The following is a 118,103-nucleotide window of genomic DNA, read 5'->3' on the forward strand; positions in this document are numbered from 1 at the left end:
GTGTAATGCAATCTTTACCATTATTGCACAGCCTGCCTGATCCCCTGAAATCTTTTGATAGAGGAACCTCACTGAACCTCTCTTTTCATAACCAACTTACCTAACTTGGACTTTTTTAACAGGGCCAGGGACTTAGCTATGACCCATATCTGAATGTCAACACACTGATTGGATTACCTGACTGCAATTACCCTCTTTAATAAAAACCATTATCCCAGATGTTCATGTGCTTTTTTCAGCCAGAGACATGGCCTTCCATAAAAAGAGGAAAAAGAAAATTGCACAAACTGTTCCTACAACTTTACATTCATTCTCTTATTACATACAGTCAACATTAATAAGAGAAACTACACAAAGTGTGTTAAGAATTGAAAGGGACAATTTACTTCATATTTTGTTTATATTGCAGTTTGTGATGCCTTTATGATGATCACCAACTAGTGGTCAGTTTACCTCTGGGGCCCCATTAGGCCCCATTTACTGGGGCATGTGGCTTAGTAATATTTTGCAATGCCCCAATAAAACAATCATGGGAAATAAATGTGTTTTGCAGTGTCCAATAACATGTAGGGAGTGACAGTGGCCAATTTGGTGGAGATAACTTATACAGCTGAGCTCAGGCCCTGTGCTGACTGCTGCTGCAGTCTGACAGTCAGACTATGGCAGCAATTAGCAGCTTTGTTTTGAGCCCATGAGTTTGAGGGATGACAGCTTTGTGTGTGTGAACTCGTATAATTGTATGATTGCAAGGCAAGGTTGATGATGATAAGGAATAAAGGAAAATTCGTAATCAATTTCAGCTCTAAACACTGCTACTATCTGCATGTACATAGGCACTGACCAACCAACCATGACATTTAGATTTTATCGTTCCAGGAGATCCTACTGTCTCAAGAAACTACACAATCTGCAGTGTTTTCCTTCTCATCTCCATTTTTTTCTAGAATCAACTTCCTAACGCAGTTAAAAAAATTTTAAAATCCAAATTCAAATTCCATCAATTGTTGCTGTCATTCAACCAACTCAAGCATGTCCGGTTCAGGTCTCCCACTGTCTCCTCCTTTACTTTAGGCAGCCATTAATATATGAAGAGGTTGTTGGAAGCCAGTCAAGGTCTGCCTTATACCCTGTCAGCATCATTACACTGACTATCTGCTGTATGAGCATGTTCATGGCTGAATCGCTCGGGTTTAGCACAAACACCTGTCACATAGAGTGATCTCACCTGGCTGCTGCTTTTAGCTATCCTGATGGGAAATGCCTCACTGACTTGACCTTCCAGAGGTTTTTCCCACTTTTTTTGTTTTTGCCATAAGGTTTTCTTGGTAGGTTTACTTGACTTTCACTGAGGGTCTAGGGCATATACACCAGCTTTTATAACAGCAAAAATTCAGACCCAAATAATTGAATTACAATGGAATAGTAGCAATCAAGAATCAACTTTGGTAAAGTTCAACAAATTGCAGACCGTCTTAACTGTGTTGACCTTTTAGGGAACGGAGAAGTTGGGAGTATAAAATGTAGGTAGCTATCATGTTAGCTGTGTAACGCCATGCGATTTTATATAGCCTACCTCTGCTTGTCGGAGTACTTACTGGTCCACAAAAAAGATGCTGCATGGTCTGCAGTTAGTTGAACAGCTTTTGATGGTAAAAATACATCTCTTGAATAAACTGTTAACTGGACTAGCTTGCTAACTGGGCCTAAGCAAGCCTGCTAGCAAATTTTTAAAAGCTAGCATGGCGTGCTTGTGTGGCTGGTCAGTGCTAGCATGTTACTGTCTAGCTACTATGTTTTTGGTAAACTTGCCAGCCACAGTAGCACTATGTCATGAAGCTTCCAGCACCACCTATTTTGCAAGAATGGGCAAATGAATTTTGCTGTTCCACTATCTGGTGTGAACAGGCCACTAAGATAGAAAGGCCTTTTGTGACTCTCAAATATGCTCGTTTTGTGTCTTGTTTCTTGTGTTTTGTTGCATTCTATACTGCATGATGCTGTTTGTGACTGATTGTTGGACAGTTAAAGGCAGGTTTGTTCTCTGAGATGTTGAGATACAGGTTGCTTCTGATGAGGGTACATTTTAACAAGACTGAGAGTCTACAGTCATGCTAGCAGCTGTGAGGCTGTACTAAAGCACAGTGGAGCTTTGAGCTAAATGGTAACATTAGCAGGTCCTGGAGGCCTGTATACATCAAAGCTTTAAGTTGCAATGCCCCTGTTTTACACTTTATCAATCCATGCGCTTACTCTCAATAACAGAAAACCTTCTCCTGTCAGTCCCTACTAAAAGAGAGGAGCCCAAAAGCACAGCAGTGCACAGTGTTTGCACTCAGTCATTCGGAAAATACAATTATTCTCCTTCCCCTCGGCTGTGAAATTGCTGTACAACCGCTGTTAAACACGCTGCAGTCATAATCACTGATAAGAGATGCATGGGGTCGGGCCTCTGCCGCCAATACAATATGCAAACGACGCCCTGCCGTTCTACCCATCTTGTTACTGAGTGATATTAGAGTTCGTGAAGACACTTAGGAAAGGCAACAGATGTGACAGCTGTCAGTGAGCGGTCCCCAATTCCCTCCCATCACTGCTGCTTCCTGCCAGGATTATAGTCAGGGATCCAGAGAGGGCTTGGCATACTAAATGAGTGTTTAATAATACAGAAATATACTATAGATAAGACACTAATACAAATGGATGCTGCGTCTGGTTCATATGGTAGACAGTTTAGAGTTGCCTACTTCTTCTACTCTCAATGTCCTCTGACCAGCTTGTTATAGAGAATGGTCTTCATCAGTCGCTGAAGTGTGCTCACTTTCAAACTTTAGATTATTCTGAGCACTCATCTCATCCATGTTGGCTTACACATTGAGCTTGACAGTTCATTCAGCTAAATTAACTAAAATGAACTAACTATAACTACACTAATAACTTCCAATAAATCGTCTTAATCACATATAATTAAACTGAGAACTGCTACAGTATAATGGCATCTAACCAGATGTTCAACCAACCAATAAGCCTAAAGGACATTCTAAAAGTACAGAATCTTTAACTGGTCATACTGCATAACAAAGCATAAAAAGTAAGATATCATGAAAAAGGTAATGTCATGCTCTAATAATGCATTAAACATACTTATCGTTACATTTACTGTAGCTTTACGAATATTAGAATTTTTTGTAATATACATTTTAGCTCATATTGTCCAGTCTTAGCAAACAGCCCTTTCCCTTCCCTTCTGGGTTAAAAACTCAAGTATCAGATGGAATGTTGCATTAGTGGCTGTTTATTTCTGACAGCAGGGGATGAGTCTTATCTTGATAAGCTGGCTGCAGTATATTTAGAAAGCTGTTTTTTTCCTAATGGACAATTTGTCTGACACTACTGTATGCTATGAAAATGGCAAAGATTCATATCAGACTAAAAATAGTGGGTAAGCTCTTCACTACAAGTCTCTGCAAAATATTTTTCATTTCCTCTGTGCACTGATCCGTCTTCTCTCGCTCTCAAAATGCACACATAGTTGGGAATGTTTTAGGGCTCATATGCATAAAGGCAGGAAAGATACACTGAAGTATGGTACACAGGACAGGGAGAATAGTACAGTAGGTTTGTTTGTGTACACAGATCTACCATAATACACCTCCACACTGATGTTTGTGAACAGCGTCACAAAGAAAAACAGCAGTGGGCTCCGAGAGGCTGCTGAGAACCAGCGGTAGGTGGGTTCAGACAAATAAAGAAGAAGCAGTTCTGCCTTTCTGATGATTCTTTCTCTGCAAAGGAAGCTGCAGATATAGGTTTGGTGTCTCCATCTGTGCCTCTTTGCAACAGTAACCAAGCGTAGGCATAATGAGATTCATATGCAGAGATGGTTTTCAACAAGCTGTGCCAATCTCACTCACTAAACCGTGACATTAATTAAACAAATCAAACATGCAATCAGGATTTTATTACCAAATGTTTTATTAGAAAATAGTTTACACGTAAATACAAAACAAACAAACTAGGTAAAGTGGGAGAGCCGAGGAAGAGATATTAAGTCTGCAGATCTCTGCAAACTCTGTCCATAATTATCCTGCAGTGTTCAACGCCACAGTACAGAAAATAAACAGCAGTCTGAGTAAATCTCATGTTCGCTGTGTTTTAGTCAAGCTACAATCTTCTGCTCTCCAAACTCAACCCCTTGTTTCTATAGTGAGCAGGGTTACATGCACAGCAATCATTGAATTCAAAAAGTACCTTTCTTTGAACCATAAAAATAAGTAAATAAAGGATTGCTTTTAGCAGACTGGTAATCGCAGTATTGCTGTGCATGTAAAAATGCCCAGTGACTTTAGTTATAGTATGTTACGGAAAAACAGACCACAGCCTTTTAGTTCTTAGACTGGCTCAAGGTCATGGTCACCATCAGTCCTCAATCAGAACAGTGGGGTTTCAATGTTCTCATGTGTAAGAACATATTGTTTGCGTTTCAGGGGAAGTGTGTGTGTGAGAGCGAGAGAGAGAAAGTGAGATTAGAAGTTGTCTACAAGGTCCATGATCCTCTTCCGCTCAGCATCTTTGAACTCGTCACTCTTCCCATCGCCGATGCTTTCAGCGTACTCTGCAAAAGACAAAGAAAAGTCAGATGATTAATTGACTTGACAGCACAGGCGTGGCTGTTTGACTTTTGAGGTTACGGAGAATGTCCTTGGAGCCAGAAATTCACTAGATCAACCCAAAGCAATGAAGATTTGGAAGTTTTATTCAGAGTGCAACAGCAGAATGAGCTTCAGTTACACTAAAAATAATGAGTAAAAGGTGCTGTCTGGATGGAAAGATAATTTCAACAAATATAACAAAAAATGCATTAAAACATACATTACTTACCCTAACTTTAACATATCTGTTTATGTCAAAAATATATATTTGAATTATACTGAAAGTGGGTGTGGCTTGTACCAGTTTTTGTTAGTTTAGTGGAATAATACAAGTTAGAACTGCATTTAGCTATGTTGCATGATTTTCTTTAAAAACCGGAAGTTGGGTATATAATGGGAGAAGGCCCAGATGAATGTGAAGTTGGTCTTAAGTGTCTATGATGAAAAATGAAAGCAGTGAATGGAAGATTTGGAAGTTTTATTCAGAGTGCAACAGCAGAATGAGCTTCAGTTACACTAAAAATAATGAGTAAAAGGTTCTGTCTGGATGGAAAGATAATTTCAACAAATATAAGTTGGTCGTAAGTGTCTATGATGAAAAATGAGAAAACTATTGACAAAAAACGGCTAGCTCATGGGGCTCCTATTGCATAATAATAATAAAAACGGAGATTGTGCAAGAAAGAAAGGAGGAGGTTCAGATGAAAAATAAAGTTTGTTTGAGGTGTCAATGAAAAAAATGTGAAAGCTCTTGACAAAAAACTGATAAGCTCCCTGGTCCATTTGCATGCACTTTTGAGATGATTTTAGCCTATATATTTGTTTACATTTTGGCAAATCTGCATCATGAAAAGTGCTGCTGCTTTGGCTACTAGGAGTTCTTTTCACACTGTACAGACAAGAACTACCTGGATTACTCTGATACTGAAAAACAAGTTTGAATTGGATGATTACGAGACAAGATCTGATTAAATTATAAAAAGTGCCTTTTTTATATTATTTATGGATGTCTGTCCCTGATGGACATCTAAGACCTGACACCACTGTTAAATGTGAATTATGCTGGTTGTAGCAAGGTATGTGTGATGTCTGTGTGTTTAGATTTGACTGAGTTATGACTCTGAGAAGAAGCTGTGTTATATTTATGGTGAATTGTGTCAATTGGGAGACAGGTCCGGGGAGCATGCAGTTGGAAATTTGGGCAATGATCTCTCCTTCCCCCATTTAAAATACTGAATAATAAGAAAGAAGAAGTAAAGAGATGCTGTAACTTCAGGGAGGAGTGAACCCTTTTCAGTAGATCTCATTATTTAAGCAATTCTTTGTATTTCTAAGGACAAAGCTGAGAGAGACAGTGCATTAAAGAACTACCATTATTGAAAAGCCTTTCACTCAAGTCTAGACAGTCTCTGTCTGTTCATCACTTTGTAACAAAAAGTCATATTACAAGATCTTTCCTTTGGAAAAGCGCATATATACCATGAGAGCTCCCAGGACAGCAACTGTACTGAAATTCACCCTGTGTCCTCTGGCTGTGAACAGTAACCAGTCCAGGTGTACTGCGCAGTGCTTGTACTTTATTGTGTGCTTCTGAGCACTTGACTGTTTTCTTCATTTCGTGTGTCTGACTCCCACACAAAGCCTTCGAGACCGTCCAACGGTCGATTTGTGAGTCTAATGTGCAGGAAGAAAAAGTTGCCGCTGCCGCGGCCCCGGTGGACTCCAGGCATTCGCTCTGTCTCTCAGCCAGCCTCTGAGGCAGGGATTACCCATTAAACCTAGGGATGTCGAGACAGAAAGATGAAAAAGACTACTTTTCTCTGGGAGACACTGCAGAGAGAAGAGAATTAAAGGGGCTTTCCTGACAAGAGCCCACAGGGTTTAGAAGAGCGAAACATGGCTGTCAAATACAGCAAGAAGACACTGCTTCTTTGTAAAGGGGCACAGAAAGAAAAGGTTGGGAATCACTGGTTTAATCTTTAACAATATATTGTATTTAATAAGCTTATCGGTTTTTTTGTTGTTCTTTACAATACTTCTCTTTGAAATTTAGAGGAGTAGAAGTACCATAAAATGGAGTAAAAGTATGTCAAAACTGCACATAAGTACAGTAGTTGAGTAAATGTACCTAGTTACTTTCCACCACTGCATGACAGAAGAGTAAAGAAATAAGGCAGCTATGTATTTAAGTCAAGAGCAACAGCAGATCTCAGCAGAGTTGGAAGGTAGGCAGACCAAAACAGTACGTGAACAGTTTCTTGAGATATAAGTTCTGATCAGAAGACACAGTGTGACAGTAGTCCACTCAGGAGTACAGAGGTCACTCCAGCATTGGGTATTCTGAGGAGAGCTGGGCTAAGAAAGACCACAAAGTTGGGAGTAAAGTTATAAAAGTGTAAGGCTTGAAGTATAGGGTGAAGGTTTACACCATGGAACAGAGATATGCAGCTTCCACATCAGCCTTGAATGGCAGCACGAGGGATCTGAATTTGATCCACAGAGGTGTGGGATGTTACTGAACTAAAAAATGGCAGATTTTTAAGGTTGACTGAGAAAAGCAGGTAAGGGGACACAGAGAGAGCGACTCAACAAAAACATGAAAACCTACTGTTTCTTTTATTGCCAGCCTGTCATTGTGCCTGTGCGTGTGTGTGTCTCCATGTCTATAAATGGGGATGCAGTCAGCCACACAGACAGAAAGGTCAGAGATTCTGTGACTCTTCAACTCTCTGCAGAACCTTTTCTTTGGCATGCTGGTACTCTCTCCTTCTGTCACCACGGCAACGCGGCAGAGGACAATACAGTACTGAGCATCGCCATTACTCAGGTCAGTGACTGGGACTGATCTGCCATGAGTACAAGGAGAATCATTTCCAGGAGCAGACTCTGCAGCAGCAGCCAAGGATAGGGACACACTGTAGAACTTATAGTGTGATTACAGCTGCAGCTGGGACACCACAACTCATTTAAAACACTGTTATACCAGTCTAAAACTGGTCTCATCCAGCTGCACAAAGGACCGCTGGCACAGATGACAGACCTGTGGTGTGTTAATCTAACCACCATAATGTTTTCAAAGTATAAGAAGTCATCATGTAGAGTGTCACTGACACAAACTACTTGATTAACACAAAACAAATCAAAACCTTTTTCATATTCTGTTGTACTATGCATGCAAGATAAACTTTATAGTCTATATATGTGAAGATTCAAGGAACAGGGAAATACAGAGGTGCAAGGTCTGAAATAATGCATATTGCAAAGATATAAAATATGACCATCAAAAGGACACCTTGAGAAAAATCAGCAGCAAATTTGCAGAGCTGTTTACTGAAAATAACTGTTTCCAAGGCTTTTCAAGGTAAATGCCAGCATGTACTGCATGTGCAAACAATTAAAAGGGCCTTACTGTCAAATTGGGTAACATATTACTTCATTACTCTAAATTAATTTTTGATGTTTGGAGAGTAGTTCTGTGTCACATTTTCCATGTAAACGTGTATTTTTAATAGTTTTTGGACAATAATGGAGTTCTTTTGCACAAATATTGTTTTTTTGTCTTTTCATGGAATTCATTGGTTATAAAAAGATAAATAATGATTTATTCATTTATAGAAGGATTTGTAACAGCATTTAGAAAGGCAGGATTCAGAAGTGCCAGTGATACTTATAATAGTGGCTGAGGTGTCTGTGAGGGATACATGGCATACAGTAACTCTAATGCAGGTCCACTGTCACAAAAGTATGGATCCCACCAGGTTATGAGTAAAAACTCTGTGACTGGCCCACTCAACCAAAATACACTGAGGGTAAAGGTGCCAGTATGCTTGTCCTCCGACAAGCACGTCCCTCCCCCCACACCTTTCTGATGTCGGAATTGGGGGGGCTGTGTCTGACAATTTCTGTAACTTTGCAAAACCAATAATGTCTGAAAATGTGCACTGTTATCCCCATATTTAAATGAGATCATGTCTCCACCCTCTCTATGACGGGTGGCTTTTTACTCTACCTTCCAGTGTGGCCGTTTGGAACAGCTATAAACGCTTTGCCTTCTGACGAGGTCGGACAACACGTTGTACGAACTAGTTCTTTTCGAGCACAACTTGATTCTAACTCAGGAGAACACTAGCATGTCACTGGGACAGATCCCTATTCCTGTTCTTGTGGTGCTGCCCAGAGCTGTGGACTGCAAAAAGTCCACCAGAAAGTAAATTTGATATAATCTGAATGTCCCTTTATTCCTATTCTTGTCATATAGTTTCTCAGAGCTCTATTACCATTATCTGATGTAGCCGTCATGTTACATCAGCTTCATGTACATAGATGTATATTGCCTACATCTTTGTCTATCAAAACAAAGAGAAACAATGAACATCTCTATTATGCCAAATATAACTACTTGTGACATAACCTACCTAAAGTTTCCAAAGTCGAAAACCTCACAGCACGTTTTCACAACATTAGTGAAATCAATGCTTTTCCTTCCAGTGTGCTAAGCCTTTCTTCCTGCAGAGCTGCATTCACATTCAGTGGGCTAAAGCCATTAAGGTCAAGATGGCAGAGCCGATGACACACTATGCATGTACTTAACCTTTTTCTGCAGTTTCACACTGAGCGGGCGGGGCACTTGAAATGGAGAGGGCTCCACAGTACAGCCTAATGGAAACGGTGAGGGCACACACTACGAGCCACACAATGCATTAAGACGGATAGATACAGTGGTGTAATGGCATTACACATTGCAGATGTACACACACAGCCCGTAACAAAACATACATAAATAAACACAATTTATGACAAATAAATAAGTCACATCAAGATCATGCAAGGACAAGTACACACAACATGAAATTTAGTATGTATAAAGTGTTCATTTAAATAAATACATGTAAGCAAGCAAGGGCACACATGTATACAATATGCAAACTGAACTACAAAGGAAACATGTACACACCTACATAGACTTTCTCTCAAAGATATCTTAAAATGTAAAAAAAGAAATAAGATGCAAATGAAAGCTAGCAAGGACATGTATGCACACGTAAATATGTAGACATGCCAAAGGCGAACATTATATGTACACACACAAAAAATGTTTGTAAGTAAAAATGTACGCCTGTACATTTAGGGAACACATTCCACTCCCCCACACACTTTGAGGACTGGAGAATTGCCATGCTTGCTGGCACTGCCATGCGTGACGGATGGCTCTATCTACAGTGCTACATGCCACCGAGAGCCGGAGGGTGTGTGAACGGAGGCTTGTCCTCGAGCTTTACCCGACAATGATACAGGAAGGATGGATGTCATATCGGTAAGAAAATAACACACCTGCTAGGTCTTTGAAAACCAAACAGAAAACAAATATGGCAGGACAGGAAATCTTTGGGACGGGAAAAAAAGAATGAATGACAGACAGACAGTCTCTGCTTCTCTCACAGTGACAATATGATTAAATTACAATGCATATTTGCACGCCAGGATACATTTCTGCATATTGTTTTACCATCTATACACAAGTAATGTGAATAGAAAGTAACACTTGTATATACACTTCTACCTGGATACTTCAGATGTTGAATGCTTATTTATTGCTGCCATACTTTAAAATTGAATTAGTTTTCCACCTGCATTTGATATCTAATGACCTTGAGGACTACTCAAGTAGGTCTACTCAAGTAGGTCTCCCAATAGCCAAAGTAGAGGACTGTGTGACCAGTACTGTTTACTTTAAAGCTCCAAAAAAATCAATCTTAAAAAATAGCAGTGAGTGTTGCATTTTTACACCACATTTTGAAAGTTTGCCCAGGCCTTTTTCCTTTGATGAAAAGAATAAGGAAGAATGACATTATTCATAGCATTTTATTATATTCCAACACGACCACATTGGCAGGCAAACACAATGGGCTGGCTATCAAACAGCAAACACAGCCAAAGAGCAGTAATTATACGAACATTTCTGAAATGTTGCTTCCTTGCCATTGCGAAAAGCACTCCGAAACAGCATTTTAAAAGATGTGTCAATAAAATGCTTTTCTGAAAGTAATATGAATTGTTTAAAATACTGTAGGTATTTTGAATTTTTTCTTATTTAATCCTATTTCAGCTGACCCTTGGTATTGCAGACTGGTTCGAGGGATGTGAAACGTCACCTCTCTGGTGGGGAAGGAACCAGAGCTAGTGTGGAAGGTGGAGTGGTACCAACTAGATATAGTGAGAGGGCTCACCTCTACACATAGCACTGGGAGAGGGGCTGGACTCTTTATGGAGTTGCCCAGGGTGAGAGATGTCAGGCGGGTGTGTGGGGATACTCAAGAGCTCCCAGCTGAGAGTCACTGTATTGGAGTTCTCCCCGGAGAACAAGAGAGTAGCCTCTATGTAACTATGAGTTGCTGAGAGGAAGGCTCTGACTGTTGTTTGTGCCTATGAATTGAACAACAGGAGTATCCGGCCTTCTTGGAGTCTATGAGTGGGGTCCTGGAAAGGATGCCGCCTAGGGACTCTATAGTTCTGCTGGAGGACTTCAACACTCATGTGGGTAACGATGGAGAAACCTGGAGGGAGGTGACTGGGAGGAATGGCCTGCCCGATCAGTGGTGCTTTGTTATAGGACTTCTGTGCTAGTCATGGATTTGCCATTCGAGTGGGCCATGTTCAAAGCCTCTATTGTGGAAGCAGTTGCAAGGAGTTGTGGTCAGAAGGTCGTCGTTGCCTGTCGTCGTGGCAAGGAGTTTGGGGAAGCTATGGAGAAGGACTTTAGGCCTCAAGGAAGTTCTGGCAAACCATGACTCAGGAAGGGAAAGCAGGGCTTAGCTCAGACTGTGTTCAGCAGGGGAGGAGAACAGCTGCCTGACCGGAAAAACTATTGAGAGGTGGAAAGAGCACTTTGAGGAACTCCTGAAGCCGACCAACACGTCTTCTGTGGAGGAGGCAGAGTTTGAAGACTTGGGGGAAGCTTCACCCATATCCCTGGCAGAGGTCTCTGAGGTAGTTAAGAGGCTCCTCAGCAGAAAGGTGTGGATGAGATTCACCCTGAGATGCTGAAGGCTCTGGACATTGTTGGGGTGTCAAGTACATGTGCCAGCATGCACTGGGGCATATATCATTAGTGAGGGTAAAGTGGAGCATGAGATCGACAGGCAGATTGGTGTGGCATCAGCAGTAATGCAAGCGTTGTACTGGAGCCTGCGCATGGTGAACACTGCTATGTTGAATTATTTGTCTCTTGCATGCTGTAGCCTACCATGCATTTACAATTTGATGCATCTTCTACCTAGCAGCGCTACAGCTGCACAATTTGCCGGGGTCGGGCCGAACAGATCATGCTAAGACAGAGTTCAGAAGTGCAGTAAGAGCTTGTCTCCTTGTTGTAAGCTAATAAATAACCACGTGTGTGTAGTGAGAATGTGGTTGAGTACAAGTGAGAGAGAGCGAGGAGCAAGTGAGAGAGAGCGAGCGGCAGAAAAGTGACGGTGAATGAAGCAGAGCAGAGGAAAAGGTTAGCAGTAAGTTGTCGATCTGGCTGTAAATGTACAGTGTAGGTTACAGTGCGTCAGTTAATAAATGCTGCAGCTTCTCAAGAAAAGTCTTTTGTTTCCTAACTTCTCAAAAAATGGAAGGGGTTAGCTCTGAAACCCCGGTAACAACCCCCGCCTACATTTTAAGAATACTGTCTGCGGTGAAAACGCAAAATAGAATAATGATAATATAAAAATAATGTTAATAAAGGTCTTTATTTGAGACAGGCTATTAACAGAGATATGCCTTTATTATTTATTTTTCAAATTTTAATAAGAAATCATGTTCATTTGTTCACAATTACTCCATATGTTTCACATTAAAAGGGGAACTAATCCTTTTTATGCCTTTATTTCTTTTTTACTAAAGCTGGCCATATGTGAGTTCTGGATTTTATTTGAGAAATGAAGGTATTAAAAAAATAAATAAAGTTACTTACCTCTCATGATGTGGCGCACTACTTTAACAGAGCCTCCTCTTAGGTTGAGAATTTGATGGACCCTCTGCTGAAGCTAAATACAGAGAAAAAAGGATCAGGAGCATACTGCAGTTTTAAAGTCGTACTGAAATTAAAAATCAGTTTTGCTAACAAATCAGCATACGTGTCCTTGGTGTTTACTAAAAAAGACAAAATGTACATTATATTTATCTTTCTGCAGTGACAGCACCCCCCTAAATTCTCCAGAGAGTGTGAATTTTTGGTACTGCTGTGCTGGTACTTTTATTTGATTGGTGCAATATCTGTGTGGGTAGACACTAAAAAATATTTGTCATACCAGTTCAGTACCATCAGCCTGCTAACAGGCAGTTAACTGCCATGGGAAACGTCCACTTGGAGGCTTGAAGCTTAGATACCATTTATACCAGAAATACATCCAAAAGCTGTTTTTTCCTGACACAAAAAGTGAGGCAATTCAAATTTCAAGTTTGACTTTAATAACTGGCATCAGTATCAACTGGGAGACATGGTGGATATCAAACAGACATCTCAACTGTTAGTATATTAAAAGGGAATTTAAAGGAGCCACTAATTTGAAGTGATATATCAAGGATATACAGCATGTACTGCGGCTTTTTAAACAGCAGGTACAAAGTGTTGTGGTGTCCAATCTGAAAAAGCAGTACAGTAGTAAGTAGCACCACAAGAATCCAGTGAAACCCAGACTTGTGGTGAAGTGAATGAGCCACTTGGCTGCAGTGCTCATAAAAACCATCTGACTCCTGTCTGCTTTTATAGCTTGTCTGATCAGATGTCCTAGCAATAATTAATCGGAGAGAAAACTTATTTGGCAAGCCAGAGTCAGTGTGTATGTACCTGTGATATGCCTGAGTTGCTGATCTCCACCATAATGTAGCAGATCAACTGAAGGACGAAAAGTCCGGCGTCCAGACGGCGAAGGTAGAACTCATCCTCCATGCTGTCATCTAGGATCTCGCCCCGACGAACCATCTCCTGCACATACACACACACAAAAAGGTAAATAACGCTCAAAAAGAGAAAATGTTTTAATACATGGCGAGGTGAATAAATCACAATTTACTGTTTGTTAGGGTCTTTCTATTGTTCTCTGCACACTTAAAACAGAAATTCAGAGACTAAGTTTAATTTAGGTGTTGTTTTCCACATATCCATTTTCTCCATTGACTAGACACACAAATTAATTGATTTCATGGCTAAGCTGCTAAAAGTGGGGGTTATGCTGCTGCTGCTCACACACTCACACATACATATACACACTTGCATAGTTATCCATCTTAACAACCCTGTCAGTATGCCAATAACACAGTGCTGCCAATACGCACACTGCCCACATTAATCATCATTAGAGATTAAGAAGCAGACCTGAGGGGGAGAGGGGAGTCTGGAGTGTAAACCATTGGAGTGGTACAGAAATACAGACACTGTTAAGTGTTTTGCTGTCACAGTTTTACCTCTATGCATGGACATTAGGAAGACAGTTAAGGCCATACATAACATTAAATTATTGCAGTGAGAAAAATAAAGCTTGTAAAAATTATTTCTTACAATTATCTAATGGATTTTATAGAACATTTTATACATAAAATAAAGGATTAACATTTCTCAATAGAAATCGACTATATTTAATTGATGCACTCACGTAGGCTCAATCTGTATCTGTTTCAGACAGAGAGAGGATGGCCCAACACAAAAAAAAGCAAACCGTGCTACAGTATGTGACATAGTAAATCAAGAAAAAGGGCAACTTTTCAAACTGTTTCTAATGAAAACAAATAGCTTTCAGCGTCGAGCTAAAGGGTACCACACATGACATTTACATCCCAGTGATTTAATCTCAGAGAAAATTTAAATTTTCAAAAGGCCTTGTCCTTAAAGATCAATTACACTGTAAAATCCAATTATAGCTGTGAAGTTCAGCTCATTAACATGCCTCAATCAAAGGGCAACTCCTGAGGACTACAGTAAAATACTTTTCTAGGAAAACCATTTGAGCTGCAGGTTGCAGAGCTGGGACGCAAAACAACATATCAATTTTTTGACAGCGTTCTGAAAGCAGGATGTTATCCTGCTTTAATTATTTCATTCTGAGAGAAAAAAAGACAAGCAGATGCAAATTCAGAACAAAGCCCTACTGTACAATGTCAACTGTAGTTTGTTAAAGATGCAAAACAATGCAGATAATTAAAACAAGAACCTTTTATAAAGCCACTGAATGTAGGGCATTTGTGTCTTCTGTGTCCTCTGGGTAAAACACTGGCCAAGAATTCTGTTTTATTACAAAGCAGAGTTATCGCATTGTAAAATAGTCCCAAAGCTTGGCCTTGTTGCTGTCAACTAGCTCCCATTAAAGATGCAAAAAACTTGAAACAAAGCTATTTGAATGTAAACTGTGTTTTCTCTTTCCTGTAGGAAAAAAGATTATCTCCGTTACCAGGACAACTCTGCTCATTATTCTGAGCCAATACAGTAGCTTGCGGCAAAGTTACACAAATCTCACAATCCAACATCAGCAAAGATACAATACACAGGATGTAGGTCTAATAGCTAATAGAAAGGACACAATACATGCATGCGAGGGTGAGTGAAAAATAGCATGCACATACACAGATATGTAAGACACACCCTGTGTTTGCATTTTCTCCCATTGTTTCACACAGGAAGCAAGTCTATTTACTGTCATCCTCATTACTGCACATGGGCACCACTGCAAAGCAGAGCTGGAGGCATTTTCTGAGAAGGCCTTGGACAACTCAATTACTGTATATCCAAATGTTTCTATTGCAGCTGTCAGCCTATCAGCTGCAGAGGGAAGGGACTTTATCCCAACCATATGAAACAATTTGACTGCAGCTCGGTCTATGATGTGTGTACTGGCAAGATTAGTAAAAATACAATATACTTGACTGCAATGAGTGTCAACAATCAGAAATTCATTCTGAGACAAGGTCAAAGAAGCATTAAGACAACACATGAAAAAAAAAAACTGGTGAAGAAAGAATGAATGAGACTTGTTGTGATTTACTCTCTCAGCACAATCCATGGTCAGTGATTCCCAAACAGGGGTACATTGACCTCAGGGAGTACTTCTGTAGTGGGTGGTAGTATGTGGAATGATTGTGGAGTAGCTCAACAAACTTGAAAAAAAAAAGCCCATCCAAAAAAAGAACCATCCAAACTGGTGTGATACTGATCTTTACAAAATGTATTGTCACAATAACCATTAAGTTACCAGCTACAATAAGCTGACTGCACAGCACATATCTCCCACAAACCTGAGTCAGTTGTAACATCTGAACACCACGTGCTGCTGTTGAGAATGCATGAAAACTAGGTAGCAAGCTAGCATATAAGTCTAAATAATTAGCTAAAAGTAATGGATAAATGATTTAAATACTTAGCTAAGAACGGATAAACATTTGAAATAATCAGCCAAAAGTAATGAATAAACAGTTAAAATAATTAAATAATGGATAAATGATTGAAATAGTTAGCTAAAAAATAATGCATAAACAGTTGAAATAATTGCCTTAAATTAATGATAAATAAACAGTTGAAATAATGAAGTAAAAAGTAAAATGGTTGAAATAGTTTGCTCAACATAACTTAGACTTAGTTTGGGAACCAGAGGGTAGGTGGTTCAGGTACAGCTCAGACCGGATGGTACGGAGTCTGGACTGGTAGCTGAAGTGCCAGTTCACCTGCTGGGCACTGTCGAGGTGCCCTTGAGCAAGGCACCAACCCCTAACTGCTCAGGGCGCTGTGCTATACGGCAGCCCCATCACTCTGGCATCGCTGCTCCACATTAATATATACAGTGGTGTGAAAAAGTGTTTGCCCCCTTCCTGATTTCTTATTTTTTTTGCATGTTTGTCACACTTAAATGTTTCAGATCATCAAACAAATTTAAATATTAGTCAATGATAACACAAGTAAACAAAAATTGCAGTTTTTAAATGAAGGTTGTTATTATTAAGGGAAAACAAAATCCAAACCTACATGGCCCTGGGTGAAATAGTGATTGCCCCCTAAACCTAATAGCTGGTTGGGCCACCCTTAGCAGCAACAACTGCAATCAAGCGTTTGTGATAACTTGCAATGAGTCATTTACAGCACTGTGGAGGAATTTTGGCCCACTCATCTTTGCAGAATTGTTGTAATTCAGCCACATTGGAGGGTTTTCGAGCATTAACTGCCTTTTTAAGGTCATGCCACAGCATCTCATCAATAGGATTCAGGTCAGGACTTTGACTAGGCCACTCCAAAGTCTTCATTTTGTTCTTCTTCAGCCATTCAGAGACCCCACAACAACATCCAAAGAACTGCAGGCCTCACTTGCCTCAGTTAAGGTCAGTGTCCATGACTCCACCATAAGAAAGAGACTGGGCAAAAATGGCCTGCATGGCAGAAAATGTTTTTTATGTGTCAAGATTTGGATGTATAATTGGCATAATGTTTTCATGTGACCCTGCAGTCAGAGGCTCTGTTTAGTTATTTACGGCACAAAGAAATTGCTGAGGTTGGAGGAGGAATAGGAGAAAGCTGGGGATGGGGACACTTCTCTTAAGTATTAACTTGGCAGGGACTAATATAGTCTTAGCTGCTTCTTCAGCTCCACCTCTAAAAGGAGGAATCTACCCAAATGCAGACCTAAAACATAGTCAGTGTAAAATTTTTAATGTCTGTCTTAGGCTGTGAGTGTGACTTGTTAAGGGAAAGAACGGCAGGAGAAGTCAAATGACATCAGTGATAGAGGATCAAAGAAAGAAATATAATTACAGTTAAGCTTAACGTGTGACAGAAAATGGCATGCAAAAGCATGAGTGAACAGATACATAATTGTCCTTGCTGCTACTATCAGAATGAACTAGAAGGACTGAAAGGCAGCAGGGCTGACAGCTAAGATGATGACCACTCTGGTATGTCAACTGGCCAGGAATCAAGTAGTGTTAGATTGTTCCAAAAATCTAAATAACTGACTGTGCTGAGGTGCTAAGAGATGGTCCTGAAAATGGATTTCCTGGCTCAACCAAATAAATGCACATTGCAGCTCTGAAACAAAGCATCCTACGTTCAGCGTCATTGTGCTCAGAATCCGTGAATCACCTCCCTGTAGAAGTATGCAGTGAAAGAAACTAATAATTCTGGACATATTTTCGCTATGCCAGTAGTGTGGTTCTATGGAAGAATAGCAAGAAATGGAACTCGATACACACATTCATCCCCTTGGAATGAATTGTAATAACTAGTGATCCCTCAACTTTCCAATCAAGCGTCATCATCAGGTCAAAATTTCTATTTATCCAATACTTTGGTTTATAACCAATACCTGCAAAACTAATGACATTTCCATCAGCCTCTGTAACCCCTTCTTCTGTTCAAAGATGATCACTGGCCTCCTTGATTCCTGGTCAACAACTGTGACCCTTTCCCAGCTAGTGTTCATGGTCACATGATGACAACTCAGCTATCTTCATGACAACTGGGCAAACTATCTACTCAAGAATACTGTGAGATGTCCTTGAAAGCTCCAGAAAAAGCAATTATGTAGGCCCAGAGTTATCCCCTCCATTAATGTTTTCCAAGGTCAAGTATAAATGTTCACACTAAACATATCATCAATGTTCCTCAAAATAGAAACACAAGTGTCTCCTGGAAAATTTAACAATAGTATAGGCTTATGTTATAGCATAGAAAAGGTTTCAGTCGTAGTCATCTGGACACTGTTTTCAGAATCAAGATGTTTCGGCTCCTATCCGGAAGTCATTCTCAATTGTTATAGCCATTAGTTTTACCTATTTCAATTTAATTTCCGAGACATTGTGTGTTTTCCGTCAGTTTGGTATGTCATGGCTCTAAGTACTACGATGCCCATGAGCCTAAAGCTGGACTTGTGTTACTGCAAAGACATGCGTAAATGTCTCTGCAAACCTAGGCAGCGAAGGGTGTTATAGATCGCAGAGGCTCACGAAAGAGCCAACATGCAAACCTTCCGAATCTCAACAGTGTGATGACTGGTTGATCCAACTACTGTCGGGAGGTGGGTGAACATCTCCTGGGGAGCATGGAGAAGTGTTTCAGCCTTAAGCTGTTGGTATGGAGAAAAAGCCAGTCACAGGCACCAATCAGAGCTGTAACAAATTCAGAACGCCTTGTCGTTGCAGTTGGAAGTCGTACGTGATGACTACTTAAGTTTTTATGTAGCTACACAGGCTTAAACCTTTGACTTTTTTAAACCAAAAAAGCAGATATTTTCAAATGCAATTGCTCAACTTCTCTTTTTTTAACTGATGATTCAACCAGGACTTTCATGTCCATCAAAGCCTTAAAAATGCTCCAACTGTTAGTCATTTACTTCTGTAACCACTGACACATACGATAACTCCTCCCACTTAGCTAAACTATAGCAACAAATGGACTCGTCAAGGAGAGAAAGAAAGAAAAACAAATAAGCTATTAGACAAGTCAATTGCTGAACCCACCAGGGAGCGTCATTGTAATGGAACAGAGAAAAGATGTGAATGATGAATCAAGCCGGACCTTTGAATCTGTACGGGGAGTTGAAGATCTTGAACAATGACAAGTGCATTAAATATTCATTATTGTGAGCAGTGGAAGTGGACATTTGGGATATTAAAACCCAAGCCGACGCAGGCAGTGTGGCAGTATTCATTACAGCGGCAGAGTTTTGTCCACTCGTGAGTTTTGACATTGCGGCCAATATCTTTTGTTTGGCAGCTCGGTCCCTCTGGCAAACACCAGACAGAAGAAGGGGAAAAAGAATAACGTGTTGAAGGGAGGGATTGGACAAGTCAATTACTGCAACCTCAGGGGAGCCTGGCAGCCTGGCAATAGTACAGACAAAGTAATAAGCAGTGATATTCAGTCTCAGTCCCTTTACTGTAACTCAGCCGCATTGTGCGTGTGTGTTTGTGTGATGGGGTGTGCATGAGAAATCTTGTACGTGTGTGTGTGCCTGTGTATGACATGCATATAAAAAACGTATGTCATACACTTACAGACAATGTCGGACTCCGTAGTTTTTTCTGGGCCCTTGCCAAATCTGACCAGTGATGACATATTTAGCTGCATGTCTTCTTTCCGCCGCTAGCTGTCGAGGTGGTGTCCAGAAAATTATGTGGGCTTTGTAGATAATTTGCGAACTTTCTGGGGAAGACCTGGTCTGATTAGGAGAGACAGCATTCATCCCACTTTGGATGGAGCAGCTCTCATATCTAGATATCTGGCCGAGTTTATTAGTGGACCTAAACCATGACAACCTAGAATTGAGACCAGGAGGCAGAGTTTCAGTCCTACATGCTTCTCTGTGCTTCCAGAGCAGTTACCCACCCAAAACTCCTTAGTGATGGTGTCTGCCCCCCGTCCACTTAAATGAATAAAATCAAAAGTTAACAGAAAAGGAGTTATACATAAAAACCTAAACAAAATTACCACAGCTGAAATAGCACAACAAAATAGGAGAATAAAATGTGGACTCTTAAACATCAGATCTCTGTCATCTAAAGCTGTACTAGTAAATGATTTAATATCAGATTATCATATTGATTTGTTTTGTCTTATTGAAACCTGGCTGGGTCATGAAGACTATGTTAGCCTAAAAGAATCCACCCCATCCTCATCTTAATGCTCACATTCCTCGAGGTACCAGCCGAGGAGGTGGACATAAAAACCTGAATGACCTGCAATTTTCTGATGATAAACTCTGTACTTGGCCCCAAACACTTCTGAGACACGTTATCTAAAGATATAGTTAGTTCTAGATGGCATTGCCCTGGCCTCCAGCACCACCGTAAGGAATTTAGGAGATGTCTTTGAACAGGATTTGTTCTTAAACTCCCACATGAAACAAATGTCAAGGACTGTCTTTTTTCACCTACGTAATATTGCAAAAATCAGGCACATCCTGTCTCAAAATGACGCAGAAAAACATTTGTTATGTCTAGGCTGGATTATTGCAATTCTTTATTATCATATAATATTATTTATTACCTTATTAACCCACTAGAAAACTACGCTCCCAGAATGCAGGGTTACATGTGGTTCCTAGAGTCTCCAAAAGTAGAATGAGAGCCAGAGCCTTCAGCTATCAAGCTCCTCTCCTGTCAGGTCCCAGTTTGGGTTCAGGAGGCAGACACCATCTCCACATTTAAGAGTAGGCTTAAGACTTTCCTCTTTGATAAAGCTTATAGTTAGGGCTGGCTCAGGCGTAGTTTTGTCATCTCTCTCCTTCTGTTGCTTTCAGCAGGTATTTCTGGCTCCAGAGCTGCAGAGTCTGGATCTATGATTGTGGGCCTCCTACTGCTCCCATGTTCCTGCTCGACAACCGCTACTACAATTATTATCATAAGTCTTATTACTCTTATTATCATTATTATTCCTATCATTATTATTACTAGTAATATTTTAATATTACCACTACATTATTATTATTTTTTTAATTCTATGTAGAATTTACATTGTGCTACTGTATGCTCGCTCTCTCTCTCCTCATACTTTCTATCTCTAAAAGTAGAGAGATATTCTGCCAATTCATAATCTCTTTTTAGGGCCAGATAACATTCTGATCTACTTTGGCTTTTAGTTTAATTTTTCCAGTGTTCCAAATAGGTTTCTTTATATTGCATTATAATTGGCAGTGTTGCTGTGAGACTGGTCAGACTGTGTCTGAGAGGGGACAGTTAGTCTCATCACCAACTGACATAGGGGACTCTTTTCTAAGCTCAGCTGGGTTTGGAGGGCATCTAGGGGGTTGGATTTAAGGTGATTAAAAAATTTGAGCGCTAACTTTTGAATGTTAATTATCAGTGGGTATCTGCCTAATTCTGCTCTACATGCATTTCTTGGTGTTTTTCTGTGTACGTGTACAATGTATCTGCAGAATTCTGCATGTAACGGGATGTTTGTCCCAACGGGTATAGTTATGATGACAGAGTGGACCCGAGAGAGAGAGAGAGAGAGACTAACTGGTTCTGCTCGAGGTTTCTGCCTCTTAAAAGGGACTTTTTTTCTTGCCACTGTCGCCAAGTGCTTGATCATGGTGACAATTGGTGGGTCTTTAATTAATATTATAAAGAGTATGCTCTATAGGTAAAGTGCAATGAGATAACTTCTGTTATGAATTGGTGCTATATAAATAAAATTTAATTGTGTAATTGTAATTGTGTGTCTTTGAACAAGAACCTTTATCTGGGTATGTGTTCCTTCATGTATGTGTATCAGGTTTTGTATGATTGTGTGTATGAGAGAATGTGTTTGCTTTCCTGTGTATGAAAGAGTGTGTGTGTGTGTGTCTGTGTGTGGCTGGTTGTTATTCCTGTGCTTTCTTTTCTGCTGGGATGCTTAGATGCAGAATTAAAGTGATTTCTTTGTCAGCACTTTGCAAAAACCCACTGACTGTGTGTGTACGAGTGTGTGTGTAGGACATAATGCTCTTTATGAGGCTTAAGCAAACACCAGAAAGAGAGAGGTTTGATATCCTCATTAAAAACAGAGATACACAGGTTGATAATGAGGTAAACTTTGAGGAAAAAACTGGAACTTTGTGAGAACACAAGGCAACGTGCCGATTTCAAGTTTTAATAATCTCCCAGAAAAAGTACAGCCCTTTTCTTTGGGCGCACATCAATTAGAGTTTGTTCACAAAGTGGGGCAAAGCAAAACAGCAGTGTTACCAGGAGGGAGGAGGTATTTGCTACCAAGAACACAACATCATTCAGTCTGAGCTGAACTCTGTCCAAACGTTAAAATGCTGGAAGTTAACCAGAAGTGCATTTGCCAAACCAACCAGTTTGCCATCCTTAAAGTCTTTTCTCTTGCAAAAATGAAAAATACTGTTTAAAAACACTAAAGATAAAGCATAACTCTCACTTATGTGTCACTTGTCAAAGTTAGTTTTCGAGTGTGGAATGTGCTCATTGTTGCCCCTTGTGGCCATTGGGTGTGGGCAGGGGGCTCTTACTGCACTTTTAGCTTCATGAGTCTTACGTATTATGAGCTGGCCTGAGGGCAGATGCCAGGAGGGAAAAGGAGAGTACAGATATGGACGCCTGAGAGTGGTGTGCTGCTGATGTATGCTGAGCAACATTTCGTTGAGACTGGGATGGACAATGAATTATGACCCTCTATTTTGGTTAGTTTATGTTTGCGTCTATTGGTTGACCATGCCGTGGGGAATAAGTGGAGCAACGGCTTAAAGTTAGTAGAGTTCACTGTGGTTCAGGTAAGTCCTGTATCTTTTTTTTGTTGACTGGCAACCAAGCCAGCATCTGTAGTCAAAGATCTTTTGAGAGGGAAGAAGCTCCACTCTGTAACACCAGAGTGTGGACTTACGTTTTTGAGCTTCTCACAACACAGAGTGATACATCTTCTCTGGTAAAACAATCTAGTTGATCACATCATGTCAATTTCAGGAGTCGCATTCACCCAGTTAAACTTTCATTCATATTATATCAATAATTTAAGGTTATCAGTTTGCTAGTTCTGAATCAGGACCTCTATGTGTGGAGAAAGTTGCTTGTGAAAAATAAGGCGTGCCAAAGTCAAAAGGCTACTGTTATTATTTCACTCTGCCAGATACATATTTTGACATTTCATATCTACTGCCACTATGAACATTTACAGTATTTTGCTATGTAAAATCTTTGGCACAGAAAAATGTATTTTGCGATGAACTGAGTTCTATCTTATCTCATGTTCAGGTTGTAGTGACAGGTTGTGAAAATTAATTTGGCTGCCATTTAAAACTGTTTCTCTCCTCTCACCCGACAGATTACAGCTGAATCTTTTGAGTTCTAATTATTTATAACTTTAGTTTCTTCAAAAGTTGAATGCTAAACCTAAATGGATTCAATAAGGGATTTTAATGGATTGAGATTTGATAAGCAGATTCAATACTGAAATCAGATTTAGTAAGCATATTCTATATTGGATTAAGATTGTATAAAATGCTATCAAACCCCAATCCTAATTGCAATGCCTTACAAGAATTAGCAGCCTCTATGCTGTTTGTAAAGGGATGCATGAATAAAGCACAATGCATTCCTGTCCTTTGTTAGGTCCTAAGTACATCCTATATTTTATTTTATTTCTTTGGTAATTCTCTCTATTTCAAAGAATGTTAGTTTTTCCTCCAAAACTTATTAGCTGTTACAAATTAGATGCATATGAACATAAATAAGGAAATAGGTTAAATAAACCCCTCCACAGTTCTTTAGGACTGAGACATTTTCAGGCATCTTCGTGCAATTTTGGTGCAATCTAAGAATGAATAACCTGTCCAAATAAACTGGACTTAAAAGGTAAAAGCTCTTAAGTTGAAATAAACCATCCAAACATGAATGTGCTGGTTGCACTGCAGGAGCAGTAAGTTTTGGACCCAAATTTCTCAGAGCTGCTGTGTGCTCCACTCCCTCATCCTCAACAAATGAAATAAATTAAGCACAGGGATTTTTGAAGGAATGATGGATGAGGAAAATTGAGAGCAATGATGAAGGGAAGATAAACAAGATGTGACACAGACAAACAAAAGAGAGAGAGAGAGAGACAGCATTTATTCTTGGAAGACATTTAAGAAAACAAAATATATCACATCCAAGTGCAATTCCAACTTAAGACAGACTTTCTTTGAAAATATCTACTGTCAGCAATACTAAACCAGCCCATTTCTGCTGTACAGTCTTGCTACAGCCCAGTAAAGAACACACACACTCTCAGACACACACAAAACACAACGAGCAACTAGGTTCTTAGGTGCTAGGAAAGTGCACTCAGGCATTTTACAGTATTGAGGTCGGCCTCAGACATGTTTTGCTGAGCTTCATCTGAGCTGTTACCAACAAGCTGAGAGCAGAGGGAAGGTCTGGAAGGAAAAGAGGTGGGGATAGAGAGGTGAAAGCAGTTGCATTAGAGAAGACGAAGGAATTAGGAAGGAGGAGAGATAATAGGAGAAGAGGGAAGGAAGGATAGGGAGAAGGTGTGAAGGAGTGATGGAGGGAAGGAGGAGGGAGGGGATGATGTGAAAGACAGGAAGCAAGACAGAAATGGAGGATGAAGGGAGAATGAAAAGACACAGAAAGAACACGCAAAAGAAGAAAAGGCATAATTGAGTGGATCACAAGCAAGCAGGGAAGGAAGCAGGGAAGATGCAACCAAAAGAAAGGATATGAAAATTAAGGAGACCACATATGGAGAGAAAAACAAGACACTTAAGAGAGGAGGGAGGAGAAGAATAATGGATGTTGGGGGTGAGTAAAAGACAGGAAAAGAGGGATGAAAAAAAACAGAGGAGACGGGGAAGGAAGTCAAAAATGAGAAATATAGCAGGATGGGAAAAGCAGCTTTAAGGGAGAGGAGAGAATCAGAAAGATAGAAAGAGAGGGAAGAATAGAGATACCAAGGTGGGAGGAAAATAAGCAGCTTATTAAAAAGGGACTGGGCTGGAGATGCAGAGGAAAAGCAGCAGCAGCTTTTTCTTTGCTATCCTCCTGAGAAATCTGTGGATAATATGTTGCAGAGGAAAAACATATTGCTTACTGCCCCTTAAAAACAGGCTTAACTAGGGGAAACCAAAAGGCACGGCAGAGAGAGATAAAACGCAGCTGCTGACAGCAGCCGATTCAGCTGAGGCGCTGGACAGAACTGGGTTGGCGTCTTTATCACCTTATTTAACATAACATGTGACATTCATCTTTGATTCACACAGACTTACAGTATCATCTGAGTGTTTTCAGTATTAAACCAGTAGGAATGAAACCATACCATTTTGCTCAATCCACTGGGCTACACAGGGCATAAAAACCAATTGGTAATGTGTTACAGCAGAATCATTTTAGATCCAAAGCAATACATTAAAAAAGAAATCACTACACTGCAAAAAATACCCATCCACAAACAAACAAGAATGACTTCAAAACATTTCTTGAAACTAGCTGAAAAATCAGGTCAATGCAAAACACTATCAGACCTCAAACCTAGCAAAAAATTAGCAGTTAGTAGTGAAACTCCAAAATTCAAGATATTTATTAACTTCTAAAGTGAGCTGAAATTAAACATGGATTCTTCAGGGATGAATTCTGCTTCTTTGCACCTGACGGTGAGTATGTTCACATGAGGATGTGAACCTAAAAACATTCCATTACATACAAGCTCTATCCTCCTAAAATAAGGCTCACTCACATCGTTTAAGCATCACGTGTAATTTTTCTCAATACTAAATCCTATTTTAAATGAGATTATTCTGCATACTTAGATATATCGTTTTTGCACTTAAGACTGTGCCTTTAACCAATTCAACAAATGAAAAAAGATTTTTGCAGTGTTGTTTTGTCTTGCCTATTTTTACGATTGGTCTATTTATTAAGATATGTTTTCTCCTGAACGATGTTTGGGATATGTATGTAATGGCCATGCAGCCATGTTAGCAGCTGTGTAAGGCTGTACTTTGGCACAGCAGTGCTTTGAGCTCAATGCTAATTTCAGCATGCTAACATGCTTATTGCGGCAATGTTAATATGTTGATGATTAGCAGAAAAGACGAGAGTCTAATCTATTAAAAAAATATATTACAAATTCATGTAACTTTACATACTACTAGCAGTCTGAGAAAGTTCGACATGGTGCTATAGTCCTGTGAGCTGAGCAGTCGGTGGTAAAACGTTAATAAGATATTATGACTTTTTTGAACAGCCCTTTTTTATTTTCACAAATAGGTATTTTATCACTTTCTGCCTTATGTGAGTCTGGCTCATAATATGGCTCTGAACTGGGGAAGACTAACAGTGTGGCTTCAAAGATAGTGGCACACGCAGACAAGGTTTCTTATCACCAGGGTATCAAAAAGTCATATTTTTGCCATCCCGGAGGAAGAGATGAAAGAGTGACAGAGGAAGACAGGGAGAGAGAAAAGGAGAAAAAGAGAGGGAGGGAGAGAAAATGTCAAGCTGTCTGGCCTTTTCTTGGCAATCCCACCACGATGTCTGTCTCAGAAATGAATCTTCTGTCATCTTTAGATACGAATCTCACACTTATCTGTCTCCACCCACACGTCCCTCCCCCTCATCATTCCCTCAAATTCCTTCTCTCTTCCTTTTTCTATCTCCTTTTCCCTGCATTTCCCCTTTTTAAACAGCCCACTCCTCCTTTTTTAACTGTTCAGATATTTACAATACCTCTACCTGCCTTTTTTCTTTTGCCTTTTTAAGGACGGGATGCTCTTTCTCTCTCTGTTGAAGCCATTATCCCTACCTGACCACTTATATTGTATCTGTATCCCTCCATCGGTCTGTCTAGCCCACAGCTCAACACACTGACAAGCGTGTGCACACACACACGCACATGCACGCACACACACACACACAGCTCAATAGGGCCCTCACACACAGCTATCAAGCTTTCTATTCCTCTGTAAACTGTCATATTGTTATCAGCAGGATTGTGATGTTTTTTTGGGGTCTCTTCCCTCATGGCTTTGGATGTGACACTGTGTGGAACTGCACATCTTATCTACTAAAAAGAGACAACATTTTGATCACACATCCCAACCCTTTATAAAAGCTGATTGTGTTTGATATCTGAACATCTTGAATGCAATTTGAATTTTTTTTTTTATGTAGTTGGTGATAAAGTCAACCATGAATGTGTAATGGGATTGCACTGGACTCCATGTTTTTTCTGTCTGTAGACAATTGTAATGGAAGGTTATCGTTCCGTATTTGTTCCTCAGCAGGTTGATTTGAGGTTTAAAAAATTCGGTTTATAGAAAGATTAGACCAAGGACAAGCTCTGAAAACGTAAAAAATTGTTTGCCTAAAAACAAAAAATTTATCGGACATTTTCACCCAGTGATACAGACCGATTTCTCAATTTCCTGATGTAGTGATGTGGAATATCACCATATTTAAACCATCCTCAGGTTACGAGGCAAACCAGCACACACTTTGTGATAAGCTGCAACCTGCTCAGCAATAATGAGAGCTGCGGTGTGTGGCAAATCTACTACCAAGCCTGTTGCAAATTATCACCGCAATTTTTCTATTTAGCGGATAATTTACTAAGACTGCAGATGTAAATGAGCTCAGTCTCAGTTCCTCTGATATGCATAAAGTTCTGCTAAATAAGATAGAATGCCAAAATGTTTTCATGTGCGCTGTGCTGGAAAGTAATAGTGCTAAAGAAAGTGTTTTCTGCTGCTGAACTCGGAATATTGGAACTGCATGTGTGCATTCATCCCGCAAGAGGAAGGCAGCATGTGAGGAAATATTAGTTAAATAACTGGATGTTATCAGCTCAACAAAAAAGATCAGTTACTGAATAAGTTATGCTGGTAAAACTTACTCCTTTGACTAGATTATTTCTGAAAATATTACAGCCTACTTAATAACTTTTACAGGCTGCTCCGATCTAATCTCACTGGACTGGAGCTGCTATAAGCCATTACAAGTCAGGGGAAAAACAGGGAGGAGGAACCTACAAGAAACAGAAAGGTAAAGTTGTGTGAAAAAGAACAGCACTGAAAAATATCAGACTGTTGCAGTGCTGTTCTTTTGTCTTGTTGTTGTGCTGAACTGAGAGCTTCTCACTCTCTATATGTGTCAGATAAAACAGTATACCAGATTTTACACCTGCTTTTCCCAGACATGAAATTTCAGACATAGTTTTCTCTGCTTCAGTGGTCAGCAGTCATTCATCAGCTGCAGTGTAAATTTCTATACATTTCCATTCCCTTCTCCCATATTTTGTTCCTCTAAAGGATGTAGGCTTCAGCTACATGGTCTCAGCAGAATGCAAAATTAACAGTTTTTTATTCTGTTCCTGTTTTTGTGCACAGGAACAGAGGCTTTTTGTCAAAATGATTGGTCTGGTTTTACTTGACTGTAAAGGTGTAATGTTTAATGATGCATGGCATTGCACGGCAACAACAACAAAGGAACTGGACCGAGCCAAAACAACACATTAATATGAAAGGTTTATTAAGATTAGTAGCTGTTGTTATGTTGTCTGGCACTGACTTATGGATGAATTCACTCAAGTGGAATTTAAACTTAATGTTGGATGAGTTTTTGAAAGGAACTGATTGATACGGATGATGAATGACAGTCATTATGTTAACATGGCATGTCATTATTATTACTACCATTAATGATTTTACAGGTCTGGTCTGGTCTATGGCTTGTGATGGTCAGTGTCAGTTCATGTTTGGATGAGGATTTCTCAGGCTACAATCAGTTCAGCATCACACTTCAAACTGCTGGTCGGGTTTGGTTCATATACTCATAACTCAAACACTAAAGACATACTGTAGAACATCACTACTTCTAATAATGTGTTGGTCAGACACAACTCCTTAGTGGCATTAAATTTGTGGTCAACAAAAAGCTGAAAACGTCAATGTTTAATGTGAATACATCTATCCAACAAACTGCATAATATGAAGCCAGTGTAAATGAGACAGCACAGAGTGGAGGACGGAGGGGACAGATTGAGAGGGTGAGAGGATTGGAGGGAGGGATGGAAGGAAAAGGAGAAATGCTTACATGTTTCTCTCCTTCGATCCTCTTGTCAGCCTGTTGAACAGCCTCCAGGTACTTAAAATGCAACTCCATCAGTCGATCAACCTGGAGAGAGAATGAAATAGAGGCAGACGAAGAGAAAATGAGAGATGAAGCATACAAGAAAGCAACATGAAAATAAGAGAAATATCAAGGGAAAAGGACAAAGCACAAAGAAGAGACAGAACAAGATGAGACTCGGAGGGCTAATATGGAAAAATACCATTTGGGTCAAATATATAACAGCCAAAATAATTTGATAAATGTGATTTTATAACTTAATAATACACGTGCATTGTCCACTCCCTATATGTTAGTATGTTTGTGGAGCGATATTTCAGCCTTGATCAAATTATGTCTTCATTTTCCTCACATTAATCATTCATTGATTCTGTTTGCTGCCAACCTCGTAGATTGTTACAGGGAGGGTTTATAAAGTATAAAACAAAGACAAGCAAATATCTAATTTTTTAAGATTCTAATTTGTTGTATTAACGTATAGTCAAAGACATTAAACTCTAGGATGGCTTAGTGGCGAAGAAGACATCCACGTTTGATTTGCTCGACAGGCATTTTCTACATAAAAAGTCATGTGTCCTATTAAAGCGAACAACACACCAAATATGAGACATTTTTGTATATGTGAGGTGAGATGTGGGAGTAGCAGGAAAGAAAATGCAGCTAAGGTGTCAGGTTTGATATTTTAATCACTTTCTCGAGTTCTGTATACACAGATACAGTGTAGTGCAGTCACTGACGCCTGACTGAGTGACCTGAATGTGAACATGAATGTATTTAACCTCCGTTGCAAATTTCTGCTTCTACCCTCTGGTAAAAATAAGATTACAATGATAACTACTCAGATATAGCCAGTTTATGATAATCATACATTTTATCTAGTGATTTGTTCTAGCAAAATGTCTTCTGTGTCACTCCTGACATGTTATATTCTGTCTTTAGAAGCCTGTTATACAAGGTAGTTGGCCTTGATAAGTACGTGCAAGAACAGAGTGAGGGTGAAGTTTGAAAATTCAGGCTCTTGCAACATTCTGATTTTCTTTACCACCCATTTGATCAGTACAGTACAGTAAAAGCATCAACTTCTGCATCTCTAAACATATAGGAAATTAATAAGATAATGCCATGCTGATGATTAGGCCCTGAACAAATAAAATTATTAGTATTTAAAGCAATTTATCTCTTCACTGTCTTCCCATCTACACATGTTTAAGCTACCCTGGAATTAAATATTAACATCCAAAATAAATAAAGCTGCACAAGGCTTTATTCCATGTTAACAATAGCCAATGAAGATTCTAAAAGTATTAATGGGCAGTATAAGAAAATCCACGCCCACTTCAAACCAGCTAAAATATGTTTTCAGGGCATTTAAATTTAGAAAATGTAGGACCTGTTCTGATTCAAGGAACTCCAGAAAGCATAAGGATAAGAAACCAAAGCATAAGGATGCTAGACACACAAACACAGGAGATACAAAAAAGAAAAAAAAAAGGAAGGAGGACAAAAGAGGAAAACAGTAAGAAGATGACGAAAACTAACCTTCTCACAGTCATTCTCTGTGAACTTGTTGAGGAGTCTGCTTCTCTGTTGGGACTTGAGATTTCTCAGCATGGAGGCAATGATGGAGCAGACGTGTTCTAAGGAAAGTAAAGTGAGAAGTAAAGCTAAAACTTCCTTGTTTATATCACCAAGACAATATCTGAAACATTTTCTAATAGTTGTTTAAATATTTATTTAAATGACATCTTTACACACGTATTATTTCTTTGAGGAAATTTCAAGTGACTCACTCCACTAACTGTCATAGACAAACACATTCAGTATCCAAATGGTAAATGTACTACATTTATAGAGCAGTTTTCTACCTTAACGGACAAAGTGCTTTACAATGTTGCCTCTCATTCACCCATTCACACACACACGCTGAAGGTGGTGGATGTAAGCCTCCTACATGATAGCACTTCATCAAGGAGCTGATTGTGTTTTTCAGTAAAGTGGCTTCACAACCCAACAGGTGCATGTGCTTCAACTCACACATGAGCTATCATTACACTCCTCAGTTAAAACAAACAGTAACTGAAACAAACTGATGACAGCAAAGCTCATTCACACATACATCCACAGCCATAAGAAAGAACAAATCGATTAGCATTTGATAATTTGCAATTACAGCACGCAGCCACCAGATACTCTTACACAGAGTGCACTAAAGAGAAGGAGAAAATGTTAATGAAATTTAGAAAATCAATTTTCAGTTTAGGGCATGCTGGAACACGTGCAACAGTTTTGGCCGTGGCTAAATTACATTCCTCACGGTGATAGAAATTTGTCTGTGGCAGCTCTGAGGCCATTTAACAAGAGGGGGGGTCTAAAAACATGTTAATTGACTAAATTAGTAACAAAAACTAGTGAGTCCCATGGAGTGCCCTTGTTAACCCAATTCATATGTAAGATGTGTTATCTCATTGAAAAACCTTCTTACTCACAGGCTGCACCAGTAGGTAACAATCATAGTAAAATATTTATCTATGATATTGAATCAACAATACACTGTACACACAGGGGGAACAGAATATGACAGTCTAAAATCTCTGGACATACAGAGTGGGGAAAAAATGTAATTGGACTTTATCAACAAGAGGTCAATATTCTCTCTCAACGAGGCTTTGCAGTTGCTAAGCAACAAGAGTACATGAATCAATCCCATTTCTGCTTTTTAAAAGGGGTCGTGTTTGCTGTCAGCTCTCTTTTTGCAATCCCCTACGACCCGCAGCGTCCTTACTCACAAGACTTGAAGGCTGAGAAAACTAAAGGCTACTATAGTTATAACACCTGCCAATGTTAAATCTTTCAGAATATACATTATACATTACATAAAATTACCAATATAATTGGCAACACAAACAGGCAGGAAAATGTACTGACATACAATCCAAAACAAACTGGAGTCGTGTTACTTTAGAAAGAAGGTCTAATAGAAAATATATCCCGCCAAAAGCTAAAATAAATTAAATTCTGCTAATAACTGCTGAATCTGTGAGCCAGAATCCTTCGATTGAAATAGAGAACTGCTGATTTTAAACTCTTCTGTTCTCTTCTGATACCCTTCTTACTATCAAACTGAATTCCTCAATGTTTTACCTTACAACTCCATTAATTTACCCAGTATGAATGATGTAATTAAAACCCCTGAAAACCTGGTTTTAAATCTTTAGTATGTCTATATATATTCATGACTAATAAATAACTAGCAACAATTTGAGTTTTGTGACTACGAGTTAAGTTACTATATATTAGGAGTTTAGGGCATTTTAAGTTGTTAAAACGTTAAAATTGACCAAATAACAAGAAAGCCATCCCTTAATTTATACCTTAAAAAGGGGCCAAATATTTTAAGGTGAAAATAATTGCTTTCATGCCATCTGGTACATTTTAAGGGCTCTATGGATGGCAATAGCCACCTTGATCCAGAATGAAATATCTCAACAACAATTTTATGAATTGCCATGAAATTTCATGGTCCCCAGAGGATGAAGCCTACTGACTTTGGAGATCCTCTGGAGATCCTCTGACTTCCTCTAGCGGAACCAGCAGGTTGACATTTTTACTTTTTAGTGAAATGTCTTGACCAAAACTGGATGGACTGTCAGGAAATTTGGTATTTATATTCATGTTCCACTCAAGATGAATTGTAATAAATTTGGTGATCCTGCAGCTTATCATGTAGCGCCAACCTCTTACTTTGGTTTATGACCAAATACCTGCAAAACTAATGACATTCCCATCAGCCTCAGCTGTACTTTGTGTTTAGTGCTAATCAGCAAATGTTTACATACTAATCGAGGAAACTAAGATGGTGAACATGGTAAACTTTATACCTACTAAACATCGTCATTGTAAGCATATTAGCATCCTGACATTAGCATTTAGCTCAAAGCACCGCTGTGCCTAATTACAGTTTCACAGAGCTGCTCGCATTGCTGTAGACTCTTAGTCTTGTAGTCCCTCAGAACCCCTTAAACAGACTGATAATCAATTAAAAAGGGGTACCTGAAAGTCGTGCACTCCTTAAAATTGATTTAATTTAGTTTACCTTAATTTAGGGCTTGTGAAAAAGTATTTTTACGGGGTTTAGTTTTCACCTTTTCAAATTAATGATCAAATTAAGGGATCTATGACTAAAATAACAATCTACTTGATTTGAATTAAGGTGTTAAAGGGATTTTTGTATATTATAATATAATATCTGCCTGTCACAGTAAAATCCTCCCCTACATTTCTGCAAAAATCATGAATATCCTCCGTTACATTTCTGCAAAAATCATGAATATTATGGCACGTCAGAAGAGCATATAAAGTGCTTTAAATGCACACTTTTACTGACTAACTATCGGGTTAACTGGTATGATATTATTATTACATTATTACATGTAGTTAAAACTGTGTGCTGGTTGTACATCAGGTAGGTTCAGTCCAAATATTCCTTTATTTTAATGTAGACAACCTTTTTTCCTGTACACAATGACAAGGAGGCTAACTGCCATTTCGGAAAGGACGCTACTTTATCAACTTGATCTGAGCGGTAATTGATGTCGCCACCTCCACACCCTGCCAGGGAAGCTATTGATCGCTGGCTGTGGAATGCTCTCTCCAAAGAGTTTAAAACTAAACAGCGACCGCTCTGTTGAGATTTGTGAAGGGATGGAGGAGGGATTACATTGTGGGTACAAGACAGAGGGCAAGCCTGAGTGAAAGAGCCTTTATAAAGGTGTCCAATCAATACTTCATTTACATGCTTTGCTTAACACTTGATGTTGAGTATAAAAACAAGGAACAAACAAGAAACCAAGGAAAATGTCCATAATATCTCTTTGATACAAAGCAGTAATAATCAAATGCATAATAAAGATTTTACATTGGTCTTGCACAACCAATTTGTTGCACAGGGCTGTTACAAATTTCAAACAACCATGTAGTCTGTGGTAAGCTGCCACCAGAGCTGAGCAGGCTACCTCATCTTGGGTCAGCCTATAATTGTTAAGTATGTGAGGTCACTACTAACCTCACAATGAACTTGGAGTGCTGGACAAGAAAAGCTAGAAATGGAAGGTTTATGAGGACTTGGACCAGCTGTGGACACCTGGGCAGAGAACGTGAACAACACACCACAGGGCCGTGAAGAAAAATGTAAGGTATCATTCACAAAAAGAGCATTTTATGCTCAATGCAATAGCTACATGATCGTTCATGACAGCACAGAACCTCCTATTGCTTGTGACACTGTTGCAAGTGACAATCACATGAACACAGGCTTCCCTAGGAGCCAGTGCACTGATTATTTAAACAACTACAACTTCTGAGTTAACTGTGGCATTTGCAGAGACTTCCGTAGAGTTTCACCTTTTAAAAGAAGCACAAAGAGAACTTAAGTTGACTTTAACCGTTTGCCTCATCTTTGCCCCAGGCAATCCACAGTACTAAGTCAACATGCAAATAACCCTGAGTGGCCTGGATTAAATTATTGATTGGCAGCTGAAGGAAGTGCAGTGTAGTTCTGAACGACAGAGGAGAACAGATAGGAGGTACTTCACGGAGACGGATTGGGCCTCGACTATCTGTGCCCTGGGGAGAGCAATCAGCCTCACAGCACCACAGGCTAGTCTGTCAGGGGCTACAGAGACTGCATTCACTGTCTGAAGGACCATGGATGAATTCTGGCTCTGAACTCTTAGAGTGTACGAAAGAAGAGGAAAGTCAGGACAAATAATTAGCGGTACATGGTGTACATGCTATTGTCGGTTTAAACAATCATCATAATGTATCATTTAGTGCAGTTAAGCAAAGTCGACACAAGTGACAACATGTTGAAGTCCAAATCACACCGGCAGCGTACAATGGGCATCAAATCAGCCAACTTTAAAAAAACCTCAAGAGTTTTATTTGTAATTTACTGTGGTGTTGAAATCAACCGTGCGACCCGGTTTTGTTCCGTCATCCAAGTGGATTCATACCCCACTGGGAGCGTTTCATAAGCAGAGCGGACGCAGCCGTACTCGGTGGAATCCCAGGGTTAGTTCCTGGGTCATGGAAAATACTACCTGTAGGGCATTTGCACCTGAGGAACTTTCCCTGGGGACCAGGAAACTTATGAGGAACTCAGGAACTAAAGCTTCGTTTTGAGTGGAGGAACCAAGGGCTAAATTTAGTTCCTGTACGATCGTTCAAGGTGGCAAAAAAGTCCCTATTCCGAGGTAGTGCTTTCTGAAAATTCAAGAACTATAAGGACAGTTGTGGTGCTGAATGTCATTGGTCAAACACAGATGCCACGGCAACTACAACTTGTGTTCCGCTTCATTCACAAAATGACGTACTTGAAGAATGGCTTAACATCTACCAACAAGTAGCCAGTAAGGGACAACAGTAGCCTTTTGGCTAATATTTACAGTGATGTTGATCAATGTGCATTGCCCCTGAAAATAAATAAATACATAAATAAAAAAAATACTAGGTGAGGCTAGTATCAATATTAGGAGGGGTGAACAATTCTTGTTCTTTATTAACGTGGGAAAAAAAGACTTAGGCTTTGTTGTCAGCTTCACCAACAGTTTAAAAAAAGAGATAGAGAGCGCGCAAACGAGCTGAGAACATAAGAGATTGAAAGAGAGTGTGCGGCGATGAAAGAAATGATAATGTATGAAACTTTAAACGCTGCTGTTGCTTTTTAATTCATCATTGGTCTAATTTGCCATAATCTCCTAGTTTAGTTTCTGCAATTAGTACCTCTGGTTCCATAGTTCTGGGAACTTTGTGGTCAAAGTGGACTCCTTTGGAGCAGAACCCTTTAGGCAGGCAGAAACTACAACCCAGGTACTAAAACAGGAACTAGATTCCTATGATAAAATTATAAGAAAAGTTCCTGAGTTCTTGAAAAGGTTCCTGGAGAAGTTCTTGTAGTGAACAGGGCAGCTCTTGAAGAAATTACTGTATTTTGTAATATTGTATACAGTGCTGTTGACTAAATGAAGCACATCTGTACAAAGTATAGCCCAGTCTACATTCAACAGTTTTTACACATTTCTTTCTGTCTATATACAAAACCCATTATTTCATTCAGATTTCTTATGAAACATACAGCATATTACAATTTTCTTCCTGTTTGCGATATGTTCCACTTCAAAATAATGCCATACTTTCAAAATGGCTGAGATGAAAAGGAGTTATGAAAGTCCAACTGAAATTACATTTAGTCATCCCTTTTTGTAGTCAAAAATCAAAGTCAACAAATTTGCACTGTAGCCTACATGTCACGGGCAGACAGCATGTTGTTTGTGGTATTGAAGAGTAAGGACCACACCAGCATCTAACTGGACCAAAGGGACATTTGTAGGTATGTTTACATGCTGTTTAGAGTGTTGCAGCTGAGCAGCTAATCAGCTATCTAGCCTGCAAACTAACGTTAGCAGTGCACTTTTCCCTGGTGAATGTTTGTTTGGTCGCTTGTTCAACAAGCTAAGGTGCAGGACAAGACCTGTGTTTATGTTTTTAAGTTTGATAAGAAGGAGACTTAGCAGGAAAGCTAATGTGGCTTGTTGTTCAAAGCCTGCTGTCTGGCTCAACATGACTGTCTGCTCTGCCTATAATAGAACACTGACATTACTGCTTTATGCAAGATTTTGTATCAAAATAAGTTATCCATCTACGTAGATGTATACCTAACGGTACTCCATTGAATTAATGCAAAGCTAAGGGGCAGCGTCATGAAACCAAAAAATATTTGTTTTCTGATTTTTTTCTTCAAAGAACACAGAATAAGTGTTTTACAAAGCAGGTATGTAGGCTGTAGCAGACAAAAAAATAATGCAATTTAATTTCAGTTGGAAAATCTGAATATACCACAGCATATTTCATTAGAGTATGAGTTTACAGAGATGGAACATGATCAATCCCCACCAGAGGAAAGACCAAACATGAATATGTTAATTAGATGCATCTTTACACAGGGATCTAACAGCAAATCTCTCCCTCTGAAATACACTAATAATAGGATTACACAGCATGACTCTGACAACACAGATTACAATCAAACTTGTATCATGTAAAATGTTACTGATCTCAATCTGTGCCAAAGGCGTTCTGTGCTGGGAGGGGAGATGATCAAATAAGAGCTCCATTTGATTCTCTGCTTTTGACTGAAATATGTGATGTAAGTTTCATCATTAAATCCAGATAACCATGTTTCTTTATTATAGACACTTATCTAGTCTCATATATTCTGCTATGTAGTCATGCTTTCTAAATCTCCATTTGTTAATATCAGATGATAGATACTAGTGATAAAATAATAAGCTGATAAAATTCCATGTTTTATCTTTGTAATGAAACTACCATAATTTGGGGGGAAAATGTTTTATTTTTAAAAATAGCCTCCTATTTCCATCAAATACGCTTTTCCAAGTATTTCCCCTCACTGCTTACCTCCAACAGAAAGACAAAGCCACAAGACAAAGCCACAAAATGTGACAATTTTTCTAATACAGGTTTCTTTCTGCTAGAATGCCTCACTCATTACCTATTTTAGTGCATTCATTAGAAAATAAGGGTCATGATAAGGGCATTCGCTACACTCAAAGGTGTTTGCATGGCATTCAACACATATCAACTACAAAACCCTCCGTTTCCTTCCTGAGTCTCTCCCTTGCATGCTCTCTCTCCACCAAACAAACACCCACATGCACGCCAGCACACAAAGGAACACTATTCCGAGTTGGAGCTGGAGACGGAGCTATGACTATTGTGCCTCACCATGTAAATTAGTTGTTTACTTCTGTTCTCTCTCACACTCGCTCGCATCATTAGCCACCTAAATATAACAACCAACTGCCACCAATTTCCATCATACAATCTCATTTCATAGATAATGGCAGGCGGAGTACACATACACCAATAAACTGAGACCCTCAAAACAAGGTGAACATCAGTGTTGTGACAAGAATATTCATGAGCAGAAAAAATGTAAAATGTTGTTCAGATTTTTTTCTTTTACTTTCTGTTTTTTTTCTCCATTCACTTACTATGTCTCTATTAATTATGCTGTTTTAAATGCTAATATGGCCTGGCAGTCCCTGATCATTTGGGCTGTATCAATTTCAGAAAGGACTTCACGGGGATCAATCTTTGCACCAAGGTTTATAATAGAAAGAGCCATGGAATGAATGTGAGAGAGGGACAGAGAGATCCCTACCTCCTAATTACTTTTGTTTGAAGCGGCTTATAGTTAATTAATCTACAATGTTATTGTGTTATTCTGGAGAACCACTTGATTCACAGCATTTTCAATTAGTAGTCTTACTGAGAAGGAGGGTTCACTCAATGCACCTGATATTATGTCATCTCATTACACCTATAGCTGTTAGACGAATCAATGGAGACATGATGGGAAATCCTATACAGGCTGCAACTCTCATCACAAAGAATGACAACATGAATTAATTATGGAAAACTCAAAAATAAATGCTGCACATTTGCATGTGCATATTTAATTGTCAAAACTGTTAACTTGTATGGTTTAATACAGACTAATCCGCCAGATGATGTATGTGTTGCGCTCTCTAGCACAACCGCCCTTACTGTGGTGGCGTTGTCCAACTGAACACAATGTCACTACCATGCAAGCAAAGATGGATGAATTGATCACAGTTGACAACACCTCTTTTTTTTCATGTTCCCCTTTTTATTTCAATAATGGTTTTAATGCTACTCTTCTATTCTTTTTAGGGTGAATGTTATTCACTCTCAAAACACAAGTCTGAAACGGTTTTGACATGGCTTTGGGATAAAAAAATAAAATTAACATGCCACTTTTATCTGACCTCCACAGGATCGATATGAAAGTTGTGAAGTATTAATACCCTAACTGAGGTTACTTTTCAAAATGTAGAGAGTGTGGTTTTAGATGGAGCATGAGGATTTCATGAAGTTGGTAAGCTGTCTAGCCATCTATTAAAACTGGGATAAATTTAGTTAATTTTTTTTTTAGAATTACATATCAAATGCTTTTGAAACAAAAGGTTATAACAATATTTCAACATGTAGTAGGTTCAACAGGATGTCATATTTGCTGGTAAAAGATGTACAAAGCAGTTAAAATTGTATATGTTTTACTTACACTGGATCGTTATTTAGTGGGTAGTAATGGACACAGGTTACTTCCACCTTCAACCCAAATTAGTCTATATTAATGCTTTTTTAAACAATATATTATATATTATATAGTATGTGGAACAATCAGAAGTTACTGTCAAGTTTACAAAGTTGGCTTTGAAGTATCCCAGACTACCTATACCAGGGGGTTCACTATGAACACATCACTAAAAACATTTAGACTCCAAGCAGGAGCTGTCAACAAACAGAGTTGCTGAGTTAAAAGGCCAGCATCACACTGATTTTCACCTCTCTTTCTCTCTCTCTCTCTCTCTCTCTCTCTCTCTCTCTCTCTCTCTCAATACTCCATGCATCATCATACTGTGGATCTCTGTGGATCTCTAGATCCAACCTTGCCAACCTTGGCTGAGAAATACACACAAATCTAGACCACACTTGCCAAACCTCACTGGGAGAAAGAACCTCGAGGGTGGATTTCCTCATCTCTTTTCAAAGCCTGTCTTTTAAGTGTGCATCTGCCTTGCCAGGGGCTTCAACACACAGGGGGAAAAGGTTTAACTGTTGACGGGTTATCTTCCCTACTCTTCCTCCTGCTGCTTGAGGAGGTCAATGGTTAATTCATCCACTCCCTGGGTGAGACACAATGGAGGACAATTTGTTCTCCTCTGTAGGGCTGGGAAGCCCCACCGGATGAATCAAACTTAATTAATACACACAGAGAGAGAGAGATCCAAATTTTGGACGTAGGCAATCAAACAAAGAGCAGAGAGATGGACAGGGTTTCTACCTCTTTTTCTTTCAGTCTCTTCACTATTTTATTCTCTTACCCTGTATCACATGGACATCCTATTTTTTTCTCTCCCTGGCTCTTGTTTGCCCTTCCTATCTCTCACTCTGAGCCAAGGGAGGTTCAAGAGTGCAGGCAGGAAAATCACTCAAGATTGGATTGGTAGTGTAAACTGACAGGACAAAGAGGCAGCAACACCGTGATACATCAACAGATTAGGATTGAGTGTGTCTGCAGGAAACGTGTGTCACTACACGCTGCAGAAAACTAGAAGCAGGAGAAGAAAGAAATTACCCCATCATTATTAGTGCAATCACTTCAATTCAGCCAGCAATCTATAGATTTTATTTGACAAATGACAAAAGTTGTGAGATTTGAAGGACGTTAGAAAAGTAGCCTTAAAACTGTCAATCATCATCTACACCATGAACACCTCAGGCATCATATTCATGGAACCTTTGAATGAATGTCAATGCCATTTTTTGCTAATCAGGTATGAATAAAATATCTAAATATTTGGAATAGTTAAAACTAATTGGATGACTAAGAACAGATTTTTCTGGGGAATCTAAATTATTCAAAATCTGTGGAAATATATTACATTTGAAACAATTATTGTTATTATAAACCAGTGACCTTCTGGCACTCTGTGCCTTCTTGTTGAAAAATCTGATTCCATCACAATGAGATAAAATTGCACAAGATTACATTGATTACACTGAGGTAGGCAATCTGCGTGGGAATGGCGGGCTCCACCACTACCAATAAAAACTATTATATAGAGAGATAATTACTTAATGCAAATACACTGAATGGCTATTGTAAAAAAAATATATTTTTAAATAAAAAAAACAAACATAAACGGTATAAAATGGGGTTTTCATTTTTTGAAAATCGTCAGATTTATAAATTTAAATAGGTTAACTATCCAGAGTTGGACCCACATGATGAATGCCGACAACTGGATGTGGTTCGGGAGATTTAGATAAAGTGCACAACACAAGATAACACAAATTAAAGAGTGCATTTATGTAAAACAATATCAAACAAAAAGGCAACTAAACTTCCTTAAGCTTGAATGAGCACAACATAACTAATAACAGATAGATCAACTTAATTATTGGGGTTCTTGCTACCTTCCAGTCACACTTGTCACCTGTCACTTTTATATATTGCTTAGCTTCATGTGCATGCAAATGTGTAGGGAAACCGGAGCACATGGGCTAGCTCAAAACTTTGCAGGGCATTTATGCATTTTACAACAAAATCTAATGTTGCCAAGTAAAAATGCTCCCAGCCCTTAACCACCATCTGAATCATTGTTGGTCCTGAACATAGCAAGTTCCAAGATTTCCCAGTTCCAGGACATGTAACATCTCTAATTTTTCAGCAATTTACTACAGTGCTTGAACTAGTCCGCAATCCAGGTTTTCCAGGACATGTGGGAACTATGGAAATAAAAGCCATTTTCCATTAGATTTCCATTAGTTTGTTTCCTTTATCTGTTTGTTATAACATTTTCCCTGCTTGGCACAACGGGTCACAAGACTATAACAGGTCAAAACAGAGTGACATGTTTCTAGCCTTCATTAAGAAATCTTGTCTGCTGTTGCCTTGTTCTAATTAGTGACTGACCTTCATGCTCCTTCTCTGTAGCACCACTTTTCTTCATCTTCTTGGGGGTTTTCATGAAAAGTGGATAGATGGTTCTCAAGCCCAGGATGTCCACAAACTTATGGCAGTTATCTGCTCCCTCTGGTCCAATCATCCCATGGTCCAAGACCTTCAGAGCACTGGTTCGAGACATTTTCTTTTCTCTGGAGAAAAGAGAGGACACAATGATGAAGTTAGAGATACTTAATGTTGTTTCAATAGATATAAAAAACATGGACATTTCCAATGAAGTGCCCTCAAAAGGTATGTCTACATTTAAGATAGCTGCCATAAACCTTAATAACACAACACTATTTTCATGTATTTATTTTTACATATCACATAAACTCACATATACAACATTTAGTTAATTTATATTAATACCAGTATACTGCAAATGAGAACTCCAAATGAATCAAATAAATAAAATAAATGTTATGCTTTTACCCACAACTCACAGTTCAGCTATGACAAAATGTGTACCTTTAACTCAACTACAAAGAACATAATTCTCATCAAGAGCCACAAAATCTCTTAACCAAAATCATGGAAACTAAAGAAATGTCCAAGTTTAAAAAATACATTATAAAAAAAAACCTGTTTCAAGGTAGCAGATAAATCAGCCAGACAATAAAGTACCACAATAAACCTGAAAATGTGTGTTCTGAAAAACAAATAAATTGTAATGTAGACATTCATCTGTTTTCCATCATCAAAGCATTGGCATGATAAGGGACACCAACTGTTTCCCGCTCTGTCTACACCCCCCACCCCATGCCTCCTCTCAAGAAATGTAGCTGTCTGTCACAGTGTCACTTCCTCCATTCCCACCAATGACAGATGACAGTGTTTATCTCAGAGGAGGGACACATATTTCAGGCAGTTGAGTCTGGTTCTCCAGACAGACACAATATATATGATGGACGGCTGGAGAGGCCGGGGGGGAGCGATATACAGTGTACTTTCCGAAGGGAAACTAGGCAATTCAGCTGTTAGACAGCTGACTTAACTCAACTATGCCGTTGTTAACCCAAAATGTCGATGGCTAGTGGGTACTAGCATGACAGCAGCAGTAGGTTTATGATTAGACTGAAGCAAAGATGGGCCCCGGCTGAAAGGTTTATTAACCTGTGCTGACTGATGTGATCAGCCTATACACCCCAAAGTCTGACCAAAACATTCTCAAATGTGATCAGAAAATGGCAACATAAAAGACAGGATAGCTCTAGGTTCAAAAATGTTGAAGATACTTTAAAAAAAAAAAAAGTGATAAAATTATATCTAATGATATAATTTTTTTAAACTATTGGTGTTATACTCACCATGAACTATGTATATGTGTATGGTTCTTTGACATGTGTCTATAAAAATGGCTGTGGTACATCATTTTAGGAGGAAGTGTCTGGACTGACAAACATTTAGCTGGGCCAGGAATTCATCAAGACACCAGGTGCAAAATCTGTATGTAGCACAAAGCTGAAGAGGCATGGTGTGAATTGAGTTTTTGATGGAAAACCAATATATGTGCCTCAGTGAGTGGAGATTATTATTTCTCTTTTCTGTTACTTTCTCGTTTTTTCATTTTTATTTTGCAGCTGCACTGTGTCTTGGATAGAAAGCAAGAGCTGATCTCTTGAAAACTATAATGAAACTGATAATGAAGGATATACTGAAAACTTGGAACTTTGCTGTGTTAAAGGGGCACTCCAGCAATTTAGTATTGCACTTCCATGAAGTTGGGGACACAAGAGACAGATTTAAAAAAGAATAGTCAAAATCAAAGCAGCAGGGGCCAAGATATCCTAACTCCCAAAAATCTGGATCCTACATTTCCTATGATGCAACTCAGTAGCATTTCTTCTTTAGACCATCTTTTACTAACTGGTGAAGGTTCATATCTTCACCCCACACCTCCAGTTTGTAATGCAAGCTTTCTGTTAAAAATTTGAAGTCTAAAACCTAATCTGAGAAAACCCTGATAACATCACTATGATATCATCACTATGATATAATCAGGGTTATTTTCTCAGACTTTAGAAAGCTCCCTTCAGAGCCACAGAAGATATTAAACAACTGTTTTCAAAGGCTGAGTACTACTTCCTGTGAAGAGTAAACTGACCAAACCAACATGTTTTCTTACATCTGGAGAATACGATTTGTAGGGCAGGCCATATCTGCAGCACTACAGTACTTAATTATAATGTTGTTTTGTCACACACACTTTATCAAAAAATTGCAGCTTCTGTGATTTGGATATTGCACTTGGCCATATTGCCATTTCGATAATATTTTGATTAATTATGCAGCCCTAATGTTATGTTATGTTGATCGCTTTCTATCACAAAGTAAAATTACGAATGTCAACATGATTATTTGAGCGATTAAGGATTGCACAGCATTGGATTTATTTTCATGAATTAGTAGAAAAGGCAAACTTTCCCATTATTGCTCTCAAAAAGTGAACAAAATAATGTGAATGTGATAGGGGGGTATCTGCTTAATCCATGTTGTGTTGTGGTGGTGATATCTGTGGTATCTGTGGTAGGATTGCTGTTTAACACACAAGTATAAATCCACCTGTGCTTATCAATATTCACCTTGTTCCAAACAAAGCTCATGTTCTGTACTCTGTGCACTGTAAGTATTAGGTAGAATGAAATCAGAAATTAAACGATCTTGCATTCTTACAAATACACAATTGGTTTCTAGAAGTCATATCTTGATCTGGTCTTTTTCATCCTCCTTTTCTGTCTTTTTCTTCCTCTGTTTCCCTGGTGGATGATTTAACAGAAAGGGGGTTTTGCATTCCAATAATGAGATATTGATTCAAGCCTTAAATCTATGTGTCCAGTGATGTGATTATCAGCGCAGGGGTGCAGAAACTGTGAAGGTTTCATACATGCACATAATGTGTCTTTATGACTCTTTAAGGTCACATCTCTGCCTTGCTGCGCTACACCAACTGTTGATTGATTGGAATGGCAGTCTCGCCGGGCAATAGAGTAGACAGACGTGCTGTATGAGTGTTTAAATTTTCACAGTACAGAAAGCATTGGAGGGCTTTCCTAAAAAGGCTTTGAAATGAGATGTGAGGACACATACGTTTCAGGAAATTGTGTGACGAGTTTAGGAAAAACTAACCTACACTGCAGTATTGCAATAAATATTTTCTTGTATCTCTGACTCAGATGAATCCAAAAACTTGTACGAACAAATAAATGGCCAGTAACATCACAAATTCACAATTTATTCACACTTGATCAATGCTTAAGTAGCAAACACTGCGCCTGCTGAAGTGTTTGCACAGTCTGATTTAAAATGAACTGTCCTGCCTCAACTGAATTCAACTGATGCACTCACTCAAGTTACATTATCCACTGCAAGATGTACATGATTTGTAAAGCTGCTTGCAACGCAAAAGTTGCTGTTTGGCAGCTGACTTCTGAGTTTCTGTTGCCACAGCTTCCTGCAAGCTCAAAGACTGTTCAAAATAAATGTATGAAAGAAGTTCTCTACTACGGTTTCCTGCTCCCTCAAGAGGATTCTCTTAGTCAAACATGAGTTGTTTGGTATTTCATAACAAAAATAAAATAATAACAAAACACTTGTGCAATTGTGTCTACAATCCATTAACTGTAACAATTGGGGGGGGAGTGTATTTCACTTGTATTTTAGATTCAAATCTTTACTTGCATGATTTTCTTTGTTCTTTGTTGTTGCACTGTTCGAGGGAGTCTGAGAACTAAGAATTTCATTGCCAGCGACTGCTTCACTGTAATTGCATGACAATAAAGAATTTGAAACTTAAATGTGTGCCAAAAAAGGCAATGAAGAAGACTGCAAGCTAGCAAACATGGATGTAAACAATGTACAATTTAAAATACTCAAAACGTTTGTTAGACCTTAACATTTGGTTGTTTACAAAAAAAATCCACATCTGCAATCTACAAGTGACTGGAGGCTGACAGAGGGGAAAAATATGTACAAATTAGAAACAATAATTGTTCCACTTCCACATTAGAGTAGCCAAGGAGTGAGTCCCACTGCTGGTATTTCTTAGAGAGTATGCTGCAGCCTCACCTAAGCATGAGATTCATTAGCTGAAGCCCTTCCCCTCTGAGAAAGCGGTCCCGATTGGCTGGCAGCATGAGGCAGGAACACAGAGCATCAAACAGGTTCTCCATCATCTCCTGCTCCTCGGCTGTGGACGGGTTGTGACGTTTGAACACCTGACACAGAAGGCAGGGGGAGAGAGCACTGATGAAGGGAGCACTTAGAAAGGAAACCAAGGCAGGCATGTTGCTTTTGCATGAGAAGGAAATTTTTTTTAACACAAAGAACAGTTTCTGAAATGTTTATTAGAGTAGTTTGGGAATGTGGGCAATATGAGCTCCTTTAATGATGAGAGGGAATAAGCCTAGCATGACAGAAATATTAGCCAGGTCTGTACTATAATTAAGAGAACAAAAAGAAACAGTGTGGGGAAATGCCAACAGCCACTACCAAAATGCTGGTCAATGAGAACTTTAATAGCTAATTTGGTAGGTTATAAACTATAATTTGCAGTCCACGAAATGTCACACGATGCTGAGAACTGCATGAAAATTCATCTATGGTCTTGATTAATCATATGTATGGCTGGGGTTAAGCATAAGGCTGAAAAAGGGTTAAAAGGGTTAGACTGGGTTTTGATGTGGACCCACAGGTTAGAGCACCACCACACAGTATACTGCTCATGTTAAATCTTGGGTCTGGAGATGCTCATGTTTAGAAATTACTGAGCTTTACCCCTGCAAGGCTCAAATGGATGATGGGTAAATAAGAAGGGTAGTGGTAGAGCAAACTAAAAAGAGAGTAAAAGCAAAATCTTACAGATAATTGCTGCAGTAACACATCAATGCCATCCATCTCTCCCAATAGTTCTCTGGTATCTGTGGAAAAGAGAAATAAAGAGGGGGGAAGACTAAGAGATAAAAATGGAATAACAGGACAGCAGGGAGATAAAATTGAGATGGTTGCAAAAACAGACATTTATGGAGCAGAAGGGGGGACAGAAAAAGTCTGAGATGACGGAAAGCAAAAGAGAAAAAAGAGAAAGAGGGAGGGAATGACAGAAGTGCTACAAAGGCATACAACATGCATAAACACTGAGTAACACATTGGCCACGAGGGACCTCCAGAGAGAGGAAATGAGGAAAAATTATCTACAAAAGTTATTCCATCTTTATTATTAAAAAATGTTTTAACATTACACAACCCAATTCTGCTTCTTAGTGGCCCCAAATGGCAGTGAGGGCCAAAAGTCTTAAATTTAAGGATGTCAACACACAAGGCATGAACATGTTTACCAACAATATTTTGTGCTATTTGTTACTTTCTCTACGCAGAAAAGCGTTCATAACAAACAGCAGAATTTCATTTGAAAAATATGGTAAATCTACAGGGTCTTCATTAGTACAGATGAGATGCTCATTCGCAGCTGCAAGTATTATTACATATAAACCTAGAACATTTTTGTTCTCATTTCTTTATTATGAGTGCAGGTTTAACATTCAACACATTTAGACATTCAAGTCTATTCACATTTCCGTTTTTTGACATTCTACTGTGAAGAGTTGGTTCAGCATATTACAGGAAAACTTGAATTCCAATACTCCCCCTCATTTGTTTATTCCAATTCCCCCACTACCACCACCACCACCACCACCACCACCAGAACTGGAAAATTGCTCACAGTTGTATGTCTCCCTTGCACATATTAACAAACTCTCCCTGTTGAAGGAGAAATAATGAAACAAAGCAACAAGCACAAAAAATTAATGATAGAAAAAGAAGAAAAAAGAAAGGGGGAGGAAAAAAGAAGAAGATAGAAGTTTAGTCTGGCAGTAAGACCTTCAGTGAGTTGAAGTTATAAAAGTTGCCATTTCCCAAAAAATTTCTCAGTCAGTTCATACCTGATCTTTTCGAGTTTTAGAAAAAAACATGGCATCCGGAAGAATTTGAAAGATGCATGCGGCTCGATTAGATTTTCTCTGGAGTAGAAGATGCCGTTGTGCTAATAAAGGTGTGAAAGCTAAAGTGTCTAAATGTTTAGAGGAGAATAGACTATAGTCCCGAGGGCCACCAAATATCGTGATAAAAGGGCCGTTTTTAATTATTAATCCTAAATATTTTAGAAATAGTCCTGCCAAAAATGGTTTGGGCATAAATAGAATATGTGATTTAAGTTGCATGAAGATGACAGGTATGACATCTGTCACACCTGTCCTCTACTTCAGGAAATATTTAGACAACTAGGCTTTAGAGAAATGAACCCAGAGCAGGACTTTGAACTGTATGACTCCAAGTCGAGCACAGAGAGATCTTGTATGGGTCCTTTTGATAGCCCCTTTCCACCCTTCCTCTGTGAATTTTATGCCCAGCTCCTGCTCCCACGTCACCCTTGTTTTGGTCATGGAACACTCATCAAGTGATAAGAGCTGACCGTAGATTTTGGAGATCAGTGACCTCTTTTTAGAATTCGGCTCAAGAAGATCTTCCCAGGGTTGTTTAGGGGGTATAGAGGGGTAGTTTGGAAAGAGGATAACTGCACAATGTCAGACCTGAAATTAGCGTAATAGGTGTATTGTTGGCAGTCCAAATTCAGTGGCAAACTCTACATAACTGTGAAAGACCTCTTCTTTGTATAGAACTGGAAAATACCTTATGCCTTTGTTGTGCCACTGCAGAAGAATAGCATCTGTACGTTATGGGGGAATAGATGGTTCTTCATTAGGTGTCCTAGAGGAAGCCAGGCTGGTGTTTTAAGTCAAATTTGACAGCAGGAAGGGATAATTACATTCAAATTAGCACATCAAGGATTTCCCCAAATTGTCATTTTCCTAATAGTAGTCGTGTGATTTGCCTTATTCTTACTTCAAGACAATGACGGTATTATAATAGGGAACATTATTCATGTGAATAACATTTTTTGTTAAAATTTATTTTGTATTTGAAGGGCAGGAAGGAGAGGATTAATGGAGGCAGCACTGGTGAAGAGGAGGATGAGTATAAAATGATACACGACTCCCACTGAATATCAATATGGCTTGTACCATTAATGAGAACCTGTCCAAGGACCTGATAGTCCTGTGGCTATCTGAGGCTTTACAGGGTTTTAGTGAGGGAGGGAAAGGGTGGAGAAGACAGCAAATAGACAAGGAGAGTGGAGGAAAAGATGTGAGATGGGAAGACTGAAAGGGGAGTGGGAGATAGAGGAATGGAAAGGAGGAAAGGAGACAAATGGAAACATGAAAGGTAGCCACAAACCATTTACTGAGATGCACTTACTGTCATTGTTTTGCAGCAAGATAGCCAGGATTTCAGAGCAGTACAGCTTGTTAGCATCAAATGGCATCTTTGCCTGAGAGGGAGAGGAAAAGAGACCAAACTCAAATTACCACTCATCTTGAGAAACTCTAAATATAAATATGTATAAGTATAAATATGTTGTAAGCGGCGATTCTGCCAAGTAAATTGTATTTAGTAGTAGTAGTAGTATACAGCCACAGCAACTTTAAATCTTTTAACTTCTGGATCAACTGGTTTACACAACAGGGTACTTGCACATACATTTAATTGCATGCATACAAGCATATTATTATTATTTTTTAATTAAAACTAATTCAGATGCAACCTAAATTACTTCAGCTAAACAACTGTCATCATATGGGCATTTCCAAACACATTTGTATTCACATTTAATTGTTCATAATAACCAGAGTGAAAATGTGGTTGCTACAGAAATTACTGAGTAAATGTAGCTGTACTGCAATAATGCCTACCATAAAAACTTACGTGCAACTAACTGATTATTTTCTTAATAAATTAATCTAGGGATTATTTTCTTGAGTAATCAATTAATCGGTTGGTCTATATCATACATCAGAAAACAGTTCAAAATGGCCATCACAATTTCCTACATCCCAAGGTTAAAAATATTCAATTTAGAATAATGTTAAGACAAGGAAAGCCAGCAAATGTTCACATTTGAAAAGCTTTAGCAATAGAATATTTAGAGTTTGTACTTAACTAATGACTTAAAACAATTAATCAATTATAAACAGTTGCTGATTTTCTGTCGACTGACGAATCGATTAATGGACTAATCGTTGCAGCTCTAAAAGTAACTTTAGCCAATGCTCTACCACATTCTTACCTTGATTCTCTTGAGCAGCCACTGCATGAGTCCCTGCTGAGCTGCCTCAGTGCACAGGCCTGGTCTGAACTCTGCCATATTTTCTACGATAGCTGAAGAAGACAAACAAATCAAATCAAAATTCAACCTTCACGCTTGTGTCTGCCTGAACCAAAACGCTGGATCGATATCAGTACCGATACTGATCTTATTAAATGGACCAGGTTTCGGCAAGACGTGACTAATCCACATTAAATACAATTTCTTTCTCAATGTCATTATAAAATTCTGTGTTTTCACTATCTGGGAAAAAGCGAGTACTGATATTGGATCTGTACTCAGTATCAGCATACACCCTCAGTTGAGGTATTGGACAGAAAAAGTTGAATTTGTGCATCCATACAAATAAGTATCCCACTACTGGTTCGATGTGCCAGAGTGTAAATTACTCTCAGACTGTCACACATGACATTCTCAACTCAAACACCTATCAAACACAGGTGGTTGGATGTAAAGGTAAAATACGGGGAAATCTGTGTGCGTTTTCGGCATGATTGCTGGATTCTGGATTGATGAACCAGAGGGGAAAGTAAAATGGCAGGTTTAAGTGGCATTTGTAAATTAGCCAAAAGTAGACTAACAAAAAGAAGAAAATAAAATTTTTAGGCTTGCGTTTTCTCTATGTTGGTGTGGCTGCCTCAGTACATACTATCACTTTGGTATAGTCTTTAATCAAAGGCCAATATCAAAGCCATCTAACAGTCACAAGTTAACATATACAGATGCGACACAAATACACTTTGGAGGAGAAGAACTGTGAAATAGGACAGTCATTATTTAATTGAGGGTTCGTCTGGGTTCTATCCCAGCTACTTCTAATATTATCATTAGAAAGCTGTCTCTGCCACATGATATCTCTATCAGAGCAGACTGCAGCAGAAGGGACAGAGAGGAAGAGATTGCGGGGTTGTGATGAAAGGAGGGAGAAGAAGAAAACTAAGAGGAGGGAGGGAGGCAAATAAAGAGAGAGGAAAAGCAGAAGGGAGGCAAAGGGGAGGGAAGACAGGTCAAAGATGGGGGATGGAAAGCCAAGAGAATGAGGGACACAAGTCTAGGAAATTTAACAAGAGCATAACAAAAATACATGGTAGAGAGTTGGGAGAGAATTAAAAAAAAGATATGACAAAAAAAGAGCAACATTTGGAGAGAAGGGCTGCAGATGATAGAGAAATGTTGAGAGAAACAAACAGAGGAGAGGAAGAGAGCTGAGGGAGGGAGAGGAAGGGCCTTTATCAGTGATTCAAACAGAGCAGACAGACAGCATCCTGGAGGACAGCAGGCTCAGTGCAGAGAGCAGCCAAGGCAGACAAAAGGCTTATTCAAGCTTGGAGAGCTCCCTTGATAACACACACACACACACACACACACACACACACACACACACACAACTTGAATAGAAGATGCAGAAGCACTACTCCCTCGATACAACCAACACTCTCACACAGCCAAATACACACCTAAACAGCCCTCCTGACACTCGGCCTCAATCTCGCAACAAAGAAAAAAATCATCTCAGTAGACTCATTCAACACAAAAAGAGCTGAGAGGCAAAAAAGTCTGATTCTGTGAGGCTAAATACAGAGACCATGACTTCTAAAACTATCTGCTGGCCCATGCCCTCTCCTAGAACTTGTGTGTACATTTAATGCAGTCAAATCTATAGCACAAACAGTGATTGTGACTCTTGATAACTTGTATGACTGACTTTCAGAAAGAGTTCACACATCAGATTAAAATAAAAACTTCAAAAAGCTAAGTGTTTTTAAAGTGCTTCATATTTGCCAAACATTTAAATAAGACACTGACAGCTTCCTTTCACTGTCACTGAAAAGACACTTGGCAGCAGGGGGACATCACTGTTAAAGCTTAAAGAATACAAATAAAGTTAGTCTACACACCCTCTGTATAATGTCAAACCCAAGTCCAGGAGGACTCCCTGTCACTGTACTGCCCAAAGCTCTAACACTGGCTCACACACACCTTAAGGCATACCTCCCTCTAGAAGGGCTTGTCAGATTTCAGTACTAAACAAGACAAGGATGATCAGTTATTCTTGCTATCTTTATCTAAACCTGTTTTTTTTATCATGTGCAGTAAAGAACCATAGAGAAGAACCACTGCAGCACCTACAGTGTGCAGTGATTTGTCCCAGATTTCCCAAAAATATATGTCCCACATGTTTTGAATATAAATGAATGCACAAAACTGTGCAGCCACTGCAAGCATCTTCCAGTCTAGCTGTTAAGAGGTCATACTGCTAATAGGAACACGCCCAGCTTGTTTTGCTGCTGAGATATATGTACGGTATGTAGATTAGTTAATGACATGTCTGTCCTATTGACCTTATGTTTTTCAGCAACAAGTGCTCCAACTCATGTTTAACTTCTTGTCTACACCAGAAGTAGGGAATGTGTTGCCTCTTGTTGGTTAACATGTGCTGCTTGTGCCTGCATTGCAGCAAATTTCTGACCAGTTTTCCAAACATAACGTACAGTTTGAAGGACTACCACAGGTGGAAAAAAGCGAGATGGCTAATTCTGTTCAAAACATGTGCTAAAAAAGTCCTCATTCAAATGTGCGCAAAGTAGAGACTCATTTGTTTTTGAATGTAGTTACACACAATAAATCAGATATAAACAATATCAGTCCAGTTTTCCATGACATGGGCTTATTATTGTGTAACAAGCTAGTTATTCAAAATTGTATTATATATTATAATATGTGTTATATATTACATAGTTAGGTGAAAAGTTGTATTTCAATTCATGTTTACAAATCAGCTTCCAGGCCAATAAAGATCAGCTAATTTAGTGATTGTTTGTAAAGAATGCCAGTGATGTTAACAACATGCATCATCGCACTGAAAAGTTAAGCATCAGAGGAATTTTTCATTATAGAAACAATAAGCTACTGCTGCAACACATAGTAGATAACAACCTAGGTAACTTTGCGCCAAAGATCATCTTTTTAAATCCAATATCTGTGGTGGATATGGTGGTATCAGGTCATATGACCTTCGCAAAAATGTGGATGAGTGTTCCCAAGTTTGAGAAATGTGCTGTGTGAACCGATCACGGACCGAGACTTTTGACTTCTGTTTACTCTAGCCCATGATAGCAACCGGAACGCAAGAGAGAAAACTGGAAATGGAACGGACAGGATAAGGTCAATAAGAATCTGTGGATTGGCCTGAGAAGGACTGTGTATAATACAGTTGTCAGTACCAAACTGTGGTACCATTGTTGATGTGTACTCTTGCTCTTGTTGTTTGATGACCAACAAAACTGTATAAAAAACACTGAGATACTTCTTGTAATGTTACTTGGGTTCCCACCACTGAAAAACAGCACAGTCTTTGTAAGCAAAACAGTTCCATATTTCATTCCTGACACCTGGCTTTGTTGGCCAGTTTAACTGGTCTAGGATTCGTTTCAAAACATGATGGCTGTAGTGCTGTCTCTTAACTACTTCAGTATAGGGTTGGGTGATATGAGGTCTATACCGTGCAACGGTAGAAATGTGTCTACTGGTAGAGATTTGGCTATACTGTTTCCAGCGCGGGAGCTATCCCTTAGTGTCTCTGCTATATATTCGCTGCTGCCATGTTAGGTTTTGAGAGAGAGAGTTTTTGAGAGAGAGAGAGTGAGAGAGTTTTTGTTTATGTTGGCAGTTCACTTTAGGATAGGCATTGACTGAAGCGTCATCATTAAGGCCTTGGTGGTACATCTCCTTACCTAATGTGTTATAGATGCCATCAGCCTCCTCCTTCACCTGTTCATCCAGCCGCTCCATATTCTGCACCAGCAAGGCCACCACCTGACCCTCCAACTACAGACACAGAAAGATCAAGATAAAGCCAAAGTCAGGATTCTGAAACATTTTTACACTTGGCAAATCCAAGTTCATCAGGGATGAAACACTTCATTCCTCTATATAGGTTCTATAAAACCTTGTCAGCTTTCCTCACACAATTTTCATTTCCTAAAAAAAAGTGGGAGTTTATTGATCAGAGGGCAACTAAGACAGGTTGCATTACTCTTTAAATTTAACTATAGATACTTACATTTTTGCACTGTTCTTGTATTGTACTGACATCACTGAACCTAAAAACAAGTTTCCACTTCTCATCATAACTACTGTGCAATATGGAGTACGACTGGTTGAGAACACAATTCTGAACAAATGTCTCATTTTACATCATTATCATTTAACAGAAGACAAATCTCACAACTTTCAACTTTTCTGTCAACTGAATCCTTATCTTTGTATTTTGCAACATTAATTTAACAAAGAGAAAAAATGTAGAGGCAGGGTTGACAAGGTGAATGTTCACACAAGAATCAGTCTTAGCAGAAGAAACATGGTTTCTGTTTGAGCTTCTCTGAACATGTCCAAGTGTTATTAGTCAAGTCAGGATTGGATACTTATAACCAAACTGAGCTCATGCGGCCCCAACTGGCTGGATAAAAAATACTATTATAATTGAAAGAAGACGGACAGTCGACACAGATTTATGAGCCACCAGAGACTGTTGTGGATCATTTTGATTAATCTTTTCAAGGATACCACCTGGCCTTCTGGCAACAAGGGCAGATGAGCTGGAAGCATTACAGCAAAGAGGAGAGACAAATGGATTCAACCAACCCTTGCTGCCCTGAAACAGTTTCCCTTGGAAGTAGCTGTAAAGAAGAGTGTGGTTTATGGGCGCTCCATTGCATGGTAAATGGACCGCATTTATATAATGCCTTTATCCTGAGAGCATTGCAATATACAGTTCAGTGTTTTTGTCAAGAGGCTTTGACATTGTCCAATTGTCTCTACAATTGTTCCTGTCAGATACTAACTAGCCAGCTGGCCAACAAAGAAACCCTTATGATGGGCTTCAAAATGCATCAGAGAGATATGTTCTTAAGACATTATTCTACCTTTTTAGAAGAAAATTACATGACATTATGCATTATTTCAACCAACAACAACATATTAAGTTATTCTCTTTTTACCATGACAAATAGAAACAGAAAACGTTTGGGTCGGCCTCAAAAGAAGCCAACCAGTGCTTACTGATTAAATAATGTGTCCCATAACACAACAGTCATTATGTTTAAATTTCATATACTGTATATCACTGTAATGTCTCTTTCACTGAACTACTGAATTAAAGAGTAAAATATGTAGTCAGGCTGAGACATCAGACAAAACAGGTCATTCATTGTAGTGAGAAACAACTACCAATATCCCTGATGAATGCCACTGGGATGTAGCCTGGCACAAAACTTGGCACATTCCAGCCAACAAATTCTTTGATTAACTGTTATAGTGACGGCCGTGAAGGAGCAGGGGCACACAGTTCTTTCCTTTATTAAAAGGTATATCAGCACATTATTGTAGTTTGACCTTTGTATGTGTCGTGTTAAATGTCAGCACACATAATGGGGCATCAAAAATCTTCCCTGGTTCATATACAGCGCAACAGGGTAATGACAAAAAAAGAGGGGGAGAGGGCTAAATGTACAGAGAGACAAAAAGCGCAGATGTGAAACAAAACTGATGCCAACAGACACAGCTGGAGAGTGACAAAGAAAACCTTTAGATAACTGAAAAGAATCTGAGATAATATTATATGGCTGACATTACACTTAGAAATTGAATCTTTTTTCCCTTGACCAAGTTCTTGTCACTCTGTGAATTCAATTTTAAATGTATGTGTACAACTCACACTGGCATATAGCTAAATAATACTTTGACCATAACAGAAAGCACAGTTGCACATTTGTGCCCCAGTTAAATTGCAGCGTGTTTCAAAAGTTAATAGACAATTTGTTTTAAACACCAGTAAAAAACAATTTGTATGATGTTAGATTTTTTTCGTATTTTAACATAATTCTACATTTAATAACCTGTTAGTAATCTCTTCTGCAGACAGCAAAAGGATTAGGCTATATAGTATCAATATCAATCAATATATCAAATGTGGACGGACACTGGTCTGAACTTGTAGTCCAAACAGACAATAACTCAAAACGTCTACATGTTTTTCAGTCAATGAGAGCCAACCGAAGCCTTGCTTTTGATTCGTTAATACCATTAATCAATCCCCTCTGCCTGGTTTAGATGCTAGAGCCCAGAAAGTACTGACTCTACAAAGTGCTGCATCATCAATATCATCAAAGACTGATGTGAATCCTGAACTCACCAGAGCATCTATGAGTACCTCAGCACCCTCCTCGCTCTCGTGGAGTGTGTCGATATCTGTCAGCTCCTGCAGCAAGTCCACCACTGCTATGGCGACATGTGGTTCAGGCTAAGGACAATAAGCTTGTGTTAAAGAGTACTCCACCGATTCAGCATTGCACTCCTATAACACAGTCAGATTCATGAGGGACCATAAAAAAAAGATCAAAATCGATGCAGCATTCTTCTTCCTTGACACCTACATTATCCACAATGCAACTTGACCATCAACAGTTCTGTCGGAGATACGGGTGTGTTATCCTATAGTGGCTAATGTAGCCTAGAGCCTCTAGCCTAAAGCAGAGATGAGGGGGTCCAAAGGTCTGGTATACTCACTTCTTTTTAACTACACACCCCTAGATTTTTCTTTAATTTTTAAATTTAGTCTTTTGTAATTTTAATCTAGTCCAACCAATGCTGACTCAAGTGACATCACTTGAGGACATTTATCAGACTTCACAAAGCTCCCTCTGCACCCACAAAAGGTTTTATACAACTATTCACAAAGTTTTGTTGTAGTACTAGTACTACAATAGTAGTAGTGAATTGTTGGGAGCTGCATCTCAAGTCTCACTGTCCTTGGATTTGGTGTGCTTGTAGGTGGGTTTGACTCAAAATAAAACTATAGAGGCCATGTTCATCATAATGAAGGAACGTGTCACCCAGTGCAAAGGTGTGGCTCATTGTTTTTAATAGTTTTTGGAGCTCTATGGCACAGAGGAACAAGCTATATCAGGCTTTGACTACACAGGCAATACTTGTTAGTAGGATCAATACATTGTTGGTTTTGTTCTTTTCATGGGATTTGTTGACAAGAAGAAAAATACAGAATATCACCAGACTTATTTAAAGACCAATGTTAAATGCCAAATTCTATATACCGGATGAATGGATCAAATTGGACAAACAGCCTGAATCAATCTATAAGTGAAAGGATATCAGTGTTTTCATGACTGAGGAGGCCCAGCAGTGAGTGGACGGCATTAAGCTCCACCAGCAGGTGGTAGAGGTCTGGCATTGTGGCAATCACATGCATTTCCTGGATAATGTCGTTCAGATCCAGCTCAGACTCCATGAACCTGGTTTAAGGAGCAAGAAATTTTGGTTAGCATGTTAGCATTCTATGTTACCATTAATCTCAAAGTGCAGTAGAGGAATTCGGTTACTAGTTATAGAGATATCCTGTCATCAACTCAAGTGCTAGACTGCTGTCTTTTTCTGTCTATTTCATTTTGGTGATAGTGAGGCACACAGTATAAATTTACTAGAAAATGGGTTTAAGCATTTGAAAAAAACTGCAATAAGCTTTGGTAAGTTCACGTGAAATTTGGCTTTATTCACATACACTATGTCACACTATGTTATTAAAATTAATTTTAATGAAATCCTCATATATGACCAAGAGAGCAAAACATTGTGAACTGTCAGTAACTGGCTTACTTCTCTGGGTTGTCCGGAAACTTAATCCTCAGTTCCTGATTTTTGTAGGACCTTTTCTCAAAGGTCAGGATCATTTTCTTCACTGAACTCTCATCCACCGGCTCTGCCTGTTTCATTAGTACAGAAGTAAGCGAGGAAAAGATTAAAAAGGGAAGATAGAGAGAACGAAAAAAAGCTTTTTGTTGAGGCAACTGCTGCAATAACAACAAGGAGACATCAGGGTCACCCTAATTATGTGAGTGGAGCAGAGTAGCTAGAAGTTTTCTACAATCAGGGGGAATGTGAGTACATTGCACTGGAAAGGGAATGTGTTTGACCTCCTGCTGGCTTAAAAGCCTGTAAAAGTTGGACAGATAATGACAGGTTAGGAAATTACAATTGTCTGACACTATGGAACAGTGCAGCACTTTTCTCGGAGTAGCTCTTGACACAGTGAATACTTGAAAAGGCTGCAGTGTCTGATAAAAAGAACAGGATAATAGACGTGCAGTTTTCTAATGCACTAGATATATGGCAATATTGGTACTGACAATAGGTTCTTTTTTCCAGAAACAATCACACTTTCCTGGTCCAGACATTTCTCAAGGATTTTTTTTTCTACATCCATGGCCTTTTCCCTGTGCTAGTGTTGTATGTAGTACTTCAGGTCTGGACTCAACTTGAAACTTGCAACAAGTGAACACAGATGACTAAATTAGGCTCAGGCCTAAATAATCCACTTTGAATTTGAACTTGGGCTGTGATCACATTAGTCTTTGACTACACTCAAATTGCGTACCTGATATGTATTAAATCTTGGTCACAGATTCTAATATTGATCACTTGGAATTTTTCTTGCATTTGCATTTTTGTGACAACACTGGTGTACCTACACACACCTAATAGGCCCTCTTCATTATGCACCTACAAACAGATACTCAAAATTGTTAAAATACTGTACATGTAGATAAACAGTACACACACACCTACAGTAACAATGCACTTGAGGTTCTCACACACACACACACACACACACACACATACAGAGTACAACGTAAGAGTAACAGAAAAATTACTGCAATGTTGCAACACATCCTGTATTTTCACTGAGCTATGGACACTTAGGGTTTAGACTAACCTCAGACCTCCAGAGATAAGAGATAAGCAACACCTTTGCCATGCCATCTCTACCCTGCAAACTACTCTGACTTTTGGAACATTCAGCGCATCATACTAAGCTCGCATTTGTTCTTATAAGAGGAATGGTAGGGTGTGAATGATGGGTGATGAGTCTCCAAGTGCTGACAACTCAACCTAAAAGTTATCATATTCCTACATCACTCTGCAGAAAAGTAGCCCAGTGTTGCATGGAATCTAAAGATATGGTGATATTTGCTCACTAATGATTTTCCATTTTTCTGTCTGAGGTGGACAATGTCAACAAAACCAACAATGAAACAATAGCAACAACACTTGCAAATATATAATAAAACTGGTTGTAATACTATAACTGCTATTTATGGAAGACAGCAATAAGTGTCTTGCTGAGACATAATCTAAATGTAAATAAATCAGAGTGGGTGCACATGTTAATTTTTTGTGAGTTGACAGTGACAAGTTATTCCTGTAACTCTTTGTGCATTTTAATGGTAAAATACACTGTTTACAACTATGAATAAGAGAGTAAACATGATCCTTTGGAGAAAAACAAATGTAACAATTCTGTAATAATTATATAAATATTTTCACCTACCTCAGGTTCATCTTCATCCTGGTCCATCAATTTCTCCAAGATCTTCTTCTTGTCCCCTGTCAGCTCCTCAGTCTCCCTCATTTCCCCCCCTCCTTCAAGTCCTACTCCTCCTGATGCTTCCCGGTATCTGGCCAACTCCCTGGCACCCAGCCCTTTCTGCTGCTTCCCTCCTCTGGAGTCCTCCTCTCCTCCCGCAGCACCTCCATCCTCCTCTCTGGGACGTTTTGCTCCTCTATCAGGCTGCAAGATTAAAGGAAATGGTGAAATGTAATGATGTACACAATAATTTGGTCTGTTTAGAGAGAGAAAAAAGGATGTTGTATGGTCTTGAAATGACTATGGTGTTGCTCGCATGTTGCTACTTTGAGAAAATGACAACTTTTAAAACAAGCTGCAACGAGCAGTTTGAACTAATGTAAAAAAAAAGTGAGATTTTATTGAAATAAAATGTTATTTAGAGGGTCACTCGTGTGCCGATTTGCTAAAGAATACTAGCGATTGGTAAAATGCATTTCTTCATATGATAAGTGTGTACGTCAAGAACAATAATCACAAACTACATCAATTACGAGAATCTTTATTGACCATTGGCATACAAGAAGGGAGACACAATCGAATATGGCATATACGAAACAATGCCCCCCAAGCCAGTGTACCAAGGCATAAGTGTTTGTCTAAATGCTTCTGTGTGTAAAACTAGTTTAGGCAATGTTAGCTAGTATAAGGGTAAATTAGTATCGTAGCCTCCCTCCTCATTCACTGCAGCCGCATAGCTAGTAACCTGTTCAGCTAGCACGCTAACTGCTAATGTTATTTATTGATAAACAAGGACTAGTTAGGTTGGTCTCCCGTCATGTAGCGCTACATGCTAAGGTTACGTTAACTTAATGCAATTCACTGGCGGTTAACTATCTAACGTAAACAGACAAAACAAAGTAAATAACGAGACTAAACTATAGCCTGTTCGCCAACGTTCATCAGTAGCTAACTGCTACCAGTGCTTTTGCATGCAATCCAATGAATGAGATAAGGTTAACGTTAGCCAAGTTAGAGTTCCCTAAATCGACAAGCAGAATAAAATATCTAACGTTACCTGATAGCTCAGGAGCTCCCCAACATCCATTTCTCAAGGTTAAAAACCTAAACGTAAAAATGTTTTGTTCAAGATAAGGAAATAAATGAGAACGTATACTTCATCAATTTTTAATCTGGCTAACAACAAGCTTCCGACATACTCATGCTTGCCGTGAAACGTTTTACGGCAAGCATAAGTTTGTCGTACCAAGATACTGTCGTAAACATATGACATGTTACAACTCATGCATGCTACAACCATTATTATTTAACTTAACTTCTTTATGTAAAGCTTGAAAAAACGGTAATCCACTTAAGAACATTACCCCCCACATGTCTACAATTTAATAAAATGTCTCTATTTTGTTTAAAGCTTATATGCACAGAGGTGCTTCAATCAAGATTGCAAATCTGATTTACTAAACCTGAAATATTTGTGATCAAATAAAAATGTGTTAATTCAGGCTTTCTAGTGAGGTAGACTGAATAAAGATTTTCCAGTCCAGCTTTGCCTCAGAGTATAACAGCTGTCACAATTCAGGTCTGTGACTCAAAGAGACACACAAGTATGGACAATAACAAAGCACACATTTATTTACAACAATAATTCAATGTTACACAAACCACGAGTCAGTGGGTCAAGTCACTATAGCAGGTAGAATAGATGTGCCCAGATGCTTCTCAAGTCACTAATGATTCCTGACAAACACAAAGAGCAGGAAGAGATTCATACTTTTTGTGACACGTGTGTATATATTCACAAGTATATTGTCTGATAGCCTTGTAGGCTTAAGGGTTTGTAAAACAAAAAAGAATAAATTAACAATATAATATAATTATAGCTGTGTAATAAATATCACTTTTGTGAAGTTTATAATGTTCTGTTTTTGTTGACACTGTGTCAGAGAGAGGTGTTGATTAAATGCTTTGATTATTTTTGAGGCCATTGTTTGTTGGGATGTTGTATTGAATTGTGTTATACAGTACAGTACAGGTGTTTAATGTTATTTTGTCCACTCCCTGTATTGGTCAACACTTACAGCTCTACAATACCATGTTTCAGATATTATGCTGTCACATTGTCTCTGTAAATGGACCTATTATGCAGGCATGTTTCTATCTATTTTCATACGTTTTTATGTGTCTGCAATTTAAATAAATCCTATTGTCACACAGCATGTTGTTCTCAAAGTAATTCAACCTGACAAAATATGTTTTTCCCGCAAGAGAACCTTTTCATCAGCTCATTCGCCAGTAAACCTGAACCCTGAAGTATATCCCCATAACGATACAAGTAAAATTAGACATGACTGTTTCCTCATCAGACCTCGCACATGAAATCCTGGTCTTAAGAGTTCAATTTTGCTGTATTCACACCAGGAGAGCTTTATAAGCCAAGCTGGTTTATTGTTCCAGACAGGCAGAAAATCACCTTTTCAGTGAGCATCATTGGGAAATGTATGAGTGGTGCATGGTGTAGAAGCCTCCATTGCCACTCCAGTCTCTGGCCAGTGATCTGTGACAGTAGAGCAATAGAAACAACATTTAAAAGGAAGGCCACTGCCAAGCAGTCAAGCTTGACATCCCAGCAAGCACGAGGGAAAAAGCACTTGATCAAAAGAAATTTAGAGAAACAGGGTGAAAGAGAATAAAAGGGAGCAAGAGGGGTGAAAGAGACATTTATATGGAAATCCCAAGGCTAGAGACAGAGAGGCAGCTTCAGATGAATGCAAAGCCATGATTGGGCAAACTAGAGAGAACTGCTTTTTGATGAGGTTGACAACTGAACTTGGGTTAAAAATAATAAGCTTGAGTATTTCTACATCCATCCATCCATCCATTTTCTACCGCTTGGTCCCCGTTAGGGGGTCGCGGGTGACTGGAGCCTATCCCAGTGACTTCGGGCCTTAGGCAGGGCACACCCTGGACAGTGGCCAACTCGTCGCAGGGCGAACACAGACACAGACAAGGACAGACAACCATTCACTCACACATTCATTCAATACGGGCAATTTAGAGTTATCAATTAACCTACACATGCATGTCTTTGGACGGTGGGAGGAAGCCGGAGAACCCGGAGAGAACCCACGGTAACACGGGGAGGACATGCAGACTCCGGGAATTGAACCCACGAACCCACGATCTCCTTATTGGGAGGCAGGAGCTGTAGCCGCTCTGCCACCGTGCACCCCAGTATTTCTACAGACACCCTTAATTTTGTGAATCTCATATTTAGTATACTAATGCTCTGTGCATACTTAACAAAGTATATTGGATCAGATCAGACCAATATTTCCAAAATTATATATTGATGCTAAAAATTAGTCTTGATGGTGAGTTATCACAAGATGATGTGTATTAATCACAAGTTTTGTGTAAGCCACCAGGCTTATAATTAAATGTTTAGTGTTGCTTACAGATACAGATTACATGTTCATCTGATGTGGACAAGCGTGGATAGTAAAAGACAGTGAGTGAAGTGAAATATCAATCTGTGCTTTAAATGTTCAATACATCTATTTTTCTAAGCAATCAATCAAAAGCAAGGTTATACAGAATGTTATATGTTTATATATAAACATGTCAAATACAATAAACCATCATCCTAGAAATCAACTAATTCTGAATTTACTCCTCTGCTGCAGCTGCTTTGAAGCCCCCATTATTACAAATCCTTTTTGTTCTACAAAATGATTAACACATTCCACAATCCCTGAAGGAACCGAAAGCTTTTCATACACAACTGTCTGCTTAATGACATCGCCTCATCATTTCCCTGCAGAATTATTCTGGGGTGACGCTGTAGGATCATTGCCACAGAATCATACCCCATTTCCTCTGAAACAGAACAATACAATTTTACACAAGCTGTGAGGGCTGATTGCATTAAATCACATGAGGTCAGTGTGATTGTATCATGCTGCGGAGGCCAACATAAGTGTGCTCAAAATTCAGAGCGGCAATGCTCATCATTAAGAGAGAGGGAGAGAGAGAGAGAGAGAGAGAGAGATGATGAGGACCGATTGCCCTTATCATTTTCCCTAGCTAAGTCAAGTGGCGCAATCAAATGATTTTCTCTCCTCATAGATATGATTCGAGTTATGCATCCCATCAGCAAAGTCCTTCAAAGCACCTCCCCCAAATGCATTACATGCCCATTCACCACCAAGACCTCACACCTTTACTTTCTGCCTCACCACATAAAGGACATATTATTTCCTGCAGTGAAAGTTCCTACACTTAGAGTAACACACTGGCATTGAATGCAAATCATGTGTTACAGATTCATCTAATATGAAAGTAATTCATATACTGGGCTGTTCACTTAGGGGACACATCAATTCAGGGGTGAACTGAACTTGCAGAAATATTATCCCAAACACTAGATCCAATGTAAGGGAAAAGAGGCACATCAATTCTGTGGAAAATGCTGAGGTTATCCTAATTAGGTTTATGTTAAATTTCACACAAAAAGAAGCCGGATGTGGTATATATCTTAGAATATGAGAAGGATTGCTTCCAAACACAGTATCCTAGCAATTTTTAAACCAAATAACACTCCAAGACAGAGCTTTGTTTACCTAAAGGACCGCATACAAAAACAGAAGAGGAGCAATCTTATGTACGCCATCCAATACAGTGAGGAGTGTACAGATGACAAGACTGACTGTAAACACAGTTACCAGCCAGAAAACACAGTTTTGGTGACCAAATGTACACATTACAGAGGCTGTTATGTCAAACTAAAAAAACCCTCTCTGAACAGAGGAGGGGGGTTGATACACCATCTGTTTGCTGTTAACAGCAGTTTACTGCTGCACTAACATCAGTCTCTTGGAAGGGATTGATGTTAGTGTAGCAGGTCCACCCACTGTTAAATGAATTACTTCCTCATTTAACAGGGGGTGGACCTGCTTGACTGGGAGGCGCGTCAAATGTCAAAACCTTAGTGGTTAGATTTGCATTAATTTTAGCTCTACAACACCAATTGTAGAGCTAGGTTGAGGATACAATGTTTAATGAAGTTTGCTGATGTACATCTCTGAGGTATGGCGTCTCTGGTGTGCCAGTTGTAGTCATGTGACAAGTTCAGTGATAAGTTGATTGATATATACATTTAAAAGTATTTTTATTAAGTGATTAATTGAATCAACATTTTTTTTTTTTGCACTTAACCTTTATTTCCATATGCAATCATATAGAAGTGAACATACAAGCATGATACATAAATAATACAACAAATGTAAGCATCGCATTGACCTATCCTATTCCGGTTCTGTTCGTAGAGGCATCACGAATGTTCTCCATCCACCAATCAAGACCATGCAGTATATCTACCCAGCTCTTCTCACCAGCCTTCGCCAGATTGTCCGTTTACACTAATGGTACAACAAGCTTGTATTGTAGAAAGTTTTCTTACATGTTTCCACAACTACTCCTCTGCCTCCTTGTGTTCAGGTTCACTCCTCAAACCAACACCTGCCTCCGATCTACCCACCGGCTCTTCAGAAGCTTCTCACCACAGGTTCATGATCCTCTGCCTAAGTTTATATAGCACATTTCAGCAACAAGGCAATTCAAAGTGCTTCACACGAAACATCAAAAGCATTGCAACAAAGTGCAAAAGAAACACACCACAAAACGACATTTAAATACAATTTAAGTCATTGAAGAGCCAAGAGAATAGAAAATAAAAACAAGCTAAAATACAAACTAAAATAGAATAAGATATTGTATAAAATACAATACATCAGTGGTGGTGTCACAGTCTGTCATGTTCTCTCCAGCCACTCCCCTTCACTCTGCACTCCCTCACCTGTATATTAATTCCCAGCACCTGTCACCCATCACACACCTGAACGTAATCAACCACTCTACTCCTCCATAAATTCCAACTCCTCACCTCAGTCAGTGTCCGGTCTCGTTAGTATGAAGGACAGAGCTTCTACTTCTGCCTCCCATACTCCACGGACTCACCCACGACGCTTCGTCAAAACTACCGCTACTCTGAAGCCCGAACCCAGATCCCGACTCCAGAAATCTCCAGTTCCCCTTGTGTGTCGCTCCAGCTCCGGTTCCAGTGTGTGTCGCTCCAGTTCCCGTTCCCGTGTTCCTCTGTTCAACTCCAGAACTCTTCTGCCATCAGCGAAATAAGGGACGGTATCATTAACCCCTCTCATTCATTCATATTACCTTTGTGTATTAATAAACTCACTCAGTCTCTTCACCGTTGTCTCCGGTTGTTCTGTCCGTAACAGGTGGCAATTTGAGACTTAATAAGCAAAAACTCAAAGTTTTTTGCCTTGTGTACACAATCTATAAATCTGTGCCCAGGCCTCTGAAGCCATAAGCATAACAGAGCCACCCATTTTCCCAATGGACACAGATTCACCACCGGTCTTGATTAACTGAAATAATTCTCCGTTTTAACCTGAAAAATTGAGAGCAACATACATTCACCCTCACTCTTGACCTTGGGTTTAGATATAACATTTTCACCCAATCTATGAATTTCGGATGAAACCCCTTCTTATGGTTGAGATAGACCCAGTCCACTCTGTCAAAAACCTTTTGCGCATCTAAACTTAGTATCACAGATGTCTGATGTTTCATTTTTGCACATGACATAATGTTAAGGACACACACGATGTTATTTGCTCCCTGTCTGCCTGGTATGAACCCTGTTTGATCAGGTGGTATCAACTGTGTTATAACCTTTTGGATTCTCTTTATTAGAATAGCACTATGTATCTTTTGGTTGACTCATTACATAGAGGACTTATTGGCCTATATCCTTCACACTTAGTGGGGTCTTTCCCTTCCTTACAAATTATAGAAATTATGGCTTCTGCCCATCCAATCGTGCATAATTATATACCATGGCCAGAATCAGGGAGAACTCCTCCTCATAACACTTTCAGAATTCTCACGGAATCCCATCAGTCCCCGGGGAATTGTTATCCTTTAATTTTTTAATAACTTCCTTTATTTTACACTCTTCTATACATGTTGTCATATTTATTAGCATAAATACTAACTAACTAACAGTATGTGACAAAGAGATATACAGTAAATAATGTTAGCAGTTTTTACCTGAGGAAAATGGCAGCAGGATGTTCACAACATGGCGGCGTAAATGTCACCCAAAATTCAACACGGCGTGACGTCAACTTCACATTCCCTATACAGTATTTAGTTAGTAGTAGTTAGTAGTAGTTAGTTAGTAGTTTAGTTAGTTAGTTTCTTATTTGTTTCTTATTTTGGTTACCCCTGTCTGTGATACCTCCGAAAAGATTTGTAGGACTGCACTGCTGGGATACTGCTCCATGCATAAAAGATATTTTGCGGAACAAAACAATGAACAAATACTAAAACTTGGCAGGAAAAAAAGGATACTTCCTACCTAACCGATCCAGTTGGACACCCAGAGCCAATTAGTGTGCCAGCTCCTTGTGCAAAGGTGAAGAGATGTGACTAGATCTCTCCTGGGTTAGCCCACTACAGTTTTTGTGTGGTTCCTTAAATTATTTTTTTAAATCTGTGAAACAGGTGGAAAAAGAAAGTTCTGCCAGGTGAAAAAAAAAGTTTTGTCAGTTACTTTTTTTCATCTGTGAAAACAAAAAAAGCTTTGGCAGGTGAATACATTTTTTGTTTCAGGATAGTGTTTGTTGTTGTTGTAATACTAATTTTGGCCACAAGAGGCTGAAGTGCACGAGGAAAATTACCTTTTTTTTCATTGTGCTAACACAATGCAATTGACAAAAAACTATAACTAATGGATAGATTAGTTATAGTCTGGTAACATGGTGCTTTCCTGATAAGAACAAACAAGAACAAGCTCATGCCTATTTTCTATTAAATGCTTTCAAGGAAGCCAGCAAGTGTTTCCTCTCCACTGTCTGGTACACAAATCTGACACAGATAGGGGCTGGAGGCTGCTGCCTGGCCTGCTATAACATAGTAGAGATACAAAGAAAAAAAAGGTAGAGAGAGGGAAAATGGTAAGAGGCAGGACACACACTAGACTTAGGAGATAAATGTGTGTAGGAACAGTGTAGGAGGAGAGAAAAGGAGGGAGGGAGAATAAGAGATAGAGGAAGTGGAGAGTGGCAGGTAGAGATAGAGGAGGGGAAAGCAAATTAATTTTATCTTCATTATGAATATGATGGCTGCGGTGTGCTGTGGTAGTGGACCACTCCTTTGGGTGATAGCAGACCAATGGTAGCTGATAGGAGCAGCCTGCACACACAAAAAGGTGTACACACACACATACACACACACACACACGCACACACACACACACACACACACACACGCACACATACAAACTGTTCTCGGCGGGGTGGAAAAACCTCTGAAACAGAATTTAGAACAAGATATGATACAAAAACTCCCAATGAAACTGATACTGATGAAATGTTTTAGGTGGATTAGTAGTTCCTTAAAGGCATGAAAATTAATTAAATTAATGAATCTGCTCAGCCCCGTGTATAGTAAGTGGAAATCCAATTTAAGTCACACAGCCACCAAACGCAGGGAGTTTCTATTTCAATTGCATCGTAAGAATATTTATGGTCTTGAAGAGCTTGGAATTTACAAATGAATAGCTGACACAATGGTACAATGCCGTCATGTAGACAAAACAAAAACGGAGGTTTGAGCCATCATGTTTATTGCTGTGTGTTTGTTTATTTGCCATTGGAATATTAGATATGCTTTTAGCTGCAAACAGACAATATGACATTGTCATGTTGATAGACACAGATGTTACAATTCAGTGGAACAACTTGCTAAAAGCACTTTTTGTTTGCTATCACTGACATGCTTTCTGTAATCTGCCATCAACGAATAAGGAACATAGGATTTTTTTTGTTTGTTTTTTGTGGAGTTTTCCTTCTGATCTGAAAGGATCTCTAAGGATAGAGCTCTTTGAGGCCACTTTGTGATTTGTGATTTTGAGCTATATAAAGAAAAGTGTCTTGACTTGACGTGGGTCAATCAATCACTGTGTAATTGGGATAATTATACTTTGAGTTAACTGCCATTGTTGCCTATAATGTGTAGCCCCTTCAGTTATAAACATACCTGATCACAAAGTGTGCAGAGTTGTACTATAGTACTCATTAAGGTGGGCCCTGTTATCTTGTGGAGGAATGGTGTTCATCCCTCTAATAGAGTTCCACAGACTTGGTAAGGAGCACTGAAGCTGTTCTGGAGGCTTGTGGTGGCCTGACTCCATACAAAGACACTTCATGTTGGTTTTCTTTTCATTTGCAACCCATCTGTATATAGTTATACAATAAAGTGTTGAGAAAAATAAAATTTGGTCCTGATGATGGCACTAGATGAAACATTTAAGCGGCTATAATCAATATTTTTATAATAACAATGTATTAAATGATAATATGAATAATAATAATAATTTATAATAATAATTTATTTGTACTTTTCTAGACCCAAAGCGCCAATGAGTGATAATGAACCTACAGAGAATTGTCACCAGAATCTGCTGCTCCACTTGGCTTTATGGACCTTTATAACAAGTTCAGCTCATTGTTTAGCTGTCCAGCTCACAGCTTTACTGTTTTGGTTCACTCTCACTGCTCTCACTGAGTCACTTTTGTACACAGCTGTTTTCAGCAAAAAAGCTCTAAAAACCCATTGTATACAACCTGTTCAGCACCAAACAGCAGACAGACACAGTTAGCCACTAGCTGGTGAACATAGTGGTGCATTTAGCAGCTAAAGAGCCAGATATTTTTCTCAGGAAGTTGGCAAAGACCAAAAACAGAGCTAAAAGCTCAACTTGGTTGAGTTTAGGAGATTTCACTCCATTGATTAAAGCAACACCCCCTAGTTTTATTAATTTCCATCAACCCAGGCTATCTGGTCGTGGAGGCAGAGTAGCCATTATTCACAAAAATCATGTAAAATGTTCCCCCATCTTTTCACACCATGGCACCATGGCACTTTTCACACCATTGAATCACTGTGTTTTCTAATAAATGGTAAGGCTCCATTGCTCTGTGTCCTAGTCTACAGACCTCCTAAACTGAACCAAGATTTCATCCAGGAATTCTCTGATCTTCTGTCTCTCATTATGCCTTGATACGACAAAATTTTAATACTTGATTTAATACGTGATTTTAACATCCATGTTGGCCTCCATCAGTGTGTTGCCCTTCACATGCGCTTGTCACTGATTTTATGCAGCTCATTGAGTCTTTTAACCTTACTCAATCTGTAAATGAACCTACTCATGTAAAGGGCCATACTCTTGACCTTATACTCTCACTTGGCTTGCCCATAAATAATCCTGAGACAAAGGATATGTGTGTCTGACCATAAGGCAATTGTATTTGATGCTCCACTGCTTCCTTCTTTTTGAAAACCATCCTCTCCACACAGTTTGCGCATCTTTAACGCAACCTCTGCAACCAAATTCTCTGAAGTTTTCCTGGCAATTCACAGTGATATATCTGTCATGTCATCCCACAAGGACACTGATGAGCTAGTCACCCATTTTGACAAAACCTGTTTGAACGTACTTGATTCTATAGCTCCTCTCAAAAATAGATGAAAATCTCAAGCTGTTCCATGGCTCAGTGATACAACTCAGGCCTTGCTAAGAGAATGTAGAAAAGTTTAGCGTAAATGCATGGCGAATAAATTACAGATCTTCCATGATGTCTTGAGAAATCGAATGCTTATACATCAGAAATTGGTTAAGGATGCAAGAGCTGCTTTTTTGTCAGACCTCATATATAAAAATGGTCACAACTCTAAGGTTCTGTTCCGAACCATTGTTTCTGACATTAGCCGCTCACCCACATCCACAGCCTTGAAGCCTCCAAAAAGAAGTGTGAGGAATTCTTAGTCTATTTTCCTCAGAAGGTCAATAATATAAGAGGCCAGATTTCTCCAAATGACATGAACTCCTCTGTTGTGCTGGGAAATTCAGCTGTTTTAAATAGATTTCAACTGATTTCTTTATTGTTTTTAAAGGATATTGTGTGGTCTTCTACTTGCTGCTCTGATGTTGTTTGTTGTCTATGACACAGAAGGTCCTAGCCTTCTGTCTATTGTCAACAGTTCTCTGGCCACAGGGATTTTTCCATCTAGTTTTAAGCATGCAGTAGTACAGCCATCTTAAAAAGCCCAGCCTTGATGCATCTGCTCTCATTAATTTTAGACCCATTTCTAAACTGCCTTTTTTATCAAAAGTTTTAGAAAAAAATATTTTTACCCAATTATTATCTTATCTGAATCACAATAAAATTCTTGAAAAATTCCAGTCAGGTTTTAGAGCATTACACAGCACAGCCCTTGTCAAAGTAGCAAACGACCTCCTCCTCACAGGAGAATGCTCAGTCTTAATCCTTTCAGACCTGTGTTCAGATTTTGATATCGTAGATTATGCTATTTTAAATTGGGCACCTCAAACAGTGGGTAGGTATCTCAGGCCTAGCACTGAGCTGGCTCAAATCGTGTTTGTCAAACAGGACTCTCTGTCACTATAGGCAAGTCAACGTCATCTATAGCAGACATCACCTGTGGGGTACCACAGGGCTCATTTCTTGGCCCCATCCTCTTCTCCCTCTACATGCTTCCACTAGGTCAAATAATTTGAAAGCACAATGTTTCTTTTCATAGCTATGCTAATGACACACAATTATATTTACCCTTAAGACATAATGATCCCAACTACTTCAATACCCTGAGAAACTATCTCAAGGACATTAAATGTAGATGTCAAATAGCTTTCTTCATTTGAATGAAAGCAAAACTAAAATACTCTAATTTGGGCAGCACAACACAAGAACTATTGTCTTATAAGATCTAGGTGACTTATAATAAGGTTTTTCATAATGTAAAACCTGTGGCCAGAAACTTAGGAGTGAATTTTGACAGTGACCTGACTTTCGAGGAGCAGGTAAAGAGAGTTGTGCAGTCCTACTTCCTTCAACTCAGAAATGTATAAAAAATCAAGTAATTTTTATCTCGTGCTGATTTAGAGAGGGTAATCAATGCTTTTTATTTCAACTCATCTAGACTATTGCAACTTTCTCTATACCTGCATCAGACAAAAATCTATCTGACATCTCCAGCTTGTTCAGAATGCTGCAGCTCGAATTTTAACTGCCACTAAACCATATTACCCCAGTATTAGCACAACTGCACTGGCTACCAGTAAAGTTTAGAATTGATTGGAAAGGTCTAGCCCCTAGTTATATTGCTGACGTTTTTAACTCTCTATGAGCCGGAACGCAGCCTGAGATCTTCGGGCCACAATCCAGAGTCAAAGCTAAAGGTGACTGCGCTTTCTCTATTAGGGCGCCTGTACTTTGGAATGGCCTGCTTGAGTAAATTAGGCTAGCAAAATCGGTTTTATCTTTTAAATCCCTTCTGAAAACACATGTATATAAACTGGCTTTTATGTGAACTTGTATGTATAATTTTTGATCTGTTCTTAACAGTATCTCTGTTTATTGGTGTATTTTTAGCTGTATCTGTTCACCTTATATATTACCTTTGTTTTTATTCTGTATTGCTACTGTTTTGGGTTTTACTGAATGTAAAGGACTTTGTAAACTTTGTTTTTAGAAAAGTGCTATACAAATAAAGTTATTAAGAGAGTGAATAACATAACTGCTGTATGCGTGAATAAACCACTGTTTGAGAACAAGTTTGCCATATCAACTTGAAAGGTGATGTCAATGTTGTGTTCACAATTGTTTCTGCTGCCCCTAAGTCGCCATAAATCAGTTATTGCAGGTTTAAGGGTCACTTAAGTTATTACAATTCATTATGTGTGGGATATGAATGCCTGTACCAATGTTCATGGCAATCCATCTAATCCATCAGTGGACTGAGCAATCAACCAAATGACATTTCCATCCCTGGACAGGATAAAATGGTAGAGATAATGGATTGATAAATGTAAATATTCAACAATTGCTCAAATTGCACATACTCATACTGTAAATACTAGAGACCAGTCAATAATTCATAGAAAACACACACAGATACTCCTAAAATTACTCCCACAATTTTACTCATTATTTGTCACACACAACCATCCTTTCAAAATCCCTGCATTCACTCAGTACTCCACTCTTAAAGGAGTGGAGTTTTCTTTTAAACAAAAGTTTTATTTACATTCAGTGTTATTCACCACAATACATTGTGTGTATCCTCTAACAAATCAGTCGATTGCAAAACTCAGGGAACCTTTAAGAGGTAAGCTCTAGTCATAAGTGATGCTTGGAAATCAAATGTGTCATCCCACATTTTTAATTAATTATTCACAAAACTGAAGAAATCCCTTTTGGATTTAATCCCATTACTGCTTCTTAGCGCTCACACACAGAATCAAGTTCCTGAAGCTTTGCTTGTCCTGAATGACATTTGCACACAAACACATACACGTGAAAATTCACATGCATATACAATTGCATGGGTGGACACATAAAGTTGTACACACCACTTGTTCCCATTCAGATTCTCTTCATCTTTCCCTCACAGACATCATCAAATTCCCACAATACAGATATCTTATAGCAGGATTAGCTGTTCAGAAAATTTTGCAATACACGTTAGTGCCCTACAACATTAAATCTAAGATTCAGGTCCAAACATTAATTTCTGCCAGTTAGAGAAAAAAGATAGCATACTTTGTTTGAGCGTGTGTAAAGAGAAACTCTAACACTATTCTATCCAACTTAGTCCAGGGACAATTTACACAAGTCCTTCCGTAAATGTGCTTGAATAATTTGGGAAATCTTCATTGCCAATGCAGGTTAGATACAAGATAAATGATGAGACAAGTTCAAAAGTATCATAGCACAGTCAAGTACTACAGAGAACAATTTAGAGCAACACACCATATAAAAAATATAAACTTTGAACTAATAAAAAGACAAATGTCTATCAAGTCATATTTAGCTGAATTCTGACTCACAGCATGTGTCAGCTTTAAAAGAAGCGACCAAAAGAGATCCAAGGAGGACTTATAGTTGATGCCTGCAAGACTACAATAGCATTATTGTGCTCAGTTGTAAATTGTTGCATGAATTGGTTTTATCAATTAGGAGGACATTGCATAAATCCTTGGTTTAAAGTGGGACCATACTTTTACCATTTGAGCTCCTACACTATGGAATTGCTTCCATCACTGTCAGATCAGCTGAATCTGTACCAAATTTTAAAAAAAAATTTTAAAAACCCACTTGTATAGGCTGGCGTTTTTATAAATTTGCTGCTTGAAATTCTTGTTGGTTTCATTTGTCTTTTAATTTTGTTTTTTGTTTGTTATATTGCTTTTTATTAAGTATTTTATAAATTGTAGTTTTCACTTGCTGTTTTATAGCGTGTACTATTATGCATTTCTGAATACTATTATGCATTGCTGTGTTTGTTATATTGCTTTTATTGTTGATTATCTCTTTTTGTTTTGCAAATTGTATTTTACTTGCTGTTTTCATGCTATGTACTATTATGCATTTTTTTTATTAACTGTGAAGCACTTTGAAACTGCTGTTTTGAAAAGTGATATATGAACAAAGCTTACTTATTTGGTGGCTTACCTTAACCTTAAAGGAATAGTGCGGGAAATATGCTTATTCCCTTTCTTGCCGAGAGTTAGATGAGAAGATTGATACCGTTCTCATGTTTGTACACTAGATATGAAGCTAGAGGCAGCAGGCGATTAGTTGAACTTTGCATAAAGGCAAGTTTATTTGTATAGCACATTTCAACAACAAAGTAATTCAAAGTGCTTTACATAAACATAAAAGCAACATAGGGCAGTATAAAAATACATTTAAAAATGCTTAAAAAGAGTTAAACAGAAAATAAAAAGATAAATCAGGAGAGTAAAAATTACAGTGCAGTGTAAGAAATGAATCATTATTTGATTTAATAAAAGGCAGCAGCAAACAGAAAAGTCTTCAGCCTTGATTTAAAAGAACAGAGTTGCAGCGAACCTACAGTTTTCTGGGAGTTTGTTCCAAATATGTGGTGCATAAAAACTAAACGCTGCTTCTCCATGTTTAGTTTTGACTCTGGTCAAAGGGAGCAGGCAAAGTTCAAAATCCAGAATCCAGACACAGTACAAGGGAGACAAAGAATAATTCCAGCCGAACGCAGAAACAGAAACAACTGCCTGGCCACTTGACAATGGCACAAAGCACCACGCACATGATAGGGACAAACACATGACAGGAACACAATGATCCGACAATGAACAAAGGAAAAGACCTGGACTAAATACCCTAACGGAGATGAGACAACAAGACACAGGTGCAAACAATCAAGGAGGGGCCAACAATCAAAGCTGGAGGGAAAGCAAACAAAGACAGGAAGTAAAACCACAAGGCACACAAGGGGAGGAGAATACTGCATAATAAAACAGGAAATATGGCAAAACCTCAAACTATAACAAAACCATTCAGTGCTTTATAAACCAACTGAAGTATTTTGAAATCAGTTCTTTGACAGACAGGAAGCCAGTGTAAAGACCTCAGAAATGGAGTGATGTGATCCACTTTCTTGGTCTTAATGAGGATGCGTGCAGCAGCGTTTTGAATCAGTTGCAGCTGTCTGATTGATTTTTTAGGGAGACCTGTGAAAACACTGTTACAGTAGTAGAGTCGACTGACGATAAATGCATGGACAAGTTTTTCTAAATCCTGCTGAGACATAAATCCTTTAATCCTGGATATATTCTTAAGGCTGCAAGCAGCGGGAAACAGCTAGCCTGGCCCTACCTACCAGCACTTCTAAATTTTTACTATTAATATTTTCTGTTTGTATATGGATTATATGGATTTTTTAAAGCCAAGCAAGCTGTTTCCCTCTGCTTCAGTCTGCATGCTAAGCTAAGCTAATCACCTGCTCTAGTTTCATGTTCAGCATACAAACATGTGAGTGGTAACAATATTCTCATCTAATGTCTGCAAGAAAATGTATATGTTTTCCAAACCATTACATCTGTAAACCCAGCCCTTACCTCAACCTAACCAAACCTAAACTAACCCAAATGGGAGGTGACACCAAATGACACATTTCTGTGTTTCTTTCCCCTTCACTATCTATGTATTATGAGTTAATAGAAGTGTGGGTTGGGTTAATGGAAACAGATGTGAGAGGTCAGTATGAACACTGAGCTAACCGTCGGGAGATTTACAGTAAGTGTGCTTGCACTAGAGTGAGAAAAACACAGTGTTTGGGTATTTCTAATCCACCTTGAAGGCGTAACCACAACAGGGATTAGAACATGCTCCAGGCACACTGAAGTGCCTTGCTCCAGGACACTGCATTGGCAGATGTGGAGGAAGCAGAGTGCTCGCCATTCAGTCCCCCTCACCCTCCACTAGAGTTTTGAACTATTAGTAAACATGTAGCATGTAATCATGTTACGATATTCAGCTTTTGGACACAAGCTTTACAACTTATCGACACTACTATTATCAGGATATTACTGCACCAGCATGTGTAAATGCATATCTCTGGGCAAGGTGTGTGTGCATGTGCAGGATGGCACCTCCCCTTTCCAGCCACTTTGAGGTGGCCTAAATACTTAATGTAAAGCAACTCCAATCCATATAAAGCCAACTAAAGACAGAAATAAAACAAATAAAACTTCCAACAGGCGCCTCAGATTGTAAAATACTTGTCAAAAATGGGATAGTTGTGGGTGAACAACAAGCAAGATGAGATGTTTACTGTCAGTTTTGAAGGACGTAAAGGACACAATCTGCATTTAGGCGAGGGAAAGAGAAATCCAATTTCACTGTGTATACCGCAGTCGCATTTTAATGTCAGACGTAAATTTACTCCAGCTGAATCATATCCAGAAGCAAACTGGATGTGAGATGAATGTTAAAGGGGCTATAAGTAAAACTGTTACTGCCTCCTACCTCAAAATGACCGTAATATATCTGCAGAGCTTTGATAAAGGCCTCTGCTTTAAGTAGCAAGCTTATTTGTCTCTTTTGTGACAATTTGACTTTAGTGTTTTGTGACAATTACAGGCCAATGTAGCTCAAGGCAACAGGAGATGGGGTCAAAAACTTGCGCAACAGTTCAACTGATTACTTCTTGCGGTTTATACTTTTGTAGGTGACAATACAGACCATTTAAGGTCAAAGGCTACCTAATGCCCCTTAACTCCAGGTGTAAGGAGAGTCAGTGTCTGTCTGTATGTCATTCTGTCAGTCCGTCTCTCTGTCCATGTAATCCCTACCTACAGTCCTCTGCAGTAGCGAGCCACAGGCGGTTGGCCTCTTTCTGTATGAGTCTGATCCCCACCGCCTGTGAAGTCAAATGTTGACAGAGAATCACGAACCACATCAGAATACTAAAGAGGCCAGAGAGTGCCTTTATGAGAAAGAGAGAAGGAGATAAAGAGAGCAGGAGAGCATGTGTGTGTGTACATGCCTGTGTGTATTTGTGAATATTCTTGTTCTCATATTGCTGCACTGTAAAAATGACAAGCTTGGCAAGGGCTTGTATTTTGTAGCAAGAATTATAACTCTTACTTCAGGGTATTTTTGTGCAACTATAATGCTGCTCATTCTCTTGAATTCAACTAGTTTCACTTCAAATGACCTCTTTCAGGGAATAATCATAAAGTCTCCAAACAAAAAAACTCTGAGACAGTTTCTCTTTTTTGAAGGAAATGTCCTGAAACAATTCACATTATGCTGGGAGTCTGGAGTGGAGTAAGCTGACTGAAACTATCTTAAAATGAGGTGGATAAGCTTTGATAGCAAATAAAATCTTTTGCCAACCTTGTCATTTTTTGGAGTGCATGCCTATTATTCTTTTATGTCAGAGTGTATGCTCGTGTGAAGAAAGAGAATAGGAGAGTAAAGGAGATAAAAATAGAGATAAAAGGCTAGTGTTGACTATAGCGGCTGGTCTGCACGGCTCTGTGGTTTCTGAAGGGTGTCTTGGCCTCTCATGCAAATGAGCTTGCATCTTATCAGCTCTCCACGACACCCAAGTCCAAATAACAAATACTTGGCCATAGTGGTCAGGTGCGCTTGATTTGGTCTGTCAAGAAACCTCTAGAATGAAAAGCACTAAGCTGTAGTCGCAATGAGAATCAGGCTTAATGAAGCGTGTGTAATCTCGACTGAAGAGATGTAATCTTTGTGCATAAAGATTCAGCATATATCAACAGTATTTCTCAGCAGTGTCACAGAGTTTCGTTTAATAGTCTGGTGTAAATTTAATGAACCACTAAGTGAAAGCTGCAATATGAACATGTGAATAACTAACAGCACAGCATTTGACCAATTGTTTATATGTCTATGTTGTTCCATCTGTAAATCTGATAATGATGAAAAGCTAATTATGCACACATGCACATCTGCTCTGCTGTAATTGCTCCATTCATATTTATGGAGCATACTTTTTTTTATAAAATAAAGGGAATTTGTTGTTGTCTATTTTGAATATAAAAAATGGTGATAATTAGATTTTAAAATACAGTTGTCAGCACAACACTTTGCAGTTTAATTATGTACTGTTTTTTAAGTTACTTAGAGAGACTCTGGTGTAGAGTATAATCAGGAGCTCACTTGCAATTTAAGCTGTGCTTGTCACAAGAGGACCTAGTTTACTGTAAACTATAGTGATCAGCATGTTTTTGCAGAGAAAACACAACAAAGTTGTGCTTGGAGTTGTGCATTCAACTGGAGGGAACCTGATTTGCACCTTCAAAAAATAAATCTCTTTGTTTGAGCACCACCACCACCAACAACAACAGCAATAACAACAAAGATTTTCTTCAAATCCAGTAGTGGTGGCCACAGACTTCATGGGACAGGGGCAGAAAGGGTTAGAGTTCATTTTACTGCAAAGATCACACCACCTTAGGACACCTGCTAAACAGAAAGTGATCCATATGGTCCAATGAACCTTCATGAAATGGCCCAGAGAAATAAACAACAAAAAGCAAAACTTATTACAGACAGTAATATTTTATCATAACAGGGGGCCTTCAAGAGATCTCTGCCTGCCACAAGCAGGTTCTGGAATCCATCCAGGAGCAAATTCAGTGGCTCTCCATTTCCGGCCAGACTCCGACAGCAGCATCCCCAGTCCATTCTTCACCGGCAGCTGAACCCCTGCTTTCCCCTCCGGGTTCCTGGTGCAGGTCAGTCCAGTGCTCCCTCATTTTCGAGCTCCAGCCTTCCTCCTACCCTTCAGAGCGATCCTGGGTGGTGTACATAATTTCTCAGCTCAATGGCCTGTTCAACTTGGTTCAAGGAGGGAGATCAGTGACCGACTACTGCATCGAGTTCTGGGCAGTGGCAGCAGAAAGTGGAATGCTTCCTCTCTCTATGAGCCTTTTTATCATGGACTGTCTAATGTCATTAAAGATGCATTGGCGGCTCGGGAGCCACCCTCCATCCTGGATTCCCTCATCACCCTCGCCATCCGCATCGATGGGCAATGAATGCCAGCACTCTCGACCACCTCGTATGTACCCACAGAACCCACAGAACAGTTCCGGTCTGCCTGGGCATGTCAGGTAACCATCACGAGACATTCACATGAGGAGATCCTACCACCCACCCAAGGAGTTTGTTGCCACCTGCCAGGTCTGCTCCCAGCAGGCCCCCACCATTCTTCTACAACCTCTGCCTGTTCACCATCAACCCTGGTCGCACCTCTCCCTGGACTTTGTCACTGCATTTCCCTCATCTGATTGAATCACAGTCATTCTTACCGTTGTTGACCAGTTTTCCAAATCTGTTCACTTCATTCCCCTGCCTAAATTCGCCTCTGTCAAAGAAACCACTGAACTCATAAACGAGAACTTTCATCTTAACCCTGAGTGTCTGTGTGTCATGCTTCTGGGTTCACGCTTGCCATTTCTCTGAGCTCTTAAAACAGTTACCTGTCTGATGCAAAGTGATGATCACAGATGTGTGTCATGTAAAATTGAAAAAACATCTCAATAGGGACATTTTTATCTGCAGTGTGGACATAGAGCTTTCATTCTTAGTTGGTCTTATGAAGACACTTATGTCTTGTTTTATTCTTGCCTTTTAAGTAACATATTTTGCATTATCTTACATTACATGTCCTCTTTGTTATACTTTCTATGTTCTGTCTTCCTACTGCTGTCATCCCTTATCCCCATGGCAATCATTTAACCTTAACCTTATCTTGAGAGCATAGATTGTTTTGCCGGTGTTACTGCTATTAAAACACCTACGTGAGGACACTAAGTCAATGTCAGTGTCGTTTTCGGTGTGAGAGGATGTTATGTTTCCTTTCCCAGGCGCCTTTTTTCCTGTGACATTATCCAAATTCAGTTTGTTTACTAACAGAAAAAGCGTGGGTTTGAAAATGACTTAGTCATTGCTCTGCCCTGCTGATGAAGTGAGCAGATTGGAAATGGGAAGGTTAATGAGATTTTCACAAAGTGTCCGTCTAGCGGTTTGAACTCAGATTAAATTGACACACTCTGATTAAAATTAATTGACCTGTGAAATGAGTGTGTCCCTCCACAGTTAAGGATTGATGGATATCGCAGAGGGGTCGAGAGGGAAGAAGACAGTGATAGAAAAACAGGAAAATTAACTTAGTTTGGATGGAAGTAAAGGAGAGATATGGTAAGAGACAAGTTATAAACTTTACTAATGATTAAACAGGAGAGCGCTCTGGCATACAGTACTGTGCATGATGTACCATGATTCTTGTCATTTGGTATCTTTTTTTGTCTTTTATCTTAAACCTCCTAGACAAGATTTTAAGTAACAAGACTAAGAGTCTGGAGCCATGCTAGTGGCTCCGTGAGGCTGTAATTAGGCACAGCATTGGTTTGAGCTAAATGCTAACATTATCACGCTAAATTGATCACAATGACAATGCTAACCTGCTGATGGGTGTTTTTTTAAGACTTTGTTTTGGCATTTCTGCTTTATTATGATGATAATATGATAGCTGGAGAGAGACAGGAAAGGCAGAGGAAAGAGAGATGGGATGACATGCAGCAAAGGGTCCGGGCTGGAATCAAACCTGGGCTGCTGCGGTAAGGGCTTTGATACGTGGTACGGGCTCTGACAGGTGAGCTACTGGAGCATCCCTAACATGCTGATGTTAAGCAGGTTTATTGTTTTCCATGTTCACCATTTTAGTTTAGCATGCTAAACTTATAACCTGATAAAGGTGCTAGAGGAAAAGTCAGGGCATGAATGTCTGTACCAAATTTCAGCGAGTAAGGGGACAAGGGAGATATGTCTCATATTGTTGCTTCTTGGTACCTCGTTCGACTTTGTTAAACTTTCTTGAGAGAAAAATAATAAAATGATTTTAACAGAATAGAAAGAAAGAAGGTAGTGTCAAGGTTTGACATGCCTGTTTGTTGAAATGACAACAAAAGCCACTAAAGAAGATGTTGTGTCACACATACGCTGCCACTGACAGATCCACAAAGATGAAAATTGTGACTGCATTGCATTCAGACCCACTGAGACCACAGTCAAATTGGTCTGTGTGCCTCCTCTACGATTATTGAATGTCAGTGTAACGTGGTGAATCTAAAAAGAAGCCTTTGCTCTTTGATTCTCGGGGATGGACACAAACACTTACAGTAAAGAGCCTATGAAATGGGAAACTTGAACTTCCTTGAAAACTGTTACTTCCAGGAAAATGAGCATATTCAGTGGTGACGTCATGCTGCACTAGTGGGTGTAACTTAAAAGTCAATCTACTAAAGTAATATCAAATTCTTCAGCAATCTCACCTTTCTGTTCTATCAAATCAAACTGCTTTTCTTTCCATAATTAATAGTGGCCCAGAAATGAAACATACAACAAATGACTGTTTTTGAAACTGTGTTAAAGTGCAGAGATACAAAGTTGTGAATACATACGTATAGTATGAGCAGAGAAGCAGTGAATTTCAGACTACTGAAATACTGCTGGCATCATTAGATTTTTAGATATTTTTAGATATTTTCTCCTGTATCAGAAATCACAATTGTAATTGCAAACACAATCACATCATTCTCTCACAACTACAGTTAAAGTGCAGTTATTTTGTCTTTGTGCCGTTAAAGTGGAAACTGGCAACCCATACATTCACACTACATATTAATACACAATACTTGGACAACAACACAACACAAAAAAAGGTTTATAGAAATGCACTACTTCACAAAACTCCACATGAACAAAATAACTGTACACCCCTAAACAAAAAGAGTAGCCAACACATATCATTGTAAATGTACAGATTCATTTTTACTCTGTAGTCTGCATAGGAATTAAATAATATTTTTTTAAATGATCATAATAAATTTGAAGGAACAGCTGACACATATAGAAAGACTAATTTAGTCATTTGCAATTGTTGCTAAATCTGAATAAGATAATAAGATTAATAAGATACTGTATGATCAAAAGAGTTTGAAAGTGACTACTCATCCAAGATTAATGAAATGTTTTTTCTTCTACTTTTCCTCTGATACTTGATAAAATCTGATATAAATCGTTGGCTGGTAAAGCATTTTAGAGTCCACATATACATTATTCCCTCAACATTCAGTCTATGTGAGGATGAAACTGTCTAGTCTCTTATTATTATTGAAATAGCCCTGTGATTTCATCCCTGAGGTGAAACCCATTTTCACATCCTGAATGGCCCCTTTCTACAAAGAGTTGACTGCAGTTCATATACTACAGCATTGGACTAATTCACTTTCAATTCGAAGTGATGGAAACTCTAATTGAACAACCATTAAGACAGTAATGAGAAAGCTACTTCAGGAACTGACTGAACAGAAACAGAATTGGGTATTTATTCTATGAAGGGGAAACAGTTTGTCATACTGCTGATCAAATGTTTATCAGAAAGACCTTAACTGCTTAATTACTGTATTCACTCAAAAATATTGTCCCTGTAAAGACCAGCCAGATAACAAGACTAAAGATGCTACAAACCTTGCTGGGAGTAGGGATATAAAAATCAATGTTCCTCACATTTGGTAATGCCTCACAAACATAACAAGGATGCTGATGGTAGTAGCGACAGTACAATGAGTGGGCATTATAGCTGCAAGGCCATAACTGGGTTGTGGTGGATGGATGGCATTACAAATTACTGTTTCATAAAAGAATACTGCTTGACTTGGGTCAGACAGGTTGATACAGCAGAGATATGACTGAAATGGCCCCATACAAACCCTGGTTTTCCTTTTGACTAATTATCTGTTCTACAAAGTCTGCTTTTATTTCTTTGCATATTTTGCTATCCTAAATGGATGGGCACCACTTTCAAGGTAATGCTCATTGAACTACTGAATACATGGCAGGGGCACAAAGTAGGCTACACATCCAGGATACAGATAATCAAAAGCAATGTGGAGAGTCAGAAAATCTGAAAACTGTATTGTTTTACCGCTCTATTGATGCCTTGTGATGCTTAACTTTGGCGGTTGCTTTTAAGGTTGCTTTGAACAAGCAGGGGAACAAGCTAAACACAGTATTGACATATTATCACCTTATGAACTTGTTATGGCGAACGTGTTAGCAAATGGTGGCAAACGTGTTAGCAAACAGTTAACTGCTGACACGGAGCAACATTAGTATTTATTTGGAGTCATACTTCTGGCCACCTGGCGATTGTGAGTCCAATATTCACTCTTTTGTTCTCCACCAACTCCTAAGGGACATACATATCTGGCCGTTTAGCAGCTAAATGCTCCATTATGTTTACCAGCTAGTTGCTAATGCAGGTAGCATACGTTTATCAGAACTTTTTTGCTGAAAACAGCTGTCTGCTGCTGCTGCTGCTGGAAAGGAGGTTGATGACAGCGGTGAGAGATGAGCTGAAAGACGCTAAAACGCTCCGTAGAGTTGAGGGGAACTCCAAAGTCAGGTGACAATTCTCTGTGGGTTCACTGCGACCAAGCTCTTTCACATTACACCTGAATCATTTTATCATATATGTATTTATATCTGTTTCATGTCAGCTAAGTTAGCTAATGGTTAGCTAACCAGCTAAGTATCTCGTAAGCTAACTGTTTTGAACACCTGTGATTTACTGTAAAGTTAGCATTAATAGTTGTAGATTGTGATTGCATGTCCTTCCAACTGCTAGCAGGAAAATGAATAAAGACAACATCCCATAGCTGTAGTTTGTGACTTTAATGTAATTATTGTTTTTACATTTGACACAGAACATGGTTATAATCTTTTTTCTTTTTAAAAAAAATAGAAATAAACCTTTCAGAAATACGTCAGGCTGTTTAACAACAACACCTTACCTTGTTTTTGAAGACACATTCCTACTTCGGAAAAGCTTTTCAAACTGCCAGTGAAAGAAAATCCCTCTTGTTTAGGCTACGGTTAATTTAAGTATAATTTAATCTCATTTCTCCAGATGTGTCTCTATTCCATGACCCATACAAGCAACTATCACTTATGGTTGCCATCTTTGTTTGATTCAAGGAATGGAGAAGTATCAAGAGGAAAAGGTCAACATTGTGCTTGACTGTACACTCTAGGGAATGCTCTTTGGTCTTTAAGTGTAGGGATTCTGCTCTGGGACTGAACATTATTGTCAGATAGAGAAAAAAATGTATCAGCACCTGAAAGTATCCAAATTTTCAAGGTAACATTAGCTTGCACATGTCTTCAACCACATTCCCCCCTCCTACTCAGTTAAAGCACCTTAAATTCCCCTTCAAACACAACTACACCACAGTGACAATAATCCAGGAACAGTTAGATTATATACTTGCTTTATTATCCAACATTGTGCCGCCATCACCCACCATGTAACTTGTTAATATGCAGATCACCTTCCTCCTCTTGCTCGGTAATGACTAATATGAAAATACAATTACCATGCAAATAAGTCATGTAAAATGACACTGTAGGAACCTGCAGTCTATCACTGCTGTACGATCTCTGCTATCCATTCAGGGGCAGGGATGATATCATAAATCGAAGTAACTGTTTTAAACTCTGTGCAGACCTCCATTTGCTCTACACTTACTTTAAGTGTCTTTTTAAAGGTGTAGCACCCCCAGTTTCCCTTACACTATAATACCCGAATTTACCACTGGGCTACAAAGGATAAAAGTTTTTTTAATGAAATATAGAGTGCTAAATTGATCCACCTGGTCGGTAGAATGAGAGCATGAATACTTTGTAAATATGTCTTCATTTTCCTCCCTCCCCCCTTTCCGGGTCTCTCCTTCCTTTACCTCAAGTCTTCTATCTCTTTCCATCATTCCTTCCTTTTCTTCGTCTTTCACTTATCAATTCCCCCTCTCCTACTCATCTATATCACCTCTTCCTGCCTTCCTTATTCCTTCTCTATCTGCTTTCCTCCCTCTTATCAGCAACTTTCCTTCCATCTCTATTCATTCTTCCCTTCCTTTATTCTTCTTTCCCCATCCTTCCTTCATCCCCTTTCTCCTTCCCTTCTTCGTCCCTCTTTCCTTTTCCCCCTTCTACCTACTCCACTTCTTCATTCCCCTTCCCTCACTCGTTTTCCTTCTCTGTCCATTCCTCCCTACTTCTGTCTCTCCCAGGCCTGACTGATGGTGTGTTGAGGTGAGGCAGACAGACGGTAGGTGAGGGATTGCCCCTGCCAGCCTCTGACATCGGGCCTCATTCAGGCCGGGGAAATGATCGATGTTAAATCTAATTTTAAACACCCCCAGTTTAACTCTGGCAGACAGACGGAGAGTGGAGCCCAGCGTCTGGCAACACAGCTGGGGCAACCTGATAAGACCTACCGTTTAAGTCTACCTGCATGTGTGTTTGTGTGCATGCGTGTTTGTGTGTGTTGCATTCTTAGCTGAAACAGCTTACTTGACACAGGAGCCATCTGTCCTGTACTTAAAGGGAAGTTGGAGGGCACTACTTTATAGACAGAGTTGAGGATTTCTGGGCGCTTTAAGCTAAATCCACCAATATTACCCAATCAAACAGCACATAAAACAATACTTGCTGATATACAGCTAGAGAAAAGTTCTGTTGATGTTGGTGCAGCTCCTTCCAGCATACAATAAAGGGCATAGATCATTTAATGACCCTTGAAATGTGCTTTACAAACCAATTTGTCTTGACTGGACTCTTTCTGTGGTAGAATATTCTAAATTTGAAGGAATTTGGGCACACAGTAGCAGACTCCTCCCCATGAGGATTGAAGAGGCCAATAAGAGATAAAGTGCCAAATATGAGGGTTTGGTGGATGAGTGTCACAGGCAGGGGTGGTTTGACTGTTGAGTGAGTTGTCAAGGGATTTCTAGTCTGTCTGCAGGGCTGACAGGATCTTGGGCATTGCAGGAATGTACAGGCAAAGGTCTACCAGAATGAACAAAGCACCTACAGATTAAGAGGTGTGATCCTTTGGGTTTACTTGCCACTGGCAAGTGTGGATAAGGTTTTGAAACAGCATAGAACTGACGTTTACAGAACATATTCTTGAATGGTAAAATAAAAATTTGGGGGGGAAAAAATTGATTTCCATTTTTGGTAGCTTGTCAAAAATGGTAACATTTGAATTTAACCTCCCCTATTTAGCATTTATAAGCAGTGTACAAACCATAGACTGTACATATAGATGGGCGATGCATCTCCACTTCCTCCCACTGTACAAAAATTAAGCCAAAACATCCCATATATGGGAGCTGCCATCTTGTGCTGGTGAAGTCATTTGGAGCCAGAGTCTGTGCTGTAGCGATCGGGTTTGAGTCGCGGTATCAAGGTCCTGCCCATACACCCGACCGACTCAATCGCGAGCAAAAAACAAATTCTAACTACCTAAAATAACAGAAACTGTCTTTGAGACAATGTAATGTATTTGACTGTACTTTGATTTTTTAGTTTGGCCCATGTCCCATCTGCTAACATGGAGGGGGCAGGGTTAATGACCTATACTGCAGCCAGCCACCAGGGGGCGATCGAGATGTTTTGGCTTCACTTTTGGGGAGCTGTCATGTCATCCATCTTTGTAAACAGTCTACGGTACAAACACTTAATAAATGGTTTATAACACACTATAATATAGATGTACGCAGATATAAAGACCTTTTTAAAGTGTTTATTTATATATTTGTCAATCAATTATAACATATTCTTTGAAGCATCAGTAACTGGTATATTAACAGTTAGTCCTTTATAACATAGTATAACATGGATGTAATCATATATAATGATATATGATTTCACACATGAACAAATCCTTGCAGTGCGTTATAAAGCATTTATTAACGGTTTATACAACAGTAATGAATGCTACACAGGAGGCGTTATAATTGTTAATATAATGTAAATTGTCGGTTATGATGACAATAAATACTCAAATACTGTACTAAGTAAAAGTAAGCTACAGTGACAACTGATTTTGTAGCACATGGAGTTTGTCAGATGTAGTAAAGCACACACCAGAATCAGACACAGGCTAACAGTGCCCAAAGATGTGTTAAAGGAATGCATCTCATCTCCTTGCCCAGTGAGTTACTTGCCCAAATGGCAGTTACGTTAGGTTTTTAATTACAGATCACAGCTAAAATTCAATTTGCCCATGTTGTTCCTATCACCGTGTTAGTGAGTCTTTCATAAACTGACAAAAATGAACAAAGCCTGTAATTTCTGACACTAGATGCCAGGAGCTGGTCCATAGACAGCAGGAGACTGATGGTGTGGACTGTAGAAGTAGTGAGGGGGAATTTACTGCACATTTAGGGAGTTCAAGATGATGACTATACTATAGTATACTATAGTTATGGTTTGTGTAAACTTTAGTAGTATTTGATTTGAGGAGTTTGCATACATAGTGGCATTTTGGTTTTGCAAATGTGCGTCTAGTTAACCACCCCACCTCTGTTAAAGTGTAGCGCACAGCTACCCAGAGCTCTTCTATGTGACCTTCCGGGACTGTCTCCCACGCAGTTAACGAGACAGTCCCCAAAGGGGCTAGGGAGGACCCATATACTGACCCATATAAAGTTTGTATTCCACTCAGAAAGTGGAAACAAGTAACAAGTTAGGCTAACTAGCTAATTCAAAACTTAAATTTCTTTTTTTGGGGGGGGGGTTATTACACGTTACATCAAATAAGTGCACAAGTCAAAACCACCACCAAGGATGTATATACTGATTTAAACATTTAATTTAATTTTAGTTTGACTTTAAGGATGGTTTTAAGTCTCAATACTGGACTAAAAACTTGCAGGTTCTCAAATCTTGAAGACTACCACTCACCACTTGTTGGACCATCTAATTGTTCTATTCTGAAAAAAGATTTAAACTTAAACACAGAAGTCAGAGCAACAAGCTTTTGCTTCAGCAACAGTGACGTTAATTCTGGTGTTTGTCGGTGTTTCTCCTTTAAGCTTTTGTAACTCAGCCTGATGATGATTTATGGCTGGCTGGGTGAGCTGATTAAATCACTGAACAGAACGCCAGGTAGCGTTACCACCATCGCCACTCTATATGGCCGTCGCATGGCAACCACTACGTTCCTTTCTGCCTGTCTGTTGTTTGGACTGTCTGTCTCTCACACTTCCTCTTGTTTTTTCTTTCTCCCTCTCACTCACTGTCTCTTTTCCTTTCTCAACAGGCATAGAGGGTCTAGAGAGAACGAGAGAGCTCCAATGAATCTAACTCATTTCCATGGATACAGCACTACAGAGCTAGGTTTTTAAATTGTATACTATTATTTTGCACAGCTCAACAAAGGAAAGCAATGATGTGTGAGGGCTCTGTAATGGGGTTTACAAGTCTGAATTAGTCTTATGGAGGTTTGGTGCAAATATATCTATTCAGGCTGCGATCACATTGAAATGTATTGAATGTAATTCTCTCCAATGGAATGTGTTGGCACTTTGTTCATTGTGTTGCTATGTAGGTGTTGCATGTTTTGCATTCTTACTTGAAATGACAGTGTCATTTTGCCTGTCGATGGTGTTTTCTTAACAAATAGAATTCTTGTCTTGCAACCAAAATCCTTGGCTGATCAGCTACATCTCAAAATAATTGAATTACAAGATCCAGGCTTAGAACTCTGAACACAGTTTGCTGCAGCACATTTGTGTTACAGGCTGAATCTTCATCGATTAAGTCTACTCAGGTCCCAAAAGGCAGCATGTCAGCAAACAGGAGAGGGACTGCAGTTTAAATAAAACTGGTGTAGATAATATGCAATTGTGTAAACACAGTGAAACCCAATATCAAAGGTATTCCTGATATGTTGCACTCTTTGTGTTTAAAGCAAGGACTATACCTGCTGTAAATGCTCTGTCATGTCAGACACCTAATATACCGGTTAAACAGCCTCCCAGCAGCCCCAGCAGTTGATGGCCTGTAAATTGTTGATCAGTGGCTTGGCACAGGCAGGGTAAATTGATTCCAGGAGAATCCTCCAGGAGTGAGGCTGTCTCTACAAAGGCCAAATGTACAGCCATGCATCAGAATGAGATGGGGGAGATGAGAGTACAGAGAGGCTGGATGAAGGTGGAGGGAAAGAGAGAGAGAAAGAAAGAGGGAGAAAGGAGGGTGAAAATGTCAGTGATTCTGTGTGTCAGAAAGGAGATATGCACAAGAGACACAGCGGAGGGTGCAAGAAAGAGAAAGAATAACAGTGAACAATGAAAGGAATTGTGTGTCTGTTTGTGTGTGTGTGTTTGTGTGTACGCGAATGTGTAAGTCAGATGCTGAGCATGCATGAGAGACAGAAACAGAAATAAATTTATAAAAAAAAACAAAGCAAAGGCAAAAACATTATTATCATTATTATTATTATTATTATTATTACATTATTTTTTTAAACTTTCTTTCTAAACATGAGATAAGAAGATTGATATCAATCTCATGTATGTGCATTAAGTACAGAGCTGAAGTCAGGACGTGGTTAGCCTAGCTTAGCATAAAGACTGGAAACAGGGGGAAACACCTAGCCTGGCTCTGTCCAAAGTTAAAAAATACCCCTACCAACAACTCTAAAACCGACTGATTAACATGTATCTCTTTTGTTAAACCCATACAGTAAGAAAAATGTAAAAACAACAATCTGTGGTTTCAGAAGGCGTTTCATGGTGTAACTGTTTTTTGGGACATAACAGCCAGGTGCAGTGACTGCACAGCAACGCAATGTTTTGTCAAGAATAGTTCAGAATCAGAATCAGTAATACTTTATTGATCCCCGAGGGGAAACTCTTTTGCTACAGCAGCTCACCATCACGTCAGTGCACACAGGAATAGAAGTACTAAGATCCAACGTAACTCCCCCTAACATCACAAATTGACGTTTTAAACATGTCCCAGTGACTCAGCTCCGTATCTAACACACAGATATGAGATCACTAGCAATCTTCTTATCTCACTCTTGGAAAGAAAGCGCATTTGTGAAAATGTTGAACTACTGTATTTCTAACCCAGTTTTGAAAATACTGGAGAGCAGTGGTGATATGCATCATTTCCCTAGTGACATCAAAATGTGATCAGCAGTGTTTGGGATCGTGTGTGCCAGTGCCAGATGTATGGATGAATGAAAACATGAATGGGAACCAATCTATTGTCCCAGAAAAGAAGAGAGACAGACACAGAGAGAAAGATAGTGACTTGCTATATTAAATAGCTCTGCATGTAATACTTTTATCTATCTATATTTCAAATTTAGAAATTTCAAATCCATTGCTGGTCATGAATGAAAACTTGTATTAATGTCTTAAAGAGAAATCCGCTGCTGTTATTGCCTCTGCATAAACAACAAGGCATTAAGGCTTTCACTTTGCAGCAAAGCCGTTTCTCTGGTGTTTCACAGTGTTTCTTGGTTCCTCACTTCCCTCATGAACATGTTAAATGGCATATTGCTGTGACATTGTGGATCCAAAGGAGCCAAGACTGGCATTAGTTTTCAAAGCCAATTGAGAAAGTTGTGGGAGTAATGGTCTTTTCATTGAGCCCTTCTGGCTGGCTTCAGAAGAATTTTAACGTCTATGGAATTACTCAGTGGAATGACATGTTGTGATATGGTTTATGAATTGTATGAGGCAGTATTAGTCTGGCTTTTTTTTGGTACAGTTTATTTGCAATCACACAGTAAACGATGACATCATTAAATGTTTGCAGATGAAAGTAAGCCCAGAAATCCAGCACACACCCAACTCACACTGTAGACATGCATTTCCTGACCCTGGGAAGTCGTCAAACACAACTTGATTACGCTCCCACAAGGGCACAAATATTAACTTGGCATTCTTGGATTTGATTATCTACCTCCATAATTGTAGCACAAAAATACACTTGAAACACAATTTAACAACAACAACAGGTAATGTATGTCATTGTCACATTTTCTGATATTTACTCTCTCTGCTTCCCCTAAAACGAATAAAAATGATTCTGTTCTCTTCTAGTGATTGTTCTCAGATGGAAACATTTTACTTAGGTAGATAGATTAAAAGATAGATAGATGCACAGATAGATGGAGATAAGAGAAATAAATCAGTGTCACTAACACTCTCCTACACCCTTCAGAAAAACCAATCACAACGAAACCACCAATTAAAACCCTGTGAGTTGTGGGACTTCGCTCATTACCTTGCAAAGTTTTGGAACTAAACAGAGACCAAATTCATCAAACAAAAGTTTAGAATGTTATTTCTGCCCCGCCAGTGTAATTTATCACGTTTAGGGAAGCTGTCACAAGTTAAGTGGATTGCCAGTAATTGTGGCTGGCCCACCTCTAAGCAGAACCGACTAAACCAGCTCATCAGGGACAGACTTGTGAAATGGAGGGTAGCAATCTCTTTATCCCTGGGCAGAGAATTGAAGGTGGCAATCTCTCTTTCTCTTAACTTGCCTGTCTTTTCTGTACGCTGTTTTTCTTTATTCTCTGGCTCCCTGCCTTAATGCCTTACAGCTGCCCTGCCCTGGATGTAAAACAGATGTATTGCTGTGAATTAGTTTGTTTTGAAAATGCTTAACAGATGCATTAAATGCAGATGAATCTCTCTAAATTAATTCTAATAACCACCACGATAAGAGTTGCTATTCATAATGCTGCAGCACATTTATTTCCTCTTCATGCTGCTATTGATACATACTCTCAATATATTAAAGGAAAGTATTTTTACAACTAACTTCACTGCGATAAGTAAATGAGCAAATTCTCCAAATGGCTTTGTTTTACTTATATTTTTCTAAGTGGTGTTCTGTGGATATTTCCCTGAAGTCTCACAGCTCTTTGTTGGATGTTTGCATAACTTGAAAAATAAGAATCCAAAGCACATTGATTTCTCCACACAGCAGACCCTCAGACAGGCAACTGCAGTACTGGATTTGCCCTGAACAAGCTCTGTGATGAGGATCTTGGTGCCTATATTTAAAACAAACAGATACAGGGCTTCATTTTGGCCTCCTTCGATGGCTATTAACTCAATTCTCAACTCTTATATGAAGCAGCAGTAGTAGTATAGAATATAGAGAGTATACCCTTATTAGAGTTTGAATGGTCTATATTTCAAATGTCTCATCAACCCCTGATCTTCAAGTTTTTATCTAACATTTAATTGTATATATATTTTTTTTTTTACAGTGCATTTAAATTTTTATCTAAGCTGATTAATTGATTTTCATTTCAGCCACTTGGGAAAAGCAGAAGCTGTGAACACAACATTCATATATTATCACCTTTTAAAGTTGAAGGCGAATTGCACAATTGCGTGTCTACACATCCTGAGAAACATTAGCATTCATTTGGAGTAGTGTTTCTGTCCACCTGACAAAAGTAAGTCAAATATTCATTCTCCTTTTAGCTCTTTTTTGTCTTCTTGAGAAAAATATCTGGCTCTTTAGATGATAAATGCTCCACTATGTACACCAGCTAGTTGCTAACAGCCATTTGGGCAGGTAAACAGTATGGGTTTATAGGAGCTTCAACTGTCAAACAAATGTCAGGGACCAGTGTTCGTTTCCCGTGTCCAACCGACAGCCAACGTTGGTTTCTTTTAACCATGACCGTGTCTCTTCCCTAACTGTACTGCGCCCTGGAGACAGTCTCCTTACCTAACCCAACCTAACCTTAACCACATGGTTAGTACTGTAACCCGAACAATGAAGGTGACAAAGCAGGAATTTTAACCCAACACAAAACGCTTAAAACGCTAAAAGTATTTAGTCATTTCATTTTGGAGGACTTGTTGGACTAAATACTTGCAAAACTATTGACATTCTCACCTGCACTGTATTTAGCTAACTTACGAATGTTAGCATGCTAACAGGCTAAACTAAGATTGTGAACATGGTAAACACTATAGATTCACTGTGACGTCAGTCACTTTGGGGTAGACAACTGGCAGTTGATTTGAATTGCAGAGATATGTAAAATCAACAATCATCAGTCATTTTCAGCTGTAACGTTAAAAGATATATAGTTAAACATGGTGGTCCAACCTATCTGATATGTCTGCTGTGCTTATTTTATGTATTGTGCTGCTTTGCTGGCATCTTTGACCAAATCAAATCTGCCCAACAGCGACATCTCACCGCCGGTCGGACTAGTTTTGGGTAAGCTTAAACTTTCATTTCTGTGGCCCAACAGGTACATTATGTCTCCAACATAACGTTAGTGAAGGTGTTGTTATTAATGAGATATGAAAGCATAAAACATACATTTTAAATGAACGAGATGTATACACTTTGAAATAACATCATGAAAACGAAAAAAATCATGTTGTTGCCATTAAATTGTATGTACATGACGCAGGTGTTTTCTACCCGGAAGTTTTGTAAACAAACATTGTGATTGGTTCTACAGAGTTGCGAAGTGTTTTTCCCCATTTTGTATTCCCATTTTAAATTTTTCTTTAAACACTTCACTTCACACTTCTTTCCTCAATGTTATTTAACATAGAGACACAGTAATCTTCAGGATAATGTGACCACCTGTTTCAATAATTTCTTATTTATTTATTTCAATTATTAATGCTCTAAAAACTACAATGCCCATGAGCCTCAAGCGCTGTTGTTATGGAGAAGAAGCCAGTGAGAGGCACAAATCAGAACAGTAGGGAATTTAAAATGCTTTGTCATTGCAGTTGTTAACAAATTGTGGCGCCATAGTTGCTGAATTTTTTCAAAACTGCCCCAGAAATCAAGTATTTTAAGCTGCAGATTGTAAAATCTATTTTCTCTGCAGTGTAAACTTTAGCTGCCGCCCAGCATTAGTAGCTCATATGAAAGAATTTTAAGCTCAGTGACTGGATGTGCCTGGCAGGAAATGCATCTTGGGAGTCGCAGTTACCACCTCCCTTGAAATTTTTATGTACACAGGCTTGTACCTTCGACTTTTTATATCAAAGAACAAGATATTTTCTAACGCAGTTGTTAATCATTTGGACTGATGATTGAATTGGGAGAATTTCATGCTCACGTAACCATGTCTATGGGAAAAATGAATGGGGCTTTTACTTCCAGAAGCAGGTTGCCCAAAATAGCTCCTCCCACATCAAAACTCTATACCTGCTAAACATTAGCATGTTAGCATTATTATTGTGAGCATGTTAGTATGCTGAAGTTAGAATTTAGCTCAAAGCACCACTGTACCTAAGTACAGCCTCACAGAGCTGCTAGCGTGGCTGCCTGTTTTGTTTCTAGGAATTTGGGGAATTTAACAACCTGAATAGGATTTTACAATTACTGACCTCACAAATTACACTTGGTGGGTTTGTGAAGGATGATTTCTATATTATTTTAGAGTGAAGATCTTTATTTTTGATAGTTTCAGACAAATATAAACTTAAATTGAAATATAATAAATGTATTTGGTATTTCTGCCTCAGCATTATATCCTGACAGTGAGGACAAGGCTTTAAAACAGCACTTAGAGAGACAAAATTTACAGACAATAAAACTGACAGTTGAAAGAATTCATTAAGTTTTTTGGTCATTACTTAAACACTTTTAAACATTTCTCTGGGGGGATATAACCTCAGCATTTCTAAAATCCTTTCTATGGCCCTGATCACTAGGACTGTTATATGAAACAGATGGACAACTAGATGGTACACTGAATGACAGAGAAGGAGGTAAAGAAAATGTTATGGTGCTCAGTGTGGTTGAGGGTTCTCTGTTTCTGGGAACTAAAACTGCAAAGTCTGTCCACACACGCACACACATACACAAACCTCACTCAGACCACACCACGTCATTTCATGCCAGGGGTCCGCGACAATTTCTCAGAGCCGACTGATTTTTAAGAGAGATAGATTAACTGTCTTATCAGACGAACATATGTCTCACAAAGAACTATGGTTAATTACCCTGGGCCCACAACTCCCATCATTCCTATCACTCCCTGTTTGTATGTGAAAGGGAGGCTGAGGGAGAGGGAAACTGTCTTCTTTCATGACAGATAAATCAATCCAAATAATTACCTCTGTTTGATTTGATTGTGTTAACTGAAAATTCTATCTTCTATTTTGTAAGCTGCTCAAGCGATATAGTTACTGATGAACAGCTGGGATGATAAAGGAACCAAATTTACGGGGGGAAAGCTTAGAGAAAAAGGCATGTTACTGTATGTTAATGTTTGGGGTGAAAGTAACAAGAGTTATCAATGCATTATTAATGGGATTTCCATAATTGGGTTCTTGGTTATCTCTTCCAGTGATAATCACTGACTGTCATGTATGTTCTGTATCTGGTATGTATCAGTGCTCCAGCAGCTACTACTATTTCTTTTCAGATGCTGTACTGTTAAGAACACTATCACTACCTCACCCTCCAACCAAGGTGAATGAACTTGCAAAAGCTTGTGAGGAGAAATAAAGTCAACAATTTCTGAGGCCAGTGGGTGTTAAATTCAAACTGCAGGGGATGTGACTAGGTTTTTGAATTCCTCGTCAACTCCTATTAACATAATGCTGACATAATGTGAATGTTGCAGAACCACTATGGTTGACAGGTCATTTTGACATTGTGTTGACAAAGCTCTGTTCCCATTTAACAAAATCCCTCTTTTAATGATGATTCCTAATCCAACCCAGTTTGATCTGGGGGTATCCATATTGAAAACACTTCTGTTGAGGCTGACTTTTTTTGGCAGTAAAATTACAAACAGCATATAGCAGATCACACATGGTTGCCTTTAAGAATTGTTAGTGACAAACTTCATATAGTAATGGCTTGACAATAAACATTTTACACATCATTTTTGCAGCTAATGCATGGTTTCTCAAATTTGGGGTACATTAATATTCAGACAATGTCATAGGAGATTTAGAGGACTGATAAATCAATATTTGTTTGACATTTTTTATAATGACAAATTAATTAAAATATACAGTATCAAATATTCTATGCAACCAGAGCTGCCTCTGTGCTTCTGAACACAGAATACAAAAGTATGCCATACTCAAATGCAAAAGTGGTTAATTACATTTACAAGAGTATTCCACCGATCTAGCATTGCGCTTCTGTAGTATTGAAGAACTCACGATGGACAGTGAAAAATTTATCAAAATCAGTGCAGAACCAGAGATATAGTCTTTTTTTATTCCACACATTCTTCTTCCTTGTCAAAATATGATGGCTACATTACCCACAATACAGCTCTACCACCGACAGTTTGGTTGGAGATTCAGGTGTGTTATGGTAATTGCGGGGGGGGGGGGAATGATAGTGGCAGCTTATGTAGCCTCGAGCCGCTAGCCCCCAAGCGCAGATGAGGAGTGGGCTACAGATGTCTGGTAAGCTCACTTCTCCACACCCCCATATTTTTTTCATTTTCTAACTTGTAGTCTTTAGCCCCAATCAATTTATCAGACTTCACACAGCTCACTCTGTAGCCACACATGCAGTGGTACTCTCCAAGACCTGTAAACAATTCCCCTTTAACTTTAGTATACTAAGTGTACTTCCGTGTGTCATTTCTAACACTAGCCAGCAATTTGTGTTAAACAAATTGCTGGCTAGTGTTAGAAATGAAAAAAACAGCTGTCAGGACATCAATCCTCTGCCAGGTGGAAAGAAAAAAAGAAATAATTTTTTGATTCTGTGCCGTCAATTTGAATTGCAGAGTTTGTTGGTGTGTTTTTTGGAGTTAGTGTGGAATGGTAATACCTGACTGCAGCTCTCTAAAGTGATTTAATTCCCCGATGTCATTACGCTGGCATCGAGTGTTGATTTGCTTTGTAGTGCTTTGTTCTTGTTCAGAGAGCTGTTTGTTCATCAGCTTCTCTGCAACCAGTTTTAACAGAAATCTCTGTTTTCTTTGACTTTGTGTTCAATTGTGTGTGTGTGTGTGTGTGTTTCTTGTTAGGGGTTTATGTAAGTTGTTGGTAACAAAGTTGTACCAGTTCCAGGTCGGAACAAACTTTGAAGAGAGAAAAGAAAATCACCATGACTGGCTGCAGACTTGATTTCTTTCTTCAAATGTAGCATCCATTCAGACGTTCTATTACAGTGGTGTATATGGATTTGTATGTAGCAAATGCAGTGTGACTCTCACATTCACACTCAGTCATCACTTCATATCATAAAGTGTTTATGTTATTGTGCCATAAAAATCAACAGAAAGAGAGGTAAAGCTTTCAAAATGATTATAATTTAGTCTTCACATAAAAATCCCATTGCACTTATACCTTAAAATAAAAATTACTCTCCACTTTAAAAAAGCTAGATATGCAATCACATATATGGCCCTCTCTAGATCACACTGATAAAGAGACAAGGGTTGGCTTTCAGTGGACCCAATATAGTTTGATTTACCTGCAGTCGTTTTAAAAAGGGAGCACAATATTCCCCCTAATGTGAATTGAAAAGCACTGGAGGAGAAAATCATTTCATCACTCTTTCTGTGATGGTGTCAGCAGAGGGAGCAAGAATTGACTAATGTGTGTGTGTGTGTGTGTGTGTGTGTGTGGCACAGTCTTTTCAGTGGATCCACAGAGGATAAATGATTACCTCTGTTAAGATGGAGCTTTGAGCTGAAGAGAGTGTGTGATGCTGTGATATTGAAGGCCTGGTGTGAATCCTATCGACCACAGTACATCACCACCCACACAGCCAGCATTCATGTAGACCTATTCGCTATACAGTGAATGCACAACTCACTGTGTCAACTCTTAATATTGAGTTGTACCACCTTATGTACAATTCATGTTTTCAGTGCAAATCTTCGCATTTGTCTTTGTTTGCATCTCCAATGTCAGCATGATGGATTTAAAGGAAATATCCATCCTTTTACAACCTGGGTAATGTTTTGTGTATTTTTAGACCATAATTCCCATGGGTGCAGCTACTTCGCTGAACGGAGTCCAACAAACATGGCAAAGAACAGGAGTGTTAGACAGATTGTGAACAAACCCCCAGTTTTACCTTAAAGAGAAAACAGAGGCAAACATTATAGTTATTACCTAATCTGTTTATTTTAAATGTCAAAAAGATTTTGCAGACCAACTTCCTAGTCCAACTTTGACTTACTTACCATAGTTGTAAATGCACAATTTTTTTCTATGCAATGAAATTAGGATTTATAATGTTCCTACTTTCAGTTTAACTTCCAAGAAAGTGTCTGATCATCTGCCCACTTGTGCTGCATTCCCATATGTCATCAATTAACTTGGTGAGTAACATTTTAGCAACTGACAGGAATAATGGACAAAACTATGAAAAATAAGATTGTGAAAATGTAAATGCAAGTACATACAAGAGCTTTAACCTTAACTTATAGCCTTGGAGGTGTATATGGAGGTGATTCTAGGGACATTGGGCTGCTTTGTTGTCATGCCAGACTTCAGTCGCGAACTCAGGATCTCACTGTGGGCGTAAAGGCTCCATATGCCAAATTACACTAGAAGTGTATTAAAACTTCTTAATAAAACTTCACCAAAAATATTAAGGTTTAAATAATAAAGGTTTTTTTTGTTTGTTTTGTTTTTGATTTTATTTATGCTAATGCATACTGTATGTTGGCCATGTACTCGCCACTATTATTATAGAGACAGAGGACATTCTCCACTGGCAAAAGCCTTACAATAGACTTAAATGGTATGTGTTTCATGTGACCATCAACCATCAACTCTTTATTTTGTGTGTCGGACAGCATGGTCAGCAACACGGGGGGCCCACAGGGGACTGTCCTCTCTCCCTTCCTCTTCGCCATCTACATCACAGACATACCACCACACAGAGTCCTGCCACCTTCAGAAGTTTTCTGATGACTCTGCTGTGGTGGGATGTATCAGTGGTGGTGATGAGACTGAGTACAGGGCTGCGGTGGGGAACTTTGTCTCATGGTCTGAGCAGAACCATCTGCAGCTCAATGCGACAAAGTCTAAGGAGCTGGTTGTAGACCTACAAAGGGCCAAGGCACTAGTGACCCCGGTTTCCATCCAGGGGGTCAGTGTGGACATTGTTGAGGGCTACAAGTACCTGGGAGTACACATGGACAATAAACTGGACTGGGCTAAGAACACTCAAGCTCTTTACAGGAAGGGCCAGAGCCGCCTCTATTTTCTGAGGAAGCTGAGGTCCTTCAACATCTGCCGGAAAATGCTGAAGATGTTTTATGAGTCTGTGGTGGCCAGTGCTATCCTGTATGCTGTTGCATGCTGGGGCAGCAGGTTGAGGGTAGCGGACGCTAACAGACTCAACAAACTGATCCGTAAGGCCAGTGACATTGTGGGGGTGGAGTTGGACTCTCTGGCGGTGGTGTCAAAGAGGAGGATGCTGGCCAAACTACATGCCATCTTGGACAGTGTCTCCTACCCACTCCGTGACGTGCTGTTCAAACAAAGGAGTACCTTCAGCGGAAGACTCATCCCCCCAAAAAGCACCACAGAGCGCCACAGGAAGTCATTCCTGCCTGTGGCCATCAAACTCTTTAACTCCTCCCTCTAAGTGTTAGTCTATATGACTCTAAGTCATTAAACCGGACATTGATCATTACATCTCTGCAATACTTAATAATAATTGCGCAATATTCTGTGTTAATACTGCTGTGCAATATACTCTTTTCGGTTTAAAATTCCCTATTTATTGATATTTATTCATACTTCTATTACTGCTGTGCAATATCCACCGTCTCATAATCATCCTAATAAGCTACACTTAACGTGACAGTACATGTTACTTATATTATTACATTGTATTATTGTACCGTACATATTTATCATCAACCGGTAAATCCACTTTGTACTTTACACTTATTTTAATTTTATACTTATATCCACTTTGTACTTAATTTATCTGGCCTGTATTATAGTGTATTATATTTGATTTTCTTAGTACTTCTATTCCTGTGTGCACTGACTGACGTGATAGTGAGCTGCTGTAGCAAAAGAGTTTCCCCTCAATAAAGTATTTCTGATTCTGATTCTGATATTTTGTACTAGGTTAACCTTAAACAAGACCAGTTAGCTTAACTGCCAGTTATGTTTCATGCTGTAGTGGACTAAAAACACAAGTGAATTATTTGGCACACAGTTCACTGTAATAAGTAGCCTGAAAATAGTCCCCCTTTTTTGTTTATTGAATAAAGAATTTGATACTAGAATTGATTCTGAATTGAATTGTGACACCAACAATCAAAATGAAAATTTAATCAAAATTGTGAGATTCCCAAAGATTTCCACTCCTATTTTGTATGACTTCTCATTTTTACTACAGGCAATATCCTACGTCCCAAATGTACACAAAGAAGCCACATCAACTTGCAGGCTTAACATTGAAGTAACTCTACAATACAAAGGGCAGTCTCGATGGAATACTGGGATAGTAACTTTTAATGTTCACCTTCATATAGACAGTGATGGAGGACGTATTCAGTAAAGTGTGGTATAAGTAAAATTACTAATACCACAATGTAAATGTCTCCATTACAAGTCCTGCATAGAAAATGTTACTTAAATAAAAGTATGTAAGTATAATAAGGAAAATTTACTTAAAGTAGTAAAAGTACTCAATGCAGAAAAATGTCCCTATTGACTGTTATATATTATATAATATTAATTATTATTACTCATGCATTTATGTAAAAGTAGGATTTCACTGTTGCTTGAGTTGGAGCTAATTTTTTAACTATTTTGTATAGGACTGCAACTAATGATTATTTTCATTATGGATTAATCTGCTGGTTATTTTCTCGATTAATCGATTGATTGTCTGGTTTGTAAAAATTCAGAAAATAGTGAGAAATGCCGTCACAATCAACCAGAGCCCAAAGTGATACCTTCACAATGTTTACTTTTCCAATCAATAGAAGAAACTGCAAAATAATTAAAAATAAATTACAATTATTAAAATTATTAAAAGGAAAAGAAGTGAATCTTCACTTTTGTGAAGCTGCAACCATGAAATGTTTAGCATTAAAATAACTGAAAAGATTATCAAAAAAGTTGCCAATTAATTTTCTGTTAATCAATTAATTGACTAACCATTTCAGCTACACTTGTTTATTTCATATGTGTTGTGTGCAAAACTCTTACTCTGTAAAGTAACTAGTAACTAAAACTGTCAAATAAATGTAGTGGAGTTAAAAGGAGTACAATATTTCCATCTGAAATGAAGTGGAGTAGAAGTTTAAAGTGGCATAAGATTAAAATACTCATGTAAAGTACAACTACGTCAAATGTGTACTTAAGAACAGTACTGAGTAAATGCTACATTCCACCACTGCATTTAGAACGCCACATACTGTAACTGCTTTAAATAATTGGGGTACTATTGGTACAACAAAACCTTGACTTTTCCTTAAATGTTGAAGCTCCAGTAAAAACTTTAATTGCAAAAAATACTGAACTTTTGTGGTGATCTGCTTTGAATGAGTGAGGGTTGCTACAGCAGATGATGCAAATAATTAAGACAATGTAAAACCTTTACTAAGAATCACTTCTAAATGCATGATGTAAAATGTCCATCTTAACAATCTTTAAATTTGACTAAAAAGTTTTTTCTTAAATAAATGAAATAAATGTCAAAATATCAGTGAAAGGGGTGAGAAAAATTAACGTCTAATTAAAACCTTTGATAACAATATTCAGCAATGATATATATATCCTATATACTGTATGAGCACACTGACACAGAAGCAGAAATATCTGTAAATCGTTGCTGTAGATGCAGGATGGAGGATGCGTTATAGTCCATATCTTTACTCTGCACTCTCATCTCCTCAGAAAAGTGCCTCAGGTGATGATCATTTCAAAAGGGCAGTGACCAAACAAGATGCTCTATGTATCTCTCTACTGATGTTACTATAGCAACCCAGTTTTCTGTAGAGTGTGAGCATGTGCATCTCCATGTTTCTGTAGCAGTATGAGTGTACATATGCTATGTGCCTTTCTGTCTATGTAGGCCTACATGGGTTCATACAATATGTGCACCATGGTACAGTATCTATACATTATGTGTGTGTGGTTATAGCTGTCCTGAATACTGGTGCTACTATTGAAGGTGCTGATTGAATGAACATCTCACAGCTGTCACAGCAGTGAGAAGTTACTGCTCACTAAGAATGGGACTAGTGAGTGATTTGTGTGTGTTTGTGTGTGTGAGTGTAAGCATGACATTTGGGTGGTGTGAATGCATGGATGTCCTACTGTTGCTGTATTGGTGCTGCTGAATCTTGCACCATGAGGAAGAAAAAGGGAGGAGAGGAGGGACAAAAGTAGTAAGAAAGGGAGAGTGCAGGAGAGAAAATAGGCATACACCGCTGAGATGTTCAGTTTGAAGAACCATATTTCCCATTCCTTTCTCCATAGACGTTTATAAAATCTCAAAACTCACTGCAACCTGACAGGCTTGTTCTACAGTAAAATAATCAATAAACCTGAAATTAGAATTATTTATGTAGATGTAAAAATGTCATTACTATATAAAAATGTATTTAAAGGCCCTGCACACCCACACAGGTGTTTTCAATTACTCTGGCTAATTAGACCTCTGCTCACTTTGAAGGGTGGACCTATACAAAGTACAAGGTACATTTATTTTGTTATTCTACAACACAGGAATGCACAATGAAATGAAATTGTAGCTCCCTTCATGCTACAGACAAAGAACACATATACAAATGTATAAAATTAGAACGGAACTAGAGGCCATCTTGCGATGGAATCACACCAGCCACGACACCAAATCAGTGTGTATGGTGCAATGGAACACATGACATGAGAGAAGGGAGTTTGGCAAAACAGGTGAATTCTGCCAGATTTATTCAGTATGCCTAACCATCATCGCAGGGTCAACTTTTAACTGTATATATGTGTTTTGCTGAAACATTCACTGGTTTGATACAAGGAATGGTTGGTAATGTATATGTAGTATATCGTGGAAAAGGTTTCAGTCGTAGTCATCAAGACGTTTCTGCTCCCATCCGGAAGTCATTCTAAATTGTGGAAATGGTCTGAGAACTCAGAAATTTAAGCTAATCTGTGTTGCTTAAACCCTGCCCTCAGGGAAGATAAGACTGTGTAGTCCCTCATTCGTCCAGGAGTGTTCCATCGTAGAAAAGGTTTCAGTCGTAGTCATCTGCATAAGCAACATAGATTAGCTTAAATTTCTGAGTTCTCAGACCATTTCCACGATTGAGAATGACTTCCGGATGGGAGCCGAAACGTCTTGATTCTGAAAACAGTGTCCAGATGACTACGACTAAAACTTTTTCTACGATGGAACACTCCTGGACGAATGAGGGACTACACCGTCTTATCTTCCCTGAGGGCAGTGCTTATAGATAATTGTGTCTTTCAGGGTGGTCGGGTCTCCCAACAGAAATAAACAAATGCAAAAGGGGACTTCCTGACCAACCATTCCCTGGAGACAATCAACTGATGTATAAAAGTCCTGTACTTTGGGGCAATGACATGAGTTAACAGCACCCGGGGTCACTTTTAGGTAAGCAGTTCAAAACAGAAAAACAAGTCCAACGGTGAGCAGGCAAAATCCACAGACAAGTAAGGTACAAAAGAACCAAAGAATCCAGAACTCACAGGTGCAAGAAACCAGGGTACTTGACAGAGATACAACGACAAACTGACAAATGAATAAAGGAAGGACACAGACTTAAATACACTTAAGGTGAAAATGATCAAGACACAGGTGAAAAGAATCAAAACAATCAAAGACAGGAAGCAAAACTAAAAGACGCTTGAGAGAAGGAGACCATTTCAAAATAAAACAGGAAATAGCAGAACAATTTGTCCTATTTCCTGTCATATTTTGTAGTGTTCTCCTCTCCTCGTGTGTCTTGTGGTTTTACTTCCTGTCTTTGTTTGCTTTCCCTCCAGTTTAGATTGTTGGCCTCGCCTTGATTAATTGCCAATTATACAGAGAAATGTCAATCTCTGTCTTCCCTGCCTCTGATTCAGATTTATAGAGATTCTCATAGAACTCTTTAAAAGTGTTATTTATTTCAATAGCACTCGTATGCAGGGATAGCACTGTGTGCTTCTTGCTGCTTAATATAATTGGTCAGTATACGCTTAGTCTTATCAACTTCTTCGAAAAGTGCTGTCGAGCCCTAAACAACGAGAATTAAACTATCTGAGACAATAATGTGTTGTATTTATATTTAAGTTCAGAATCAGAATCAGAATCAGAAATACTTTATTGATCCCCGTAGGGAAACTCTTTGAAGTTGAGAAAGTTTGCACAGATTATCATCAGACATTGTAGCTTTGAAGTTGTTCTCAGCTACCTTCACCTCTTCCTACTGGTGAGATTCAATAGCCTCCACATAGCAACCTAAGTCTTTACAAATGTTGTTCAAAATGTCAACAGCCCTGCATTTTTTGGAGTTGGAGGGGTTGCTACATGCAAACATTGTCAACCACCTTTTTGAAGTCCCCTCCTAGGACAATAGGGTAGTAGGACATTTTCAGCCTCTCCTATTTTGCATTCTAACATACCAAAGAAAGCGAGATCATCTAGTTTGGGGGCATTTACAGAGATTTGCCCAGTCTCTTTCTTATGGTGGAGTCATGAACACTGACCTTAACTGAGGCAAGTGAGGCCTGCGGTTCTTTGAATGTTGTTGTGGGGTCTCTGAATGGCTGAAGTCCTGACCTGAATCCTATTGAGATGCTGTGACATGACCTTAAAAAGGCAGTTCATGCTCGAAATCCCTCCAATGTGGCTGAATTAAAACAATTCTGCAAAGATGAGTGGGCCAAAATTCCTCCACAGTGCTGTAAAAGACTCATTGCAAGTTATCGCAAACACTCGATTGCAGTTGTTGCTGCTAAGGCTGGCCCAACCAGTTATTAGGTTTAGGGGGTAATCACTATTTCACACAGGGCCATGTAGGTTTGGATTTTGTTTTCCCTTAATAATAACAACCTTCATTTAAAAACTGAATTTTGTGTTTACTTGTGTTATCTTTGACTAATATTTAAATTTGTTTGATGATCTGAAACATTTTAGTGTGACAAACATGCAAAAAATAAGAAATCAGGAAGGGGGCAAACACTTTTGCACGCCACTGTATGTTAGCAAGTACCATAGGGTGACCTTGGATTTTGGATTCAATAAGAATCATTCTCCCATTATCATCTGTAAAAATTCTATTGCTCCTGAACTGTAAATGTTTGTGAACCACTACAGAATCACTACACCCCTACTTTTACTTGAGCCAAAAGAGTAAAAGACTTGCCCCGCCTAATCCCTGCGCAACTTCCTATTCTATTCTAGTTCTGAAAGGTGTTTTTCCTGGAGGAAGACTAAATCCTATTTCCTTGCTTTGAGAGTACTGAGTATTTTCTTCCTGTTTACTAATTGGCCAGGAGGTCAATGGGTTCCAGGAGAATGACCCAGAGTAAACACCCACAGGCGCCTTAGATTACTGTAATAATGAACTTCTTGCACAACAGCTGCAACCACCGCCGTCAAGGCATATATGTTTAGTCCCTGCTCAAATAAATAAAACAGAAGTTTTCCCCTATAATTCTAACTTTGAAAACAGAGCAGCAGGGCAGCCTTAAATCAACCGTGTCTAACGTTAGCTGAGTAAATTAATGACAGCATGAAATAGGATAAACAATGATTAAGAAATTTAACACTGTTAAGTCCAACAAGGGAGGGAGATGTGTCCTGTCATTCAGCTTCAATTCAATATATAAAAATAAAAATAAAACTGACCACTTAATGTTGTACTGTCCTGTCACAATAATCGTTTCACCTTAATATGTTTCCAGATGAGACCAGTAAAATCTTGAATAGTCAATTGATTCTATAGCCAAGTGCCTGGTCAGGTAGTTAGAGATATCCATCTAATAGCCCAGTAGTCACAGCTTGTTGATAAAGTCTAGAGCCTTTTTGTGTCCAATGTGCCCATCCAATGACCAGCCCTCTCGGAAAGTCAGCTCCCATAAGTTCTGTCATTATTTTCTCCAGAAATTCAACAGTGTTCCCGTCTTCGTAGCCTTTGGGGAAACCTCAAAATCGTAGGTTGTTTCTTCTCCCGCAGACCTGTAAATTGTCGAGCCATTTGTGCATTTTGTTGGGCCTTGCCTAGCCTCGCCATGTGTGAGGGACAAAAGACAGGCCTACCTGGAAAGGCCAAAGCCTTCACTTGACTGACAAACAAAGAACAGACAATAGGTAGGCGCCAAGCCGAGACAGCGGTTAATTTGCACCTGAATGTGAAATTGAGACGAGATCTCGTTTGAACCCAGTGCAAGATCTCAGTTGAATTTTAACAACGGACTCCTATTGGATGAGACGCGTAAAATCTCGGCGTACAGCTATGACGACACCAACTCTATCATTCCTGGCACACCACACTGCCTGTTGCCACTTTAATTTCCCTAGGAAGAGTCTTAACTCACTGGACGATGTTTTGTGTTTGCTGAACACTTTTAGATCCTGATCGTTTACTCCCATAACAATCCCGTATCTGCAGAAGGAAGAGACATGGACTGACCGTTCCATTCACGGCGAGCAAGATTGCCCCTGAGCCCCTCTCCCTACCGACGCCGACCGCTGTTTTCCTTTGCTGCCCCGAAAGGAGCAATTTTGCAATTGGACCCAGCTTCGTCAGCCTCCGAGCCTGAGAGAAACTCCGCTGGACAACTCCAAAACAAACTGACGCATCAATCGCAGCGAATTTCAAGTAGGAGTCTTGTGTCTGGGCAGAGATAGATTTTATAACTGTGTGTTATTTCATCTAAGTTTCATTGTTGTGAATTGTGCTTCAGTAGCTGATGCATGCTCACAATTTCGGCAGGCAGTGGGTCCTCAACACCGGGGGGTACCATCTTTGTCACTGACTTTTTCGCTAGCATGTTGCTGGTCTGGAGTGACATGGCTGCATGTGTGTCGGCGATAGATATAACTGCCGAAAGGTAACCTGTAGGTTAAGTAAAGTTGAACAAGTAAATTACACTGTGATGCCAGGAGCTCTCAGTCTAAGTGGCCATCCACCAGGACCACCGTGATCTCCTCTGGCTAACTCTTTGTTGAGGAGATCAAAGCGAGCATAAAATGCGTTAAGCTAATCTGACGATGTGGCCTCACACATGAGGGGTGCGCTCTGGATCGCTTGCCACATATCGTTGGTGGTGTTGAGGTCTCTCTCCAGTCTCTCCTGATGTCTCCACTTTGCCTCCTTGATGACAGCTTTCTGTCTTGCTCTAGCGGTGTTGTATGCTTCCTTGTCACGTGACCGAAAGGCAGCTCATTCATCCAGGCTTTTTGGGGAATAATTTTATTGTCTTTGTGATCACCACATCATCAACACATTTGCATATGATGTCACTGTTGATGTTGCTGATGTATATACCGATGTATATACCTCAAGGTTGATATAGTTCTTCTGGGTGGCAGCATCTCTGAACATGTGTCTGTACACTAAGAACAGTTTTGTAGAGCTGCTGTACTTCCATCTGTCCACACTTTAACTGTTTTTTTGATGGTTTGACCCTTTTAATCAGCTGGTAGTAAGTAGGCAGGAGAAGCAGGGAAATATGGTCTGATTAACAAAAATGGGGGTGGGGGTGGGGGAGGGCTTTGTAGTTGCCAGAAATGTTCGTGTATTGCTTTCCCAGGTGGGAGTGTGGACATGCTGGTGAAATTTAGGTAAAACAGTTCTGAAGTCTGTTTGATTAAAATCAATAGCTCTAATAAAAATATCATCCGGTTGTTTGTCATGTGACTGCTGATGACCTCATACAGTTCCTGTACAATTTTAAAATGTACTCATAGCTGGTCAGTAACTTTTATATGAAAAATATAAAAGTTATTGAAAATATGTTCAATCAATTGGTCATTATTTCGTAACAATTAATGCAACAATTTGTTGAAAGGATTTAGTTCTTTTAGACGGATGGCTTTTTGGTTTTGAGTTGGCATAATAGTAATATGGCTACTATAAACCTGACCATTAAGTAACTTACACACAAACAGTGAATGCTGCCAGATGGAAGTTAAATTAATCTTTGTTGATGAATCAGTTGATTCCCCCATCACACCGAACATTGTCATTTTTGCAATGACAATGTTTTAATACTGTAGTAAAGCTCTATTGTAAAATGACTGATGAATGGTGAATTACATAAAACATGTATATTAATTGCATATTAATTGTATTATTAACACTCAAATGTTGAATTTTTTTATTTATATATTTTTGCTTCAATTGAATGTCGCCCAGGAATTGTTACATGATCAACACCAGATTGCTTTTTTTATTTCTTGCTGTAGTAATAGGTGCACAATTCAAGTAATACTAAAACAGCAATACTAAAATAGACACATCTACCTACAAGATACAGCAGTAAATTCTTCCTCTAATTCTTGCTCAGAAAAAACACAGCTGGAATTTACTAATTTGGAAGGATGCAGAATTTGTAGATGCTCAAGATTATATAGACATGTTTTAAAATCTTTTAACACTGAAAAGGCCTTCCTTGCTGTTTGCATTCTGAAGGAAGACACCATCAAAACAGTTTCGCTCTAAGCTGAAGTAAAATAAAATGATTGACTTCAGACAAATCTCTAACAAGAACAAGATGCTAAATTATTATCATCAGAGTAACTGATGGTGTCTTTCACCCTATTGTGCCATCAGAATGAAAACAGCTACTGAAAATTAAAGAAAAAGACTAGCCTCTTCAAAATCAAACTGTGCACTAAAGAAAGGTGGTTTAAACACTCTATGACCTATGAAGTAGACGAATATTAACAGACATGTTTGGAGCAACCGTTTCCTTTGAAAAATTGAAAAACATCATATTCTGTCCCCACTTTACTCAGGGTAATTCTGGAAAATCTAAACCACAGTGATACAAACTCCTCCAACCACAAGAATTAATGAATATCTTGATGGTTAAAATACTCAAAATGATGGTGGCTTGCAATGATTAACTGATTAGTTTGTTTATTTTAAATACTTAAAATAAAGTCAATGCCAGAGTTTCCTTGTCATAAAAAGATGTCTCTAATTTCAAGACCGCAGTCTGATCATGTAAAACACATACAGTGCAGCTCCACTAGTTCAAATATTTGAAAAAGTGACTGGTAGCAAGGGAACCAGAGACAGACAGAGAATATTGGATGAAGAAGACAAAGACGAGTGAGTTGACATTTGTGTATATATGAGAATTATCTCTGCTGTAATTGCTTTCTCACTTGTGCATGTAGAACATGTTTCTTCATGCTGGACTTGGTTTATAAAGTCATCCATCATCGTCCTCATCACACAGTTTGTAGTACATATTACATTTTTTAATGAGCATGTGGTGAAGATAGATGCACATTATGTTCTGATCTCTACAATTTCCTCCTTTATGTGTCAGGATGGATACCCAAGCACGCGCGTGTGCGTGTGCGTGTGCGCTCAGTCTATTAGCTTGTACTATAAGCTGCATTCATACTGTGATGGGTTGGCTCTATTCTGGCTGATTGTGGTCAGTGCTGAAGGCCCAGATGGTATCTGTAGAGTGAAATGTAGCTGCAAAGTTAACAGGCTAATCATGTATCTTTGCTGCTTTGATATTGCCTTTCATATCATTGCATAATTTCCGATGAAGTAACAGCAAATTAGAAAGTACTTAAAAGTAGACACAATGTCATCAGAGCATTTGATCCATTTAATCATGAAGTTCTCATCTCTGGACTATCCAACTTTTATCCTGCAGCATCGATGTCTTCATATTTATTGAAAGGATCAAGCATGTTAAAGTAAAGTTGTGTACAGTTTCCAGTGACATGAAGAGCAATAAGGGTGTGACACAAGGTTAGGCCCTTTGTTACTTAGATAATATATAGCCAGTCTTCCACAACAGGGTCACAAGGTGGATGTGCAATGGTTTACCATTGACACTGTCGTGTATACACAAGAAAAACAGCAGAGGTAGCTGATCTTAAGCTTACAGAACATCATATCTTCACCTTTAATAGCATCTTCATGAATCAGATGGTGTAGTCCCTCATTCGTCCAGGAGTGTTCTATCGTAGAAAAGGTTTCAGTCGTAGTCATCTGGACACTGTTTTCAGAATCAAGACGTTTCCAATTTTTTCACAATTGAGAATGACTTCCGGATGGGAGCCGAAACGTCTTGATTCTGAAAACAGTGTCCAGATGACTACGACTGAAACCTTTTCTACGATCTTCATGAATCATCACTGGCTCACATGACTATGTGTAATGTGAAAGGTGTTGCTCGTAGTGATGAACCATAGCATTATCAGAATTATCCGAATCTGCAGCTCCCCTCCGCTCTACAGAGCATTTTAGCTTCTTTCATCTCATTTTCTTTGTTTTTTCTGCCTGAAACTTTGCTGTTTTGGTTCACTCTCACAGCCGCAGCAGGCATCTGTTTTCAGTGAAATAATTCTGAATAATCCATTGTACTTGCCCAACACCAAATAACAGACAGACAAAGTTACCAGCTAGCTTGTGAACATACTGGTGTAAATATCATCTAAAGAGCCAAATGTTTCCCTCAAGAGTTGGGGAGGACTAAAACACAGCTAGGAGAGTGAATACTGGACTTACATTGGTCAGTTGGACAGAATTTGTCAGCCATGCCCTGTGCAGCCTGCTTACGTCTGCCTCGAACATGCATCTCCCACACAGAGCAGAGCGGTGACTCAGCCATTACTGTGGAAGAAGCTTCCTGTACAGTCATCATCTTTAGAGCATTTAAAAGCTCATTGGCTCTGTCTAGACTCAGATAAAAACAGACGGGGTCAAGGGCTGATCTGAGGATTATTTGAACATTTTGGCACTGAAGATCTTTCAAAAACCTACTGTTATACTTTTTTGTGGAAAAAATAAGTACCTAAGTATCTAAAATAAGACTGTCAATCTCATCAGTGCAATAATAACATAAAGACAGTGCAGTTGTATGATAACCTGTGTAGTATTGTCATGCATGTTGTATCATAAAGTCCATGTAGCAGTTCCTCAGCTCCATAAATAGAAGCAGCTCTTGGCAGGTACAGTAAAACAGGCAGGAGGCTGCTGAATCCAGGCAAAGACAAAAATAATTCTGACAGAGCTGGAGAGAGCTCTGAGGTACAAAGGGCTTTTCAATGGCATCCAATGGATTTTAGGGAAGTTGTGAGAGAAAAAATAGTTGAACGGATGCTCAACCATTAAGGACATATTTAGCATTTTTTATTTGGGAAAATGATTACCAAATTATTGTTTTCCAGAGTGTTTCTTGTGGATTCAACTTGACAATACTAAAATTAGTGATATTATTTTGAAGAACTAGTCCAAAAAACAGCTGTGGTTTGATTTATTTAATCAGCTGTTAATGTTCAGTTGGTGGTGATCTCTACTTTCTGATGGTCTCTAAATGTTTTAACTTGAGCAAAATCCCATCCCACTTTATGAATCTGCTTCATACACGTACTGATGAGAGGAAAAAGGAGAGAGACTGAAGGGAAATAACAGAAAGAACTGCAGTTCCTCTGAATTCTGAGATCAGTCAGTGGCTGAGCTGAATACTAACACACACCTCAAGCTTCCATCCAAATTTAGCACAAATTAGAACTATATTTTCAGAAAATCTGCAAAAGAAATGTGAATTAATGCGTGTTTCCATCCACTACTGTTATGTGAATATTGGGAGTTGAGATAAAAAGTTGATGCCGCTAATTCTTCAGTTGGGTGCCATTAAACTATAGTAGAAGAGGACACAACAAGATGACATTATTAAAAGAGCGCCAGTTAAACGTCAAAAGATGTGAAACCATGTGGAAAATGTCATGGAAATATGACATATTTTGAATATAAAAATATGAATAATATGTTTCTTAATTTCATAATTGGAAATTAGTTTTGCAAGTATTTAGTCATAAACCAAAGAATTGGACAAATTAGAATTCTGACCTGATGATGGTGCTAGATCAAAAGTCAGGGGATCACCATTGGGATACAACATGGCAATCCATCCAGTAATTCTCAAAATATTTCAGTCTGGACCAAAGTGGTGGACAGACCAAACATATCCAAACTATCCTCCAAGTTAATAAAACCATACCTACAGTACATTATGTTATAAAATGTTTCTGTTTTATTCATCTCAATTGTTGGGAAGCTGGTTTGGTTTTAAACATCAAAATCAGACTCCTTTCTTTCTTTTAGTCTTGTATTACATTCATCCTCTATAAGCGTTTATCAGCAGCCATTGTCATTATACAAAGCCTTTACACACCACAATATATTGTGTGCCAGTAACTCTGCAGTTCTCCAACAAACCCAGCAGCCAGGGACGCAGGGTGTTACTGCAAAGTGGCATTGTGCTGAAAGGGGACAAAAGTAAGACACAGAGAGGCATAGCATGTCCACAAGGATTTTCAACCACTGGTATATTCTTAAATGTTTCTCCCTTTGTCCCCTCATTTTCACTACCCACTATTTTTAAAGTTCCATCACGCAAGGAGCAACAATAACAGCATAACCTCTCTTTAATTCAGCTCCCAGAAATAAAATGAATGAATTTAAAAGCACCGCAGCATTCTTGACGATCAGTTGCACAAAGCTAAAATTTATTTATTTATCTTGTTTTCCCTCTCTTCTTCCTTTGTTTGTAAGTATATAGACTTTAATTCTCTTTGGTATGGTGCCTTTTGGCAGAAAATTAAACTTCATATTTTCTCTCTCTTCCTGTTTGTCTCTCTCCCAGTCCCTCTCTTTTTCCACCCTCTTGCTGGTATTGAAATGCGTGCAGCGTGAAATTAAAGCTAGTGCCTTTCTGACTCTGAAATAAATTTGCCACTCTGATGAGGTTGGCGTTGGTCCAAGGCTCTGCAATGAAAACACTTTTTATACTTATTTTCCTTTATGGTGGAATTATCCAATGCTTATTATTGTTGGCATACATGACTCTATCAATATGGCTGCCATGAGCTAGCTGTTTTCTCTGACAATTTATTAATTTTTCTGTTGTTGTGCGCAGTCAATGTGTTGGAGGATCCTTGTTTTTCTTAGAATTTTAACCAAATAGTATTTGATTGACCATGTAGTTTCAAGGCCTTTCATGGGACCTGGCATAATGGTCAGTATATAAATTAGAGATAAAATAATAAAGTACAAAAGCATAAAGGTATCAGAGTAAGTTTTCTCATATTATGAAAACAGGAACCATTCGGCAGGAACCATCCTTACTCTTCAAGAAATATAGTAAAAATCATCTGTACAGGTGATCTGGTGGACAGGAAGAGAATGGCAATGAAAGGGTTTGAAGAAGTGGGAATGTGGCTGGAGGGAGAGACAGAGAGGCAGAATGTGACATCAGGTTGAATAGGTCACAAAAATCACAAAAATATACAATATATCCTGCTCTTACCCACGCAGGTGTTTTCAGTAATTCTGATTAGTCCTCTGCTCAGGTTGAAGGTATAAGTTGTCCCACCTTAACAGGTGCAACAGCACAGCAGTGTGCGACGACACACAGTTTGAGAACCACTGGTCTAGCTAGCGTGCACTCACTGTGATATTAATGTGGAACAGGAGCTAAGCATAGAAAGAAAGTGTGATGACCTTACTTTGCCTTTGTAGAAACCAAGTCTTCAAGCCATAATTAATTTTCCCTGAAGCATATGTATGAAGCATATGCATCTCTGAGACTGCAACTGATTTGGCGATTGAAACATGTATTCCACTCAAATGGGCTGCCATAGTTCACTTTCAACATCAAGCAGAAATGTCAAGCTAGCAACAGGTCATTACATGTTTCCATTGCCAGCAGCAAGGTAGGCTGCTTATAATCACTTATTATGATGATGATTATTATTATTACTATTGTTATAATATTATTTGCAAAGTCAATTACTCCATCATCCTACAATGATAATGCTGAACAAGAGCAATAAACACTAAACAATGTAAATTGTGGTCTAAAACAAAACTTGAGTAGAGTTACATGGAAATTAGTTGGTTAGTCTTTTTTTTCTTCAGACGTCAATGATAATCTACATGTCTCTATTCATAAAAGCAAACATTTCAGCTTTTACAGCTCAACCTTATCAACAATACTCCCTTTGAAAATTTCCTTTGAAGAATTTAGGATTTATTTAGAATTTGTACTGCCATGTATTGCTCAGCAATACACAGCTCTGATGCTAACGCCATGTGACATGGATAGAAACATCCATGTAGGCATTAAAGGTTGCAGGTTTAGAAATTAAGATTAAGACATTTATGACAAAAGGAGCCTTATTTTCTACCTTCAACTCACATCACACCTACTCAAGTATTTGTATTTTTTTGGATTCACTCTTTGAGCACCCTGGGGAAGGTGTAAAAAGGAATGAGTGGGTGTGTTTTTGCCCATTTAACCTGTCAGAAAATATATTTTCTGTTGTTATAAAGGATACAGCATATTGCATGCTGTGTGGCTAAACAAACAGCATCAGTATGACTGCAGAATATTAACAGTATGGTTTGATGCTAAATTCTTCTGGTTGATATTAGTAGAACTGAGACAGTAGACTGAAGATCATTCTTTCATCCTTAAATGACACCAGCTCATGCAGGGGAGCAATGGATGCAATTTCAGCACTATATGCAATAACTGAAAGGTAGGAAAGTTGGGACTAAGGTTCCGGTATTACACTTAAGGTATTGAATTTTCAGCATTGCTGCCCCGGAGCCAGCTTTAGTAATCGATCAGCTAATAGCACCTTCCAAAGGAACAGCTCAATGATGATATATCCTGATTCAAAGAGGACCAAAAAGGAGCTGAAAGGAAATGAAAATGACTCTGTATCTCATAAAATATTGATTATTAAAACATACAATTCAGTTTTCTTGCATCTAAGGGATACTCAGCCTTTTGAAAGTGAAGTAGGAGAGTGTCAAGAATTATAGCCAGTACTTTTTATTCGTTACTTTGTTCCTTATAGCCCCCAGAGGTATCGTTATTGTTCAATTGGCAAATAACCGTCTTTGAACTTTTTTCTTTCTCCACTCATTCAGAAAAATTGCCCATGGATCATCATCCTCCAAAGCTGAGAGGACCATATTTAAAATCTGACTTTATTTCCCCTTTAATCTTTGATGATTATAACTCACGCAGCAGCGCTCCAGCACTTCGGTGGTGATTATTCATTCACCGGCCCATTTCTCTCTTGGCTTAGGTTGCTCCCAGTCCAGTCATATTAATCAACTGCTGCTCTAATTGACTGATTAAGTCATGTCTCCAGAAGCCAAAATGGCTGGCTGAATCATCAAACTATGACCCATTCTGGTTGCAAAATGGCTGACTGCAATCCAATTTACCTGACTTTTATATCATAATTTTTTTTAAATAGTTTTTATTTTCTTCAAATTTGATGTAGAGCACATAAGGATACAGCTAGGCATCTTCTGTAGGACCTCACATTTACACATTCCTGTTTGCAAATCATGAAACCGTCTAAATTTTAAAGAAATAATTGTCTACATTTTCATAAAAATATTGCTGTTTTGCTACTTTCACAGATTGTCGTAGTACAGAAGATGTGATGTGTTACATGTTTCTTTTGTGAAAACAAGAAGTACTGGGCAGTATAAGAGGCCATAGCCACCAGGGTGTTTTCAAACCTACCGTATAGTTAATTTGCTCTGGTCTGAACCAGTGGATGAGTTGGTAAACTTGTTGTGTTTTCCCCTGGTTCGGTTTCTTTTCACACTGAAAAAAATGTAAGTGAAAGTGAGAAAGTAAGCACAGGAAGAAGGTCCCATCGGCCCAAATATCAAGAAGGTAGCATACTTTGTTGCTAGTGCAGCTAGCAATTGTTGATTTCGCTAATCTGCATCCTAGTATGCAAAGCGCACCTGGCTTTGGAAGCCGTTTAGCTCAAACGTGAAGAGTAAGCCTTGAAGTTTTGTTCAGATCAAGGTCGAATCACATTCCCAACACAAACGAACCGCTCCGTTTGTGGCAGAGATCAATTCCTCTAAAGGGTCTTAGTGCTTTTGTTTTGGTCTGCACCCGCATACAATTGCTGTGTTCAGATCTGACCAAAGGAATCATACCAAAGGGGAAAACGAACCAGACTGATTCCTTCAAACTGAACAGCACGGGTTTGAAATTGCCCTTAGAGACAGAAAAACTCAAACGTCAATGGAACATTAAAGGAAAAAAGGAAAGGGGAGTCTTGATGGAACTGTGACAAGGTAAACAAGATGCAACCACCAAGGCTGACTGTAGACATCCATCAATTGAGGCAACAAAGCCTAAAAAAAAAACTTCTTTCAGCCATAAAATCTTCCTAAAATCTTCTAAACCCTTAAATGCCTATCTTGGGTCTTTAGCGACCCAGGAGTGTATTACACCCTGTCAAGCTCATTCATTTTCATTTAAGACTTCAACTCCCTGGTATTCCTCAAACTATTTGTCTTTAACAGTGTTGTGGTGCGAAAATGTCAAAAATGTTGTAATGCATTATTTTTCTGTTTTTCTCTAAACAGTTAATAGGGTTGCTAGAGACCCAAGGTATATAAGGGTGTTACATTTTTTTGTTCACGGTATGCTGGATACAAGTTTACAGTTTGGATTGCAGATTACAAGCTGTTGTAATTTCCTGTTTGGCATGGTGGCACTGTTGTCTTACTGTTACTCTGACTAAATGCAGGCACAATGATAAAGACGATGGGGCAGCACTGGGGTGTCAGGTATAGTGCAGAGCAAGCACTTTCTTTGATATTGGATGATATTGACGACAGTAGCTCGGGAAATAAAGACATGGCCGAAGCTAGAGATGATGAAGAATATGGTTTTGTGCCCAGTAATGAATCAATAATTCAGAACCTCATATACTAGCAAAATGGACTTGTCCAGCCCAACCTCCCCCAAGTAGAACCATAGCTTGTAATGTACATCATACCAGAGAAGGCCATTGAGGTGAAGCAAAACAAGTGGAGAGAGAAATTGATGCATTTATGTGTTTCATTGATGACAACATACTGCAAATGGTGATTGAAAACACTAACAAGTATAGAAGAAAATACATGGAGCCCAAAACACAGACCGTGGACACGGGTTGACAAAAATGAAATGAAGACTGTCCTGGGAGACTATCAGATCGCTGTGGTCCAACAGTCATAGTAGGTGGCCAAGCTTCAAAGCTGCATTCAGCATCAACAGATTTGAGCAAATTGTGGCATTCCTGAGATCTGTTCATACAATTATGCAATTGGTGAATACGTGACCACTGATGAACAGTTCATCCCGTTCAGAGGACGCTGCAGCTTTCTGCAATATATGCCCAAGAAACCAGACAAATAAGGGATGAAACTGTTTCTGATGTGTGATGTTTCAACGGCGTACACATTCAAAGGTTTGCCATACGTGGGCCATGAAGGTGGACAATGGTGCGTCAGACTGGCACAGAACAACTCAGGCATAAATGTCACCACTGACAACTGGTTTACAAGTTCAGAACTTGCAGCTGATTTGCTCCACTAAAAAATCACACTGTCAGGAATGGTGTGTAGAAACAAGCTTGAAGTGCCACGAGAATTTAATGCACACAAGGGTAGTTGTTCCAGGGTCAAGTCTGTTTGGATTTTGCCAGAAGCAAGCGATGGTGTCTTACATCCCAAAGACGGAAAAAGTGGTCATTCTACTATCCAGTATGCATGACAAAAAGGAGGCTGATGTGAGATCTGGAAAGCTTGTGATGATCTTAGACTGTAAGAAGACAAAGAGTGCATGGACCAACTGTCTCACGACCACAATGTACAGAGAATAAAGCGCTGGCCTCTGGCTTATCTCTTCAACTGCCTCAACCTTGCTGCTTTTAATGCGCAAGGGGTTTTCCCTGCTCAAGCTGAAGATCTGCTAAAGATGCCACATCTGTCCATCCACGCTCGACTGCAAAGATGTTTTTAAAATCTTAAAATTATTCTAACAAAATAATAAATGGAAAAAATGATATATTTTGTGTGTTTATTGTTATTAATAATATGTTCTGAAAAGCAATATGATTTTAATATATAGCTTATTCTGCATTGAATAAGTACTGGGTCACTAACAACCCAAGGTATGTAGGAGTGTTTGGAAAGACACCCAAGCATTTAAGGTTTAATGGGACTATAATTTTTGAAATTATTAACAAAACACATTGGAACATT

The 118,103-nt window shown here is 38.9% G+C and overlaps 1 protein-coding gene and 1 long non-coding RNA gene across 2 annotated transcripts; one reads left to right on the forward strand and one right to left on the reverse strand.

Annotated features, from left to right (window-relative positions):
- Positions 1-3,954: 3,954 nt before the first annotated feature.
- ctnnbl1 (catenin, beta like 1) lies at positions 3,955-60,742 on the reverse strand. Its single transcript, XM_044211296.1, has 16 exons — positions 60,565-60,742; positions 59,472-59,711; positions 57,740-57,846; positions 57,239-57,378; positions 56,262-56,359; positions 53,803-53,896; positions 50,030-50,121; positions 49,162-49,234; positions 46,705-46,763; positions 45,913-46,061; positions 41,815-41,996; positions 30,771-30,868; positions 29,196-29,276; positions 13,483-13,620; positions 12,607-12,679; positions 3,955-4,612 (listed from the first exon to the last, which is right to left on the reverse strand). The coding sequence occupies exons 1-16, from the start codon at positions 60,592-60,594 to the stop codon at positions 4,524-4,526; spliced, it is 1,743 nt and encodes a 580-aa protein (XP_044067231.1). The 5' UTR covers positions 60,595-60,742; the 3' UTR covers positions 3,955-4,523.
- Positions 4,619-9,667, forward strand: LOC122883104. The gene is made up of 2 exons (XR_006379562.1): positions 4,619-4,809; positions 5,186-9,667. It is a non-coding gene; the product is annotated as an uncharacterized LOC122883104 (long non-coding RNA).
- Positions 60,743-118,103: the final 57,361 nt, after the last annotated feature.

The sequence above is a fragment of the Siniperca chuatsi genome, linkage group LG10 (assembly GCF_020085105.1).
Source record: "Siniperca chuatsi isolate FFG_IHB_CAS linkage group LG10, ASM2008510v1, whole genome shotgun sequence".
Lineage (NCBI taxonomy): Eukaryota > Metazoa > Chordata > Actinopteri > Centrarchiformes > Sinipercidae > Siniperca > Siniperca chuatsi.

Coding starts and splice junctions, on each gene's coding strand:
- ctnnbl1 (XM_044211296.1), bottom strand. CDS start 60,594: ATGGATGTTGGGGAGCTCCTGAGCTATCAG. Junction 46,062..46,704: donor TGTTACTGCAGCAATTATCT/GTAAGATTTTGC, acceptor CTTCTGTGTCAG/GTGTTCAAACGTCACAACCC. Junction 41,997..45,912: donor CTAATGAATCTCATGCTTAG/GTGAGGCTGCAG, acceptor TCTTTTCTCCAG/AGAAAAGAAAATGTCTCGAA.